This window comes from Cardiocondyla obscurior, linkage group LG19 (assembly GCF_019399895.1).
Source record: "Cardiocondyla obscurior isolate alpha-2009 linkage group LG19, Cobs3.1, whole genome shotgun sequence".
NCBI classification, from domain to species: domain Eukaryota; kingdom Metazoa; phylum Arthropoda; class Insecta; order Hymenoptera; family Formicidae; genus Cardiocondyla; species Cardiocondyla obscurior.
In genome coordinates, this window is record NC_091882.1 from 1,416,717 (window position 1) to 1,555,836 (window position 139,120).

Consider the following 139,120-nt stretch of genomic DNA (forward strand, 5'->3'; position numbering starts at 1 on the left):
GCGGCCTCTCAAGGGCTACCATTTTCCATTCTCGTCATCCGGCCGGCACACCCGAGTACCGAGTGAAGAGCGTTCTCTGCTTAGACGACGTCATTAAGATTTTTTTCTCGCACCCTCTCTCACTTTATCTCTCTCTTTGTTTCTCCTTCTTTCTTACTTTGAAGAGTTCAACACGTTGTCTGCGAGGTTGAAAATTTCTCTTGCGTGTTGATAACGCTCTCAGTTATAAAAAAAAAAAAAGACTTGCATTTTGACACGACCGTGTTAAGCGTTTTCGGTTATGTGGCTAATTTTCTACCGTTTCCGCAAAAGTCGAAATATATAATGTTAGAAAAAGATATAATGTCGCGAGGAGAGTGGTATCGAGTCGCGAAAGGAGATGGATAGCTAGAAGAGAGGAAAATATTCTCGTAGGTCGTCGGGAGAATCGAGCCTTTACAAATCAAATCCATCACTTGCCTTTCTTGTTACGAAAGAAAATAAAGATGCAAGACTGTGGCTGCACGAGACGGTCGTAGAAATAAATGTTCAATTTTATTTGTCATGTTTGCGTTGTAATTTTTATGTGCTTTCTCCGTTGCAGCGATAGATATAAATTATTCAATACCTCCCGTGCGGAAACGAGTTCTTTTTACCGCAAAATACTTCTTGGAATCCCTTTCTCTGTGAAAACGCCGACTTTTCTGCAGTCTCTATATAATTCCGAGAATCTAAATAGTAATGTCGAATAATAACTAATAATTATAATTATAGGCGGTACCTGAGACCAGCTTTGGTCGATGCTTTCGAAGAGAGACAGACAGACAGAAACGGTGAAACAGAGTAAGAGAGGGGGAAAGTAAGAGGGTGGATCCCGAGCGCGCATTTCGCAACTAATTAAACGCCTTAATGACGTTTTAATCGTCAGAGCACACAATATTAAACACGTAAGTAGCATCGCACGATGGAGAGAAGAACTCTTCGAGCGGGTCGAGAAGTCACGGGCGAAAGTAAATGAAATCTCGAGTGGTTATAACTTTAATAGCAGCCGGATGAATTAGTTACAATGCGCCGATCGTAAAAAATGAAAATATCCCGAGGAAGGAAGTTCGTCATCCTTTTCTCCGATTAAAAAATCTTTTCCCTCTCGCGATCGAGCGAGGCAACGAGGATCGAATTGGACGTCTGTCGAGCCGTGGAGATGGAGTTGCGCGGAGTTTCGACATTTCTCTCCGGGGAATATCCCCCTTTCCTTCCCTCTTCATAGGTTGAGAGGTAAATTCACTCCGACGTTTCCTCATGTCGACGTCGTCGTCGTCGTCGTCGTCGAGAGGACCGTCGCGCGTTTCCAGACGGGAAACGTCATCTCGCACGTCGTGCACGACGTGCGGCAACAAGGATAAGTCATTTTATTGATCCGGCTTAATATCGCGCTTCGCGGGGCTACCTGCCTGCCTGCCTGCCTGGCTCTCTCGCCCGAGTTCGCTCTTCTTTCCCGCGCGCATCGGGGGTGTAGGGACGTCACGTGTCACGATGTATACGCGGCATATCCACGGTATCGCGCGAATACGCGACGCGACGCGACGTAACGCAGATAACGAAAATGTCAATAGCAATGGGACGCGATCGACGCACGATACGCGTTCCCGTCACACGCGACTCCTCTCTCTTTCTCTCTCTCAGTCACATTTCACTTTTTTTTTCTTTTTTTCTATCGTTGCTCTATTTTTGTGGTTTAAAAATGTATCTTAAAATATGTAAATAATAGGAGATGTAATATAAAATTATATGTAAACGTAGCATAACGCGTACTTTTTTTTTTTTTTTATCTATCTCTTTCCTTTATAATCTCCCTCGATTTGACACATTTTTGACTAAATATTCGGGTGCAGAAACCATGTACGCGGCTGCAGGGCTCCATTCATCTCGTCTCGCGTTATCGAGTGGAAAGCTCGATTAGAATCGCGTCTCGTAAAACGTACGGGGTGGCTTGTCGCAGCTCACGTTCTCAAAATCGGCGAATTTCCCCGGAAGGCTTTGCGAGTCGGCTTTTCATTCCCGCTCCAAATTTTTAACACCGATGAATTTCCCCACGATAAAACAACCGATTACAACTCTTTTTAAATCTTATTGTTAGTTCCTTTGATCGACGAGAATGAACTTGGCTTCTCCACCGTGCACCCCGAATTTTCAACTTGGAGCACTACGTGCATGCTCTCGCAGCTTCGTCGGAATACCGCGGAAAATTTTACCCTTCCCCTCATCCCTGAAAAGTACTTGTACTTACGACACCCCCGAAACGAACGCAGTCGGGCTTCTCGGCTCAGTTCGCAATTAGCATTTGTAATGTAATTCGCAACTCGCCGGCGAAGCGGTATCCGCGTTAGCCTTTTAAATCGCGTTTTCCAAGCGTGATCTCGGTCGAAACGCCTGGCAAACCGCATTTAATCACGTTAATTTCGGAATTTCCTTTGATATTTCCGGGTTGACCCTTTTCGTTCCGCGTTAACGTTCGTCGAAAATTCGTTGCTCGGGAGTTGTTGAGGGAGACGGGAAAAGATTGACGGAGGGAAATGGAGCGGCCTGGCGAGCGCGACAATGGACCCGCGAGGAGGGCGGCCGGCACAAAAAGCCCTCCGGCTCGTTCCTCCCGAGGCACGAGAAGCTATTTCAGTTAACGCGGACGCGAAGAAAACGCCGCTGACAAAGCGCGACGCGTCGTCGGCGTGATCTCACCCCGTCCAAGCGCGATATGTACTTTTCCATTTTCCTCCGCTCCGTTGAGCCACCCTTCTCCGCTCTTTTTGCTTCCCGGACGAAGACCGCCGCGAAGTACATTAAACGAGCACCCGTATTATTTAGTCCTTTTCCCATTCTGCCTAGCGGATTTTCTTCTCGAGCTCCTCGTCGACACGCGATTACGTCCCTCGAAATTCGCCCAAGCCAATCAACTTTTTATTTTCGAGAGAAAAGTTTTTTAACGTATAAAATTATTGCGCAGTAAAAAAATTCTAAATAGGTCGAAGGGTAATTATAAATTGCAATTATTCTTAAATACCGTGGTTATCGGTGTCATTTCTCCCTCTCTCTCTCTCTCTCTCTTCGGCCTTCTACAAATCGAGTAACACATGCGAGGAAAGCCGCGATCGATCCCGGGATGCGCCGAATCGACCGCTTTTGCGCGAAACTACGCCGTCATCCCCCGTAATTCAGCGTAGTGCGTCGCGTACGCGCGATTCTTTCGACGGGGTTTACATGGGCACGCTTTTAGCCGGAACCGGAATTAGGTCGAGCGTGGATATCGACGAGCGCGCGCGCGCCATAATTAGGATAAACGCCGAGGAGTATCAGAACGATACGAGAATGGAAGGGAATCGACGTTCTTTTTCCGTCCAACGCGCTGACGCTCGTCGGATTATTTTGATTCCGGGCGATCGTATTTTCGTACTTCTCGAGAATGTCGCGCGTCCAAAGAAGGTGTCGATATTCCAATAAGTGACGATAACGACTCGTCAGGGAGGAGGGAGGGGAAAAAAATAGTAAACTGCATCTTGTAACGAGACGACCTCAGAGCGACGGAAATCAGTCATTTTGTATTCTACTCGAGAGGTTTCTGTCCCTCCCTTCTTCGAAAAAAATCTTATAACATTCCTCGCGGGCGCGAAATCGATAAACTTCTCTTTTGGCGAGACTACCCCGAGAGAGAAATACAGTCGCTTTAGGTCTCAACTATAATTTTGTAATATTTATAATATATATAAAATTTATAAGATATGCTTATGATATTTGTGGTACTGTAAAATAATTTTGTAATATCTTTTAATATTACAAATATAATAAAATTATTAATTTATAATATTATAAAGACATAGTTGAGACCAAATTACGAGTGATTATCTTCTGCCTTGACAAAGCGTTTTGAATGCCAATGTTCACACGGATCGTTAGCGAATCGCGATTCGAAATTTGAAGCAAGCACTCTCGCGATAATCAATGAATCATATCTACAATTCTATCACTGACGACGAATTGCGCTTGTCAATTGGCTCGTCATTTTCACGTCGACGATGACGACGCTTGTTCTGAGAAGTACCTTAATTCCTTCTATTTTTCCCCTTATCTTTTTCGTTTCTTCTCCTTCGTTCTTATCTCCCAGCTGTTTTCAACGAATGAAACACGGACGAGCAATTGTTGTAACGTCTGTACGTCGCGAATTCACGCGTCTATCTAAATTAAAGACAGCCGGCGATAAACCGCATCGTTATCGCAAAGATTAACCGCAATTATTGTCATTCGGGCGCAATATTGATTTGCAGAAGCGTGATAAATGATAGCGAACTGCGGTTTGTGTAACCTGATGACTCAGGCAAACTCTCGCGATTGATTCACCGTAGGTGCGATTAATTGCAATTAGCTTAGGTGGGTGGTGATAAAAGAAAAAATTTCTCACATCCTGAGAAGTATTACGAATTATTCTGAGAGAAGAGTATGATTGCTTTCGGACCCAACTAAAAATTTTATAATACTTGTAACAATAAATATGATAAATTCAGATATATATATATAATTGACTTTGTCATAATAATTGTTAAAAATATAATAAAACTATGGTCGGGTCCAAAAGTAACTGTGTTTTCCTTCTAGTGTACGTATCGCTGTAAAATATTACCGCTTCGCTTTTATCGCGCGAAGAATATCACGATGTGTCGGCACGGTATTAGCAACATCTTTCTCAGAGATTAATCGAGATCGAGGAATTCCGATTTCTCGGGGTGCCGGCCGAGTCTCCGAAAATGAAGAGACCATCAATTAAGTCGCCGACCTACATCGCGCTATCGTTCTTAATCCGTATTCGCGATCGATATAACACACTGATTATTAATCGCCCCTCCGTCGTATAATTACTACGAAAGTACTCCGCGAAGAACTCGCTAAAAACCTACTAATCGGCCAGCCGTCTCTCTGAGAACAAAAATTATCCTTTCCAAAGACTATAATTATCCTGACAAACGTCCCTTTGTAGACTAAAATTTCAACCGCAATTTATTTATATAATTTTATTATCTCCTACATAACAAGCAGTTTGAAAAATTAAAAATTAAGTCGCGATACTTCTTAACAGTTTTTCTGAACAAAAAATATCTTGCATGAAATATATATATACATATTTAATTAATACGTATTCAACTAAAATAGTATAGAAGCATGAGCTATAGTCAAGAGTAAATTCCATTATGTAAAATTTTTCTATAACAATTTGAATAGCTTTTTCAAGTGAGTAAAAAGTTAAGATTTGTGCTTTCCGAATAAAGAAAAAGCTAAAACTTTTTTTTTTTTCGTACCATGGCAAATCCAAGGCAACTTGTAGAGTTTAAAGTAAGTTTGACGACTTCGGAGGCAAAATCGCCGGTTTATTCAAAAGCGACGCAATAAGAGAGCTCGGAAGCTATGCTCGATTTTCCAGCTACCCTTTGTTTTCAGTGGAGTTATTAGTCCACGTTCGGTCGCACGTCTCTCGAGTCGTTCTTTAACGTCGCCGATATTTGTGACTGTCTCGGAGAGAGTTTATGCCGTAAGAAGGAACGCAACGAGAGCGCGGGTTAATAGGACGATCGTCTTATTGATCCTGCACGGTGAGTTTCCACGACGAGAAGATATCGCGTGATCGCGCGCGGTTTCTTTGAATCTCTCCCCTTTGCCTAACGACCCTCTTCCTTCTTATTTTTCCGATTTCTTTGCGAGAAGAAAGAAAGATGTAGTTTAACGTAGGAGGAACGTCACGAGAGCTTTTCGACGTGTTGCCGGTTCAAGAGATTACAAAACTACGAATACAAAACTACGAAAAAAAAGTCATGCGACTCACCGAACTGCATGAGCATCAGCGGAGTTGTTGAATTCAGGCGGTGGCTGTAACATAAAGAAAAATATTAATGTAGACATGAAATTCAGTTCATAAAATTAATAAAAAAAAAGGGCAAAAGTATTTATTTAATATTTTATTTTAAAAAATGTATATTTACCTAAGAGTTGCTCTGCCGATGCAGGATGCCCCCCGGGCCTCCTCCTCCTCTCAGGTGGGACGTGACGAGCCATCCTTCCGCGCTGGAAACTCGCGAACGCGCCCGGATTAATTAATTATCGCGAAAATTACTTAACACTTTCGCGCGTTCATTTTCGGCACTCCCGTAAAAAAGCAAACGTGAAAAAAAAACGCCCGATAAATTAGCGGCACTCGCGAAGCGACCGACGAACCGGGTGCGGTTCGTATTTATTAATAACGGCGTGCGGCACTTTTTTTTTTACTGACCGATGCACATCAGCGGAGATCCTCTTAATCTGTAACAGACAAGATAAAAAATTATGTTTTAGATATAAAATCAAATTTAATAAAATAATAAAACAACGTTATAAAAAATCTAAATTATTTAATTTCGAATAAAAATTATATTTACCCTGGGGTTGCTCCGCTGGGGCAGGATACCCTTCCTGGGCCTCCTCCTCCTCTCAGTCCTCCTCTCAGATGGGACGAGTCATCCTTCCGCGGGCTGGACACTGGACGATGAAGATGAGAGTTCATGCCGAGCGACGAACGAGGCGGGCCGCGACACGAAATGTTCCCCGCGCACTGTCTTTTTTAAGTTCATCGAAAATCACTTGCACGGAGCAGATTGAGAATCCCAGCCGCGACGAAAGAGACGGGCGAGGTGCAGATCTCTCACTCTAATGCTGACAGTTGCCGGATCTTGCCGAAGAAAATTGTAATGGGAGCCAGGAGTCGAAAATGTCCGAATAATACGCGCCACAATTCACGTCGGACGCGCGGACTTCGTGCGCGCTGGCGCTTGCTTCGTAACCTTGTCGTTCCGATGCACTTTTTCGACGCGCGAAACGGAGTACAAAACGACCAGGAGGACAGAATACGATCGCCCGTTCCCTAATCGACGACTTCGACACTAATTCGTACGCGATACTGTCCTCCGGGCGACTGAAATTACGCGAGATTGCGGAGCGATTACCGACACGTCTTTCACGCCCGATGCTCCGCAATTAAACTGACCGGTAGAGGTCAGCCCTTAGATAGAAAGAGACGACCGCACGAAAAGAGTGAGACGACAATAGGTCCGATTGTTGCTGTCCTTCTCGCGCGGAGTAATACACGTCCGACGCTTTGTGCGCTTGTGTGTCGAGTCGTCCTTCCGCGCACTGGACACTCGCGGGATAGTCCACGACGACACGCAGATGCCTCGACATCTTCGTTTCGAATTCTCCGCGTGACCGGCGTGTCTTCTCGTCCGCAATAACATGAAGCACGTAGACGTAAGCCCCTTTGCGCAATTGCGAACCATGGAGCGCTGTGATTGGTCATCACTATTCGAAGCCGCGAGTGGAGAAAAAATGTACCGCCAAAATCAAATCCAAAAAGGACAAAAAAATCAAAGTAATATTACTACGACGTTACGTTGACGTCAAATATGACATTCACGACACTTTTCGAGAATAAATTTAGTCAACTCTGACCAAAAATGATGTTATTCTGACCTTTTATTTCCCTCAAACGATTCGAACCGGACTCGGACGGACAGCCTAGACGGGAACGCTTCGTCCTACTCATGTCAGCCTCGATAGACGGCGCACTTGTACAGTGACGCGACCGGTCAGTCGAGCGGTCGAGTGACGCCGTGTGGCGTGGCGTGGAGCGCAAATATAAGACGACGAAGTGAAATTTTCATCGACCTCGATCCCGCCGACGTCGTCGTTGCCAATCGCCGAGGATGCGAGAGGCCGGACGTCGCGCCAACGTCCCGTAGGCGCCGACGTCGCCGAGGAAGAGGAAAGAACGAAAGAGACATCGCTCGGACGAGTCACGCGAAAATGTGATTGCCCTCGTCGTTGGCTGCTTTCCATCTCGCCTTCGAGACAACCGCACACGGAATCCACGACGCTTTACAACGCCTCGTTCGTCCCGTTCGCAACTAATCATGAACGGCCAGGTGCAATCGTCGCGGGAGAGGTTAGGTGAGTGAACGCATTTGCTGTTTACGTTCCGTCCTGAGCTGTCATCGGCGCAGTTTCCTCCTCTTCCCATCCTCTGTGTCGCTTATCCTCTCAGTTCTTTTCATGATTTTCGACACACGCTTACATTTATTACGTTTGTAGTCGGAATTCGGCGTGCCACTGGTGACAGCAGGAGGTCTAGTTTTCATTGTTTCTGCGACGATCGAAGCGCACCGCATTGTTCTTGGCAAGATCGGACGGATCAAATGTGTCGCACGAGATATACAGATAACAGTACCTATTGTCCACCACAATCGTACCTAAAGTAGATGATAAACGAGAAATAGGAACTTTTTGAATATCTGGACTGTCAGAGGAAAGTCAGCAGGATAGGGAATAGAAAGGAAAATGACACAGTTAAATTTTAGTATCAATATGGAAATTAAACTTATATATAATACTTTCAGTCTTTTTCCTTTTTCTTTTTTTTTTTCTTTTTAATACATATTAGTTTTTTTTCTTTTGATGTTGCAAAGCACAATTATTCCTTGGTTTTCTATTCCTTTTTTCTCTCTTGACAAAGCAAACACTACTAATGAGACATGCAAATATTGTAATATAGAATTATCATTTCTTTAAAGGAAGTGTATCTTTCATCTTGGTATTAACTGTTAATACTGCTGTTTTGTATGTCAATTTAAATAGCCGGTTGAACATACTGCAAATAAGTCTGATGCTGTATTGCATACATTACAGGTGAGATAAGGAGGCAAAGAATGCTGTGACCTCTCTTAATAATTTATTTATCTTGATGATTTATGTATTGCAACAGTCCCCCGCAACCGATAACAGGTGTTAATCGCTTGGCGGAAACCACACCTTGCAGATCACAGCGGAACATTCCGATCGGAACGTCAGGTGCAAGATTAAAGAAAGTGCCGATAATTTTGAGAAACTAACGTTAAAAGTAGTATTAACAATTAATATTTAAATATCTCGTCCGTGTCGTAAGTGGCCGACTTGCTTGCTAATGTATGTAATAAAACTACTCAGTTTGATTATTCTCGAAATCAACACGCGGATAACCAGAAGTGATAATAATAGTTAATATTTGCAATAAGCCTTGATGCAAACTTGAAAACAATCATCACTTTTCCTTGCTAAAAAAGGAAAAAAAAAAAAAAGATAAAATTAATAAAATGCAATAATTAAAAAACCAACAAAATAAGGATTAAAAAAAATTATTAATGGGAATTATAGACAATGATAGGAAATTTATTAGCTAAAAAAAAGAAAAGATAAGAAAGATCGCCCCGGTAAAATAAAGACTTAGGAAAATTAATGTGAAATAGACGATTGAAGTCTTCATTGATTGAATTTCAAGATAAATTTGTTAAATGGAGATTATCTTTGCAGGAGGTTTTGGTCCTGTGAATTTCGGATTATTTTCCGGAATGATCGCCACAGATCGTGTCCCTTCCATTCAGTCGTTTAACTCGGACGCAGAGTTAGATGAATCTATGACTGCGACAGAAGTCGACAGCAAAGTTAAGACGAAACTGCTCTCTATGTGGAACAACGTTAAATATGGTACGTATATTAGACACTATAAAAGCTAAATACTATCCCAAATTTATTAAATAGATTATTTGACTTAATTATTAACGAATTTATTATATTTAAGAGATATGTAAAAAGATAATTGTCATTGTTTTTTGTTCATCTTTTCTTTTTTTTTTTACAAAAGGCTGGACTGTGAAAATTAAGACAAATTTCTCCAAGGAATCTCCCGTGTGGCTGTTGGGTCAGTGTTATTTGAAAAAATCGGAATGTCCCTTGGAGAGAGCATCAGAAGCATTAGAACCAGTTGGGACGGGTAGTCAGGTTTCCTTAGCGATGGATGCCACAAATTTCGAGAATACCATAGAGGAATTCAAGAGGGATTTCGTGTCACGTCTTTGGTTAACATATAGACGGGAATTTCCGATTCTGAATGGCTCTACCTTTACCACAGACTGCGGTTGGGGATGCATGCTGCGCAGCGGGCAGATGATGCTAGCGCAAGCGTTAGTCTGCCATTTTCTCGGACGGGGTAATTATTTCTCTCTCTCTTTTTTTTTTTTTTTTTTTTTTTTTTACATTTATTTTGAATTTCTGTCTGGGATTCTTAAATAAAATAACGTTTAATTATTTATTGAAAACGGTAAACTTGTTTAAAAAAATTCTGTTTGATTTAAATATTTTAAATTAAAACAAACGTGAAACTTATAACAAAAATTACTTATTAAATTATTATTCTTAATATTATAAATTCGTAATATGATGGATATATCGAATATAAGATGCTCCAAACAACATATAACTCTCGAAAACTGTTGTACTTACATGGATCTTGTGCAACATGAAACTAAAACAGTTTATTTTCTATTATGTAGATTGGAGGTGGAGACCAGAACAATCGACTGATGAGAGCAGTCATCGGATGATCATTAAATGGTTTGGCGATCAGCCAACACCAGAATCTCCATTCTCCATACATAGGCTTGTGTCGCTTGGTACTTTATCAGGGAAACGCGCAGGTGATTGGTATGGGCCTTCTTCGGTCGCTCATCTTTTGTGTCAGGCTATGGAACGCGCCAGCGAGGATCCCAACAATAAACTTAATCAGCTAGCGGTATATGTCGCCCAAGACTGCGCAGGTTAGTATGAACGACGTAAATAGATGATTTTCTATTTCTACAAAATAATATAAAACAAATTTTTGAAAAATAAATCTTAAAAAATAAATAAAAATATATAATAGAAACGATTAACTAATTTTATATGCAAATAAACGGAGGCATTTATTTAAATTTTTCGTATTGTAAAAGATTTTATAGAAAGTTTGCTACTTTGTGTTATGCATAAATTAATATTTTTTTTTTATGTTTTAGTGTACATGCAAGATGTTGAAAATGTCTGCTGCACTCCCGATGGTAGACGAAAGGCGTTGATACTCTTAGTGCCTTTGAGGCTCGGCGCTGACAAACTAAATCCCATTTACGCGCCCTGTTTAACATCGTTGTTGACATTGGACTCTTGCATCGGCGTGATCGGTGGTCGACCACGACACTCACTTTATTTTGTTGGCTATCAGGACGATAAACTGATCCACTTGGACCCGCATTACTGTCAGGTAACATTATATTTTTTAAGAACCAATTACTTCGATGTTTAAAATATTAATTTCCATATATTTTTCTTATTAATTAATTAATTAATTAATTAATTAATAAGAAATTAATTTATTAATTTTAAGAAATTAATTAATTTTTTTCTTATTATTCAGGAGACCGTTGACGTTGAGGGAAGTGAAAAATTTCCCTTAACAAGCTTCCATTGCACGTCACCAAGAAAGATGCTGCTTTCAAAAATGGATCCTAGTTGTTGCGTAGGTTTCTACTTTCCTGACAAGGAATCGCTCACCGATTTCATGGAGACAATTCAACAGGTGAATATCACATCCTTAATCTTCAAATTCAGCTGTAACTGAACATATATAACAAACTCAAAAAACCGTCAATATATTTTGTTATTTACAAGTTTTTACATGAAAAAAATGAAACGTAAAGAAAGACGAAAATATCAGTATAACTAAAAAAAAAAATAATAAAAAAAAACCTTTAAACAAAAGTGAGATGTCTCATTATTTTTACAGTTCGTGATACCAAACCAGAAGATAGACTATCCAATGTTTCTGTTCTGCGAGGGGAGTGGTAAGGATTTGCAGCAGGGAATCGACGTCGTCGAAAGTCTTCTGCCGTCGGCAAGTCAGTTTGTCAATCACGAGAGCATGGAGGATGATTTGTACGAGTGCGAAGAGTTCGAACTGTTACAGTGAGACAGGAAAAAAAAAAAAGAAAAAGAGGACAATACGAGGGTAAGACACACGCAACTTTTCATTCTTTTGAATTACTCTCGCGTGAACGTCTTTACATCTTTATCTGTTTGTCCAATGTTTCATAATTTCTTTCCGTATATTCGTTTCTCTAGTCGCTTCAATAGTCGAATATGTTATCTTGGATGGAAAGAGACACTCAATGGCTAGGTTCAGCGGAAAAAGCAGCTTTGCAACTGTTTTAAAAATAGTGAACCTGATTGACGTATACTCCTAGATTCTACCAAAATTAAAAGAGTACGCCAACCACGTTCACCATTTTTACAACAGTCACAAAGCTGCTTTTTCTGCTGAACCTAGCCAATGTTGAGATAGCGACGCATTTTCATCGATCTCAACGAGTGTAGAGGAACAGAATTTAAATTGATCCGATGTTATTTTGTATTTATGAGATAAGAAACTTAAAAAAAAGCAAGATTATATTCTTGACGTTAGTATAACTTGTTCGACCATGCTGATTCATTCTTCTTAATGATTTAATGTGTATTTAATATGTATATATAGTATACAATTATAAGTACACATGTTTTCTTATCCGTTTATACGCGATCTCGAAATTTGTTGTTGAAATGACTTTACATATATTGATCATTAGTGATAACTGACTTAATTAATTTATCATGACTGAATATCGCAATTGTTCATTTTCAGTAAATATTAATTTCTCATGTTACAATAAGATTTTTGTAAAATTAAAAAAAAAATTTGTACATATGTTAAATTTTGTAAAATCATTTAAATTACATTTGATAAAATTCTTTTCGTGTAAACAACAAAATTTCGTGAATGAAAGCGCAACGATTATCAAGTCTGATTCATTTGAAGAAAAGTATAATAAGATGTTAAGTAATTTATTTATTTATAATTGAGTTATTTTTTGGTAACTCTGTGTTGAGGAAGAAATAAGAAAGAGTTTGATGAACGTGAACATGATATATACAGAATGAAGCATTAAAATGTGTACGCCTAAATATCTATTTAGAACAGATTTAACATATGTATGTATTTATAGATGTATAAGTAAAAAAAAATATCTCAGAATATATAAAAGAAGGAATCATAATAAAATTTTCAAAATTTGCTCTAAATTATCTTACATCTTTTTCTTTGTCGTATCTTTCTGCAACTTTCTACAAGTTATCCTGCTTCTTTAATGATATTTTCAAGAGCAGCAAAAACGATTACAGTATACTAGAGTAGAATAGATAATATATAGATTAAAATAAAGAATTTATTTCGTTTGAAAGAACAAGGTAACGTGATAATATATCAAACGTAATAAATTACTTCGTCAATGACAAATAAAACCTAGAGTACTCTTATATTAAAGTATAGGTATAGTTTTGAAAGTAAAAGAAAAAAAAGATTAAGAATAAAAAAATTATTATTGAGGAAAAATTTAGATGTATACTTTTTTAGATGCTTCAAGCTGTATATGTATATATACGTGTGTATGCATATATTATGCATATATTGTACTTATACTGTTAAATATGTACACAATATTAAACATTGTTATATCTCTTACAGCTGTAACGCTATACGCTCTAAATAAATTGAAAAACATGTGATTACGTCATCCTAGAATGTATCATCAATAATTTCGAATGATAATCCTTGCTTTGTACTATGACTTCGGCCACAAGCCGGTCACGCGAGTGTCGATCGTGAAACGAAAGATAACGCGTAATGATACAATAATTACTTCCTATTTAGATAAAAAAAAAAAAAAAAACTCATAGTTTTTACTTGCGACGTCATTCTATCTTCTTTCAACATTTATTAAATCAACCAAAGATAAAAGGACATCATAAGTGATAATTATAAGAGCTTTAATGCAAATGGAAAGCAGCAATTATCTTTGAGTTTCCGCAAAATCTCGTACTACCTTAAGCGTTTTATCGGAAATGTCTACGAGCTTATTATTGTCGGCACGACATCCCATATGTACAACTTAATGATATATTCACGTTTGTCTACGTTTGTGCATGCGTGAGAGAACGCCAATTTGCTATAATACGTGTTCTCTCGTTGTCATAAACAATTGTTGACTCGCAGATCTCAAATAGGTCTATACAGACTTGTCCGCGTTAAATTCTTTAGTAAAAAAACACGAAGCTATTCTTAGGCGCGCAAAATTTTATCTAATCTAAACTTTTATATTTCTAATCTAATTTTAATCCTTAGGCAAGCACAGGAATCAATCAGATATAAATTGAATATCTAAAAAAATTTCCGTTAAAGAAATCTCGAAAAGTTGGAGAAATGAAACGAGTATAGAGAAACGGACCTATTTGAAAATGAGAGTAATTTGCGAACTCTATGATGCACGTTATTTAAAAAATTCACCTAAAGTTTGTCTAAAAATTCGGTTTCTAAAGTTCAGAAGTATTGCGCCACGCAATTCCTAATCGCCGGCCACATTTCGTTGGTGGTATTGCCCCGGAACTCCCTCAGCACTCCAATTTTGCGATAGAACTTGACCACCGGTTCGGTCTTTGTCGCGTAGTCCTGCAGCCTCTTTTGCACGACTTCCGGCTTGTCGTCCTCTCTCTGACACAGTGGCTCGCCCGTTATGTCGTCCTTACCCTGAAAAATGCGATCAAATCCTCCGTAATAAATTCTGATTTTCGATTTTATAACAAAGTACAGTATTTTATAATTAAATTAAAATATCATGTAATATACAATCTCGTATTATAACATGTACTGTAAACTCCGTCACGATTTGACCCGCTTCCGCGATCTCATTTTTATACAACACGTGCAACTTGTTAACGTTGATTACCGGCACTCGCGGATCGTTGAAGCCGATGTTGTAGACCCTGCCGCTGGGAAGATGGACCCATCGGCTCTTGACACGGTCCAGGATCACTACAGTCGGCACCACGAGGTTTAACACGAGATTGATCGGATGCAGTCTCTGTAGCCGTTCCGCCTGCGTCAACGTTCTCGGGAATCCTGCCAAAATATTTGCATATAGAAACACAGAGAAATCAGACGGTTCACGACTTGAGCGTGGAGACCTTGGCCGCGAAGCCGAGGTCAGAGTGATTTCCCTCTTACTAACCGTCCAGCAGCCAATTCCGGTTCGCCAGCGAACCGATCTCGTCGCCGATGAGAGAGATCATCGTGTCGTCGGGCACAAAGCTGCCCCCATCCATGTACTTCTTCACCTCCTTGCCGAGATCTGCAAACGAGATGTATTTGTCAGAAAACGCTTCGCCAACAAAAGCGGCCAGCGAAGTGGCACGTGTCTCCTTGAGCATTCATTCAATTGTATTGTATAATCGCAATTGTTTTGTTGTAACAAATTTAAGACATCGCGCGCATACATGATTATGCACATATTGAGTAATATGTATGAGAAAATGCGATTAATGTATTTTTTATGTACTGACTTATTGACATAATAATTTATTGACATTAATAAATCATAATCAAGGAAAAAAATATTAAGGGAAACGAGATGATTTCATGGAATTTAAATTTTTTAATTACACGACATTGTAGACAAAATTAAAGTCGGAGGAGTTTACCTTGATAGCGATCCCGATGTGGTTTCGAAATTACCTGATTGATAACGCACTGTGAGATCTATCAGATCAGATTATATAACGCAATGAGCAAACATTGAAACAAACTTATCTGTTGAGTTTAAGTCGATTATCCGTGAGTGTCAGTCAAAATTTAACGATACGTAGACAAAAAAAGGATTAATAATTAAGTAATGAGACAAAACTGGCGGCGGGTCGAGGAGACGCTCTGGTAGGGTTTGAAAAGGACGCTCGGAGGCAACGAACTCCCGGCGTTGAACGTACTAGTGCCGGTGGACACGTGGAAGCGTAGTCTATCGCCGCTGGAGATGTGTGCGACGCCGAACTGCTGAACAATCCTGGCGGAGACGGTGCCTTTGCCGGACGCCGGGGCGCCCAGAATGACGGCCTTGAGGGCGGTTGCAGCGGCGGTGCGGCACGTGGTGATCGCCACCATGGTGGTCCGACGAGAAAGTCTTCCCCGCGGCGACGACGGTAGCCGTCCGAGTGCCGCGGTGTGCTCCTCGTCGGACTCTACCCTCGACCCCTACTACTGCCGGATGGACTTTGGTACTCGACTACTCGCCGCCGCCGGCGGCGACGGAACCGCGCGCCGCGTCGCGCCGTCACGGTGACGCAACCGTGACGCGCCATTTCGTAATCGCCCTGAACGTAATCGCGATGCGCCCGCGCAAGCTCCTCGCTCGGTAGGCCCGCGAAACGTCAAACCTGCTACAAAACTGATTAGTTTCTATACGCTAGTTCGTTTACTAAAGCGTTCAAGACTCTGTAAAAAAAGACAATTTTTTAATCACGAGGGAGAAAATTAACTACTTTAAAAGAAAACCGAATGAAATGATTGTCGAGAACGATGAAAATAAATTGTTTGACACTGCGCACAATTGAATACCATTTTAAATGCGGCGGTACGAGTTGGCGGCACTGTGGGCGGCAAACGACGCTTCGCGAACTCCTTCAAGAAAGGCATTTACTTCGGATTTCTTCAGTTGTTCTCCAGACACCGACGAATTAGCAATTTCAATTAGGATTCCATCGACTCGGTCTCATTATGTCGAAAAGCTCGTACGAGGAAATGACCCGCCAGCTGAACGATGCGCAGATGGAGCTGAAAATGAGACTCGAGCAGGTGTCAAGATTACGGGGTGAGTGCGAAAATGATTTTCAATTGCCGAAAGTATCTCCAGAGAGAACGGAAAATCTAATTGCCAGGCTTCTTATTACAGTAGACTGTGCAAAGCTGCAGCTGGAATTGCTGAGACTCTACAGGCCGCAATGTTTGGAGATACTGGAAACGTTACAAGACAATTCCGGATCCGGAAACTCTGTCGATCTTAATAACGACGCTGTTGGGCTGCTTGGCAACGACCAGGTATATTTTATTATTATATATATATATATTATAATGTAAATTTGCCTGTTTATATCTTTTCCCACAATCTCCTCAATCTCAAAATTTATATGCACATAGTTTTAAGACTGTAAAAAATTACAACAAGACGCTGAAACAGGACGTTTAACTGCCAAACAGCGCGTTTATGTTGAAATATATTTATTACATTTCGAATACAGGACTGACACATCGACTAGACACATCGACATGCGTATCTGTATAACGCCGTATAACGTAAACATTTGATATATATTTATATATAATAGACAGTAATAATAGATATATAATTTGCGAAGATAGACTTTTTGGAAGCTGCGTCAAGTATCCTTCCATTTCTCTTTTTTTCTTATCACGTCTGCCGGCATAAAACGCATGAAACTGACGATTCCGCGTGCAACTACTGCGTGCGAAAAATTAAACACGCTAATGTACTTTCAATTGGCACGAGTGCGATGAATTAGTACGTCAGGAAAAGACCTGCGCTCGCGACAACGTTTCTTTTTTCCTTTTCAGGATACTCAACACAATAATTTACACATACATTATTTCTTATGCCATGGGATCACTTCTTTCGGTTTTTATTTGCGAGGCATTCGTCCAAACTTTCGTTTCGCTTAAGATTCATCCCTCCCGGTGGCAAACTTTCACGAATTTCCGTTCTAAGAGATAAATCTGTCGAAGATATGATTATTTATTGTCTGTAACTCGTTTGTCGTTGCTCAGTGTAAGATAAACGAAAAAGAAAAAGAACGTTGTTTTATACAGCAATCTAAACGAACGGCATACCTCGCAAATAGATAAAACGTTTTATTTTCTTAGTCAGAGATTTAATTTTCTCTTTTTTTTAATCCGTCACCTTCTTTAGCAAGTAACATGTATTATTTTACTAATTAGACATCAGCCTCTTTTTTCTTTCTTACATAAATTCAAATTTATATGCAACAAAGCGTCGTGAAAAGTGCTTAGCAAGTCAACATTTTTTTTTAATTGAAAGCAAACAAATAAATAGAAATTACACGTGTGCAAAATTATTGTTCTTCGCATACTGCTGTATCTGAAATATAGTAAAAAAAAATTAATGCAATTCTCGTCGACCATTCCAATACATTCTATTTCAAAAAAGTTCGTTCGCATCCTAGCTTTTTCTGAACTCTCAGCTGGTACTCGTAAATTTTTCTTAAAAATTCTCCTTTATAACGGGTTTGACGAAAGTCCCAGAAGCTTAGGGAAATACATGGTGGCCAGTGAAGATTAATCTTGATTCATGCTGGATTAAGACGGAAGATACTTTAAATTTCTCACAGCGGGCCGTCAATCATCCGGGTGAAAGTTGCAAAAAAGTTGAACGTAGACCCAGAAGTATTAAAAAAAAAACTGGCGAGTGGTCCTGTGTAAATTAGAAATCTTCGTTCAATCGGATATCAGGAGGATACTCATTCTAGGCGATACCCGCCGACGGATCCGGATAATTGGCGGTCTACTGTGTCGCGCGGCCGGACCGGAGCTTACTCTTGCTCGCCTGATTCTTATCGTTCGGACATGGTTTGCTGCAGCGCGTCAAGAGCGCCTTCGTGGTGGCCAGGATGTCCGGTGCCTTCGTACGCCGATGACGTGCGGAAGTATCGGTGCTCGTATCGTGCGTGGTACCGCTGCAGGCAGGAGTTCCGTATGCGGCATTGCGTGGTCGCTGTTGATGGTGGATGTAGCTGCGACAGTAACAATGCGGCGTTCGCGCACGACTGTCTCTCGTCATCGCGAGTCGTCCGCGGCTGCTTGGACTCGCTGGCCACCAATGCGTCGCACGCCTTACCGGCCTCCAGGGCGTAATTGGCAAGGCAAGACAACATCAGCCTTTCCTCGTCCTCTGCCTGTTAAAAGAAAAAAAAAAAAGAAATTTGTAATCTTTAAAAAGATTAGTGGACCTTGAAAATTTCAATTGAAAAGTTTTAGGTATCTGAAGCTTGGAATTATGTTAGTAATATTGACAACCCAAGGATTAATAAGAATTATTGTTGCAATAGAATTTGACCGACTTGTTCTTAATCGAAAAATTATTCAAAAATGTCTATGGAGAGCTTATGTGGACTTACGCAGGCTTTACAGATCTGCAATTTTACGCAGGGCACGTAGAGCATCCGAGACGTGTCGCCAGCTAAATTATCCACGGTTCGGCATCGCCATTCGATGGCTTCTAATTCCGGGCAGCTTCTAGGCTCCTCGATGGCTGTACGAAGAAAACAGTTGTGTTACGTAATTCAGCTATTATTTAACTCGACTCATTCGATTTGTACAGATTATTTCAGAATTATCGAGTTATAACTTACACTCGCTTTCTTCTATATTGTTGTCAACATTATTTCGTTTTTTGCTGGTCTTACTGCCGCTATTAGTAGCTGGATTATTGTTGTTTTCGCGAAAATTAGATGTAAAATTGTTCTGTGCTTCCTTTTGAGCCACAACGTTGTTTCGAAGTTCGTTCAGCGTTTTTCGTAGCTTCTGCAAGGAATATGCCTCCACCAATCGCGACATTAGCTTATCCTTCACCTGTCGAATATTTTTATAAATTTTATTTGTTTTAATAATTTTTAGGGTATACATTTTACAAACTGTATTAAAAAAAATGTTTTATTTGAATTTTATATAACTTAATTAGATTAATTTTTTAGCAATATTATTTTATGATTTAAATATTATGTATAATCTGAAGACTAACTTTATTTCTAAAATTCAATAATGTTGGTGAAAGATTTGATGAAAGAACAAGTAGAAAAGTCACCTTTTGTAGTTCCACCTCGTCTTTCGAAGCGGCGTACTTCATAACTTCCTCCATTATAGAATCCTTAACATGTTTCAATTTTGCATCCATCTGCTCGAGCTTCTCCTTCCGCTCATTTTCATCGTCCTTTGGCTTCAAATTTTCAGCCATATTCTGCCAAGCAACATTTTATTTTGTGTATAATATTAATCTATCCTTATAATAGACAGACAAAAAATATTCTTTTGGTTTTTATTGCTGCTACTATACAGTGCATTAAAACAAGTTTTAATAATTTTTTTAGTTTGTTTTAGTTAAAAGTTTAAAAATTAATAATTACCATACCTCGTAGTATCGCTGCAACATCCACTCGTCGTCCTGATTTTGCGTTCCCTGCCCAGCTGTGAAGGTAGCCTTCTTCTTCCTTCGGTCGATGCCAAAGTACTGTGACCAGTCAACGCTCTTCTTTCTCACTTGAATTTTTGATTTGGCTGTCTTCGTAGTGTTCTCCTTTTCCTTTTGACCCTTCGGAGTCTCTTTCGGAGCCATTTTTTGCGACGTGTCCGTCTTATCCTCGTGGTTCTGATTAAGCTCGTGCTTGTGCTCGTGATTCTGATCAGATTCTTGCTGATGATCGTGATCGTGATCGTGATCGTGATCGTGATCGTGATCATGATCGTGATCGTGATCGTGGTTGTGATCATGGTCGTGATCGGCATTATGAGTGTGATTGTGCGAATCCATGAACTGCGTGCCGAACAAAGCGCCTAAGTCTTGAGCAACCTGAAACAGAAATAATGCAATGTTAGTATCTTATTAATGTACGTATCCTCGAACGTAGATTAAATCACTACGAAATGATTAACAAGGAAAAATAAATAATTAAACAATTAATCAGAAACAATAGGACGATGTTATTTTTATATTTACGGTACCTTAGGATCTGTGGTTTTTAATCGGGTTTGAGTCGGCCTGGGGCTTCTCTTAGCGATTGGATAGCGCTTAGTCAGTTTACGATAGCTACCGAGTTCGCGACCGATGGGATACCGACCGTTTACATTTCTACGTTCTACCGGCAAGTACAGAATGTCTTGATCCTGGTCGCGTTCCATAAATTCGTCGTCGTTTTTTGTCTCGCTCCTCGGAAACTGGTCCTTGCTAAGCAGCTCGCCCCAAGACATTGGTCCTGCCGTTCTATCGAAACACGTCATATTTTTAAATCCCTATTTTAATTATCTGGTTACCTTGCATTTTTTTTAATCAGAAATTAAATAACAAAATGATATTAATCAAGACAACCGTTCCTCAAACTTACTCATATACTTTGTTCCCTCTACCAGCTCTGTATCTGTCGTAAAATGGTTGTAAAGCAGTTAAATAGTCGTCGTCGTCCATCTCCACAAGCGTGTCGTACGGTAACCCATTCTGCAACTCCTCTACGAACAGCTTCGTTAAATCCTTGTCGTCTAGGTTCAGCCGTTCGCCGACACCGCCTCGTTTACGGCTACCACTTCGCTCGCGCTCACGGAAGATTGAAGCCACCGGTTCCTCCTACAAATAATCATCCTTGTGTTATAAATATGACTTTTATTTAATTAAGTTCTTATTAGCAAAGGAAATTGTAAATCTTGACAGTTTATTTATCTTTTCCGTTAAGTCATGAAGATTTAACCTGCTCAGGTAAAGTCTCCAGGTAATCAAGCAGTGCCCTTTCGAGTAATTTATTGTTCAGACCTTGGAGACCTTCCCCTATCGTTTCCAGCTGACCATTATCTGAAACTGTCGTAAAGATAATTGGCAATTAATAGCACGTACCCTCAAAAATCTTTTTTTCTGCTTTCTCCCTTGGTCTCTAAGAAAAATGTTTTCTCAGGCAAGTCTTACCGCCAGGCAGGAACTCGATCTCCTCGTCGTTCTCGTCAAAATCGCGGTCGAACTTGCGGTCGGTGTCGCCGCCGTGGTACTTGAATGAATGCAAGTCGTTATAGTATTCCGGCGAGTCCGCCGCATCCAAGGACCTCTTCTTTCGTACGTTGTTCGAGTTTCTGAGAAGTTCATCATTGAATTCTGGAGCAGCGGGGATCAACGCCGCTGCGCTCGTTACTACGATCAACAGCGGTAGCAACCGTGGCGATGCCATTTGTGCTTCAACTACGGCTGAAATGCAATTTGTGTATAAGACCTTATATCATTTTTGTGTACAAATTGGCCACAAAATTAAAACAACCTGTCTCTAAACTTTGAAAAAATGACGACTTGATTCCACATTCGTGTCTTAAATTTGTATTGCATTCTACATTATAATAAATATATACTGTTTTATATGCTGAGCTAATATCGATTTTGTTAACAGGGTAACGAAGTCCTTCGCACGAATGAAGACGTATCGAGGAAATCTGCGACGTAACATCGAGACAAGATCAGAGATCAGCGTAGTTCCTCGCGAATCCAATCCGATATTCATGGAAAAACTCATCGAACTCAATATTAAGGTCATTGAATTTAAAAACCGGAGAAGAAAGCGAAAGAAATCAGTACACAGGACTAAATAAAAAAATTCAGTAAAGAAATAAGGAAATAAAGAAGAGAAATAGATTTTTTCTATCTTTTAATTAAAAATCTAAATAAAATTAAATTAAATAGGGAAAAATATTGTTGGACATAGAGACAAGTTAAATGCAAATTACGTTGCGCGGCGAACACCTTTTCCTTTTGGGATCAATAAACGTAATATGTTTTTAACGAAAGAAACTCACAAATTGCATGTATAAATCACGAGAAAATATTTGTCCCTCTTTTTTTTTTTTTTTTTTTTTTTTTTACGTTAAACGATAAAAGGGAGAGAGGGCTGGTCGGATTATCAAACAATTCTAGCATTCTTCGTTTAATTTTGCGTGCTTATCGCGTTTATTCACATGCATCTCGCGCTCGACAAACGACTCGCGAGCGACAACCTGTCGCTCTTGTTGCAATAACACGAATTTAGACTCTAGCGAACGTTCGTTCCCATCGGTAGGGTCAATGTAACGAGAAATCGCAAGTCGGTCGACTTGTTTGCTGCATGTCGTAAGTAATTTATAAATAAAAAGAATTCAATAATTACGTCAGTAATAATCTACAATTAGACGGATTGTTACAAAACATGAAACGTATGTTGCAGGTGAGAAGCACTACGAAACGAGATGCGGATTGGCAAAGATCGGCGCGAGTTAAATTGGTACTATGGACAGTCGAGGCGCAATTAACAACGGCAAAAATTGCGGAACAACGAAATTAATTAGCGGATTTGGGCGAATTAATGTGATGCGTGGGTGCCGCTCGCGAGGTACGTAAAATGTATGACATACCTGATTAATTTAACCTTTCATCTACGTGATACCCCTCAGGATGAAATGAACCGGTCGACGGGCGGTGTCTCTGCTTTTCTTTTCTTATCTCGGTGCGTCGTCGACGACGATTACCCAGATGTGCATGAAACCCCGACCTGTTTGCTCGTGATCGGGAGGATTGCTAATGGTGGTGGGTTTTATATAGGCCGACGGAGGGTGAATCGATATAAACGCGCATGGAATTCATTGCCTTCAGCGACGGTAGAAGTAGCGGCGGCAACACGGACACTGAAAAAAGAGAGTATTGTGTGCCAACTAAGGATTGAAACATTATTGGGAAATAAAGTTACGGTAAATATACTTATAATATAACGCCACTATCTTAGAAAAGTTATCGCTCAATTCTATACATGTTCTTTTGTTTCGTCTCTTTTACCGTTCGAAAATTTTCTACATAATACATTGAAATAATGACAGATGGCAGGAGATTAGACGGCACCGACCAAGATGGCCGAAGACTGATCCCTTTCACCCCTGAACCCCTTCCCTCCTTCAGCTTCATGGTTTCGAATCACCTTTCTCAAGCGCGCGGATATCGCCTGACGTTTTTCGAAGATGGCGGCGAATGGCGGTGTTCGTCTCCTGCTTCTCGGAGTTCTGTGTACCTTTCTTTGGAAACTATGCAATGGCGCGGCAACGGACATCAAGCTCGATGCCAAGGCGCAGCTATTGCATCGCATCGACAGCTTGAATCTCCTACTCTACACGTTCCTACTGATATTAACCGTTTTAACGATATGGACGTTCAAGCACCGCCGCTTGAGGTTCCTCCATGAAACTGGCCTGGCTGTCATCTACGGTGAGAATCGTCTGCTACCGACTATTTGCGACTTTACCTCTTTCCTCTCCTTTGACGCTTGGCCCAAAATAGTGACACGAACGAAACATATGAATGAGCATCACCGGAAAAACGTTCTTCCACCGAGCCTATTTTATCTATTTATGGAAGGACAACTTGCTAATTTTGCATATTTACCTAACCTGTATATCTTGAAATATTTGTTTCGAATTAGTCAATTAGAGTGTATCTGGAACTGGCTGAGAAGAGAAGAGAAAAGCTATCAATCCTTAAAGCGATATATCGTTTTATGATAACTTTTAAATTTAAAAAATAATTTAAGGATTATAAGACTACAATGATATAAGAACAGAATTTTGTACCATATATTATAAAAAGGATGGATGCACACTAAAAAAAGAAAGAAAAAGAAAATCCTTGTTTCTTTATTTTTTCTTTTTCTTTCTTTCTCTATATACAAATAATTCAATTGTATTAAATAATTGTAATATAAAATAGTATATGCTGTTAATGATATACTTGTAATATTATTTTAGAGATAACTCTTAACAGGCAAAATTGCTTCTTACAGGTCTTTTTGTAGGTGCAATAATACGCTATGGATTCACAAAAAGTAGCACTATTTTGCATATGCCAGTGGTTCCAGACAATTCTAGCAAATATAATCAGTCTGTACCTCCAGATACCCTGTGGTTACGTTTTCCAGAAGACAAGGGTGGTGGCATTGTTAAAAATAAAACATTTGCATATATGTTTAGTGGTGAAATTTATAAAGAAGATAATGAAATTGACTTAAAGGTGAATAAATTTTATATTATTAGTTTAAAATAGGTTAGCAATAGTTAAACAAACTGAGACAAGTGTTACATTAAATATAAAGTTATTTAGTTTTTAAATTGATTAATTTAACAATGCTTATTGTTGTAGGCAACTTTTGATCCTGAAATATTTTTCAATATTATATTACCTCCTATTATTTTTCATGCTGGGTATAGCTTGAAACGTGTAAGTACATTGTTTTATTAACAAGATAAAGCAATGTGACATTTAATTTAATAATCAAATTTTTTTACAGAGGTATTTTTTTAGAAATTTGGGTGCAATTCTTATGTATGCTTTAATAGGAACCACCATATCAGCTTTCGTTATTGGGTACGTTTTTTTTAACATTATTTTTATTCTTATTTTATTATAAAATTTTTTAATCTTTGAAAAAATTTGTCAATTACATATCGTCTGTTTAAATTTAATTTTTTTGATAAATCAACTGTCTTATCTGCACAGAGCTCTGATGTACGCTTTTGTACAACTAATACCACATCTCTCTACATCGTTTACATTTTTGGACACCCTATACTTTGGCGCATTGATATCTCCTACAGATCCCCTGACAATAATATCGATCTTCAACGATCTACACGTAGATGTTAATCTATATGCATTAGTATTTGGTGAAAGTGTGCTAAATGATGCAGTGGCTATTGTACTTAGTGGGTTAGTATGTGAATAATTTCATGGAATTAAATAATATTTTTCTTGATTTATAATTACGATTGAATAAATTCTTTCTATAAAGAATTTTTTTTGGCAGAAAATTTAAGAAGATAAAATCAGTAAAAAAAAATTAGTCCAGAGTATAAAAAGTGCATCATTTATATATAAATATATATGTATAATGCTAAATAATAGCATAAAATTAGATTTAGTAATATATTCCTAAGTAATGTACACTTTTTTTTTTTTTTTATGAAAGTGTAATATACATAAACTTTAATATTTTTAGCTCGATACAGAACTACGCGGAGCGATATCAATCAGGGTCAGGTGGTTTCGAAACTGTGGCGTTCTTCCAGGCGTTTGGAGATTTTGTTGAAATATTTAGTCTATCTCTTTTTATCGGTGCCACTATGGGATGTATCACTGCGTTATTAACTAAACATACGAAGGTGCGAGATTTTCCGCTCTTGGAGTCAGCGTTATTCGTCTTAATGTCCTACAGTACGTTTTTAATCGCTGAAGCTGCCGATCTTACGGGTAATGTAAATTTTTTTATACACCAAAGTTCTAGTTTTTATAAATTAAAAAATATAACTTAATAAAAAAATTATGAATTTCTTACATTAATTTAATAAATGTTTCATTATAAAATTTTAGGCGTAGTTGCTGTTCTTTTCTGTGGGATATGCCAAGCTCATTATACGTACAACAATTTAAGCTCGGACTCGCGCCAACGCACAAAACAGTTGTTCGAGTTATTGAATTTCTTGGCCGAAAATTTCATATTTAGTTACATTGGTGTTTCGATGTTTACCTTCCCAAAGCACCATTTCGATCCTGGGTTTATTTTTGCAGGATTTGTATCCTTACATGTATATTTATGAAAACACCTTAGGGCTTTATCGATTGCTTACAAGACAATATAAAAAGATCGTTTTGTTTTAACGCAATATGTGCACGACTGTCAAAAGAACGTCGTGAAAAAAATATTGATTAGATTTTGTTTAATTTAACTAGTAAAATATTATTTTATTTATTATTAAAATATTATATTATTAATATATTATATCCTTAATACGCCTTACACAGCTATGCGCGTTATTGGGTCGCGCAGCTAATGTTTATCCGTTATCTTTTCTACTGAATCTAGCACGAAAGCCGAAGATATCGATAAACTACCAGCACATGTTGTTCTTCGCAGGATTACGCGGCGCCATGAGCTTTGCTCTTGCTATCAGAAACACCGTGTCAGACGCTCGACAAGCTATGTTAACCACAACCAGCTTAATCGTTATACTAACAGTCATTCTACAAGGCGGCGCTACAACACAGTTTTTAAGCTGGTTTAATATTCCGTGAGTAAAACATTTAAATAGGCAGCGCAACATTTACATTAATTTTTTAATTTTAATTGAGAATTTGTTTCGTTTATAGAGTTGGAGTAGATGAGGAAATAGAAGGACTCTCTCGTAATGGAACGCGCAATGTAAGTATGATTTTCATCTTAACCATATTCTTTATGCTATCTAGAAGAATTAGTATTACGTAATGCAAATAATAGGCAGTTACGTTGTTTAGGTCGTTTGCATAATTTTAACTCTGTGGTTAAGTACAATTATTAGATCAATTAGTTTAAAATGTTTGCATATATACACATATATTAATATGTTTGTGCACTTCTACAATTTTGATTGTACATGGCTAAGTATGATTGTTAAGTTAATTGATTGTCTTGATTTGGCTCAATTTTGCATGTGTAAAGCAATATACTTATACATATAATTTATAGAATTATAAATAAGAATATTTGGTTAAAAAAAAAAAAAAAACGTGAAAGCCAAGGGAATTTTTGCATGCAAATTTCTTTTTTAAATTGTTATATCTTTTTTTTTTTTACGATGTTGCTTTTATCCAGATGTACAATTCATTGAATATAATTGAGATGTATACCAATTAATTTCTTAATTGTACAATTAAAATTTAGAAAGTTTTATTTTGCCATGTTTCCGGCTAAACTTCTCTTTTGTTTTATAATGAAAACATTTTTATCCAAGTAATATAAATTTTTTAATTAATAACGAACAATGTTATTAATTGTATCTCGATAAATTAAAAATATTCTGATGCTACAGCTCTGTTTGTACGAAAACTTTTTCGGGTTATACCAAAAATATATGCTTTACACTTTGAAATATTCTGCGATTTTTTAAATTACGAATAGTATTCATATAAAACTATATTTAATTTTTATATTTAATTTCTGCATCCCCTTAAATTTACGTGCATGTTTGTTACGTTACCTCGTAACATTCGACAGTGATTTACATATGAATATCCTCGACTAAGAAAATACGCGCACGAATGCTGCAATTTACGAGACAATTAATTTGCCAATGTTAATAGTCTAGCGGCGAGGGTGACTACGGTGATCTGGACATATGTAGGGGAAGAAGTTCGCCGGTACGTTATTATAATTTAAAGATTGACGCACATCTTTGACTTTTTGTTTGACAAATTAAAATTTTTTAATGACTTGACGTTATTTTTTGTATACTTTGTTAATTTACGCTCACAAGTCGGTTTGTCATTTATACGTACACAATAAAACATATAAATATATATGTCTATGCATATGCATATATAGCTCACTTAGCGTTGTTACATGTAATTCTTGTAAAAGTAGCTGCATGTATCAAATGTCCCTTAATATTTTTATTTAATTGATTGCTATAGCATGCGAATGCAGATCTAATTATGTATGAAATTTTTGTTGGTCTACGTGCAAGTCGTAAATTTATTTCAAGGGTAAGTTGTTCCAACTTTCAGCCAAATTTGTCTGTTAGGTAATTATATGTTTATCTTTATCCTTTATTTTAAATAGATCAAGATAGACGTATAGACATATATTAAACTGATAGATTAGTTTGCCAGGGAGTTGGAACAACCAGCCTTAAGGCTTTTAATTAAGTTTGTTGAACGCATTATGCTTCTGGTTGTTTTTAGTATGGTTTTTGTTATCCATTCTGTATGTTGAAAAATAGCCGGAGAACACTGAGATACATATATTAACCGTACTTACACACAGACATATTTAATAATGAAATACAAAATTCACGCCCATTGAGTAAGCATGTGTTTTTTAAAAATAACACTAAACTTTGAAAAGAATATCATTAATATATTGGTAATTTCTTTTATGTTTAAGGAGAGAGCAATTTAAAGAAACATATATATATATATTTTAATCTTATTCTAATGCATTAATAAATATCATAACTTTGTGTGCGATAGAGGAGAGGGTCTGTTTTGCTTGAAAGATAAAAAGCTCTCACAGAATCATACAGGATGGATAACTGATATGTTGTTCACGTTTCACAGTATAATTCTATGCAGGACGGATCATTGCCAGGCGGAGGAAGTACTAGTAGTGGAATCGGTGGCACGAAGCCCAACGAAAAGGCGTTGCTCGCCAGAATTTGGGGCGATTTTGATACTCGTTACATGAAGCCTTTGTTAACGCACTCCAGGCCTACGTTACTTGAAACGTTGCCGGTTTGTTGCAGTCCGCTAGCGAGAATTCTCACGACAACGCAACAGATGACGCAGGTACAATATTTAAACTTGTTGTATCTTATTTAAAAAACGGCTATAATATTGTACAATATTTGTAATAGGATGAAGTTGCAAGAAAAATCGATTCGGATTCAGATTTCTGCTTAGAAGATCGCGAGATGGACCGACGCAGGACCAGTGTTCAGCCGGTGAGTTTCCATCAGCCTAATCTCAATTACACTGTTAATCCGTGCTATCAGCCTAACAACAGCACTACAGACGTCGGCACTAATCCGGACGAGCCCTATGTCATTCTCAATTTACATAGAAGGTAGAACTAACAGCAACCCTAACGCCACTACCTTTTGTGTAAATCTTTTTAAGCGGAAGGAAGGGAAAGAGGGAGAATGGAGGAATCGTGTATGCATATTTCGTACGCGTTTATAATTTACTTCATTCTTACGTAATTTATGAGCATTCGAATTTTAATTTGTTTATCTTGATCACAACGTCACGTTTAAAGACCTCAGATTTTTTGCTTTATACTAAATTAATTGTCATGATAAGTAATTTTAATTTGTTAAAAATTTTCTGACTTTAAATGTCACGAATAAGAATAATCCGTGGTTACGTGTGTGTACACTTTTACGCATGTTCTCTATAGTGCACATGTGAACGATACAAATAATACGCAGAGAAGACGTAATTGCGCGAGCGTCACATTCAATGCTATAATTGCCTCTTCTTTCTTTCGTTTTTTTAAATTTACATTTTTTTTCATATAAAACACAAGCTTAAATGTTTATTGCACGTAAAACTAATTTTATCTGGATGATGTAATTTCTCTTTCTGAGGTGATCTCTTGAGTGAAAGGGCGACAACGACAAGGATAATCGAGGATTCGAGTGCGACAACAGCATGAAACAAAAAGTCATATTACTTTTTTTTTTAACGAAAAGTAATAAATTGTAAGTTAATTTCAAACAGTGAAAAAACTCAGGTTTACAAAGACGTAATTTAACACAATAATTTATTCATTGCAATAACTTGTCGTCAATGAAATAGTACAGTTTTAAGTTTTACTGCTGGTTTTATGCCGCTATCGCACTCATGGTCTCAATTTTAAAAAACAACAATGTCAACTGTAAATACACTGCGAATTTTTAACAAGCCTGCTTGCTTAAGAATTAAGAAGGAATGTACGTATGCTGTTTGTTAATGCAAATCGACTTTTTTCCGTTCTGTCCCGATTTAATTCAGTGCGTAAATTGACGGTGAAATGAGCCAATCGCCGTTGCAGCGAACAATTGCGTATTTCTTTCTGTCGAGGTGATTTTATAACTGTGCAATAGATAACTCTAGTCAATGATTGCCTATATATCTAGATTATAAAGAAAGTTCATGAATGGACAATAGCGTGTGATATATACATTGCATAATAGTGAAACATTTTTTGTTTGTCAATTTAATTTGAAAATTATGTTTAATGTAAAAGGGGACCGGCTTCTTCGGCCTAGTTTTACGCTTGCGTTTTACCCTTCGTTTCTTCAGGGGGAAAAAAGTCATAGATAGATATTTGCAGAGTGCACGTTTGATCAAAATTATTTTTTTCATCGGTTTTTCTAGAGAGAGAGAAACGACGGCAGTGATGATGAATTCAATTCTGATGACGAAGACCTGAGAATCATCGGAATGGAGGGATTTATTCCGTTACGAACATTGTAGCCGGGAATATGATCGACGAACGATTAGTGTGCACCTAAGAGCAGCAAATGGTCTTAAATGATTGCGAGTAGATCATGTTACGCGGCGATTTTTTCGATAGTAACACAAACGAATAGCGTTAATGTAAAGAAAGTACCGCTTTATTTTTTTTATTGTATATATTTTATCTACATGCAGTATTGGTAAAAGAGAAAATTCGGGGATCTAGCAAGCATGTAGCATAGGCTAAACGAAAAAATTCTCTTTCAAATTACATGGAATATTTCTAAAAACTTTATTTTAACGCAGGAATTAATCGCGGGCGAGTTTTTTGTCGCCGAATTCTTTCTTTCCTCGAATTTTTTCTTTTCTAAGCACTAGACCGTTTGCCAAACTCTTGACACGACTCGGACCATCGAGCATTAAACATAATTTTCATCTATTGATTCTGATTACGTGATTGCGACTGGCGATGTAGAGACAATAGAAACCACTGAGGCTCTGTTAGTACTGTAATCATTTAATTCTGCCTTCGCGAAAGTTGTTCACACTTGGTGAAAAGTCACTGTTCCTTTTTGTAAGCTAATACACGTGGAAGAAGTTAGATATTCCTGTATTTCGTTTTTTCTAGAGTAAAAATATTTCTCGAGTGAAAACAGATTGACATCGATCTTATTTTTTATGGAAAATTGTATTTAAAAGAATGAAACGTGCGAATATTTCCTTCGTCCACTGTAATCCTAGAAACTTAGTTTCTCTGCATGTAGTTAAATTTTTTTAATGCGAAAGGATCTCTGGTATTAATCATCCCGTAATCGACATATTTACCTAGCTAATATCTGCATGCCGCATTGTACTATTTTACACCTATTTTACCTTACTAATTTTAAGTTGTTTTCACTTTTCTTTTTTAATTTAGTTCAGTTTAGTATATATTTTTATGTTATTTATTCACAGACGAGCGTCAGGAGCTCTGCACGTAGATCGCAGTTGTGAACATAATATTTTTTGGCGCCTTAAAGTTTATTTCTGTCGACCAATGTTAATTTTTATGTAATATTGTTACCGGTGATTTGTCTACATATGTACGTTTAGGTCTCGAATTGTTAAACGTTACTTAAATGTAAGATATATATATATCCCGAATTGTTATTAATTTTTAAAGGTAACGTTATTAGGGAATTCTTGTCGAACATTTAATTTCCTTAAGGGCCGGTTATTACAACGTTTTGGCAAACTTATTAGTTGATATATGTCTATTTTGATTTATTTAGAGAGAAAGATAAAGGTAGACATATAATCATCCGATAGACAGATTACCTAAAAGTTGAAACAACCGATCCTTAATCTCGTTAAAATATTTTTTAGCGATGATACTACGGGCTTATACACTTATGTTTTTATTAACGTAACTGCTATCAGTTATAATTTAATAACTAAGTAGATATGCAAGTTATAATACAAAGTATTATGAACAGCAGGATTATAAAAATTAGTAAATTACGTACACATATATAAAATAGAAAATCGAATTGGATTGTAATGTACTTTCTGCTGTGCACTTCATAATTTTTGTAAATAACATTAACGTTAGAAATTTTTATTTTCGGTTTCGTGAGTTACGTTTATCTTGAAATCAATTCTCGATTTGAAGCTCAGATTCTAGATTTTGTGTACGTACATACGTCTCGATAATCAGCCGGACCGTTCTGAAAGTTGCAATCTCAAATATGCGATACGCAAAAATTTCCCGACGTTCCGGTTGAACGTAATCGGTTAAATGTCAAACGGTATACATGTGAGAGAAAATATGGTTCTGGAGTCGATTCTTGATGTGTGTTTAATACTTTGTGGGACAGCTGGGGACCGTGATGATGATGGGAGAAGTTAGTCCGGGACCACTACCGCTGCACACACGGGTCGCCCTGCCAGGTCTTGTCGGCAGACACTTGTAAAATTCGTTCTTTATAGCCGATTGACCGTTTTACCTCTCTTGTACGGATTTTTCATTGCCAGCTCAAAATCGGCCGCACATCAGTAGTCTTTCACTTACACCAAATCTCAGATAATTTTCACTTGTGGCGTCGCTCTATTTTTGTTAATTAATAAATATTGAAAACAGATAGAATGACGTTATTCGTGAGAATTATTTGAATCTGGTGTAAATATAAAGTGGCAAATTACATGAAATTATACACAACTATCATTTGTCATTACTGTAAATTCTTTTGACAATTCTTCCAACCAAAGAATTGTAATTAATTACAAAAAGCAAAAGATCAAATTTTGAAATCAGATTTTGTGCTGCCGATTTTGTCTGCCGAGTTTCTCTAATTGTTCGCCGACGTTGTAAGCTCGCGCTCCAAAAATCAGAATTATTATAAGCAGTTTTTAAAAACCGATTGTTCTTCCCGTATAATTTTAATCAAAGAATACTTTAATCGGGAAAAATTTACACTCGTTAATTTCGTTCAGTTTGTAGGTAGATTTACTTTGGCGACAGTCATGCCATGATTACTTTGCGAGCTTTAATTATAGTGCTCTCAACGTGATAAAAGTTACGATGTGGATCGCGCAATCTGTTACACGTTAATATTTCATTATAAGTCCGATAATAATTACTATATAATTATTCTAAATATCTACAGAATTATTGGCAATGATTTATTGCAGAACGCATCAATTACTTGCTAATTATATAATTATTAAAACAAAATTAATGTCTTCGTTGTTTTTCCTATGTAATATAATGTTTAATACACAATACATTTTAGATTATCAAACACCATCGTTAAAAATGTATTAAAAATCTATAATTCTAAGATACTAACTTGTCACAGATTATGCGATTCATGTAGCCATGCGAAAATTGTATCTAACGCATCAGTGTAATAGAGATGTAACACAAGAATCGACTTGTATCCTATCAATATGCGTAAAAATGAACCCGACGCAGTTCACAATTAAATACGTGGTAAAATTGTATATACATCGAAACGATATCCAAGACAGATTGATGTATGTAGATTAACTTGCTCGTCGTATTGTATTTGAAAGTATATTGATTTGACAACGTGTGCCAGAATCGTGCTACGCAGTCGGGTCTTTCAGTCTCGCGAACTTACTTAATTTAGATATTAACAGCGGTCGGCGAGTTGACTTTGCCGCTATACGTACAAAGCTAGCACTTAGCTATCACTTGCATGGAGTGCGGGGCACTTCGTCTCACTGTTTGCATTGTAACATTTTAAGGCTCATGTTGCCTCGCTGCCATGTGTGAAATTGCCACGTCAAAAGAAAGAAATCGTACCTTGCTTCTTTTCGCCAGCGAGAACTGTTATCCGCTTTGCAAAGAAGTCTACGTACGATTTCTCGCTATATTTCGTAATTTCTAATCATTGTAATTATTGTAATGTACAAAAGTTACGGATTACACTGTCCGTGAGATTATCGTGATTTTCTAATGTACTAGCAGCAGAGGACAAGCTTTAACTATTTGAGTCTTACATGAAATTATAATACCGCGATAACGTACAATGTACGAAACAGGTTTAATACAATTTTCCGATTATCAAATTGTACTTTCAAGGAGGGAATACGTTTACTAATTTCCATTGATATTATTACGCGAATTCTCCATCATGATAAAAGTAAAGTTAGATTACCGCTGCCCTAAAACACTTTTACCATTTATAAGTTATAGTTTTTAAACGAGAATGCGAATACGGCGCGAGGATGAGAGAGAACTTTTACTTTAGTCGTTGGCTGTGAAGATTTAATGAAACTGTTTGCAGATGTAGAATGTAGATATTTAAGAGGGTAAAGTTCTAAGGCGAAAGACGCGTTTAAATAACATTATATTAATCTAACATGTACCAAGTTAATTTTTCGAAGTGAACGTGGTATTTGCCAAGAGAATTGTTCAGCAAGTTATAACGAATCTTGCGCTGTAACGAGCAAAATTGCATATAAGGACGAACGTAATGTGCTCCTCCGTATAGATATTCGTATTCGTAAATCTGATGTATAATGTATAATCGTAACATATACATGCAATGAGTATAACAACGTTGTGATACCATGTATCATACTTTGCAATGTTTAATAAAACATTTGTAAAAACATACGCCTAGTTATTATTTAAATATTCTTCAATACTTTATTTTATTCAATTATTTGACTGTTTACTATATCTCTCATACTTTGCGTAACGTGAAACATTGGCCCATGGCCAGGTATTATAAAATCTGCAAGATTTATTATACGAGAACGCGAAATAGATTGAATTTTTAATAATTCTGGTGTGCCCAGAGACTTCCAAATTGTTGGCTGCGAAATGTCTTCTTGCTTTTCAAATAAATCTCCTGTAAAGATATAAACCTTACTGTATCCTAAGTAATACCAAAAACGTAATACAACCCAAATATATAATTACAATTGAAGAAAAACTGAACGTTTGAATGTTAATATTAATATTAATTAACTTTGCTTAATTAAGATATGTCAATAATTTTTAAAACCTCCAGCAGATAAACCTAACCTGTAATAGCAATAACTTTCGGTTCTTTATCTTTTATCGTATCTACAAGAATAGTAATATCATCTGCCGTGTGACCTGGAGTAGCTGTAATTTTAACTCCTTGGCAAAGCTCGTAATCCTCTGAAAAAGTGAGATTTTCTCAGTAACAACTACATTTCTGTTAATCTCGTCATATTTCAAGCAATGCTACCGTTTGAAATCTGTGGCTTCTCATAAAACACATCGTTACGCTGAACAGTCAAACCTACAATATGTGTCGCATTCAAGAATAAATTGTTATTTCCTATGTGATCCGAATGGCTGTGAGTACAAACGACGTAGTCAACGTCCTCCGGCTTCACATTGTGCCGTGTGAGTGCTTAAGCGTGGAAAGAAAATTTATTGCATGTTACACAGAAAGTTTCGATTAATCAGGGTAATTTTTCTTTGAGTACGTTTTACTTGTTACTACCTTCCGTCAGTCTTTTACTATCCCAAGCGGTCATTGTGTCGACGACAATCAATTTCGGGCCCTTTATTAAAACGCAACTACAGTTTGCGTGCATGTCGCCGTTATCTAATCTCCGGGAAAATCCATCGAACAAAACGACGATCTCGCACATTTTCGCGAATGATTGACTGTCACGAAGAATCACGGTGACGAGAATGAAAGAGAAAAGAGGCTACATTCTATAATTCGCGACAGAAAGCCCAACTACGGAATCGCGGCTTCCATGCGTACAGATACAGAGGCTTAACAGTGAAATAAGAAGATTTTGTAATAATTTTATAATTTAATAATGTCTGACTTATCGTTAAGTCTTACTACTTACACCTTGAAAATGTCTGACCATACACAGTTTGGTAACTCGGACTTCGTACTACTTAATTTTAAGTCAGGCATTATTAAATTATAAAATTATTACAAAATCTTTTTATTTCACTGTTAAGCCACTGTATCTGTACGCGTGGAAGCCGCGATTCCGTAATTGGGCTCTCTGATTCACGAACTCGGAAAACCGAAAGAGAATCACAACATAGTCATATAGCGTCCTAACCTCATAATATCTCAGGTTTGACGATTCGTTGCTTTTTCTTAAGATACCATTTGATAATTTTATCGACATACTACAAGGTTGAGGGATGAAATAAACGCGGAGAAAATTGCGTTAAAACCGGCGACGAGAGAAAAGCGGCGTCTCGAATTTAACAAAGTTGTAAGATAGTGAGGAACGTTTAGTGAGATCATGGTAGAGTACGATCCACGTGCTTTTGTATCTTTATACGAATTAAAATTGAATTGAAATTCAAGAGAGAGAAGAGGAGAAAGAAACCTACTAGCGAGACTTTGAAGAGACTTTACGTGAAATCCAAAACTTGGCTTTTATATTAAAAGAATATTTAACTAGATATTTTCATGTGAAATTTGTAAACAAGGATCCATTATGAGGCTGGTAATTATTATTATTTTAATAAAAAACTGTCATAATTAGAAGATGCAGAATTGTTATCTACTTGTAGTTAAGAATGACTAAGCAGAATTTCTGTATGCAATTTTTTTTTGTGGAAAATTAATAAAAATTATTTGGTAAAGAAATTAAGATTGTTAGAGCAATGATGATACCTATTAGTTCAATAATTAACATGCAAAAAAGACAGTCTTATTATATAAAAATAATTTATGGTGTTTAATAAAATCTGCAAGACAAGTTATACTATTCAGTTATTAAAATTTTTAACTGAAAAATTAATACTTATTTTACATTTTTAGTATTGCCTGTCTAGTGAACCTACAAAGCCATGTTTGGTTCTCACATTCAAAGGAACTACTTTAATGTTAGATTGTGGCTTAAATATGCAATCCATCTTGCATTTTATGCCTCTGCCTATGGTTCCTAGCAGCAAATTTAATTCCTTGCCAACATGGTTACCGCGCAATGATAATCAGCAGGATTGGCAAATTGAAGGAGTTAGTAAAATACATTCAATTTTATCTAGTTTCTTATACTTAAAGTCATAAACATATTATTTTTATTTCCAGGAGCTGAAAGAATGTTGTGGTAGAGTTTTTGTGGATTCAGTTCCAGAATTTACTCCACCTTTAGAAAAAATAATTGATTTTTCAGAGATTGATGCTATTTTAATATCTAACTATACTTGTATGCTTGCATTACCATTTATAACAGAAGGCACAGGTTTTAAAGGTAAACATGAAAAATTATATATGACATATAATTATAAATCATATTTTAATTTAAAAATAAAAAATATTAGGTATAATATATGCCACTGAGCCAACGTTGCAAATTGGACGATTTTTTATGGAAGAATTAGTGGAATTTATCGAGCGAACTCCAAAAGCAACAATGGCTAAACATTGGAAGGATATGCTACACACATTGCCATCCCCATTGGCAGAGGTTGTTAAACCAAAATCCTGGAAACATATTTATTCTATGTCAGCTGTCAACTCAGCCCTATCAAATATTCAAATGGTTGGATATGATCAAAAGCTAGTAAGTTGTAAAAAATAAATTGACATTTTTATGTACATTTTATTTTATGTACAATAAAAAAAAAAGAAATGTTGAATTTTTATCAATAACTATTAGAAAAAATCAGTGAACACATGTGACTGGAAATATTTAATTATATTTTAGACTCAAACATGCATCTTTAAAGTAATCACATTTAATAAATTCAATATTTCTTTATATTACCTACTTCACAAATAAATAATAATTAATATATTATATAATAAATAATAATTTCATATTATTTGTAGGATATATATGGTGCTCTAACAGTTACACCAATTAGTTCAGGTTTTTGTCTTGGTAGTAGTAACTGGTTGATATCTAGTGACCATGAAAAAGTCGCTTTTGTTAGCGGTTCGTCTACTCTTACTACTCATCCAAAACCAATGGATCAAGTTACTCTAAAACACGCCAATCTCTTAATTTTGACTGGTCTAACACAAACGCCAACTGCTAATCCAGATACAATGCTTGGAGAATTATGTATGACTGTTGGTAAGTATAATCTCAGATCCGACAAACAGACGATGTTTTAATCTTAAAATTATGTTAATCTCAATAATTATGTACTAAATTTCACAGCTGTAACTCTTAGAGCTGGCGGATGTGTTTTGATACCTTGTTATCCATCTGGTGTTGTATACGACTTATTCGAATGTCTGAGTACTCATCTGGATAAATCAGGTTTTACACAAGTGCCTTTATTTTTTATTTCACCAGTAGCTGAGTCATCTTTAGCTTATTCGAATATTCTTGCCGAATGGTACAATCATTGAAGTAATTTAAAAAATTTAGATTACATTTTATTCTATTTTTTTTAAATTCTTACTGCTATTTTTTATTTTTAGGCTCTCGACAAATAAGCAAAACAAAGTTTATCTACCAGAGGAACCGTTTCCACACGCTTTTCTCGTGAAAAATGCACGATTGAAGCACTACACATCTACGTACGCCGAAGGATTTAGCAATGATTATCGACAACCTTGTGTAGTTTTTTGCGGTCATCCTAGTTTACGATTTGGCGATGCCGTACATTTTGTACAATTATGGGGCAATAATCCGCTGCATACTGTGATTTTTACCGGTACACATATACTCAATTTCGTTCGAAAAGCAATGCAAACTAAAAGATTTCAACTGTTACAAATTGCATTGTATTATTTTCTGAATATTTCTTAAATATTATATCCCACGTAACGCATTTTATTTCTATTATTATTTATTAGTATTTCTTTATAACATTATTTATATTATATAATTTTTTTGTTATATTTGGATTTGCAGAGCCTGATTTTCCATACATGGACGCTCTGGCTCCCTTTCAGCCATTATCTATGAAAGCTGTACACTGTCCTATCGATACATCTTTGAATTTTACTCAGGCCAATAAACTCATTCGAGACTTAAAGCCAGAACATCTAGTTATTCCAGAGGTATACATGCAGCCCCCTGGAATGGCACCGCATAGAACAGATCTTGTCATCGAATCTATCGGGGTACATATTTCTTTGCTCTTTAATGACATGAGTATCTTAATTTTATAATTTACGTTTACAATCTTTATATTTTTTCTTTACTATATTTATAAAATGTATAAATACAAAAAGAAGTGTGTTCTTTAAAATTATTTGTGTAATCTTTTTGTTTCAGGAAAAACCCTTGATTACATTTAAACGCGGAGAAGTAATAAAATTGCCATTAAAGCGGAAGAAGGGCCGCGTGTTTATCGAGCCGGAATTAGCTAGCAATATTGTACCGAGTGAAGTACGACCTGGCTTAAGTATCGCATCTGTTACCGGCGAGCTTGAAGTTAAGGACAACGTGTATACAATAAAAGTAATTATAATTAATAATATATAAAGATAATAAGTTTCATAATTGATAAATGCTGCGGCATGCCTTTTATAATCACGTACGAAATATATCTTTATTAAAGATACGTTAAAGAGAGAAAAAACACTGTACGAATTATTAATTTGTATATAAATTTACTTTTATGTCAAATATATAGAATGTCGAAGATAAACCGAGCGGAAAGAGGAAAATGTCATTAGGTTCACCTGCTCCTATCATGGAGGAAATATTAAGAGAACGAAAACACGAGTATGGGAATTTGGATCCACAAGAATTGCTGCAAAAACTCAGTCAGGAAGGCTTTCACGGAGCGAAATTACAGCACAGTCCTACCTCTACGGATATTCACTTAGTACGTTCGAGTTTTTTAATGACTTTTTCAATACAGAAAACAATCTCGTTCTACATATATATATGTATTATATAAACGCCATCAACGCGATTAAAAATTCTTTGTTTAAATTTATACATTTTGTGTTTACTTGCAGCAAGACGAAGATACTCTAATTCAAATTGGAGATAATTCTACGCACATTTTTTGCAACGGCGATCAGAAGATACGTAAACGTCTGAGGAGTATAATAATGCAGTGTTTGAAAAGATTTTAAAGTACGATATACATTTTTGTAATATTCTGATATTCTGTGAGACAATGTTTCATACTGCTACGCTATATACATATAATTTATTATTTTTAATTGCCTTTATTTATTTTATGACAATAACTTAGCGATAATTTCTAAATTGATCACGATAGAAAAGATTTTTTTCATCTAATACTATCCACTAAATAAAAGACAGTATCTTTTATTTCAAAAGCACAGCATACATTTAAAATTATTTTTTGAAAGGTCCCAATTCGTGCGCGTCATTATAATTGGGGCCATTAATTAATTATAATTTCTATTTGATAATTACAATTTAATAACCTATGATCGACAACCGATTTCTGGTTCAAGAGACGCAATTATAAACTACAAAAAAAAATGTTGCAACTTACCAATCTGCATGAGCATCAGCGGAGTTGTTGAATTCAGGCGGTGGCTGAAACATAAAGAAAAATATTAATGTAGACATGAAATTCAGTTCATAAAATTAATTAAAAAAAAAGGGCAAAAGTTTTTATTTAATATTTTATTAAAAAAATTTATATTTACCTATGAGTTGCTCCGCTGGCGCAGGATGCCCATCCTGAGCCTGCTCCTCCTCTCAGTTCGGACGTCGTGACGAGTCCTCCTTCCGCGCACAAGTCACTCGCGAACGCGACCGTGATTTTATATTCGCGAAAATTATTGAACACTTGCGCGCGTTATTTTTCGACACCTGAAAAAGAAAATCCTGAAAACAAGTTACTGGCTTACCCAATCTGCATACAGCGGAGTTGTAGAATTCTGCCGGTGTCTGAAACATAAAAAGAAATATATTAATGTAGACATGTATTATGGTTTAAAAATTAATTAAAAAAGTTAAAGTTTCTATTTAATAAATATTTTATTAAAAGAATTTATTCTCACCTAAAAGTTGCTCCGCCGATGCAGGATGCCTCCTGGGCCTGCTCATCCTCTCAGGTGGGACGTGACGAGCCATCCTTCCGCGCACTGGAAACTCGCGAACGCACTCCCGTAAAAAATTAATCGTAAAAAAACGCGCGGATACTTTTCGGAACTCCCGAAGCGACCGACGAACCGGCTGCGGTTCGTATTTGTTATAATTTCGGCGTTCGGTACTTTTTTTCACTGCACTACAGCGGAGTTCCTCTTGATCTGTAACAGATAAATGACAAAATTATATTATAAATTCGGAATGTAATTCGGAATATAATTCGAAAGGGAAATTAATACTACTTACCCCTGGGTTGCTCCGCTGGAGCAGGATACCCTTCCTGGGCCTCCTCCTCCTCTCAGGTAGCACGTGTCGGTCATCCTTTCGCGCACTGGACACTCGCGAGATACTCCACGACACTCCCGACCGTCTCTTTTAGATCCGTCCCGACTCAAATTCTCGAATTCGACACGAGAAACGGGCTACGACGCACGGATGCCTCGGCATTTTCGTTTCGAACTCGAATCGCGTGCTCGTCGTGTCCTCTAGCAGTATGCAGCAGCACGTGTTGCAGTCTGTTACCAACTTGCTATCAGGCGATCGATGGAGCGCTGTGATTGGTCGGCGCGCTAGGGAATATTACGCGCCGACCAATCACAGCGTTTCACTAGACACAGATATACGATGATACGTTGTAATAGAATAATAATTTTCTATTATTACCGAAATAGAAAATAATAACTGAGAGAATATTTTTATATTATTACTGAAACGGTAATAAATCATCAAAAGTTATTATTCTCTGCTATATAAAGCAGAGAATCGTTATTTACAACAGAAAATATTTTTTGCTTACCGACATTAATAAACTTTAAAATAAAAAAATAAAAAAATTAAGCGACGATTTTCCTCCTTAGGAAAATTTAAAGACATTAAAATAAACACATTTTCCAAATTTAAAGAAAACATAAAGTAAAGGCGTTATACTATATATTTACCTCGAAATAATTTTAATGCAGATCTGTTTTATCGCGAGTGTTTTCGTCGATCCTTACCGACAAAGTGATTGAGCAGGTATCAAGTCAATGGCGTAAACGGACTGCGGATGACAAATCCGTCCCGGGTTTGCGTGGTGTGTCCGGGGGTTATCGTTATCGTCGAGTGCCGCACGTCGACTTCCTGCCAAGCGTGGTAATCATGATTCTCCTTGAGATACATAACAGGATACTTGAGGAAACGCTGACCAACAAAATCAAGAATGCACTGTCGGGGTAAGCGATCCTTGCAGCCTCCGCGCCCTGAAAATCCCGGTTCCCGTTGCGATTGCCGCACGAGTCTAATCTCGATTCCAAGAGACGTGGCACCGGGGCGGTGCCGCATGCCCATTTTCTCAAGAAATTCCCGTGCCAAGCGACTTTCCTCCATCGGCGTCCTTTCTTCTTTTCTTTTCTCAGTCTATCTTCCTCCATCCTGCGTCGCATTTTTTTCTATTTTTACCTCGTCTTTAAGGTATCGCCTCCTAGAACAATGTTGCTTCAAGCGTTTTACTTTGCTTTTAATCAGCTTTTAATCTTATTTTATTTTACTTGTTTTCTTTAAACTTTGCTGAAGAATTTTCTTTTACATTTTCTTGCACCACATTCTACTTTTTATTTATTTATTTAATTTTATTTTATTCTCTTAACTGTAAATTTTGTTGCAATATCTATTATAGTTCTGGAGTGTTAAATCAATAGTTGTGTAGTTATTTTTAATGTATGTATTTTTTTATAGACATAAGCAAGAGTCCACAGATGTAGTCATAGCAGACTTTGATGGAGTGTTATTTCATATTTCAAATCTCAGTGGAGACAAGTCAAAGCTTAGAGTAAGTTTATATTTTTTTTAAACTTTTTTTTAATAACATGACAATTGTATAATTTTTATTTGTCTTTACAGATTAGTATCTTGCTCAAATTTTATAAACAGTTGCAAGAACATGGAGCAGATGAGTTGCTCAAACGAGAGTATGGTTCTCATCTTATTGCACCAGAAAGCGGTTGGTTCTGTGAAACAAAATTTTATCATTTTACTGCTTTTATGCTTTTAAATAATCATAATTAATTATTTCTAATTCTTTTATATTGTTCCAGGTTACAATGTATCAGTTCTCATAGACTTGGAAAAGTTACCAGAAGACTGGGAGGCACTGGTGAGGAAAGTTGCTTTGTTGAAGAGGCATTGCTTTGCCAGTGTTTTCGAAAAATACTTTGATTTTCAAGAACAATACTGCGATTCTCCGGGCAAACCTGTACAGAAAAGGGCTGTAATCCATTATCGAGATGAGGAAACGATGTACGGCATAAATAATTTAAACAAATGTACTCTATCAGTATATGTTAGTTATTCTTTTTATGATTACCAATGTCTTGTTGATTTTTGTTCAGGTACGTGGAAGCTAAGAGTGACAGAGTCACAGTAGTGTTTAGTACAATATTCAAAGACGAAGACGATATGGTCATTGGCAAACTGTTTCTTCAAGAACTGAAAGAGGGTAGGCGTGCAAGTCATACAGCTCCGCAAGTTTTGTTTAACCATCGTGAGCCGCCATTGGAATTGCAGGATTCCGGAGCAGCAGTCGGAGATTGCATTGGCTACATTACATTTGGTAATAAAAAAAAAAATTAGTATTTTTCCTAAATTTTCAACGAAATATTGATTATATATGTTGCTTTTAAATTTACATTGTTTTATTCTATATTTTTGCAGTATTATTTCCACGTCATACTAATCGAGAAGCTCGTGACAACACCATTGACCTGATACACATGTTTAGGAATTATCTACATTATCATATTAAGTGCAGTAAGGTTTATATTCACTCGAGAATGCGCACCAAGACAACGGACTTTCTTAAGGTGTTGAACAGAGCGAGGTCTCAATCCAAAAACACCGAGAAGAAAACTATCACGTAAGTTTCTTTAACAAAATGATTGACCTACAACAAAAACAAATTAATCTTGATTAATTCAAGTATATAATATTAATAATTTAAAATTATTTTATATATTAATTTTTTTTATTACTTTCGAAACTCTTTTCAGGGGACGAACATTCATTAGGAAAGAATGAACATGCCGTAGGAGTAAAAGTATTAACGTTTTTCAAGAGAGTAAAGAATTATTGCGCCACTAGTGCTCGGAAATATTCTGCAAGCGAGATTTCTAGCAAAAGGCACATTCTTCAACTTGCACGTCATCGGCGAGTTAAGTGCTTTGGACCTTTAAGTTTTAATCTATTTCTCGAACAGTGCCCTATATTAAAAAAAAAAAATAAAAAAAAAAATAAAAAAAAAACGTAGAGCCGTTTTAAATGAATAAGGGAAAAGATGAAGGGAGAAAGAAAAGATCGAGTTTGTGTCAATAGATCAACGTGATTATATCTCGATGATCTAGAAGATGTTCGGAAACGCCGAAATTGCATTTATATATCAATAGTAGCAGTTACTGCTATTGAGAAATATCGCTCGTTGTAAAACATTTGATTAATTTCTACAATTTTGATCTAAGATTCAAGTACAGTACTTTGCCTCGAGAAGTTTGAATTCGGTTTTGCATTACCCTGGTTGTTACTTCAAATAATTTGTTATGTGTTACATTCTACGTCTGGCGCTTTAAATGAATACATCGAATATACACTAGCATTATGATGAAACTCTTCAAAGATCACAAAATCCTTGAAAAAATATGTGTTTATTATATATAGATTCTCAATCTATTGAAACTTGTAATTACATCGTGTTTGGGGCATTATTTAAATCATTTAAAGTAAGCGAATTTAAAAACTGCGAGGAAAAGATGATTAATTACTTTTCGCATTGCATTTACGACTTAACGAATAAACCGTCGAGCGGAGTATTACTGTTAAATAGCGCAATTGTTTCCTATCTCGACATTTTTATCACTTACCTAATGACTATACATCCGATTATTGTGAGAGATAATAAAATAACATTAACAATCCACAGCGGTGTTTCCGTACCCGTAATATTGATCTGTAATTATCGAATGGCGTGAAATAGGGAGTGTCGGCTGTTCAATTAAGCAACCACACCCAGGTCTCCACATTTTTCCTGCAGTCATAGATGCCGAGGGTCGAATGTAGAACCCGTATCACGTAGTTCGTAAACTAAAATAACAAATTGAAGACTCGAAGATCCTTCTTTCTCGAAGATAAGGTCTCACGTTTTAAATCAAAAGTTATTTTAGGTGCGAAATACCTTTGGCTTATTTGTCAAAGCGTGATGGACGAAACAACGCTGTTATCGAAATGTGTGTCTGTCAACTCGAATGAAGTCTCCACAAGAATTGATGCAGAAGACATGGGCTTTGAGAAAGAAGTGTGGCCGGGTATTCACATCGTCGGCATCGTTCTCTTTGTCCTGTTGGGCATTATCGTCGTGTTGTGCTGCTGCATTCGCTTCCGCGTGCCTAGAACAAAGCAGGAGATTGAAGCGGACTACATTCGCAAAAGGATCACCAAGAACTTCCGGAACGAACTCTCGAAGATCAGCAATACGGAGATGAATGAAATGGACTTGTGGAAAGGTAACGATACGACTGCCGCTTCGAGGATCGCTAGCTACGAAAACTCGGTGTGATTTAGTTGCTTCAGTATCTATCAAGAGGAAAGGAAGACATGTAATAAATATCTTAAAATTCTGTTTTTTAAAAGAGAATTAAAAGCAGAAAAATTGTTAGTTTCATGGGAAAAAAAACTTTACATGGATAAAAGAAAAGACATTTGTTTGTAAAGACTTCCTTTGCATTGAGATAAATCTATATTCTAGATTTCGGTTTGTACGTGCCATTCTTCTTTTTCATCTTGATGTAATTTGAGAAAACACTTTGGAATGCCGCTAACTAAACTCGCTTCTTCGACTTTCAGCCTTGGACAGAATTCGAAACGAGCGTGAAGAGGACACATCTGCGATACCAAAGGAATGTGCTGAAGTGGCGCATCGAAAGGGCTTTCGTACCAGATTCAACGCCGTCCTCGGTGGAATGCGAGTGCGTTTCAACCAACAAGCTGAGTTGTCCCAATCCGACATTACGATCTAGAGAAGGTGGTTTGCCTCCTCACGTTCTAAAGCGATGAAATTAATTCTCACGTGTGAGAACATAATCCTTTCTCAACGATATAACTCTAAGGATGGAAAGAAGATATGTATTAAAAATTAAATAAGTAACAGTGTTTTTTTCTTAATTATTTTAATACGCGAGAAATAACAGGAACAATAAGTTGCGTGACGCTTTCATTGACTAAATATAATCTTTATTTTATAGATATATTTTACACAAAAATTGATTTACTTTAGCATGCAACAGTGATCTATTAGCAACGAATAGTAATGCTTCTGAAAAGTAACACTCTGCAATGTGTTACAGCGTAATCTTTATTCTTTTATCTTTTTTTTTTAATCTTTCTATCATCCTGTCATTGCTAGCGATTAAATTCTTTATATCGATTAATTATTTGTACTCTCTCGTTAACCGCGCTTATCTTATTATCGCACATCGATTGATTTTACTCATCTATTTAATAGAAGTTGTCGTTGAGTTTAATTATCCGTGATAATATGAGGCGTAAAAACTGCCGTTAATATAAAATATATTTTAGAAAATAACAAGGAGTCAAATTTGTAAAAAAGACAGTAAAATATAACACTTTAAAGAAGCAGTTGAGGAAAAGTATCACCCCAATTTTGCGACTGCCTACAACATTCTCTTTTGAGGGCTAATTGTTCCAACTTGGTAATTTTATTTAGCTGGTAAACGTATAATATATTGCCTATCAAGTAAAGAAGTTTACCAGGAAGATAGAACAATCGGCTCTAAATTGCGCGAGTCGAGCAATCGTTTATTTCGATGATATAGTTTTTAGCATAAAAATAAGGAATGATAAGGCACAAGAAAATAAAGTTAAACGAATCCTAATAAATTAACAACAAGTTCCTAATAAATTAAAGGTAAAAATGGAAGAAACTCGACAAAATAAGGAATACAACGAAAGATGTACGTTTGCGACAATGATTTATTAAAACCGGAAAGTATACAGGAAACGAAAGTGTTGCTCTGCGAACGATAATTCTGATTATATCATTGCGGCAACGTATCACACTGTCGTATGATTCCGTAAAACAAAAAAAAAGGGGATAAAGAATCAAGATCGTCGAATGATAAAACTGGCAAGTCCACCGAGTTCGCTAATCTGTTTAATAATAAAAAGTTTCGAGCAGCATTTAGCCACGAGAGTCGTGGAAAGTTATGAAAAACTTTTTGGCCTCGACTCGACGTATTCTTTTCGAAAATAAGGGTGATTATTTATGCTGATCGATGTAGAACTGAGTAAAAAGAACTGAAACAAAAAAGAGAGCGATATAAAACATATATGAGGACAGATTGTTCCGACTTTCAAAGCGAGTTTGTATATAAGGGTATTAATATATGTATTTTTTTTCTTTTTTTTTTAAAGGAGAATTGTTATAAGTTTCTGATAAATTTATCTACTAGGTAAACATATGTCTATCTTTATCTATATAAAAAGAAAGATGAAGATAGACATACAATTACCTAATAAATAAATTAATCAAAAGGTTGAAACAACTTGCCCTAAATAGACATAGATAAACCTACATTTATCTTTATCTTTTTTTTTTCCTAAATCAATAAAGATACATAATATATCATCAATTAATTAAAGTTATTCGAAAGTTGGAACAATCGACCTTAAATGTTGTTCCACCGCGACACTTTGTCGCCCGGCAATTAAATCTCGTGCGTGGTGATGTCTATCTCGGCAGATAAGACAACGACCGCTCGCACAACCGTTCCTGACGACCCTTCCTTCACTCGCGTGACTTACACGCAACGTTGACGCGTACAGTGTAATAAAATAGACGACAAATGTCTCTTTTACTTCCAAACTTCGACTGACGTCTCTCGACGAAGAGCTGAGCCCGGACGTCGAGATGTCCAACTACTTCGCTTTCTCTCTATAGTATTATAATCTTACATAAAGTTTCCTCGACACATTCTTCCCTTTCTTCTTCTTACATATATCTCGTTTACGCCGCAACGGCGTTTGCTTATAATTAAGGAAACTCGCCAAAGGAAACTCCAACAATTGGAGAGGACATATTACGCTCGATCGTTAGATGCTTACTTTAGTGTGTCTTTTTCGAATCCTTACACTCTAGAATCTTTAAGAACGCTCGAGTTCATGCCGGTCTTGCATCCTCTCGAAGTTAACCTGGGTCCTTTATACTCTAACAACGTTAAAAGTGTCTCCTTAAACTTTTAAGAATCTTTGAATCCTTATACTCTAGGATCTTTAGATTACTTAGGTTCTAAGGTCTTTGGATCGTTATGTGTTAGATTCTAGGAACTGTGAATTCTTAAGTTCTACGATCTTTAGATTCTTGGGTTACAGAGAATTTGTCTGTCTCACTTAAATATTCAAGGATCCTGGATTACTCCTACACGTTTTCGACGAGAAGGAAAAAAAGGAACGAGCGCAAATGTAAAAAAAAAAAAAAAAACTTGTATCATTAAGCGTGACCGCTTGATTAAAAATGGCACAGAATTTGGGTGTCCGGAATGTTCGGATATCTTAGATACTTTCTAGAGTATCGTAAAAACTACGAGGGATCGAATACAATGTACTTTCCAGGTAGATTACCGGGAGAAAATGCAGGTCGAAAGTACATCATATGAAGGAGGAACTTTGATCGACTAGAGAATCCAACGGTGTGCGAAAAAACGCCGTATGCATAAACGCTATATGCAATAAACACCGTTTTTCGGTGAGTTGAAGGAGCTACATGATTGTTAAAAAAGCTGCAACGTTTCCCAATGTAGGAAGTCAGTTTGGTTCTTTACATTTCGAGGTGCGCTTAGTTTTAAACTTTTGAGTCTCGAATTTTTTAAAACACATCAAAATTGTTAAATGTTTGAGTGGTTCGTAGAACCAAACCTCATGACTACACGCGGAAACTTATCTGGAGAGACTATCACGAAGATGTCATGCACTCCAACGCGATGCGTTAACGAAGTATGTGTATTTTCGACAATTGGAATTTCGTATAATTATAAGGGTTCTCTAATTGATGAAGACCGAAAGTGAGATATATAGAAATAGAGAAAGAGAGGAAGGAAAGAAAGAAAGAAAAAGAGAGAGAGAGAGAGAGAGAGAGAGAGAGAGAGAGAGAGAGAGAGAGAGAGAGAGAGAGAGAGAGAGAGAGAGCGCTACGAGGCAAGAGAGGTATGTCTCCTCTTAAAACAGGTGGCGTCGCGACGCGCAACGTCGACGGCGACGACGGTGAGCGTCTACGCGTGTCTTCACGAGATCTTGTTCCGCCACCACGAGAATTTCATCTTTGGGCTGAGATACTGGAAGCTGATGACCGAGTGTGGAATCAAGGCGAGTATCGGAAGAAAACTGCCGCAGCTACGGCTTTTCGGTTCTTCGTCGTTCTCTACCATTGTCGCCGTTTTGCTGGTGGTGGTGACCGTGGTAGTCGTCGTTGTGGTGGTTGCCGCTGGCGTCGAGTACGGGTAGGGCGTCGATAAAGGATTGCACGTAATGTGAATACTCTCGGAATTCCACCTGTTCTTGGAATTCATGATCGCGTCGACGTTCGTCTCTGCCAGGCTCTTGCGTTTCTGCTTCTTCTCCGCGTTTATGTACCGTACGATGCTGTTCCTCTCGGCGGCGATGCTGTTACTATCACCACCGACGTCGACCTCGCATTTGATAGACGGGTTCTTGAGAGACGTTTTGCGGTATACTTTGGATCGTGACATTTTTGTCGTCAGCTGCGGCAATGATGCCGAGCGAACCGTAGCGTCTACGCCGCTCACGCTCTTCGGGGTCACGCTCGAAACGTCATGAACTTGAAGAGCGGGTGACTGCGGGGGGGTGGGATGCTCTCCGTCTTCGCTCCGCGAGATTGTTATCGCGCCGTCGCGATGGCAATCACGGGGAGGAAAACAAGAAAGGACGGGGACGGTGTGCGCTTCATTAGTCCCAGGTTGCGAGACGAATGAAGCGTCCTTGAACCCTCAGCTCGGGAAGCGTGAAAAGAAAGCGCAAGTCAAATCGTAGTTGGGAAAACGACAGTACTGCACGTCAGTGCGCAGCCATTCCCCAGAACGGTTCAGATAGTCGGTCCGCTTCTCGAGCTCACGTGGACAGTTGGCCGCTGCAGATTGTTTGTTGGCAAAAATCGTCACGACAAACTTGCCCGGCTTGAAGGTGTTCAGCACGCGACGAGTTATTTCGTCGTACGACGTCTCCGGGATGTTGCACTCGAACGACACGTACGAAAATTCAGGCTCTGGCGTGATGTGGATGGTCATGTAACTCCCCTGAAAAAGGCAAAGAAATAGCTATCGTGGTACATGTAATAGAATACTTTAAAGCATTATCTAACAAAGTATAAATATTACATTTGTTATTTGTGAAGTCACGTATATTTATAATATGCACTTAAATTTTGTTTGCTTTAAATCATTTTCTACATGCTTGCAATACTCACATTTTTCGATATTCCGTTCATTGAGTATCCGCACGGCTCGAACAAAAAGTCATCTATGATCATAGTGGGAATGATCTTGTCGATTCCTGACTTGACTGTCGCCTCGTCGGCGGACGAGCAAACATCTCTGGTGAAGATTGACATTACGTCCGGATCTAACTGTGTCATGAGTATTTCCAAGGTCTGATCCGGCTCCGGCGGATCTTGCAGTGGCTTATTGCGGATTAGAGTGTAGAGATACCAACAATCTGTCTCGGGTGAGCCTATACAGTAAGCTTCACCGCCTGAAACACGAAATTCCATATGAGCTTTCCAAATCATCAATTTAAAAATGTACAGAAAATTGTCAATTTTAAATTTAAAATTGTAATTGATCTAAATAAAATTGTAATTGATTTAAATGTAAAATTGTAATTGATCTAATTTTAATTACTTTCCTTTTCATCTTCTCGTATCCGTTCCCCTTACATAAATATGTAATATAATAAAACTAAGAATGTGCGACAATTACCAGGGAAAAGGGAATCCAGCAGAGCGACTTCTTCTTCGAATGTCTGATGCGGCGATATTTGAAGTTCCGGTTTTTTGTAGTTCTTTCGGGAGTAAAAGACATTCTGAAAATGTGACATAAGAATGAGAATATGAACATAAATATTTTAATTATGTAACAACAACGATAATAATAAATTGGTACATATTATAAATTAAAATTGTTATCATTACCATTCTATATTAATGCAATTACGTGGTTTTATCTATTTCTTAACGAAAACCGAGTGATAATTATAAGAGCAACATGGTGCTATAAAAAAAAAAGATAAAAAGTAATAGCAATGAAGAATTATATTTCGATGAAAAGGAGAATCAATATAGATTATCGCTTCAAATTTCGCGCTTTCAGCACTGCGATTCAGAGGTGGAGAGGCAAACCAGTCTGATATAAGTCACGTATTCGAATTTCAATGGCTCCCGATGTTCTCGGTCACAACTCGGTTACGTCTCGAAATAATTAAGTGTTTGCCCAAATTAACGATGAAGGAGAGAACTGATTGCAAAAAGAAGATCTACTTTTATCAATATCACTCCAATCGGAGGGGAAGGAAAATTGGCGGCGCGGTGACTGCTGGCGAAAACACGTTTCGTACAGCTAGGGTGAGGCAGGTATGTCGCGGCGAGATAGGTGAGATCAATAAACCAGGAGGCGGCGGAGACGCGTTTTGCGCGTGGCGGAGGGACACATATACAGCCGTTTCTTATCCGCGCGCACTAGGTCAAGTTATATAGCTAAGTACTCCTGAAACCGAAGACGTGACGTGGCGGAGAAAAAGAGCTGATCTCTCGTTGCGGTTGCTTGCATCGAATTTGCCAACAGGCATGAATGTATTACAAAATGCATAATTTTCTCACGCTAGAAGAGTTGCCGACAGAAATTAATTTTTTTAATATAAAAAAAGAACTTTTAGTAAAAAAAATCAAAGTAAAAATTAGACAAAATATTACAAAGTCTGACCTATAAAATGTTATACTGTTATTTTTTTTTGTATTAATTTAATATATTCATGTAAAATACGTATATTAATTAAAATGATATAAATAACATAAAATTAAAAACAATCCTTTTTGCCAGGTTTCCATACCTCGACATCGTCGAAGCCAGTGTACTCCTCGACAAGCTCCAGAAGTGGTTCCAGACATTGCAGAGGTGTGGTGGTGCCGCACGTCTTCAATATGAGCCTGCGTTTAGACACAAACATGCTGCTCTCGCTGCAAAAATGACAATTACGTGATTAGCCGTTTCGACGAAGAACAATTTTTTATTAATCACCAGCGCGTTTTCTCAGAATGTCTATTCTTGGGACGTAATACAACGATAAATTATACGTTAAATTTAGGCCTGGGACCAAGTACTATTCTTCTCTTATTTCTTTAAAAACAGAGTAGTCCGAAAACGAGAATATCGCGATATCAAAACCCGGGTTCTTTGAAGGGCGTGTAATCGTGACATCGAAGACCCTCCAGCTGTTACTAAATAGAGATAACGCGTTTGCTCGAGATTAGAATGAAAATGACGCACGTTCGCTCGTTTTCTATTTTTCATTTACATTAATTGATTGCTCTGCTAATTGCGGCAGATAATTACGACACTATTCGAAAACACTCACACTGTCAGCGAAGGTCAGCAAAGAATGAAGGTTATTAAAAGATGTTAGCTTGGCCTCTGCCGACGTTGCTATTTCTGAGTCGCGCTAGACTTTTAGGCAGAAAGCGTCGCGAGTGTTGCGCGAAAATAATTCACGCAACCTGTAAATATCTGCATTGTGCAATCTGTATTCGTGCTCAACGTGGAAGATGCACGTAGACCATCGCGGTGATGTCACGCCGATACATTATCGCACAGTACCTTGCGTTCATCGGTGAAAATCGCCGAATATTCACACCTCGTCTTACTTTGATAACGGAGAAATGATATTAATTTCTTATTATTTATTTTATTATTTTAATTATTATCATCTATTATGAAGAATCTATTAATAAGAAACTTATGATTTAAATAGAAGTTGGGATATTTTAATTTAATTAAACTGAGAAAGAAAGAGAGAAAGAGAGGCGTGTATATTTAAATTTTACAGATGCAACTACAGAGCAATTTGATTTACTGGTAAAATTTGTGTCTTCACGTTCGCCGTGATAAGCTACCAAGTGAAAGCCGGAAAGCTTTCATAAAAATTTAAATTAAAAATAGATCGCCAGGGGTTATCAGTGATAGACGTTGACCCCGAGATTCTCTGCGAAGACAACGAGAGCGATAATGAAGGCGTGAGCTTCTCACAAGCGTTTACATAAAAATGTGATAAATTCATAAGTTAAAGTTGATAAGGGAATACCGGGTAGTACCTTGTGGTGTTACGTAAAAAAAATTCCATCAGTTTTCGAACATATAACAAAAGGTTGTCAAGAAGATGCACTTGAATTTCAACTATGCTAATGGAACGAAATCATTTTGAATTCAAAGTTATTAATCGTAATATTTCAATTATTAATTAAATTATTATTTTCAGGTTTTTATTAAATAATAAGGCCAGGAATATACATTTTGACGTAACGCGAGTGAGTAAGAAAATTAATTATTTTATTTCCTTTTCTCAATGTGTCTGCTGATGAACTAATTTCTTTATGTGTATTAATTTAATAGATATCAAATAAATACAGTAAATTTTAATAATATCAAATTAAAATTATTCAACAATATTAAAGAACTGTAAATTAAAATAAAAGTATGTTAATAAATAGATATCATTAGATTTTTTAGGAAATTCCATGAACGTCTGGTGGATGCTTTGAATTCCGCAAGAAACTGATTTCTCGTCATTAATTGGAAGACATTGATCGCTCTCGAAGTCGCAAAAGGAAAAGAAAGTAAGTCGAGGCGGTTTGACGCAACAAATTCCCCTCTTCGTTCGAAGGGAAAAATCAAATTACCGGAGAATTTCTAAACTAGGGAGATAATGGATACAACCCAACACTGAAAGATCAATTTACAGATAACTATCTCTTGCTAAACTATCCAGGTATTTAAAAAAAGACTCTCTATGGGATCTAAAATAAGGTCAGTTTTAAAATACTTAAGATTTTACTTCTTTTTCTCTTCTCTCAATTTCTATTGTTCTTTTCTTATTAATTCATTCCTTCACCACGTTATCCTATCTATTTTTTCTTTACTTTGCATATAGCATACTTTTTTTTTTTGCATTTAGGAAATATTTCTTTCGGAGAAAATGATAAAAGTCACTACCACGTCGGCGAAAATACTAGAAGATTCGTTTATACGATCGGGCGACTGAAGGAGGGTGGACCCGCCACGCGGAGGCAACGGAGAGAGTCGAAACGTGCGAAAGTGTCACCTTGACCATATTTATTAATAGGGGTGGGTCCCGGTGGCGGCACTGGGTCGACTCGCGCACCCTCAAATATTCTGGAATCGGGGCACGTCGCATCCCATTCCGACCCGCCGGCCGGGCCGGACGGTGCACCTCTTCTCCATCAAAACAATTCAATATATCGATTGTGCCGCACCGGTACACGGGTGGCTGAGCGCTTCTCTCTCTTTCTCTCTTGTTCGTTTTCTCCTCGGAACGCCCCTTGGAGCGCCAACCCGCTCTCGGCTTTCTACGCGCGTCACGAAAAATTGCGCCGTTGTTCGCACTCCGAGCACCCGCGCCCGCTTCTCATCTACATGCATGCGATCCAACAAATTAGCCCCGCTCGTCTGATGAGGATTACGTCGTTTCGCTCCGGATGAGATTTAACAGCGTAATTTTAAGTGAGCAGCCGAACGTGTACGCGTTTGTTTTAACGGGAAGGCATTGTTCCGTTACGTTAAATCAGAGTCACGAAGGGTTGTAGTAATTTTCGAGCGGATATTTGCGGCGAGAGAAAGTAAAAGATATAATCAGATTTATTTTTGTAATCGTATTTTAAATTGAAAGTATAGGCAACTTGAAATTATCCGTGAATTACGTGAAAACTCTTGAAATGCATAATTGCAAATATATATAATAATTTCCTATTCTTTTCTTTCGTAAAGCTTTGCTCGTGAAAAGTTTTTCTTTTATATTAATGTTCAAAACTGATTATTTGACAACTATTGTGTCTCTATTTTCTTTCCCCGAAAGATACTCAATTGAAAACAACGAGGGCGTTTAATTACAATTTCACCACGTTAAGAAAAATAGTTTTACAGATCAAAAGGTGGTACAAAGCCTGTTGCTTTCATTCTGCTTTTAATAAGCCCTTTGTCGAGTCCCAAAATTCTTTTACGGTCGACCTAATACTACAGTGTAATTCATTAGTTTTAGTTGGCAAACCAACCGACTTACCTGAGAACATAGGCGTCTACTTGATCGTTCCGACAAAAGCTGATGATCTCGCAGCGGACTATCTTCAGCAACGACTCCCACTTTTGTCTGCAAATAAGAGCAATTTATTTGGCTGAGACGACGGATCGATTGTACATCTAATTTAATTAAAACTGACTGTAAATTTCTGTCACGTGTTTAAGAATTTTAATAAGTTACTCGAAGTTTAATTTATCATTGCGTTAAAACGTTATCCTACGAATCGTTAATAAAATATGAGTTCCAAAACTTTGGTTAGTCTTCTTCTTTAAGTATATTTATGTAATACCCATTTACATCTTTATTCTTTTTTCACTCTTTTCAGACCAGAAAATTTTTCACATATTATTCAAATATTCAGGTATTCAGCAAACGTTACCGAATACCTATTCACTCTGCTACTCAGACTGCTCTACTCGGTAAATTTACCGAAATGAATAATGCGAATTTCTCTCACGGCTGAAGCTAATTACTTGTCGCTAATTAAAATAAGACTCTATAAGACGATTTCTACAATTTCTCTTCCTTCTTCTTCTATTGAAATGGCACTTAGTCCGAATCGGGGACTGATTCGGCCAGGTCATGGCCAACCAAAAGTTGTTCCAACTGTTTGGTAACGTTATCTATCAGGTGAACATTTATCAGTCTTTTCTTTTTTTCTAAATGAATAAAGACACGTAATATATTACCAATCAGATGGAGTTAGCTAAAAGCTATAACAGTCGTCCTTAGAAATTTCAACAACGATCGCGATTTCGCGTCGTCAGCGGAGGCTCCGGGTCGCGCGCGCTCTCATCGGTCGGCGGTGATCTTCTAAATTTATTGTCGCCACGATATGCAGAAATAAACAGTGACCAGCGTCGTCGGTCTTACTCTGCAGACGCACCTCGGCCGGTTCAACGACACGTCTGACGTTGCACGTAAACAAGTGCGACAATCTGATCGGGGCGCCGCCGCTATCAATCGGCGGTTACATAATTGCCGAAATGCGCGCAGGTTGGGCAAACCTTGTCTTATCTTCCGCCGCTAATCGATTTAAATTCCTATCCCGCCTGTTCAAACTTTTCTCACAGCAAAGGCCTAAGAGACTCTCCATGCGGGGCGAAATCGAAACGCGTTAATAATCAAAACCTCGTCGGGCTTATCGACGCCGGAGGCCGATAAGTGTCCAGTGATATCAAACTTGAAATAAAAATATTTTGATTGCTTTTTCTTACACAGGTAATGCTTGCAAGCGTCGTGAGCTTTGTGGAATTTTAAGAAAACCTTGAGCAATAAATAACCGTTCTTATTCTTGTCGGGTATCCTTTCCGGAGTTAAAATAAGATTTCTGAAAGCTTTTACTTTTCTTTGAGGCTTGTAGGTAGGACGACCCAGCAGGGTGTCGCAGTCGAGATCGGCTTTTTGGGCGACTTTTTGAAACTGTCGGAGGAAAGTACGCGCGTGAAAAGATCGACCGGGAGACGGTGAAGGCCAGCAATCCCAATCTACGATTCCCAACGGTCGACGCCGGCGCCGCTCGTCGCCGTCCGTCCTGGCCGGTGTCGACTTGTCATCATTCCTACGGGGCGGCGGGGGAGGTAAAGGAAGAGGAGAAGCTGGGTAGATGTGGGGTCGGTGGCGAGAACGCCGGCGGACGGTGCACTTACCTCGGTATCTGCCGGAGATCACCTTGATGCTGCTTCAGGCTCTTTGAGCTGGCGAACCAAACCTCGAGGAGCTTCTCGACGCCCTCGAAAAACTGCACGTTGTCGGCGCAGTCGTCCTTGGTGCCCGCCATCCTCTCGCGGTGTCCCGTCGCAGACCGAAATTCGCAGACGCAGCAATCACACGCTTTCTGCCTCCGTTTCTTTGGCGCGGCACACGGTCGCTAATTTCACGTCGATCAAGTGGATGCACAAGAACACGGAGCGTAAGTTGCTTGAGCTCTACTCCCGGTGACGCGCGCTCCTAGACTGACTGACACACTGAATACACTGATCACCACACTACCGGAGGCACACCGATTGACTGATTGACGAACGGATGGTGCTGCCAGAAATGCTGCGCCGCCACCGTCAGCTAACCGCCGCATCGCGCCGCGTCTCGTTCGCTGCACGATCCGCGTGTGTCTGCAGAGTGGTGCCGCGTGCGGCCGCAAGCTGAATCACTGCCGCAAACCCCTGAAAATCGTCGCGAGGAAATGTGCGCACGTCACAGGCTGAAGTACGTCGCAAATTCGCGATTATTTTAAAAATTCCGCACTCTTGCTAGATAAATAATCAATTAATTTTTTAGCGGAAGTAGCCACTTATAATTATAACCACAATTACCTTAGCGTTTCCGTAATAGCAATGTTGAATAGCGATTTATTAACGGATATTTATTATATGTTGAATTATTATGTTAATATTAATTTAATATAACTTAATATAAAATTAAAATATTAATACTACATAAATATTATATTATATACTAAACAAAAATTATTTATTGATTTTATTTAAAATCCCAAGATAATAAAATTAATTTTATTGTACATTTTGCACATTTTATTAACGTTCCTTGTTATCATTGCTTTTTAATCTATTTTTTTTCTTATCGGTCTTTACAGCGGTACGTTTAAACGTTGGTTTTAACAATTTCTTCACCACTTGCTGCTTTTTGACTAACTCATTCTCATCCATTGGATCGATCACTTGTCCAAGCTTAGTTTTCACTGTCGGTCGAATAAGCCGCAAGTGAACGTTCATTGGAACGAAAGTCCGGCTGATAGGAGCTCTGACGCTCGCTTCAAAGTCTTTCACCCTGGTGAATGGATATGGTAGCTCCTTGACGAGGTGCTTTTTCAATTTTTCATTGTCGTGTTCAAACACTATGACTTTCCCCTGGTTTTCCGGTTTACGTGGCGGTGCTTTCGGAACAATCAATGTAAATCGGCTCTTCTTACGAGCCAGTTTTCTTTTCTTGATGTTCGGTCCTCCCCAAGTTCCCCACCCCGGTAGACTCAGATCAATCTCTTGTGGCTGTGACTTTTTCATCTAGAATCATTTTGCATGGATTACATTTTTATTAACAATTTTTATTTACATGTAAAACCTACAAATTTTATAAAAAAATTCTTATTACCTCTTCTTCTTTTTCCTTTCTAAATTCCTCAACAACGTCGTCGTCCGCAAATGCTTCGCTCATTATCTTATGAGTTTCCTCCTCCTGTTCGCTGTCGTCGTCTCCAGCTGTAGTCACATCCGGCAATTGAGTTTTCAAGTGTTTTGGCTTTATATTTAGATATTTTTTCGGATCTATCTCAATGTCTTGATTAATGCCAATTGATTCCTGTGACGTACTGTTTAATTTATTTTGTAAGCTCGTCCGATTGCTAGCCTTCTGTGTATTTTTCCCACAAGTTGTTTCCTCCAATGGAGAATCTAAAATAGGTTTGTGTTTGGGATTTTCAAATTCAAGACTAGGCGAATAATCCTCATTCTCTTCTTCTTGTTTTTTTACTTTTTTATTCGTCTTGCAGGTTGTCTTTACTTCCTGCACTTTTGGCTTTAGTTTTGACTTTTTCTTTTTTGATTCCTTAGAATCAAATGTTTTACTTACATTTTGTAATTTAAGTTTTTTATCGTTGTCTTTTTTCGTAGCGTCTGCACAATCGGACGTGATATCTTCGTTATTCTTTTTTCTTTTAAGAGATTTATTTTTTGTATTATTTATATTTGCATACGTAATATCATTCTTTTTATTGGCACGTAGTTTACTTTTAGTATCGTTTGCTTGTAAAATTTTTTCTATTTCATTGTGACACTTCTCTTTCTCTTTTTCCGGAGTAGTCTCAATCTTCGAAATTTTATCTTTATTTGTTTCCTCCCTTGTTTCCGTTTCCTGTTTCTTGTCATAAAATTGTCGACATTGCTGAATAAAATTATCAATTTCGACATTAGTTTTTACGTCACTTTCTTTATTTTTTAATATTATCTCGTTTTCCTCACTTTCGTCATCATCCTCGTCGCTATCAGTTCTTTTGACTTTTTGAGTTAATTCTCTACTAATTGCCAATTGTTCAGCGAGAACCTGTCGTGTCTAACAAAAAAAAAAGTTTATTGCATTGTTCTTAATTATTTAAAAACAGAAATAATTAAATATTTACAATATATATTTAGTTATATGTAAAAAATGTTTAAATACATATTTAAAATTATTTTTTAAACGTTTTTAATATCAATTTTCTTTTTCAGACTTTAAATACTTTAAATACTCACTTCCTTATTATATTTTGCTTTGATCTGTTTATTCCTAGCCCATTGGCCTGTGTTTTTATGTCTGAGAGACATTCTTTCTTCAGCACGAGTCCTATCTAATTGTTCTAACTTTGCCAAGGCCTCTTGTGGATCACTCTCTTTCAATTTTTCAAAGTCCTTCAGCTGCTGCTTAATTTTATCTTTTCGCTGAATACGATGAAACTTCTTGCTTTTTATTTTACGTTGCCGATGTGCCTTTGCCTCTTTGTATGACTAAAATATGAAAAAAATTAAAATTAATGCACTTTTAAATTTGCTTTTTCTCTGTTTTATTAAAATGTATAATAATATTATCATTAGCTATAATTTTTCTATACCTGTTGAGCTCTAAACCTGGCAGCTTCTTTCCTCCTTAAAATTACTTCCTTCAATGTCATTTTGTACTTGTCATCTTTTTTCTCTTCTTCATTAGCAGGACACAGAAACGTTGAGTCCACTTCTTCAATCTTCTTCATCAAATCAGACTTTGTACTAAAACCTCTAAGAAATTCAGGAATTTTTGAGGCACTAGAATTTTTTATCTCTGTTACACGTTTTAAAGGAAAGGATAGCTGTTCTGCTGTTCGATTCCTAGATACTATACTGTCCCATTTTTGTAATTCTTCTTTAACATTGCCATAGCCAACTGTTCTTTTTATCTGTAAGAAATTTTTGCCTCAATATGTAGTATAAAAATTATATAGTAATTAACTTTAATTAACTTATTTAATTTAAATTAAATTAATTTACTCTTTCAGCTGCTGGTTTTTCCAATGGTTTAGGAAGAACTTTGTTTTTTTGCTGTATATATCGAAGCTTTTTAATAATATTGCTTTGGTCTCCTTTTTGGTCCAGTGACTTAATCAAGTCATGTGTACGTATCACATTGTTATCAGCTGCACTGCCTTTTACAAGATGATACTCTGAGACCTCTAAACTGGGCTCGCTCCGTTCTGCCTTTTTCACCCTGCCAAAGAAAAAAAATATTACAAGAATGTAATAATATACAAAAAAAAAAAAGGTTGTACTTTAACACACTATAGTAACATTGTTATTTCTCACCTTTGACGTTTATCAAGGCGTGTTACATCCTCGATAAGTTTGGAATGATGCTTGGCTACTTCCTGATCGCTGTCATATAAATCTTCATCTATTTCTGCGTCACTCATTTTTGTGGTCGCATAAACTCTCTTCACTATAGTATAATAAATCGACCCCAACAAACCCACAAGCTCCACGAGGTAAACCGGTCAACGTTGTTAGGTTAATCCATAGACGTAATAGAATACATAGAAGTAGATAATGTTTCTTAATAACAAAGCGTACAAGATTAGAAAGAGAAAGCTAGTGTTCATGTCATTCTACCTTTCTCTCTCCCCCTCTCTTCTTCTTGTAGATGTGATATGACGAAGTTCGTCAGACGAACATAACCTCTAACCAAATTAACCGGAGTAAAATTATTTGCTATTTCCGGATGATTTGAACATAAGAGCACGAAGAAAATTAACACATTTTATTCGATTACTAAGAATGGTACTACGCTTCTGCCCATACTGCGCTAACCTTCTCAGATTCCGGGACGACTCGTTGGGCAACCGATTTGCGTGCCCCACGTGCCCGTACATCTACCGGATAGGGGGTAGGGTGACGTCGCGCATCTATTTCACAGGCAAGGAGCGTGACGGAATCTTCGATGCCGAGTCCGCGTGGATGGGCGTAGAGCAAACGGATGAGCGTTGCCCCAAATGCTCGCATCCGCGCGCCTTCGTCAAACAGATGCAAACGCGATCCGCCGACGAGCCTATGACGATCCTTTACAGATGCTGCGATCACTCTTGTGCCTTCGTGTGGCGTGTCGGCTGAGCTGTCGGGTAAGTTCACAAGACATTCGTGAAAATAACTTGACGATGACAACGCACTGAATATTTTATCTCCTTCTAGCTGTGGAATTCTCTAACAATAAGTACTAGATATATCACGAGTCCGAACTTTATGGGCCCGATGAAAGTAATCATGAATAACGCTAAAGAAGATCTAAGTATGATTGGACCAAACGAGAAGCACTTTTTTTGCGGCGGCGAACGGAGTATCGCAATGGCAGTGGAACTATTAAAGCAGGGTAAAGTGATTGCAGTGCCAACAGACACGGTATATGGGCTGGCTTGCTTAGCTGCCAACACGCAAGCCATTCAGCGCTTGTACGAGATCAAGCGGCGAGATGAAATGAAGCCACTAGCAATTTGTCTGAGCAACGTCAAGGAAGTAGGCATATGGGGCAACCTGGCCGACACTCCACCCAACATGCTGGAAACTTTACTTCCTGGACCATACACAATATGTCTGCGACGCACGTCTGCTTTAAACTTAGCTCTAAATCCTGGTTTAGACACTGTAGGTATCCGCGTGCCGAACGACAAGTTCATACGCAACGTCGCTCAGATTGCTGGCCCACTTGCATTAACCAGCGCAAACATCAGTAGTGAGCCGAGCAGCTTGCACCCGAACGAGTTTAACACGCTGTGGCCAGAGCTAGACGGTATTTTCTACAACTCAAAGAACATTAAAAAATTGAGAAACGAACGTAGAGTCGGTTCCACTGTGGTGGACATATCAAAACCGGGTTGTTTTACAGTCGTTCGTCGCGGTATTAATGCGAATGTTATTATCGGTGTGTTACGCAAATTTGGACTAAGTACAACCACGGTAAAGTAGAAACTGCGCTGCGACTAAATTCGCGATAGTTTTATTCGGTAAATAAAGATGCATTTGTGAATAATGTTGAATAATAGTTTTAAATGTGTAAATATAAAAACTGCAAAGTATTTCGTAATTTTTTGCAACACATATTATACATATATTTAAATAAGTTGAATTAACGCAGCAGAAAAGAAAATAATAATATGATGCCAAAGAGCTACACATGCTAAAAAAGTATTAAATTATTTGTAAAAGTGAATAAAGCATAACAGATTTAAACAATTTTTAACAATTAGCATTAAAGTGATATTTTTTATATTAAAAAACAATTAATCATTATAAACGCGATATTCGAAAGATTAAAGCATTTTTTTTTTATATAAGAAATATTATTTGAAATTTATATTATATATAATTTTCTTACAATTTATGTAACAAATTTATTAATTTCTTTATTATTTCATCACAAATGTCCAAGATATCATTAACTTACACTGTACTGTATACACTTTATACAATTAAAATATGTGTGAGTCTCTTAAGATCTCATTTTATTATAATTTATTCAGTCTGAAAACGTTTCATATTTCACATGAGATATTGAACAATTCCTTCTGCTCCCGTTATAATCCCTAGTTACTAATATTTTTTAGGTTTTTATTTCGAGTAATCACATGCTAAAAAATAAATTAGAAATTTATTATTTAAATTAAAACTATATCTTTTTATGCACAAATATTGGAAACTGTAAAACAGACGTTTAAAGTTCAATAAATATTAATAATTATTTTGGCAAAAGATATTTTTGCCCGATATAACGACGGAAAAAATTTTGCATACTAACTTATGCAACCGTAGATTGTATTGTAATTTTTTTGCAGTCCTCAGATCAGCCATGAGCCAATCATTCGATCACAACACATACACATATATACTCGCTCAGTCGCTGAATCTTGTCCCGAGTCAAGACAAACATATTCTTAAAAATAACGTTAACGTAATAAATAAATATTTCATATATACGTACTACGAATGTGACCGCCTTGTTGTCCTTATCGGACTACGTCTTTTACTGGCCTCGTGCATCTCGATTACAAATAATCACTAGCATTCGCTTACCTTTGTTTTTTACTAAAAATCAGAAAAACTTTCGCAAAGTCTCGGCGTCTTTCTTTTCTCTTCCTCTCTCTCTGTTTCTCTCTCTCTCTCTATTTATATTAATTATGTAATAATGTAACAAATCAGTCTAGTCTTCTTTTGTAGAAAATGACGGTGAATTTTTTTTTGCGTCAGTGGTGACTCTAATCGTCCTAAAGATGCCGAATAGACTGCTCTTCAGACGAGTATAAATCTCTTTACGTACAGTTGCCGTAAACTTGGTAGTCAAACAGCTAATCGCCGCTGTCGCGAAGATCAAATTGTAAAGGAGCACGAGTTTAAAGTTACCAAGCCATTCGATGCGCCCAAAATCACCCAACAGATCGAAGTTTGTCATTCCTGGAAAAAAAAAAATAAAATTAATAATAATAGTGTCACTTCACGCAAAGTGCTGCTCTGAATTTTTTTTTTTTATTACAATAGTAATAATTTTACTATGCATTATAATTTGTTTTACCCAGAATTCGTGATAGTAGCGGTAATGCCGAACTCAACACTAATAAAAGGGCACAGTTCGCAATAAGATGAGTGAGCGGCGTGGAGCGAAATCTAGGCTGAACGATTTTCACACCCGGTAAGGCGTACAGGCCAATCGCGCTGGTCACGGCCAAGTAGAGAATGACTGCTATCTCAATGGCTGCACCAACAGGTCCGAGTTTAGATAAAGAACTGATGCCAAGCGTAAATTGCTATATGTCAATATAAAAAAAACTATTATTTTTACATTAATTAATAAAATGACAAAATAAGATTCAAATTAATAATGCAGCAACGCGTGTTCGTAAGAAGTATTCGTTTGTAAGTAGATTAATACAGAAAAAGTGAACAAACCCTTGTGCTCAACGGCAAAGCCTTAATGCCAATTAGCAATTCTATAGTATTTTGCACCGCTAATAATGCCGTAGCGGTAGACAAAATGAGTAGCGCCAGCATGGCCACTGGATAAAGTAGCGTCCGTCGAACCCACCAGGTCCTTCGTTGCTGGTCCAGCAGCTGTCGCCGTCTTTGGACATCGTCTAAACGTTGAGCGAGACCCTTTTGTAAAGCGCCATTCTTCAGACATAATAAACCTGGACTTATACACAACAGTGGTTCGTCGTCTTCGTGCATCGCCCAGCCACAGTTCGTCGCTGGTGACATCGGCACCGGCGATACATACGACTTTCCCGTAGCTTTCACATGCTGCAATCTAAACAGACGTTAAATTAGATAAATTAGAAAAAAAAGAAAAAAAAAAAGTATTTTTAAATAATTTGCGGTGTTCGATGTACATACATAAAAATAGAGAGAAAAAAAAAGATAGATGTTCCTACCTTCTACGAATGCAGTCCTCTTCTAATCGATATGCGAAAAACTCTTCGTCCAAGTTTTTCAGGAATTGAGGTTTAACAAGAAATGATCCCACCACGTCGAATAATCGTACGAATCCCACTGGAGTGCATACTAAAAATAAGGCAACTTAGCGAATCGAAGAAAGTTTTCAGAAAAGAGTTATATGTACAAAGAATGTAACATATTAATTTTTATATGTCACAGGAAGAACAAAGTTATACGAAAATAAGTATTACTTACACAATAACATTACTACACCGACAAACGAAACGCAGGAGTATAGAAAAGGTAAATAATAACTCCATAAATCTGTAAGATAAATAATTTCAGGTTCATAGTTCATTTAGAACTGATTATTTCAACTTTTTGATAAACTTTATCTATATACTTACTGAGCAACGTGTGCAAACTCGAGTTCTGATAATCTAACAGAGCTGACAGAACATAGGTCATCCCTAATACAAGAGTACCTAAGAGACAGAGAACCATCACTGTCTCGTATACCCTCGCCATCACGCCCTACAATTGTGACATGATTATAAACGATGATACGAAGAATTTATTAAAACTCTCATTAAGCATTTATTATATAATTATTAAAAGTCTTTTGATGCTTTGTTTTACCTTTTTATGGCCTTCAAAGCCTTCCGACTCTGTAAAAAGATAGGCAAAGGGGAGAAACACGAAGAGCGACAAATTTGAAAATAGGAACACGTGGTTCCACAAACCTGTTAACAAAAATTGTACTTATTATAATGTAACGTTTACATAAGTGTATCTCATACATTTTTCTAAATCAGATTATTAAAAATTTTACCTTGAATAAGGGAGCTGTTGAGCCACTTGACGTAGTAGCTGTTCGGATACAGGATGAGGACCTCATTACTAGCGATTGACACTGGAAGTAAGAGGGTCGCACCAACGGAAATCGCCAGAGCGACCGTGCATAGCCAGAGGCTGATCCTGTACACGGTGGCCTCATCCTCGTCCACAGACAGGTAATCCTCGCGATCCCGCCGTCTGAAACGCGCGATCAACGCGTAGCTAGATATGTATAACAGCAGAAAAAGCAGCAGGTATATCTGTAAAATAACATTTATCACGAATTACATTTCAACAACTTATTTAAACATACATAAATATGTTGCCATTTTAAAATTTAGAAGCAGTCCAAAAATACTTTTTAGTTATAACAAAAAACTTCTATTAATATTCAATCATTTTTGTGGTACATTTTTATTTACTTCTTTTTAAAAATAAAATTTGCAAAATTTTTATTGAATAAAATACGATGTATATTTAATTTATATGTATTTAAATGTATAATATTTTTTTAAATATATATAAATTTATATGTATAATATCGAATTGTATGACATTAAACAATTTACTATTTCATCTTTATTAATCTTTTATCAATGAGCTGTAAATTTTAAATTAATAAAAAAAATGCTGCAAAGTTTTCTTAGGCGACAACAAAGAGTTTGCATATATAAGTAACGATCGAAGTGTTCGATAATGAGTCTTCTACCGTTCATGCATTTTCGTTTCATTAACAATTCTAGCTCGATATCGCTTAGACTTCACTTATTTATTTAAACACTAATTCACTATGTACCACTGTCAGTATGTCGCATATATTGTTCTGTGTATGCCGGGTGTATACGTAATCAATAACATTAATTTCTCAGAGTGTTGCAGTAACGAAATTCTTGTAATTACGGGCCAACAGCCACGTGTACGAATATTTTCGACATCGTCGCTGGCAATGGCCTCTTACCCAAAATAGAACGGACAAAGCTAATCTTTTACAAACACATATCGTTTACATGTTCAAGCACTAAGTCAATTCAAATAGAACAAAATCCTCGTGCAGGCACGCTGCCAAATTGAGAGACGAACGGGCGTTTGTCCCGTTACAATAAACAAACAAGTAGACATCGGCACGGGTTGACAAGCGGCGACAATCGTGGGCGCTGTGGACGTTATCACACGTTGCACATGATAAGGCACAGATTTATAACCAATTAATCACGATAAGCGACAAATGTTAATTAAACATGACGAAACCTAGTCCTGATTGTCCTGAATTCAACGAGGAAAGAATAAACCTGCCTGCTTAACTGTATCTCGGGTCCGTTTCAACGTACATTGATCTGCCTTAGCGTCTGGAAAATGGGACACCACATAGGACAGAATTTTATTGGACGCTGCAAATTTCATGTGATGCCCATCGTGTAAAAAAACTCAGTCTTGATGAAAAGAGTCGATTAAAAAATCTGTAAGCTGACCAGAAGAGGCATATATAAATCTATGTAGGATTTTGATATAAATCGACAATCTAACTAGCAGTTCGAGGCCTAAAAATTCATTAAAAATCAGATTTTCTCTCTTTGCGAATGAGGAAAATGTACGGAATGAGGAAAAGATCGCTTACAGCTTAACGAGAATAAACGTTATTTTTTCTTTTAATGCTTAATCAGCATCGCATTGTACTCACTATGTTTTCACGCACGGTATTGTGAAACAATTGCTCCCTGAGGTCAGCGTCATCTTCCATTTTCACCTGATTGTCAGCGAATGATTTCGATCAGCAAGCGGCAGCAACATTTTACCGTGTTACACAGCTCCGTGGCGACATACTCCAGTGAACGACACTTCGTGTGGGATGAGAAGTAACTGAAGTTTTGCTCGTTTCTATAACGTATGCGCAATGACACAGCTAAGGCATATGCACGACAAGTAATACGAACGGCTGATCGCGACTGATCAGCTACTCATAAAATGACCACCAAACCTGCTAACGAGCGAATCGTCATCATCGTCGATCCACATAAGAAAATTGAGGAACTCGATTAGCTTAGCCGGGAGAGGCGCAGTTACACACGATGCAGTTGGACACGGTATCGTTGAGTGTATAGGACGTATAGGACACGTAAGTGTGTTGGGCACGAACATGGCGTGAGGCTCTGATTGGCTCGTATTGCGCATGCGGTGTCGGCGCTTGCAATAACCACGACAGCCAACACCACGAGACGCGAACAGTTATTGTCGCTAATGAATCACATCTTTCGGCTTCTTGCAGTTCTTACAAGTTTCACAAACGATTGCACGGCAAATTTGGTGTTTGCAGCATAAATTATCTGCTTTTACAATGTTTCGATTACTTACTTCGTTGCGTGCACGTGGTGGAATGTTGGTAGGTATTGTTGAACACGCATATCTCGTCATGTTTTAATTGAGTTTTTGCTAATTCATTCTATACGAATGTGATTAATTTTGTATCGCATTGATATCTTAACACAAGCAAAAGTATTGTCTTTTTAAAGCGCATTTATTACAGGTCTCCACTGCAACAAATTCATTAGCAAAAGCTGATACATCATTTGTGGCAAATGTTCGAAACTTCACAGTGAGTTCAAAACTGTTTAGTGATGGGCCACAGGTCCAGAAACCTGCTCCGGATTTTTCTGGCACTGCAGTAGTTGACGGCAATTTTGCAGAAATCAAGTTAAGCGACTACAAAGGGAAATATGTTGTTCTGTTTTTCTATCCCTTGGATTTGTATGTAATTTTATTTTAATTCTCATTGCCAATGTATATGTAATGTAGCTACAATTTCTATTTTTTAAATTCTATTTGCAGCACATTTGTTTGCCCAACTGAGATAATAGCATTCAGTGAAAAGATATCTGAATTTAAAGCTTTGAACACACAAGTGATTGGAGTGTCTACAGATTCACACTTTAGCCATTTGGCATGGATCAACACCCCTCGAAAACAAGGTGGCCTTGGAGGAAACTTAGGTTATCCACTTTTAAGCGATTTTTCTAAGAGTATATCGAATAAGTACAATGTTTTATTACAAGACTCTGGAATTGCTCTCAGAGGCCTCTTCCTCATAGATAAGGAAGGACTTCTTCGACACTTTAGCGTCAATGACCTTCCAGTTGGCAGGAGCGTAGACGAAACTTTGAGGTTGATAAAGGCTTTCTTATTTGTGGAGAAGCATGGTGAAGTATGTCCTGCAAATTGGCAACCAGATTCTAAAACAATTAAACCCAATCCCAAAGATAGCAAAGAATATTTTGAAACAGTTAATTAAACTTGCGTTTAGGGATTTTGTTTAAGGAATATGTATAATAGACATTATAAAATAATGTAATATATATGTAACAGAATTAATATCATGGTTGGTTATGTAAAATGAACATGAGCATGCCTTTTATATATTATAATTAGTATTTTTTGTAAAGTGAAAGCTTAAAAGCAGACAGTAAAAAAAAAATATTTTTAGCACATGAGCATCTATATTTAATTGATAAATTTAACTAATATTCACATACATATTTATAAATTTTTCTATTTAAAGATAATTCTTCATTCTATTATATAAGTATATAATTTAAAGTCATTAGGCATTATTTGTGTTTCAATTTAAGTTTTGGAAATTATGATGCATTTAAAAGACACTCAATAAACTGTCTTTTAATGTTTGTTCAATTTACATCAAATTGTGATAACGCAGTACATAAGTAATTAGTGCTGCCTGCTAAACTTATTTCAGAATAAAAGAAAGAGCAAAATTATATACACATGTTTATACGTACGTACATTCGGATGCCATAAGATAATTAAAACGTAGCATAAGGTAGATGACGGAATTAAAAACCGTTACAATATTAGTAGGTAGGCAGGTAGGTAGGTAGGTAAGCTGGCGCGCGTTGTTGACGGAGGCTGCTGCTGCTTCTAAAGGCTTCTCATGATAAATTTAGTAGAGTGAGCTTATTATTTCGCGAGGAGAGAGGATATGTCTTAGGGAACGCCCCAAAAGGAGGGGGATAAAGTAACCGGAGAGAGATGAGATGAAAGCCCCATGATTCTCAGGAAAGCGATGAGCTTGGTACACGTCGCGAGAACGTCAGGAGATCGCGAGTGGGAGAAAAACCGAAAAGCGACGCCTGAGATAAACGGCTCATCCTTCGTTCCACCCTACGCGTCACCCCCACGGCAAATCCAATCCCGGTCCGTCATCCCCGCGCGCGCATGAGATTTTCAAGACTAATCACATTCGCGTCTCACGGTACCGCGTCGTAAGCGAGTCGCGTGTCGTGGCTATGCAACTTCGCATTATTGTTGCAAAATATGAAATAGTAAAAAAAAAAAAAAAAAAATTATATATACATCAGGGCAAATAGAAAATTTTTTCTCACATTCTTTTTCCGTTTGTGTCGCCGCGTGTTTGATTAGGCTCGTTATCGGCGGTGGAGTTTTCGGTCAGCACGGACTCGTATATCGTTAAATGCGCCTGTCTTCCGGCGTGAATCGCACTCGATGCTCCAATAGATAAAATAGGTACAATATTGCAAGCGTAATCGATTCACTAAGAGAGAGAAAGAAATTGATAAACGTTTAATAAATCTTTATATTTCGTTTCATCGAAATTTATTATTTTCCGTGCACGTTCTTGCACATCCATTTCTACGGGCGTAGCTCGGGCGTCTAGTGATCATATCTCGGATATCTATTGGATATCAAAATGTCCCGCAATATATTCAGTCATTCAATATCCAAGAGATATCTCCCGATATTTCCCGGGTATATCCGTCTCCAGTGCGGATGATTATACAACTCGATCATAGAGAACACACGATGCGCATAAAACTACGGAGAAACAAACGGAAATTCTAAACAATATCATACCGCGATGTCCGCGATTCCGTTCGATCCACAAAGAATCGCTGCGTCGCGGTGCCGACGCTGCGAAAGGGGACGTGTGTCAACGAGGAGAGCGTGAATATCGAATAGACGTTGAAGACAAAAAGGTGGGTGAGCTGGGAAGGAGTGAATGAAAAAGCAGATTCGGGGAGATCGGGGAATCGTGGAAAAAAAAAAAAAAAAAAAAAAAAAAATAGACGAAGGCGCGATAGCGCGAGAAAGCGTTGATTGAAGTGCATGTACTTACGTTACTCAGCGATACCCTGGCGTATGTAGTAGATGCGGAATACGCGCGATGCAGATGCATTGTTACCCTGGTCCTCTCTCGTGGTCGCCGTGGCAGCCTCCGTTTTCGGAACGACGTGAAAAGTGAGGTGTGTAAATACGCGTTCAGATGCGTGCCGTGCTCGACGAGCGCGTGAGTGAATGGCGACGTGAAAAGCCGCACGTACGCGAGTAATTGTATGCACTTTTTTGATTGTAGGCTGCGTTATGACTGCAGACGTCCGATGAATACTCTTGAATTTTTGCGGCGCGCGAGAATAGTTTTGTCGAAAAAAAAAAAAAAAAGAAGAAAAAATATATATGCTGAATAATTATGTAATATAGTTAAAACACTCCAATGGGAAAAGGAGACCGTTTCAAATTTTCACTCGTGACGTTTATCCACGAGAAATTTAACAATTTGTAAAACACAATGGAGTAAGCTCCTTTTAATCAGCGATTTTTCCTGCTCCACAAATTTCACTCATGTTTCCGATCTCATTTCAACGAGATGGCACAGATAGCGATATAAATACGAATCGATAGGTTTTATTAACCGGCGCTTCTCGATCCCGTTTGAATGGCGACTCCATCAAAGAATCGCTCGTTGATTTTATTTCGAAAGCGGATGCTGCGTTTTACCTCCGTGTCAATTTATTTAGTTACGCGGACCTCTTGTGTAGCCGCACAACAATTAATTTTAATCCCGGGCCCACGGATTTTTATGTGAGCGCCGCCGCTGTGCGCATTTATCGCTATCTCTACGGGCGCACCGCGATAGAAATAGAGAGAAAAAAAAGGAGAGAGCGCAATTTAAACATATTCGTACTTTTATTCGATTGTTCGTATATCCCGTTGAAAGTCGTCGAATCTAGGAACGTTTGCTTATCACCTCGCAAACGAGATCGACGATCGCCGGCGTGGGTCGGCCTTGCATAGATCTTGAATGGAGGAAATGCGAACGACATTATATGGTTCAACGATCATTATTTAGCGATTACGAAACGATCGGCTGTACAATAATTTGAGATTCTCGATTCACATGTATCCGTATAAAACACGGTACAATGAACTTTCTTCTTAATTGACGTCTATAGATAGGATATATAATGTGAAAGAGGCGACAATTTATTAATTTTTTTTTTTTTTGTAGCTCTACCGTTCTGTTTAATAAAATTATTTGTTTAGATACTTATCACAACAGGTGGAATATATCGTAGGAACCCTGCCTGTGTCTTACGTGTGTTCATATGTATGTATATGCATGTGTATGTGTGTGCGTTTGCTGCGTGTATGGCATATATGTTATACACATGTGTATATGTTCCAATTTTATAACCACAGCGAATCCTGGTTACAGGTATTGGTACCAGCGCAATTGCAGCGAGTTGAAATTTCCGTGGACAAGAGGAAATCGGTTTCTCTGATCTTGCATACGCGACACTCGGGTCCTCCCGTGTCGAAAATTAAACTCGCTCAAGTTATACCGACGTTTTAATCCCTGAATTACATCAACGGAGTCACCAGCTTCGCGGTGCGTACCCCTCGGCGCACAAAATTTCGAATGCGAATGCACGATCTTGCACAAAAGTCGTCCACCATCTATTTACAAGAAACAACCAGGGGAAAAAAAAGAAAAAAAAAAAAGAAGACACAGTCCCATAATTAAAATATCAGGGCGTCGCACAGTCAAGGACGGCTTGATAAGATTCCACTCTCGCACCTGTGCGAATCGTCCTCCTCCGCGCGCAATAAAATCGTGAGAGATAAAAGAAAATCGTCCCGGCAATATATGTCATCGATATACGTACACTATCTACAAGAATCCCGAGCTACATATCGAATGCGAGAGGAGCTTAATTTTCCGCCCGCCGGTCGCCGACGAAGTTTTGCATTCCGTTACAATGTAGAGGTAAATTGAAAGCAACGAGGGACGAGCTGTTATTACGTCGGCGAGGAAACCGGAAGGGAAACCGTACGAGTTCGTTACCGGCTTTCGTCACCCTTGGCTCATGGAAGCGACACAAAATCATTAGGTATAATCACAGTTTAATTCCCTGCACAATCGCGCAGACTAGCACAAGTATTTCAGCAGCCCGGTGAAAAAAAGATGTAAGTCAAATGTCTTTCCTTCGCGGACGAATCGAGAAAAAACACTAAAGCAAAGGAATATCCCGCGTCAGCTGAACGTATCGTTACGTAATAACAACGTTATTTTTTTATGACGTTTTAATTATTAGAACACATCGCGCTAACTCTCAACGTGTTTTCGTCTGTGATTTATTTCGAGGAAAAAAATTGACTTAGAATCTTTTTGTCAAGCGTGACAAATAATTTTACGAAATTATCTGCGGGAGATCATACTTTTTTTTTTTACGCAATACCGGTAGATGCGAGTAAACATGAGTACAAGCTTGTATCCCGAAAACGTGGAGTTTCGACTGGTGAAGTAGTCATACATTTTTAACATAACGCGGTTTTATTTGTAACGACAACTTGCCGTAATGAAAATATAATCCGATACTGAAATTTAGATAAGTAAAAATATTATTGTGAAACAAATCGTCGCTCTAAAGCGCGCTATTCACTTCGGAATAAAATAATATTTTAGTATTAAATTGTGGGAGATAAATTTGTTTCCGTTTCTACGTCATTGGCTGTAAAACGTAATAGCAGATCGGAACTCCACGTTTCTCGCGCATACTCACATTTATCCCTGCCGCCCACGGTCACGGGTCCGTATTAGAAAAGCATTTTCGAATTCCAACGTTCTCGAATTACCGCCGAGGGGACAGCCATGCCGTGTCCGTGGTATCGCGGGATCGATCAGGAGACATCGCGGAACGATCGGCGGCCCGTGCCCCGATAACCGTCCATGCGTTCACTCGTCAACATTGATCAGCCAGACGGCGCGGTCCAGGCGAGAAGGCGTCGCCGTCGCGTCGTTGACGGAGATGGTCTTGTTCAAGATCGTAGTCTCCCGCAGCAGCCGCACGCTACCCTCGTAAGTGGTCGGACGGTGTTATTGCGAGGACGTCCGCGGTGGTTGGCCGTTGGGTGGCGGCGGAGGCGGTGGCGGTGGTTGCGGGTGCACCTGGTGGGACAGAAGACTGTGCGCCTGCACGTGGGCCGCCGCCGGGTGGTGATGGTGATGCTGATGGTGATGGGAGTAGAAGATTGGCTGCGCCGTGGTAGGCGCGCACGAGGTGCCGACGCCAACCCCGACGCCGACGCCGACGCCGACGCCGACGCCCACCCCGACGCCGACCGAGTGAGACAGAGCGGACGTCGCCCCTACCGAGGATGGCACCGGAGGACCCGGCGGTCCCGGTGCCGACACCGATACCGATACGCCGGCGGAAGTGCCGGTGCCGGCCGACGCTTCGTGGTACAAGATCGGCACCCTGACTAGCCTTTGAGTGGCGTGTGCCATGTTCGCCGCCTCCAGTTCGGCGGCCAGCTGTCGCTTCCACTTGTTCCGCCGGTTCTGGAACCATATTTTCACCTGGGTCTCCGTAAGCCTGAGCGAGGCGGCGAGACCGGCGCGTTCCGACGACGAGAGGTAGCGCTTCATGTCGAACGTGCTCTCCAGTTGGAACACTTGTGACCTGGAGAACACCGTCCTAGTCTTCTTCTTGCGTTTTATGCTGTTCGATTCGCGGCCGTCCACGCCAACCTGCACGCTGTTCTGATTATTGTTGCCGTTGCCGTTCCCACCTCCTCCACCGCCTCCACCACCTCCAACCGAGGTTCCGTGAAGACTCGTAGACGTAGACTCGCCCTCGCCATCGGCATCCGCACAGTCGTCACCCTCGCCGAGGTCGTCGTGCCCTTCGTCGCCGCTTGACGGACTTCTCGTACGGTGCAGACGGTCGTCGGCATTGTCGTCATCGAGCTCGTCTAGGAGAAGACACATACATTGATTTTTGCACGATATTGTCGCCTAACATTTTTTATTTGTCAAGATCTAATTTATTTCTCAATACTTTCAGCACCCTCGCTCTCCCAAAATCTCCAGAAACTCTCTCCTCCTCGTCATTGATTATTCATTAACGCTGTTATCGTTCTTTCAAAAACCAGAGTTAACTACGCGTGTAAAGATTTACAAAGAAAGTATAATTACTTCGCAGTCCCTTTCCTTTTTCTTTCCATACGTTTATTCTCGCTGAAAAGCTATACTTTTTTACCCGGAATCGATAGTTGCACGCAGAGTTATATTTTCCTGTTAATTATCCCTTTTGCAAGAGTTGCTGAAACAAAGATCTTTTTATTTACGGGGGTCGTTATCTCTTAACCGAGATTGTTCTTAACAAGCAACTACCGCGGAATAAGTCTGATTAACAACGCAAAACTCGCGGGGATCGGGGAATCACGATATCGTATGACGAATAATGATATTTGTAGCGCGGGGTATAAAAGACACATCGCGCGTGTATATTTATTGATATAATCAAACCGTTAACGAGAGGAAGGTAAACGCGTTAATCGCTATTCTTTTTAAACGTGATCCGTATACGTCAATCAATCCGGCGGGAGCGCTTTGGATTTACAAATTCTCTCACGCTCGCTCCGATAAATCGCCATTATACATTTCTCTATCCGTATTGAATATTTAATCAATTAATAGAATGCTAATTAATATTTTATTAATCCATTTTGACATAATTGCTGCGTATTGAATTCCCAGCGCCGCTATCGGTCTAGATGCATCATCCAATGACATTATTTGCGATGCACGCGTATTTGTATAAAATACCGTAATACGGCGCCTCTTTTGTGACGCGCGATAACACGAAGGAAATAATAAAACGCGGAGCGATTTATTCATCCCTCCCACAAATATTTTCTTCATCACCGTGCCTTTTAATTGGCGTGTAATGATCCGCGCCGTCCGCGGATCTCGTCGCGGATGAATGCGAATTGTTTTTTCCTTTTTTCGCGACAAAACTGCGCGGCGGGGAATGTTTAATCTTTTCCTCTGTACAAATGATCGCTGTGGCGCGGACAAAAAGTCAGCCGAAACGTAACTAAATACGATACATTTTTTATAATCAATAATTTGATATTTGTTAGACCGGGAATATAATCGAGACTTGCATATTTTTAAAAATACATACTTTTCAGCCTTTTTTTTCCATTCGTAAAATGCGAGAATCATTATTATTACCGTTAAAACAAGATTTATTTAAAAATCCGTCGGGTTGCAGCCTTAAGCACGTCTTCCTTTTCATTCCATTTTTTCCTCGCTCGATAATTTTAATTATATCCACTTGAAAAAAAAAAATATTTGTATCTAAAAAAAAAAAAAAATTGTTTTACACTGCGCGTTGCTTGTTGCACTTTCTGCACGGTTGTCCCTTTTTCTCGAAGAACCGAATATTCTCACGGTTATTTCAATCTAATTGCGGAGGCTCGGACGTAAGGATGCGTTCCTAATAATAAACACCTCGAGCTCATTGAGCACATAAACATACGTAACAAACGGGATCAACTCATCGTCGAGCTCGGCGATTCCGAGATTTCCACGCGAGAAGGATAGCGACGATCGGACTATTGCCGTCTCATTTTTTTAATACAGTTGTCTCTTTCTATCTAAGGTCCTAACGATCAGTTCAATTGTGGAGCCTCGGGCGTGATGACGTGACGCAATCGCTCTGCAATTACGCGTATTTTCGGTCGCACGGAGGACAGTCTCGTGTACGCGTAAGTGTCGTCGTCGTCGACTAAAGAACGGACAATCATATTCTGTCCTCCCACGTCGTTCTACTCGTCGTCTTATGCTCGGTCTCGTGCGTCGAAAAAGTATCGGAACGACAAGGTTACGGCAGCGAGGAAACAAACAGTCGATGTGTATGCGCGAGAAGGACAGCGACAATCGGACCATATTGCCGTCTCACTCTTTTCGTGCGGTCGCCTCTCTCTATCTAAGGGCCTAACAGTTCAATTGCAGAGTCTCGGGCGTGATGACGTGTCGCAATCGCTCTGCAATTACGCGTATTTTCGGTCGCACGGAGGACAGTCCCGCGTACGCATAAGTGTCGATCTTGTCGAGTAAAGAACGGACAATCATATTCTGCCCTTCCGCATCGTTCTACTCGTCGTTTTGTGCTCGGTCTCGTGCGTCGAAAAAGTGTATCGGAACGACAAGATTACGGCAGCGGGGAAACAAACAGTCGATGTGTATGCGCGAGAAGGACAGCGACAATCGGACCATATTGCCGTCTCACTCTTTTCGTGCGAGTGTCTCTCTCTATCTAAGGGCCTAACAGTTCAATTGCAGAGTCTCGGGCGTGATGTCGTGTCGTAATCGCTCTGCAATTACGCGTATTTTCGGTCGCACGGAGGACAATTCCGCATACGCATAAGTGTCGACCTTGTCGAGTAAAGAACGGACAATCATATTCTGCCCTTCCGCGTCGTTCCACTTGTCGTCTTGTGCTCGATTTCGTGCGTCGAAAAAGTGAATCGGAACGACAAGGTTACGGCAGCGGGTGCGATAGTCGCAGCGAGCACAGCGTCCGGCGTGAATTGCGGCGCGTATTTCTCGGGTATTTTCGACCGGCACCCATCATGAATTTTCCTTCGGCAGGTTTCGGTTAACGTCACGGTCAGACAGAGAGATCCGCGCCTCTCCCGTCTTCGTCGTCGCGGCCAAGACTCAACATGAAAAAGACAAAGTGCGCGAGTGATTTTCAAGGAACCCGAGAAAGACAAAGTGCGCGAAAAACATCTGAAACGCGGTGTTGGACATGTTGCGACCCGTCTCATTTCGCCGTTCAACGCAGAATATCAGTATCGCTTATCCCGTCAACGAGAGATGATCGAAGAACCAAAAACTGACTCTTGGACGTCGCGCTACATCGTGGACTGTTTCCTGTGCCGGGACCGAGGACGATGCGAGGGAGGACTCGGTGGAAGTGAGAGCGACGCTGTGAATATCGGGTGTGCAAATCTATAAGACAATCGTTCGTCCGCGCTTCTTGATTTTAATCGCGGCGATAATCTACAGTCATTCTTGCGGTCGTACGTCTCCCGAGTGACGGTGATTAGAAAGGACAAAGAACAGATCAGTGTAAAGTAGTGTCGAGTGATTCAAAGTGCCACAACGCGTCAGGAGAATCCAGGATACCGCCACGAAGGACAGGAAGGAAGGACAGGAAGGAAGGACAGGAAGGAAAGACAGGAAGGAAGGACAGGAAGGAAGGACAGGAAGGACGGAAAGCAACCTAACCTAACCTAACCGGAAGATATAAATGTGAGTACATTGATAATTAATATTCGAATTATTTAATTGTTTATTATGTAATTATGTAATTATGTAATTATGTCCGCGAAGCACGCGTTCTGTGCTTTCTCGTATTAATTAAAAAAAATTTTGTCGTCGTTGTCGTTAAAAAAAATTAGCATTTTAAATCGGCGGTAGGAAATGATCGCGAGGGCGTTCGTAGGTAGGAATAGTAACTGCCTAAGTGCTTAGGCAAGGTGGCAGAAGCAAAACGATCGTCGAGTAAGGCGATCGACGTTGGTTTGTCGTGAAGGAAGCCGTAGAAGCCTTACCGCGTAGTTGTATACGCGGAGATATATACATAGATACGCGAGAACGTCTATAATGCCCACGCAGACAATATATCTGTATATCTGCGGTGGTGGCCCGCGCGTTAACCCTCGTTTTCCTTCGTCTTTTCTTCGCGATCTATACGTGTTAGCGTTTCACGTCTCAATCGCCCCGAGATATCGATCTGGCGCGTCTGACATATTTCTAGAAGTTCCTTGCTCGAGAGAAAACGATTTTGGCGTTAATTTAATTGAGGACAAGTTCTGCCAAGCAAAAAGTAGAATAGCGCAATCATTTATATTAATTGAAAGCATTTATTAATTATTTTTCGGGTGGGTATTTGGCTTAGAAGCTCTAACGAGATGATGCGATTATTGCAGTAATTATTACCGTATTCTCATTGAAGAAATTGCGTAGAAATTATATTTAGAGTATCCCGTTTCCCTACCGTTCGGTTTTTTGCCCCCGTTAAAAAAATCTAAAAAAATAAATAAATCTAAAAGAAAACCAAGGAAACGCTTTGCGTTCACCGGCTCACCGAGAGCCTCTGTATTAGATCGCCGCTACGAAATCACGTTGGCATCGCTATGCGAGCGCGCGGGGGCGTTCCCTCGAATTATCTTTAATAAGCCGTCTCGATTTGTCCGGGCGGGGGAGGGGCGGGGAATCGGACTTACCTCGCTGCGGGAAAGACGCGGACGCGGGACTGACGCGACTAAGAGTGCCGACCACGTCACTGGGCGAGGGATGCTCGAGCGTTTGCAGGCCGTGCGCTGGCCTCCACGGAAACGGCCAGCCGGCACCGCCGAGCAAAACGCCGCGAATACCGTCGGCGTCGACGATGTCCGGCGACTGTCCGGCGACCTGAACGGCGTTGCTCAGGGCGGACGAGGCCGCGGCAGCCAGCCGGGAATGATGCTGATGCTGCTGCTGCTGCTGCTGGTGGAGATGCTGCAGCGTCGACGGGTAGAACAGGCCGCCGATGCCGACCGGGTATCGACTCGCTATTAATCTGTAAAACAACACGTTGTCGCTTTATAATTTTTTATTATTTTCTTCACATTCGCTTTTAATTTTTAAACGCGACGTGATACGCGCACGCGGACTTTGGGACTCCCCGGGAATTAAAATTAATAAATGTCGAACCGTCGCGAGGCCGCTCAGACATCGGTGATTTTAACCGAGCCAATTTTAATAAATCTCACACGAATTCTGGGATCCGAAAGCGCCGCTCTGCTTTTAATTAAGGACGAGTCGATCAATTTGAATCTGATTTTTCTCTTAACTGGAACGTTGGATAATTGAATGTTAAAAGTGCTCTTAGAATTCGAAGCGATTAAAAACAAAGAACGCCCAATTTTCACTCTGGCCCTCGAGCGATTTTTAGAAGCTTTATTTCACGTTCAAATACAAGAAAAGTTTCTCTCCACAATTTTAATTTGAATAGGTCTTTTGTTATCACAATGATTAACGTCGAATAATTGATTATTAGAATATTTTTTTAATACACGGAAGCGAATTTATGAATGCAGTATTATCGATAGATATTTCTTTTTTCAATAGTTAAATATAATTACGATCCACAATTACAAGTTTAATTGTATTTAGTTAAAGTTTAACTAATCTGATACGGCAAACAATCTCGCGATCGGTTTGACTCGTTTTGCAACTCGAACGCGAATCCACGGAAAAGTATATTGCGATACGCGAACCCTCGCTCTTAAGCCAAAGGCGATTTTACCGAGTTTAGTTCTTCTTCACGCTCGCGGAATCGATCGAGTCGTTCTTTACGTAAGTTAACACTCCGTTGACGGGACTCCGCATGTGTCAACCGTTTGTCACCAAGAGGGAATTTCGCCGGGCGATAGCCGCGACACGACGGTATAAGAACGACGAGGCTATCCGGAGAAAAGCAGGAATTAAGAGACACCCTTCCTAAGAGAATTCCTCGGCGACACGCAATCTTCGGCGCGCCTCCTTCGTCGGTTCCCCACGATTTTCCCGGCATCAAGACGAGATATTGAGGCGCTCTCGAGACGGCTTCGCGCGGCTAGCGGGAGAGGAGAGACGGCCCGAGGCGCACACAAATGCTTCGGAAAAGATAAAGGAAATCTGACAACCGCCTGTTTTGTAAGCATTCAGGGACCCTTCCCTCCTCAAGAAGCAGGTATAAACACCAAACACTCGGATCTCTCTCGGCGGAGAGATCCACCACCTTTTACTGCCTAATTCTGCCGGTCTTGCGTCTCAGGCGAAACACTCAACGTGGATGACTGAGTTTACGAGTTCTCTCTACGTTAGGCCCTCCAAGACTTTTTTCGGCAACGCGCTCTCTCGAATCTCTAGGTCACCGCGATCCCACTTGACTCGTGATTGAAACGTAATTCGCTTTTCATTTTTATTTCTCTTCCATCGATGATCTTTCGCTAGTGAGGCTACAGCGTTAAACTCGCAGGTTCGTGCTTCGTCCAGTCTTTCGATTTCGTATGCATAATATTTTCATATTTAATTTAATATAATTTCAATAACAACGATGGTTTTATTATTTTTTTCTTTCTTTTTTTTTGTTCTTTTAATTTACGAAATAATGATATTTCTTTTTATTTCGAAGTACCGTTCTTGTTGTTGTAAACAAAGTTCAGCTCTTAAACAATTGTTGCATTGAACTGATGCATCGTCTCGCTCGCGCGTTGTCGGTCGCCTCTCCGCACGCGTTGTCGCATCGTCTCGCTCGTACATCGTCCAATTCTTGAGGACTTTTATACTTGTCTAGGAGATCTACTCACCCACTAAGTACCCTTCATATATACAAGAACACCCTATATATTTCGAATTTTTTTTCTGCTCGACTTGCCCGCGATTTCGTGAGGGGCTTACATTTAAAATTGTTACCGCGGGCGCGGAATCGCGAACGGAAGAATGAGAATCCATCTGATATAATCCCGCGACAGAGACTGCCTCGTTAATTACAGCACTGATGAATGATTCGTTAATTAGGATGGAATCGCGCTACAAGTTTCAAAGGAAGATACGATAAAGCCTATTGTGTATGATCGCCCATTCGCGAACGATATGAATGTTTCGACGTTGGGAACAAATGCTACGGGATGAGCGATGACGGCGGCTGCAGAATCGCGATTCGTAATTGTGCCTGAATACAATTCCCTCCGATTTCGCCTCGACGTTGCTTCGTCACGGAAGCAGCTTAATAAAAAAAAGAAAAAAAAAAAAGTACACGAAAAGACAACGGCTGACACAAAGGTGTGTGATGCTGGCACTCCCAAATTAAGATATTTTTTTTTTTTTAATCAAGTTACATTCGTTTTTCCACGTATGTCCAATAAAAAATTTTATTTGTCCACCTTTATAAAGAAAATTATTTACAATAATTATTTTTTTTTTGGTACCAGTAACCCCACGATACAATTTCTTTATTTTCTGAGTGCCATACGTTTATCCATCTTTTGTCCACGTAAGTTCAACTAAAAATTTTATTTGTCCACCTTTATAAAAAAAAGCATCACACACCTGTAATGAAGCCAAGTAGCGTATTTAGCCGAACGCTTTGAAAGCCAATAAATCGTTGTTGGGTCATCCCGACGACACTTTTATAAGACACGATGTAACGTAACAAGAGATTTCATCGTGTTGCAATTGCACACACGTACGAGGAATAAGAGATAAAAATCGAGTTGCAATGTACAAAAAGAAGAAGAATGCTCTTTGACGTTCTCCATATTTATCATATCCGTTTACTTCTTTTCCCTTTATTTCTCCTTATTAATATTCGATAATTTATTATCGCTGTTCCTTTATCCTCCATTTTTTTTTTTTTATGATTCAATGTGTGGCACAGCGTGATGATCGCACGTTGAGCATACAGATTGCAAACTGCTTTGGGCGCACTTTCGCTAGCAAGCACAATCGACTTCTCTTTCTTCGCCGCGCTCCTAACTACCCTCGGTGTAACGATACACGACGAAACGTATCGTGTTACGAGCGATCGTTAACGGCATAAAGAGTTTATATTTGAGAATGGCACTTACTAGGCACACAAGCAGAGGTAGAATAATAATCAATACAAGCGGTAAAACACGTCGTTGAAGAGAAGGAGGGAACGCTTTTAACGGAAATACCCAATAAAGCCAAACTTGAGTGTCATGTTAAAAAAATGCACAAATCTAATAAGAACTCAATAAAATCTTGGAACAATTTCTTTATCGTCTCGGCAAATAAATTAATAATCTTTAAAAGACTTAAAAAAAATAAAATATAGTCTTGCTCGCGCGTTGTCGCATCGTCTCGCTCGTACATCGTCCCAATGCGATACTTGCAATAAAACTTAATTACTTCATCCGATTTGTTCCGCACGCTCTACGTAATCTTTCGAGATAAAATGCACGTACTGGTTTCTTGAAAAGTTTCGCGCAAGCGATTTTAATTAACTTGTCGTCGAGATAGCGTCGCTAATGAGATTCATGGGTTTCTGAAAATTGCTGACGGCTTCTTCGGTCCAAGTTGCACCTTCGGGAGAGAAGTCGGATGCGATTGTTACGATTTCATAAAGCGTATACGTACACCGGGTGTATCCAGCGCGCAAATCCCTGGCCGCGTACTTACCCTCGTCTACGAAGAAACGTTATTATTTGATCAGTTGAGTTATATATTATATAGACGCGCATGAAGGATGGATAGTGCACCGCCGAGATCGCATGACGTTAACTTCTCCCTCATCGCCGACCTTGGCAAGCGAGAATCTCAGGGTGGCGTAGAACGGCGATTTAATAATAAATTGGGACTAGAACTTGCGCGCTTCCTCCCGGAAGAGACGTAAGGGCTGCTCGCTCGCGGCAAATGGGATAGGTAGCCGTTTCTCGAGGGAATCTTAGGCTCCTTAACCTTGGGACTGCACGCGGCGTTTCATCCGCATCCATTAAGCGCCTCCGCGCCTAATTGATTTTTTGCCGTCCTACTCTGTGCGCCGACCTGCGCGTTTCGGCGGCAAATTTTGGCCCGCGACGTTAATTAGCGCGCTTGCGAAATTATGCCCGAGCTATACGGGCGCGTCCGCGCCCGTGTGCGTACGTGTGAAAATGGCGCGAGCGCACGATCATCGCGTAATTCTATACCGCCGCGCGAATTTTTGTTGAATTGCATTTAAACGTGTAAATGGATCCGAACGAAATATATGCATTTTGTAATTTTACGTATCGCCGCGGCGCGGTTATTACGAGCGAGACGCGCCTCCTCCGCGGTGCTTTTGTGATGCGCGAATATTCGTCGTGCGTTATTTGAATATTCATCATTATATTTGTTTTGCGTTAAGTTGCATTTATCCGTAATTTATGCCTTTTTTCGCGTCATTTAAAGAGAAAAAAAAATCTATATATTATTTATTTCGCATAGTTTTTATGGAATTTATGTTCAATTTTATTTCAACTATTTTTTGATACAAGTTTAACAAAGACCAAGTGTCCACAAATTTAAAATTAATTTATAAATGCACTTTGAGGGATTCTGCCGATTGCAAGAGTGATTTGTAGTCTTTGAAGTATCTAAATTCGTGCTTTTCGGTGAAAGTAAAATTAGCCGCGCGTTTTCGATAGAAAGGAAAATCGGTTTATTAAAATTAACTGTTTATCCTCCGCAATAAGTTCGTTTGCGCACCGGGGCGCCACTCGACGGGACCTTCCTCGTCTAATGGAGTGTGCCCCGGCGGTGCATACGAGTGGAACTTAATCAAATGGTAAACGGGTGGAAAACAAGCAATCGTTGCCGCCGCGCCGGCACCCAAGCATAGCGAGAGAGCGCGGAATGGGATCGAGGGGGGCACTAGAAGGACGTCGGTCGTCAATCGAGGAGGGGGTGTAAATCTGATAAAATCATCTCGAACCCTCGAATCTTTTCCCTGCCCCTCGCGGCGCGCGGATGCCTCGCAGATGTATCCGATAACGCGCGGGGGTCCTTCTAAATAACGTAAGTAATGTAAGAGGGTGGTGTTGTTGCTACGGTTGTTATTAAATGAGACAGCCTAATAGGCCCATTACGGTCCCCTCGCCGGTCCATTCCCACATAATATAATCCTCACCGCACGCGCGTGCCCGCTCGTTGCCGCTACCCCTTACTGTTTCACCACCCCCGAGATGTCGTGTCTTGATCCGGGCGAGGCTCACGCCTCCGGAGATCTTCGGTCCGCGAAAATCCCGGCACGTCCCTTCGCCTCCCGGTAATCCAAGCTGACGGGCACGGACATTGGGTCGTCGAACACGCTGTTCGATCGGAAGATACTTTTCGAGCTTGTTTCAACAATTTAGAGTCAATTTTTCCGTCGGCTGGAGACGTCGGGAAAACTTAGCGTCGCCTGCGGTTTTCATAACTCTTAATATCGAGCGACAAGAGCGAGTCTTAATAAATTAATAAAACGAAAAGTCGGCGAGAAATTAAGTATATCTGTTACAATTTAGGAAAAATTAGCTTCCCGAATTAATTATAATTGAAAGTGAGGAGGCTATAATATAATTTTTTAATTACCGTGATAAAAATACAATTTTCTCTTTAACTTTACGAGTTTTTTTAAATAATAATTGTAACGCTACCGTGTCATGGAAATTAATGTTTCCTCGATTTTTATCAAACCGCATATTAACGCACGTAATTCGGTTAGTACAATTCACATATCACAAATTCAAAATCGTGAATGAGCTCGTGAATGGGTTTGCATAAAATTATGCGAATAACGGCGGTGAATAGTCGAATATAATTAATCCATTGCGATGGTGTTGTCGAATCTTCCGGGCTAAAGCTTTGCAAATGCGTGTTTTTATCGTGGAAACGCTAACGCGCAGCGGAGTTTCTAATTGCCTGAGAGAGGGTGCGGTCTTAATTTATTCAACAATTCCGCCAATTACGCGAGCGGTGAATATGAATAACGACGATGTTACTACGAATTAATTAATCATTAGCAAGTATTAGCAACTCCATTTGCCGACACTTTTGTATTAATATTAAATGGCCGTGGCGTTGAATTAGCCGTTAAACGATGGCGTTTAAATCATTGAATTATGCAAAGGAACTCGTCCTCTCGTTTCTATTACTTTTTTTTTTTTTTCTTTTTCTTTTTTTTGCGATTGCTACAAACATTTCGTCATAATCGCGCGCTACAAACACAAACTGAATTATATATAAATGCAAATCGATATATTCTATGTTTTACTTTGGTGACTGATGTACCGTTCTGCGCGGTGAAATGAATGGCGATCGTTGATCAGTACAAAGGTTCAAATTTCGGTTAGCTATTTTGGTGGCACCAACCTATAAAATCGAAGGTCGCATTGCCGCATCCGACTGCGTTTAATGCGGCGATATTGTGTCCATCGCGTACGCGAACAAATAACGTAAGCCGTGCACGTGTTTGCGGTGCGTGGTATACTTGCGATTCAAAAAGTATTACATTAGCGTAAAATCGCTTCGTTTTTTATGACATGCATAAGAAAGCGTACGTGAGAATGAGATTTTCCTCGCGGAAGTAATGCCGAGCTGCCGACGATAAAATTTTAAGAATAAATTTAGAAAGAGACCGCCTCACGCGATCGTATCGCATTAATATATTTTGGATATCGTGAAAATCTTGCGACCGTTTGAAATTAGAGGAAGACTGATCGCTCCGACAATTTTCAATGCGTCAATAGCTTTTGAGGTTTCAATAACCGATTAAAAGCGAAGAGAACCAACGAGTCGAGAAGCTCAAACAAGCATTAAAAAAACAGGAGGAATTTATTCTCCATTTAAGCTCGAGCGCACTTTGCCTCTTTCCGCCGGCGGGAATTGAAGAGGTATTAATATTAAAATATGCATTGTTGAAAATTGAAGCGATAGACGAACGTGTGCAATTCTTTTCCGCAGTGGAGAATGAGCTTGTTAAAAGAAACTATGTTCGAATGAAATTGCGAGACACCTGATACGTTCTGTGTATATTATTTGCGCATTAGTTCACAAAACGACACGTGCAAAATTTATCGACGTCACATTAATCTCGTATTTGGCTCGAAAATAAGAAAACGATTTGTTAGCGATATCAATCACGTAACTTGGCACTGACGTGTTCGCAATTTTCAACAATGCAGTATTTTATAACGATTCTATTTGTTCGTAATTTGACTTTAGAAAAATATCTCGAGTAGGTAGTTTTATCGTTGAATCGTCGAGGCTTGAGTATGTACCTTGATAGCATCGCGAGATCCGCCGAAGCCTGGTGTCCTAGTAGGGGGTTGGCGGAAGCGTCGCCGGGCGGGGAAAAGGTCGCGGCCGGACTAGTAGCACTGGTAGCACATCCGATACCGATACCCGCGGAATTCGCTCTAGGCTCGAGTCCGGGATGACTTGCCGCGGATAGGCCGCTCCGTTGACCGCCGGATAGTCTCAATGAAGTGGGCGAGGACGATATTCTTCCGGGGCTGCCGCACGACGGCGGAATCCTCTGCGAGTTTTGCGAATTCGCCGGTGGTAGCGGCGACGTTCTATCGACGTCCGATGATTGTCTCTCGCCGGAGCCCGTGGAAGTTGTCGAGTCGACGGGCGGCGACTCCGGTCTGCCGAGGATGCTCGAGATGCTGAAGGACGTGTATTGCGGATTGCAGGCAGGCCTGAGCGCCGGCTTGCTCACCGTGTCGAAGCTAAACGAGTGGTGGTGGTTGCTCAGACCGCAGCCGGACTTGCCGTTTTTCTCTTGCAGCAGCAGCTCCGCCGGCGTCGAGCTGCTCCTAGATCCCTCGAGTTCCAGGTCCTCCTCCGACACAACTGACACTTCTATCTCCGTCTCGCCGGACATTCTTCGAGCCGGCGCGTCCGGGGAGATTTCTCGCTGCGGCACTTCTTTCTTTCGCGGCTAGCTTAGCTAGCCCGGCACGATTCCTTTGAATAAAGCTGGGGGGTTTCGTTTCCGATGCAAGCCGCGCGGCGTCAACGCTTCGGTATTCGTTTATGTTCGAAAGCACCGAACGTCGAGCGGCCGACGGTTGTAGGGTGCCCGCGACGCGTTTCGGTGGCTATCTACCTCCGACAATCGCATATCAAGACGACACACAGATACGTTGCACACGGCGCGGAGTTGCTTAGGCGCGGATCGTCGGTAATCGAAGCGCGGCCGTCGCCAGGACGTCTTCGCGCGTCGTCGTGGATCGCAGACGGATCGCTCGATCGCGCGACATTCGTAAGCGATACCCTGGACGACAGGATGATAGGAGACAAGACACTTGGACGGCCCACCCTTCGCGGAGTCGCCCTCTCCCACGAAGGTCCTTCCCACACCCCCTCTTCCTGTCTTCGTCTCTCTTCCTCTTTCCCCTTTCACCACTACATGTCCGCTTTAGTCTGTCACGCAGCTTTTCCTCTTCTTTTTGCTCTTCGCTCTTTTTACCGGTCAGCCACGCAAACGTAAAGCGTTCCTGCGCGATAAGCACCGTTACTTTTCTCGAGTCACCGTAACTGATTGCCAATCACTCGTCACAAGTTGATAATAATTAATCATCGAGGGGAAGTTGATACGCGCGGTTCTCGTTTTCGTTTCAAGTAGGAATCCACGCGACGTTGAAGTCAGGAGGAGGAAAGAGTTGATATTCGGCCGAGCGGAGTCCATAAGATAACCCGTGCTCGACGCGTCGCGTCGGAATTTCGACTCGCGCGCGTGTCGTTAGAGCGTCGGCGCGCACTGACAATGCGCCCGGCGCTCGCATTAGAGAGAGAGAACGGCGCGGAAGCAGCCTCGTGTCCTGCGATACGTTTTTTCGCGGCGAGTGACGAGGCACGGCGAGCGGATGGACTGTACTCGCGCTACTAAGGGTAGGAAAACGTCGGAGAAACCGCAGGTCACACGTACGTGGAGAGGCTCGTTCGCAGACGCGTCAACGTAAACGCACACACCTCACGGACGTACGATCTCATATGGCGTAGAGGAGGAGCCGAAGGGCGCGGGACGCTGGCGGCGAGAAAGAGGGAACACGGCGGCGGGGAGTAAGATAAAAAGAAAGAACGCTTCAGAGTCACGCTTCGAGAGTCACGGGGGTAGTTATTGCGCGCCGCGCGATAGCTAGACTACGGGGTCCGAGTAAGGACGAGGGGAGCGGGCCGCCGCCGCCGCCGCTGCTCGCCAGAGCAGGGCGAGCGGATAAATTAGAGGGTGCCAGAGAAAGATGGCAGGAGGGCGCACGCTGCTGACGCGCGCGCGGTGCAGGGCGAGGAAGGCGGTTGAGGGGAGGGGAAGGTTTAGCGGAGGGTGGCAAGCGAGCGAGGACGGCTAAGCTGCAAGTTGTCGGAAGGGGTGTCGGTGCGGTTGGGGTAGGTAGGGCGGAGCCTACGGCTTGCCAGGGGTTGGCTCTCCGGATTTCTCATAGGATGGTAGCACGATCGATGACTCGCACCGCACATGACTACCCGTCGGGGTAACCCTCGCCGTGGACCAATCGCGTCGGTCGCACCGTCCTTAACTCGAAAGATACTCGCCCTCGACGTTCCGCGCCACGGCGGCGGGTGAACGGGGTGGTTATACGCGAGGCGACGTGGACGTAGGGGTCTAGTCGGCAGGGGGGAAAGGGGGCGAGGGAGGGAAAGAAGGGTGGCGAACGCTCGAAACGGGGAAGCGGGATGTGCGCGCCGGGATGTGCGGGGGGTAACACACAACCCGGTGGCGGTAGCCGCGCCGCGCCGTGTTACTTATCCATTATAACACTCCAAGATCTTGATTTAAGCCTGCAGCCAGTGGTGAGCTTTTAACCAATTAGCCTTTATAGCCTACTCCCTCCGTCCTCCCGCTTCCCGCCGATCCCTCTCTTCGCCGCCCTTCGAGCTCGCTTCGTCGGGTCTCTTCCTACCGTGGAACGTGTGATGGTAGCCGCCACGTTGATGTACCTACGTATCCTATACTAACGTCCTCGTCCACAACCGCACGATATACCCACCTAATTTACCGGTTCTCCTCATCCTTCCCTCCTCCCCTTTTTTTCTCCTCTCTCTTCCTCTCGGCGTTATCTTTCACTCTTCTCGCTCTCATTATGCATATCTATTTTTCTCTCTTTCCGTCTTCGCGTCTTTTCGTTATGTACCTACGCGCATTATGCGCGTTGGGGTATCGGCGGGATGCATTTGTGCGTACAAGTACGTCGAACACGTATGCGTCGCAAAACGCGCGGTGGGATTGAATGCAAACGGTCCAATGGAGAACTGCTCTTGGGGCGACACCAGATACAATAGCAGGACGATGCAAATTAAGAGCGGTCGCGATCGAACCGCGGTTTAGCATCTTCTCGTCTTATTCTTTCCTGGCGGCTTATCGATTCAAAGACGCATCCCGGATTTTTCGCCTTGCTTCTGGCCGCGTGATAGCGGTGCTACTTGCAGTTATCAACCATATCGTTTGACGTAATTGTCTGTATTTTTGCTTTTATTATTATTCGAAACGATATTAAACTTTCGAACGCCCCATTATTACAGTTGCTACTTCTGGACGGTGTTTAAAATTACTGATCCATTTTGATATTCATGTACAGAACAGTAATTAAATCCCTTCTTCTTAAATTCACGTCAAAGTGTAAATTTTGCTCGGAAAAAAAATAGGAGAAAAATATTCGTAAATCGTTAAAATTATTTAGTTCCGAGTATAGACGGTGGTCTCATTAAAAATATATTTTTCATACGAGTTGGGCACACGTGCAGATGCCAAAGCGACTGTTACTCTTTCCCGCCGCGGCGAAGGAAAAAAGTGTATTCAATCGCGACCGAGGAGAGCTATAACAGCATCGAGTGGCTGTAAGCCGATTATCGGAAGGAGACGGAGGCGAAAATGTTTTTATGCGTTTTAATGGAAAAATTCATTTGCGTCAGAAATATTTTATTAAACCGCGCTGCGGCGGGCGGTAACTCTGGGATATCCAATGCCGCCTTCGCGACAACCGTTTCGTGTTTATGCGACACGACTCTCGTCTCTGCAGTTGATATCAGAAACCCTACCCGCGCTTTTCCAAAGCTCATTGAAGGCCCCGATGCGTTACACCTCTCGGCGAAGTTCGCGTAAACCAGGACGCGGTACACGCGATACCGCGCGCACCGATTTTAGTTTCCACGAGGAGACTTTTAATTCGGCCGACGCTAATATTACTCCCGGATTATGCATATATTGTTACACGTAAATCGGGGTAATAACGGACATCCCCGAACACGGCATTAATTTTTACAACGCTCGGACGAAATTGCGTTAAATTAATTCTGTTTCAAACTCGCGCTCGTGTAACTTGAACTTTTTTTTTTTTCTTCCCCCTTTTTTTTTTCATTATTATTCGACGGAACAGCGGTAATCTCTCGATGTTCTGGTTCCCCGCGTTCTCCCGTTCGCGATTCGTTCGAGCGAATTCCCGCGGTCCGTCTCATCGACGATTATTTTATTCCGACGACGAATGGCGGAGGATAACTCTGCGCGAGACTCGGGTGGGTTGATTTTTTGAGGGAAACAAAATGATTTGCGCTCTTCCTTTTTCTCCATCTGAGATCTGAAAAGCGGCAACAGTTTTGAGAAATACCTGCGGCGAAAGATGCAGGCGGCATTAAGCGAAAGAACGTTAAATACGCGTCGTTTACCGAATACTAAAACACGCATTATTTGCGCAAAATACGAGCGGTCTCTAAAGCCAACGTACACGTGGACTATTAGAGAAGTGCGATGGTGTGCGGTTCGCTTTAGCGTGAAACTGACCTCTCCACGTACATAGTAGACCGGCGCGGTAAACTGCACTTTAGCACTGGCAGAACGGCTTAACCGATATTGAAGCGAAATCCTGTAAGCTCTTAAAACATTTAACGTCATTATGAAACATCTGTAGTGCTCCGCGCGGCGGCAGTTAGTATCACTTAACCGATAATTTGTAAGCCACTTCGGCATTATCATAAAATTCGCCGAACAAGTCCGTCTAATAGGTTTGTTGACTTTTCCCTGTTAATTTTAACCGTCTGCCTTCGCGAAACAATAAGCGAGACGCGAATTGCATCCCTCGCGTGTTAATCTGACTCCTCGCGCTCCGGAAAACGTGCGTGTTTGCTTGCGAACGCCGCAAAACCGGATACGGTCATCGTTTTTGCGTATTTGCGCCGAAGATTCTTCGAAGAGCAACGTGATTGCACGTTGTAACAGAAGCTTCTTCTGTTTTCCTCGCGCGCCACTTTTAGTCGGCGTTTAACAGCGGAGAAGTCTTCTATTTTCGGGCGATCGTTTTCTTCGCCAGCGAGATTCAAGGCCGGCTTCGCTGGCAGTTAATTTTAGCCCCTGAGCACATAAACGGCTCATCTAAGTATCCTCTGACGAGTTCCCTCCCCCCCCCCCTCCCATAGTAATACCCTTTATTCTAGCAAAATTTTTAATTAACGGCGCTGATGGAAATCGCGACGCGGTATGAAAATATTCGGTCATTTTCAATCACGGGGCGGTACGTATGCGCGCGATGTATTTAATTAATCTCGCAAATACCAAAGATGATATAGCGGTGGAAGTAAAAAATCCCTTTTACCTCGCGTACCATTTTGGTGAAATTCCCGCGCCGCGAATTGCGCGACATCCGTTCGGGCGAATATCGTTTTCGAGCGCGGTTAAAATCGAGCGTAATATCGTTACAGCGGTGGGAGAATGCGATCGTCGGCGCATCGAGCTCGTCATATGTGACGATGATCGCCGCGAAAACCAATCGGGCGCCGCAGGTGAAAACGTCCGTCCATCGGGCGTCGAGCGCTCTTTAATTTCCGCGTGTCACGCCGCGTTGCACCCAGATTTGACAACCCATTCACGAAGAAGTCAAAACACGTCCCGGGAGGGGCTTCATCGGCGACTTGGACCGCCGGTCTGATCGATATCGCCGCGATGGGTATCAGCGATGGCATTATTCGCGATGACGAGCGCAGGGGCAGCCGACGCGACGGATGACGTGCTCCTCCACCGCTGGGTCCTTTTACCCTCCTCGGCGGCCCGGGCCATTAAAAGGGCGAAGGACGTCCCAAAAGGGATATTGCGCCGGGTTTCGCTCTCCGAATAGGTCGCGGTCGCGCGGGATAGATGGATGGTGGCTGTCTCACCTACGACACCCGCGGCTCTCTCGGTGGTTTTGCTTCGGTGAGCCCACATGTCGTCGTTAACGTCGAAAGAGGCGAGAGTGGAAAACGGGACTCGCGCCCCGATCGGCCCACGCCGGTAAATGCATCTCCCTAATAGCGCGGAGCAACGGGCTGAGAGTGGATTCTCGCCGGGGACGAATCGAGTCGCGTATGTCGGCATTTATCATCGATTAACTTGCAAACGGGCGAAGTGTCTTTGTCTGTACGCCCCGAAACTTACTCTGAAGCACGTGGGACAAATCGCTCCGAGATTCTCCTAGCGCGATGGATCCGGTTAATTTTTGCGCCCGCCGCGCGATGTACAATTTATATGGCTGTAATGCGGATGAGCATAAATGCGATAAAAAACATGACGTTTCTAAAATGGCAGAAATTTTCATGGTAAAATCTATTTTTCGCGTCCGCTTAAAAGTGACGATTTTTGAATCTGCAATGTGATTTTACGATAAGCAAAATAACGCGCTGGTTATTTGGCAATAAATTAATTAATATAGAAATCATATTTTATTAATGTATCAATATCCGATTTCTAAACTAATCCACGAGAAACGGTTCTCAACAATCTTTTTAATCGTTCGCAGATTTATCAATAATAACCCTAACTATTTTACAAATTAAAAAACGTGCGATGAGCAAAAATAATGTCATTTAAGAAAAATTATTTATTTTCCGTTTTCGATTTTTTTAATTATTATTGAAATATATATTTCTTTTTTAACAATGAGACAACATATACTGCAACGACATTGCAAAAGTGATGCGAGGCAGGCGAAAAATAAAGGCAGAAAAAAAAAAAAGAACCCCGCGGATTATCTTCCTTATCGCATATTGTAAAAGGACGTCGCGTCGCTTGCGTTTGACCGTTTCTTTTTAATTCACGAGCGTGTAACAATTTTTTCCTTCTCGCCTGCGGACGTAGACAACCACTCCGGGCCCGTGCTTTGAACGAAGCTCGAGTTGGCGTTTGCGGCTTTCCGCTTTCTCGCGAGCCGCGAGGTGTGGCTATGCGTGGCGTGCGCGCCACTCATTTGCGTCCGTCTAACTTGGAGCCCGTTAGCCGCCGCTCTGCCTTTTTTGCGTTTTTACCGCGTTTTTACATCTTGCTTATGCCTGTGCATTAATTATCTTCCGGCCGCGGGAGAGAGAGAGGTGGCTTTTTTGATACGGTTTATCGGCGACATCGAATCGGTTAAGCCAAATGGGATTAAATAATGCCTCCTCTAATTAGCTTCGTGGATTACAGGAAAAAAAAACTCGATGGACTAGATTAAAGTTATGTTTTCAGACGCGAAACGTGACGGCCGACAGAAATATATATCCCGTTTGAGAATTTATTAATTCATAGTTTCAAGTAATTTTATTTAATTGTAAGTCAAAAGTGATATTTCTCCCGTAACTTTTATTGTCTTTATCTAAAAACTCAAAATTTTTATTAACTCCCAAAAAATAATTTTAAAAGGTACGATGTTTATACTTTTATATTTCATCGATCTTTTTTTTTTTTTTGTATAAATTTTTTGAAAAATTTTACGCTAGAGATATCAAGGCGGTTAGAATATTATTTAGCGTGAAGAGTGAAAAATATCTCGAACATGCAATTTTTTCGAAATTGTGTATAAGAATTATATGACACCAATCTGCATGAGCTTCAGTGGAGTTGTAGAGTTCTGCCGGTGACTGTAACATAAAATAGAAAATATTAATGTAGACATGTCTATATTAATTAAGAAAATTATTTAAAAAAAAAACAGAAGTTTTTTTTTAAGAAAAATTTTATTAAAAAAATTTATGCCCACCTAAAAGTTGCTCCGCCGATGCAGGATGCTCGTCCCGGGCCTACTCCTCCTCTCAGATGGGAGATTTTTTTCTATCTGTAACAAATAAATTAAAAAATCATATTACAGATGTTAAATCTAATTAAATAAAATATTTTCGGCCGCGACGAAGTAGACGGGCGAGGTGCCTCCCGATCAATGTACGCGAAACGGAGAAAAGATTGGTTATAATAAATAATTGCTTCGTTATCAGCGTCCCCGGCGGCGGCGACTGTCAAGGCGATAATGGTAATAGGCGCGCGGACGATAGGAAATTAGACAAAGTCAAATACGCTTTCGCGTGGCGAACGTGCATCGAAACGAGTACATCAGATCGCAGACAGACTGTGACGGGGAAGTAAGAAGGGAACACGGAAAAGTAGGGCTTCCGAAGCCTCCTCGGCCCACATGCCTGACCAGCCGGCTCTGTCCGGCGATATCGGCCAGTCGACCGGCAGATTCTGCTTGCCTATATCTCTATCCGCCGCCGAAAATCGGTTACTTTCTATGGCGTGTGCAGCTGCAACAATGCCGCTTAGCTACGATCGGAAGTAAGTATCGAAGAAGAAAGGAAGAGAAAGAGAGATCCCTCGTTAAGCGGCTAAATAAGATTTAGAGAACAAGCGGCCACGAAGACCCGTGACGGATTTTACTAATAAACAATCTGCGAACTCGAATCCGAGACAAAAAGCTTCTGAACTCGCGAACAGTTTCATTACGCTGTATAACAATTTCGTTTACCATCGTTATTGGTGTAGTACATTTTTGTACGGGGTGTATATTTTTCGAGAAACAAGTGTGGAAAATCACGTTAAAATTTTCATGGATCGCATGAACGAAAATATTGAACATCGCGCATTTTTGATCAAACATTGTCGCTATTAAATCGACATCTTAACAGAATACAGGGTGTCCCATCCCATCTTGACAAACTCTCCGAGTTAGATAGGTCTCGTGGATACAAGTCAATAAATTCTATATAATTTTATACATTTCTCAACCGTAATTGTGAAAATAATTAAAATGTGTAACTTAAGAGCGACAAGGAAGCTGCGGGCGAGTGAGCGCGACAGACGAATGGCGCCATCGTCTGTCGCGCTCACTCACGCGTAGCTTCTTTGTCGCTTTTGCGCTAGACAAATTAATTTTTTTCTCAATAACTATCGTGAATTTTGCAAAACTGCAATGAACTTATTGATTTGTGCCCACGAGACCTATCTAACTCGGAGAGTTTATCAATATGGGGTGGGACACCCTGTATATTCAAGATAATTAAATTTTGCAGAATTATTTCGATATAAATTGCATAAAAAAAATTACGAATTGTGTACGCGAATACGTCTTTGCTCTTGGTAGCGCCGGCCTGTGTCGGTGACCGGCACGGCATTCAACGTGTTAATCAAGGCTTCCGCGCGTCATTGTAAACTTAAAGCTGCTGCTAAATTTGCTACCGGAAGGGTCCGCGACGCAGGTATGTCTCATCTCCCCCCTGGTCAGCGCGACGATTTTCTCGAGAGCTTCTTGCTCTAAGCGGATTTTTGCTCTTAATAACTAGTCGACCGTTTATCCGTGGCACGTCCAGCTATTGTTGCGGCGCAAACACCGCTTCCAAATATATTCCATTCAGCCGAGAGCTTTGCTTTCTCCCGAGTGGTTGAGTAAATCCGAATGGCAATGGCCGTAGCCGTCGGCTACGAGCGACGGCACTTATCCCGGACGTAACGATCTCGCATGCTCGAACTATCCGCCTCACCGACAGGCTCTACTCGTATTTACGACGGTGGCGGTTCGTAAATTCTTTTGTGACCTAGGCTGGAAGTTGTACCACGACTTTTCTGCGACGTTCAATTATTTCGATTTCTTTTTTTTTTCCTTCCTTAAATCCCGTTAAATAAATTTCATTGATTTACGGTAAACCTTACGACCGACTCGTTAACTGATTTACTTCATAGTTTGCGCAAGAATCGCGGGCGAGTGTGTGTCTCCAATTTCTTCTTTCCACCCTCTTTTTCTTTTGCCTTTCTTTTTTTTCCTGCGGAGCATCACACAACGCGGAAACATAGAGAAGGTGATAGAGAAGACGAGTGCTGGCCCGGGGCGGTGGTCGTTTCCCGGGCAAGTAGCCGGAGTAGATGGATACTTGGCCATTGTGACGAGCGATGGCCTCCAGCAAGAGTAAATGATTGCCGGGGAAGCGGATACAGCGCGGAGGCAGCGCCGGTTAGTCTTTGTTGTTTAGAATAACTGAAGGGTTTCTCGATGGGCCCCATCGAAACCACCCTCCGCCGACCGCTCTTTCCCCTCGCCCTTCCTCATCTCGGCTATCCCGTTGTCATCACCGGTCTCTTTAGCCCTCTGCCTCTCGCACCCCTCGCTTTTTCGACTGTTATCGGTAATTAGAGGTACGCTCGTGGCCACGCGACCATTTTCGTCCGGCCGAGGGCGATTCGCTTCCCAATGAAACGCGCACACGTCCCTAAACGTACCCAAATCGCTAATTCGTTCGCAGCCCCCGGCACAAATATTTATATACATCGATAATCGTGTAGCAGAACCTTAGAGCATATATTACTGGAGGAGGAGTAGCCTATAATTTCCGTGTTAAAAATCTGACCAAGACGCGAATGATTTATTGTATATATTAATTTCTTTTTTACGATATTTATAAATTTCGACTTTTATTTCACGCATTTCGCTAATTGAAAAACGTGACGTCTCCGCGTTTGCGCATTAAGAACAATGGTGATACTCTCCTTTCTCTCTCACACCGAACTTGGTCACAGATTTAATTTGACATTCCCCCTCCAGTAATATATGCTCTAAGGGAAAAAGAGCGAAGAAGAGAAGAGTAGTGGTAGGCGGAGGAGGGCGCGAGAGAGGGATAGCGGCGAAGAGAGAAGAGCGGACACCGGTGGCGGCGGCGACGACAGCTCGTCTAAATGCTAATAGCTTTATCGACTGGAACTCAAAGTCCCCGAGTTTCGATTCTTGCAACCGCCTTCTCCATCCGTTCCGTTTTCATCCTCTCTTCCTCGCGTCCCTGCGGCTCGCCGATCTACGTTTCTGTCCGCGCGTTGCGTTTTTACATTGCCCCTTTCATTGTTCATCTCCGTCTCCCGTTTTTCGTGCCCTGTCCCCCTTCGTCTCCCGTTCTCGCGGCCTTTTATTAAGCCGCGCGTACCCGTACGCTCGGCTTTTACATAAACGGGGGAGGATATGTATCCGAGGGCGGGCTTGTTCTCTTGCTGGCGGATACGCCCGACACCGCGTATCGCCACCGCCACCTCCACCGCTACCGTCGTCGACGTCGCCGTCGTCGTTGTCTTTGCTTATCTCTTGTTCTACTACGCACCTTGTTTGATATCGCGGAACCGCGCGTCTGATAAATATGCACAAGCATCCCGAGCTTGTCTCCGACGTTGACGCTCGACGGGCTGCTCGGCTACAACGTTGCTTCTAATTTCTCATCGCCGTTATTAACGAGGCCACTTTTCCTCGTTGAGCTCGAATATCGACGCGATTTTAATTGATTGATAAAGAGAAATGCGTTCAAGCGGGCTCGTTTAATCTCTTAAAGAGTAATTGAGAATAGAACGCTTTTGAAGAGCGCTTTCGGATATTTCTTGAAAGATGGAAGAGGAGTTTCGAGAAGGCTTGTCGTTGATGGACGCTTCAAACGTTCACGTTAATCCCGCATTCAAATCCCTTTCGCAATTACACGGGATTTTATTAGCGCGCCGGCATTGATTAATTTAAAAGCGCGATTAATAATAAGACCCGGCTGTCGCTGAAATCTACGGTCGATTGATAATAAAGCTAGCGTTCCGTGGCGATCGTTATCTCGCGTCGTCTCCGTGTAAGTGTCGATATCACTCTCGCTCGTCTTAGCTCGTGAATAAATACCATGTATCTCGCTATTGCAACGTGATTACGGCCGAGGGTAAAATATCTTGCATCCATCGCGGCGGAGCTCGCCCCGATAAACGAGTCCGCGGTGCGCCAATACAAGCATCGTACTTTTTATTTCTAATTAGTAAGGTTCGTGATGCGTGCGTGTTAAAAGCGCGGGCGTTCCGCGCGGATTATTTCCTATCGTCGTACAAAAGGATACGTATATCGGCGGTGTATCGTTAAGCTAACAACGGCGTGCAACGCGAGGTATCCCGGGCATATGAATGAAACTTTTTCCAAGATCTATTAGAGAGATTGGCCGGCGTGCATCGCGAATAGCCCCCGTCTCTTCCCTCTGTCTCCCCGCCGGGATATTATTCGTAACGTTGGAGTTCTCGAACGCGGCGGGGGAGTAATATCGATGTGGGAATGCGGCCCACAATGGAGCAACTGATCCTTTTAATAGATTCTGATCAAAGACCGACGAATACGCGGGCGAAGGTATATTCCGGCCTTTTGCGGCGCTCCGCTTTGGTAATAGAGATAACGTAGCTTATCGAGTGCGGCGGATGCAGTGCCAGAACGCCGCGCCGCAAGTGGACTCGTCACAATGGACGCGAAAATTCCGTTGGCGAATATGTATAAACGCGACGCGGGCAACGTACGTTCTCTGTTTGCCACCCTCGATATATGTGATTGATACGAAGCATTAACTCGTCCAAGATCCCGAGCGCATCTCCCTCGCGTGCACAAAGTGCGACGAGCGACCCGATATTCATCTCGTTCAATTAACGTTTCGGAAGTCGAGAGCGGACGTCGATTGCGAGCGAAATTTTTTCGCGGGCGTTCTGCTCTTAGAGCATATATTACTGGAGGAGGAATGTCATCCGCGTTTGCTAAGAACAATGGCAATACTCTACCTTTCTCTCTCACCCTGAACTTGGTCACAGATTTTTAACACGGAAATTATAGACTATTATATTCCTCCTCCAGTAATATATGCTCTAAGCTTTTTTTTCTCGCACCTCTTTTTCTCCCCCTAGCCCGGCCGCCCTCTTTTTTCCCCGGATCCTCTTTGCCTCCCGTCTCGAACGGTAGCTTTGCGGCTGAAATACATACCGATGTATCTCCAACCCCTCGCGAGCGCCACACTCGTCGTCCTCCAGCTTCCTCTCCCGGTTCACTCTCTTTCTCTTCCCCTTCCCTCTTTACCCCCCTCGCTCTTCCCGCCCTTCTGCCGCGGCTCCTCCTCCGCCACCCCACGAATCTGCACGTATACGTACGCGCGTGCGGTCGCGCGCTTTCAACGATCGTACACACGCCGAGCGCAACGCGCCGCGACTCCACCACCTTCTATTGCCGACAGACCGAGCGGGCAAATGGTAGAAAAGGAGAGAGGCCGCTAGACGTTGTGGCGGAAACGGAGACAGAGGAAGAGAGAGAGTTAGCAGGGAGCAGGATCACGGGGGACGCAACCACCGCCACCCCCATCGCCCTTTCCGCCCCGAAAGGTGGTGTACTTCTCGATACGTTGTATGTTACGTTCGCCCACGATTCCCGCACGAATATCGAGAGCGGGTGAGAGGGACGTTAATAGCCGGCGGTCCAAACTCTACTTATATACTCCTCGTATATCATATATCCGCGTATCTGACGTAAAACGCAACAATGGCAATTCCGAGCCGTCCGACGATTGGTTGCCGCAGCGATCTTCAACAATTAAACAAAAATTGAAAGAGAGATTCCGGTGAATTATTGCAAGTTGAGGAACTCCATTTATAGATAAACGTGCGCGGAAAAAGACAGAGAAGCTGCATTCTACCTCGGAGATTTTTGCTTTAGCGGACGTTCGCAATTTGTCGCGTTCTCGCTCGATTGACTAAATTTCGGCGTTTTCAATTCTTCGCTTTTGCGAGCCTATCGACGTGCCGCGACGCTCTCATCGAAGGATCCGTATAAGCGACGAAGATGATTATTACGCGTACATGCAGCTACACGAGTTCGCGCGCGAATACGCCACCACGTATACGACGGAACGTTTACGTGGAAGCTGGCGGGTCCATCTCCACCAAAGAGATACCTATTAAAGGCATCTCTCCCGCAAGCACCCGTTGCCGTGGTAACCCGGCTCGACCGCACGCGTGTGCACACGCGCACGGCCCCGCACACGTGTGTCCGCGCCGTGCACCCCCGCGTACCCGCCGACGCGAGTCGCGCACCCCCTTCGCCGAATCGCGAAATGTGCGTCCGTGTACGCGATCTCGCACGTCGAGAAAGAGGAATGGAGTAGGTGTAGAAGCGTGGATGACGACGAGGACGACAACGGCGATGGGACACCTACACTCGCGTACGCACACATACCACGCGTTACTGTTATACCACGCGGCGTTTCACCGACGAGGTAGGGGTGAAACAACCCTCTAATAGCCGGGGCGGCGCCTATAGCCAACCCTAATAGCCCTATCTCACCCTCGCCTCTCGCTACATCTCGCCTCAACTATGAGCGGCTTATCTCCCTATCTCTATCCCTTTCGTCTCCTTTTCCTCCCGGCACCGGAGTTCCTCTCCTCTTCTCTCTCCCTCTAGCTTTTTCCCAGTTTTCGTCCCTCAATCGCTCTCCTGATCTCCCTTCGCTCGCCCACGCTCTGTCTTTCTCGCGGGCCGCCGGGCTGTCTTGTTTCGCGCTCTATCTATTTGCGCTGTCTTCGTTCATCCTTCCGCCGCGCTCCACTTTCCTCGCCTCCACCGACCATCGCCGGTCGCCCTTCGTGCCCTTCCGCGGTCCCTCGATTCCGCGCCACCGGGTGTTTGTTTATTTGATGCCTTTTCACTCTCTATTAGTCTCCCGCGCTCCTACATTTTCTGATTAGCTGGATGTCGCGCGTATACAAGCTTTACCTACCTACCTACCTACCTACCGCGCCCGTCCGATTTCGCGCGCCGGCTTTTCTTTGAACCGGAGGCAACGAGAACCACCCGATCGATCGTGCCATCCCACCGCAGCCCTCCCTCTCGTCCCTCGCCACCCCGGCTCCTTTCCCTCTCGCCGCCGCGACCCCGTCCGCGGCGTGTAGCCCTCTCTCCTCCCTCCCCGCGCAACTCATCTCGGGGCGTGCGTGCGGGCCCCCGGCGCGTGTTTGTGCCCGTGCGTGTTTAACGATTCGAGCTTTCGTTTCCGCAATGAACGCTCTTTCACCGACGGTCAACCGCTGTGCACCCCGCAGCGAGGGAGGAAGAGAATGGCTCCTCTCTCGCGCCGCGAAACCAACGATCCGCCGAATTTCTTTATCCCGATCGGGGCCGCTTGGGCGATTTCTACTTACCGCCCTGCGTGAAGATGCACAGAATCCCGTCGCTTCGTTGCAGCGCTTCACAGCAATTTTCTCAAGATGCGCAAAAATCTTCCCTTCCTGAAAAAAAAAACGTAATAGTTTTTATTAATTAAATTATTCTAGGATGCGTACTCATTTCTATTTATTACATTTGTCTATTTTCAGATAATTGTCGAATTAATTTTTGACATTTTAATACCCTTTTTTTTATTCAAAGTCTTTAAACTAAATTTTATAAAATTAGCCTTAGGTTCGCAACTGAGAAAAGGGCGACGTTAGAAATAATTGCAAACGCAGCTTCCGTCTTGCTGCAACAAGCGAGCGAGCGACAAGTACCGAGAAAAAACTACTAAGATCCATTGCGACCTGACGAATAGCAGTTCCGGGGTTAAGCGCATAGAATAGCGAAGCTCGCGCGTTTTCGCACATCATCAACGTGAACGAAGTGGAACGTGATGAATCCGGATATTACTTTCCCGGCGCGCATTTGCGCCCCGTAGCATTTTTCGAAATTAAATGGAAAACATCATTGAGCGGCGCGCGGTGCGAAATGGAGAGAGAACGGGCGAGAAAAAAGAGATAAAGAGGGACGATCGATCGTGTTGTAGGCGTCGGGACAGCGAGGCACGGAGAGAGGTACTCTCGCACCTCTTGCTCGTCAGTTTTTCACGTGCGGTTTCATTTAGCCAGCCGACAATATCACGGAGACTCGTGCGCGCCGCAGAGTATCTCTTTCTCCGCTCGGCCCCCGCCCCTTTCCACCCCCTTAATATGTATACCTTTTTCTATCTCTCCTTTCAGAGAGATCCCCGTCTTTATCCCGCTTTTTATTTCTTTCGCGCGCGTAATCACCGCGAGCGCAAGACTCCATTTCGGTCTCCAAAGGAAACCACCGTCCACCCCCTTTTACCCTCGTCTTCTTTTCCAGCCGCTCTCTCCCTCGCGCGTCGTTCCTGCATATTTCTCCAGAAACCACGGTTCCGAAAACCACGAATCCGCTAAACGAGGACCGAGGTTTGTAATACACGTGGATGCACGTTGCACGCGCGCGCGTAAGGGCACGTAAACTCGCCCTTTGTCTCTCTCATTTACGCGCGCCAGGTCAAAACGGCGACTTTTGAGCTCCCGTTGGTCTAGGCCGGTGGAATTTTTCGGGTTTCCTTCGGACCGCCGTGCTCGGGGCAACGGGAACAAGGGTGGCGCGGACGAAAGGAAGGGACCGAGCGAAATATTCGCGGGAAAAATATGCCGGGTGGAAAAGCCGCGAGGAGAACGGTAACCGAGTTAACTGTGCATTATTCACGAGATACATTTAGCGGAGTGTAACATTAATGGCAATGGAGCGTGATAAAAATTATACGCCAAGCATCGCGCGTATCTTTCTACTGATGAATTCAGGGATACCCACTAAATAATTTCGCAAATATAATACGTAATCGCTTCTTACATTAAGAGAAGAACGACGGATTTATTGGCCGACACTGAAAAATAATTGCAAACTGCCGATAAGATTTCGATAAATGTTATCTATGTCGCTAATCAAGATTAACTTTTATTTTAAAAAATTTAAGTATTAATAATGCTGCAAACAATTAAAATTAAACGTTCACGCATCGTCAAGCTAACTTCGGAAATATAAATAATTGATAAAGTCTCTTATTTAAAAAAAAAATCTGGATGGATTTTGTTTTAACAGGATTTTACCTGAAGAAAGAGACTTAATTACAAGAAAAATCCTGTTTAGAACAAAAGCTCTTTATTACTTCCGTAGAAATGTAAAGAAAAATCCTTCTTTTATGCATTATGTGAAATTAAATCGCGACGATCCTGTTGAGAAATCATACGTTGTTATTTAATGACAAATAAGTTTATGCCTCAGATGCAACTAATTATGCAAATGAATTTTATATATAAAAGTAATGGATGTGTCGCGATGTGCCATATTTTATAATACGTTTTAACTCAAAGAGGGAATTAAAAATTTACCCGTACGTAATACAATGCGATACACGCCGCAACATATATAGTTTATTGTTTAATTAATCATGCATTAAAATAAATGTGTACGTGTATTTTTAATTGCGCGCTTAATAATTCGATACCCGTTCGCATTTTACTCGTATTTGTTAAAGTCATTACGGAATATTTTGTATTTTGCAGAAATAATGACGTATCAATTTTTCCGAACAACTACTCGCACGTCATTAAGTATTAAAAGCATTAAACATTAAACGTGTAATTAAATTTATGGATAATGTCTTATCAATATGTAAAAATAGCAATCGATGCAACTCTTCGGTAATATTCTTAACTCCTAACTGGTATTATTAAATTTCGAGTCAATTTCGTGTAATTATGAAATAATCTTCGCTTGACTTTAATATCGGTATTTCTCATATTAAAAATACATACGTATATTACGTCGATATAAAATACAATAAATGATACGGGGAATTTGCGTCTTTTACAAATCTTTATAATGTAAAACAAAGAAACAAAAATAATCGCGAAATTCAGTAAGCTATTAAGAAACTTTATTATTATTATTTAAACTCATCGTTGATTTTTTTTTTAATTGGAGAGACTTAATTTTCTAATTCAACGAAAGAAATAATTGCCGAATTGTTTTAACACTATATTTCCTGCTCTGACCAGAAAACCACACCAAGGCTATTCACGAAAGTTGCCTAATTTGACCACTACGATTGTCCTTAGGGGATATATCCACCCTCGTCCATTAACACTGCCCCCCTACTTCGGCGAAATGTAGATCGTAGCCCTCCTCTGCCAGTTGAAACGTGAAAACGCCATTATTGAGTGTAATATCGCGTTATCTCCCGCCGCAATATTGCAATACGCGCAACTTATTCGTGACATCCCTTTTTGTTGAGAAAAGAGAAACTTTCGTAATACTGTCTATGGAAATGAAAAGCTCGACTCACGTTGTAGAATGAAAAGTTGAATTTAAACGACGAGGAACGGGAAAATAGAGAAGAAGCTCTCATTATTCTAATAGTTTTACATGTTCGCGAAATTGCACTGGAATATTCTCAGCGTAAAAAGTGTACAGCGATTCAGAGCGGGATGAGTCTTGAAATTTTTGATAAATAATTCCTATTAAAAAATTTTCTTGTTACCCGATTGTTGCCGCTTTTCCGCCACGACTATCTCTCGTTTGGCTCACTCCGCAGCGCGAATAAACGTCAGCTTATTTTTTATTATTTTCTTGTAAATCTTAATTACAATTTTGATAATTTTGTCGTTATCTTTGATCGCGTGGGCATTTTGCAGCGGGAAAATATATTGCGGCTTGGCGGCCCGAGTAAAGTTTACCTGAAAACAAACCCCCGGTACAGCTCCTTTTAATTCGCGTTTACTGTGAACGGCGTCACGTAATTAGTCGCCCGCTCTCCGAGCTTAATGTAAGGTATTAAAACCAGAGTTAGCTAGCGGCGCCCACCTTTCCTTCTTGACACCTCGTCTTACGACTTTCAGACTTCTCGTTTATCCCCGTCGTTATTGTGCCTCTATTTTTTTTTCTCTTTCTCCTCCTTACCCTGTCGCCGTTCCGCTTTTTAAATTGCAGCTGCTCGTTAATCGTTACTTATCTATAAGTATGTCACGTGTAATTTCCGCTCCTCAATGCCGCGTCTCTTAAACGGGAGAAATTAAGTATTTCCACTCAACGCCGAGACATTTGACTCTATTGTTACAAATTAGTAGTATCAATGCTTAACGTTTGAGAATAAAAATTAGCCGACGTTGATTAATACATTGTCTTATAAAAATATATATAGTGAGAAAAGATTACGGAACAAAAAGGCTATGACGTGCCGCTATAACGAGGTTACATCGAGAGCTCTCTTAGCGAGCAACCGGCTCGTGTTTCAGGAGCGATCGGAAGGAGATGAAGCGGAGGGAGGGAACAGAATAGAGTGTTCGGGGGGTTGGTTGCTGGCGATTGAAGTTTCGAGATTCGGCTCAAATTGGCAGCCGCTTAAGAGATTTCGCAAACGGGCGGGTGTGGAAGCTGCATAATGTCGATCTCTCTCGCAGTCTGCTTCTCTTCTGCATCTCGTAGGTGCCTCTCTCCCTCCCTCCCTCCCTTCTTTTTTTTTTTCTTTCTGTATTTCTTCCCTCTCGTTTTCCTTTTTTTTTTCTCTTCCTTATTCGTGCCGATGCGTAATACTAGGGACGTCCACGGTCGAGTGGGCCGCTTGTGCCGCCTGTATTTTACTTTGTGCCTGGTGCGTAAGAGGATTATGTCCTCTCTCTCCGTAGAGAGAGAATGCTTCTCTCTCTCTCTTCTTTTCTCCTTCTTTCTCGTTTCGGAAAATGCACCCGCGGCTAGATAGCGAGAGAGAAAAACAGGCGAGGCTAGGTGAACCCGGGGGGCGAGAGAGAGGTAAGTGGTGGGTATGCTTCACTTTTCACAGGGGCGCCTTTGTTCCCTATTATCCGATGTGATTAGTCGATGATGCAGGTAAGCTACCACGGGGGGTCCCCTATTATACTTTTGGCCGAAACTACTCTCTCGCGAGTCGCGCGAGCTTCGGCGTGGAATTGCGATCGGCCTGTTACTGAACCAGGGTATCCTCTGTTTCACTCTTCTTCCCCTGCGTCTCTGTTGCATCCCTCTTCCTCCGATGTTCTTCGCGTATCTTCACGTTTCCTCTTGTTATCTCCCTCCGATGGCTGCGCGGCGTTCGGTATTTCCTTCTCTTTTTTTCTCTTGAACCACTCGGCGTTTTACTATCCTCTCTCTTCTCCGTATTTTTTTTTTTTTTATTTCTTTATCGTAGCGCAACATCGTTGCTTCGCCTTCTTTCTCTCGCTCCCTCGTTATGCCCTTTTTTTTTCCCTATCCCGCTCTTTCCCGGCCAGTTGTCGGCAAATCGGGAGCCGCCGACCTGCTGTGAAATTTATACTCTTACCGTACACCGCAACAATGATCGCAGCCTCCGCATTTTAGCACGCCCGATTTGTGTTATCGTTCGGGATTTCTTTTCATCCCGTGCCACAGGAATTTATTTTGCCAAGTAATTAGACCGTGCGCTTCCCCGCACGTTATTATGTTTAAAGAGATTATGTGCACAAGGTGTCTCGGGTATCGCGTGTTTCTTTCTCGATAGATTCTCTGGTGAAATTAACGTCGGCTTTCCTTCAGCCAATTTTTCTTCCGATGACAACTTATCTGAGTTCACAATATTATACAAAGTCTCTTATACTGGGTGTCCCACTCCATATTAACAAACTCTCCGAGTTAGATTTTTTTGCTACCGTGAGCACTTGTCTGAAATTAAAATTAAAATTTATTTTTGGTCAATATAAACGCTGCTGACATTATTCAACGTTCATTTTGTTATCTTTGGTGAAATCGAGCGTGCACACAGCCACCCTCGAAATTAGTTGATCCGAATCTATTATCGAGATAATTATGTAACGGGATGTATTCGATTTTGAAACTAATCCGAAACGATTGTGATGAAAAGCGAAACGTAAATAGAGATAGCGCTGAAATCCATCGCGTCCCTGCTGTAATTCTGTACAGACGCACGGGGGTGTAATATTTTCATCGCGATTTTCTTCTAGATGCTGACTTCTTTATCCGTCGCATCAATTTTTTTTTTCTCCTCGGATTTCTGGTCGAGTGTGGCGGGAGTATTATCGAGTCTCTCTCTCTTTCTTTCTCTTTCTCATAGTGATCTCTTGTGAAATCATAGCCAGCGAAATTTCACAGCGGCAAAAGCCACTGCGGTGACAAGTAGCGCCATAAATAGGCCCGATACGACAGATACGTCGCATTCTCGTTCGTTCCGCCGCGCCTTTAGCCGCCACCTCGATACCTTCCCGTACTTTATTCCGATCCCGTTTCTCGGAGAAAGATCCAGGACCATCAACGAGCGGATTCTGCCATGCATGCTCGAGTCAGACACGAAGTTATATCGCCGTAGCCGAAAAATAAAATGCGTCCCTTCGTATATATTTTTCTCCCGGGCATTCATGATTTATCCTTTCTTCGTCATTTTTACATTTCTATTAATATACTCCCGGTATAAATTTTATTTCAATATTACAAGTTGAAATTAAATATCGACGTGACAAATATCGTAAAGATTATGTTTTCGCACCATATCATCATATTAAGATGTGAAATTTATTTCAAACGCTTTTATTGGACATACGTGGACAAACAAATGCAATTTGATTTTTAAAAAAATCTTAATTTGGGGGTGCCAGCATCACACACCTACGATCTTCGACGTCTTAAAACTTTACGTGACACCGAGGGGATTATAAAAATGATGCCAAATCATTCGAGCGACGGAATTTTCAAAGTTTGTAACATCGTATGAGCCCAATCCATTTCCAAGATTGCACCGAATTTACTAGTCTCGCAAAGTCGGCTGTATACAAAAATATATTTCGACAGGTATATCGCATATTGGGGAAACTATCCGCAAACATTTTCGCAAGACTTTTTGTTGTTTGGAGAGCGAAAAGCTACGTGCGTGCGGAATGCCTCGTGTTGCAAACGGAAAGAAAAAAGCGGCCGTCTCGTTACGAAAAAATATTAAAGTTACGCGCGCAGAAAAGAACGCCTGAAAAATTAAAATAAATCAACTAATATTGAAACATGCCCTTTTAATAATTAATATCCCTTGCGTGAAAGCAGTATAAAAAAAGTAAAGGAATTTAAATTAATTTGTTAGCGCTTTCCACGTTACGTTACAATCTTTTCCTAACGATTATTTAATATAATTTATATTGCCGATTAAAATAATTCAGACCCTACAATAATACGAGAAAAACTCGTCGGTCCCGGCAAATTTTGTAAATTCAGTGTTGTAACACGATCATCACTTACAGGCCCTTAAAAGGACGCGGGTCTCCAGTCCGTTGTCATCCCCTTACGTGTTAAATTACTCTGGGACACGATACGGTAGAAAAGGGGGCAAGGGGAGAAGGAAGGCGGGCGTGGTGACGCGAGAGGACTGCAACTCGACTCCGGATTGTCGGCGACAATGAGCCGGTGAACTTTCGATCCTCGGCAAACACGATTTCGATATCTGCTTTTAAAAACCGGAAAATCTCTCTTCAAAAGAGAGTGGGGGGAAGGCGGGGGTAATACGACGAGGGACAAGCTAATCGGTGCACACACGTCACGCATCAAAATGCAGCTTTAGATAATAAGCTTTAGACAAATTACGAAGCCGGAGACGGCCCTCACGCACCTCGAATTATATACGATAAAATCATTTTTTAAACGAGTCGGTGATAACACATTATTGCGAGCACTTTTCTAATCGATGGTGTTTCAAGTATTAAAATGCCAAGACTTTAGCTCGCTTCCACCCCGCTTGATTATTGCAAAACATATTGAGCATTCGATTTTAGTTTCGTCCGATTTTCACTAATAATAATAATTGTATAATTCAGAATACTATCGCAACGTTTGGATATTACAGAGACAACGTTGTAGCGCGGCCGCGTCATCCCCGAGACGTCATTCAGTTTCATGCGTGACCCGAATTACTCCGATAAGATGCGTATTGATAAGAAATTAATTGCCGCGCGGAGGGTCGTTTAATTTGCTTGCGGGCACGCCGTTCGGTTAATCGAGTTAATTATTGTTATTGCGCGGAGGCTAACGCGGCGATGACTTCGCGACAGCTGTAGCGACACGAGGCAACGTGGACGAGCGTCGCAGATGACGTCTCTCTTCGAGGCGGGAGGGCGAGCGCATGGTCAATTTATTGCGGCCCATTATCGCCGCCGCGATCGTTCCGTGACCGTTATTACCTGCTTGCCCGTAAAGAGGACTTGTGGCTGGATAATTACTCTAATGGAATAATTTTTTGGAAAAATCTATCGTCGATGCCGCGAGCGCGCACGACACGGCAGCAACAAAGGCCACACCTCGAAGAATCCGCACCCCGTGGTCCTCGTTAACTACACAACCTGCCATAAAGAGAAACGATAAACCGGGATTAAACGAATACACCGACGTCGATTATTATCGCGTTATTAATCGTCGAAAGCGCAGATCTTGAATTAGGAAATTTACGAGATCGAAAAACGTCTCGATCATTCTTCAACTTTGAGGGATACAATTGTTTGTTTTTTAATTAAAAAAAAAAAGCATCTTTACAGATCTCAGAACTAGTGATAAACTTTTACCAACGACATTTTTATATGCACGGTAACGGAGGGAAACCAATGTCAGAATACGTTTGAATCCCATTGGGACTCCAAGGATTATATTAATATTTATGACGTTTCGTAAAATGTATCCATGTTAGAAAAAGAAACTTTTGTTTCGCGTATCCCTAATCGTCCTTCGTGATCTTGTGCTTTACTTTTTCGCGGCAGTTCTTTACGCCAAATGTAACGTTTTGAGATTACATTATGCTGCTAGAAGGTCTTTTTACAGATATGAAAAGAGATCTGCTCTTCATGGTAAATCAGATCAGATTTTAAATCATGTTAGTAAGGTTAGAAATAATTTGTTCAATTTTATCAAGTCTGTCGTCCCTTTTTTGCTTTTTCTTATCTTTTTTACGAGATCTTGAACGAGATCTCTTCTTCTTTTTATCGTTAGACATTATATTAACATGCAGAAAGAGTGTAATTTTTTTTTGGGTTTGCTTTCAGTTCCGATTTAAGTATGTTAATATCGTTATAATAATAACGATTGCATTTTTGTCGATTTCTTTTACCTTTAAAGAATTTCTATTGGCGACACGTCTTTGGGATTTTAAGCATGATAGAGAATCTGCGTCGTTTGAATATAACTCATCCCGATTTCACCTCCCGGCTCTCCCGCTGCCCCTCGCTCTCGCCCGGTCTCTTCAAGACGCCTAATAACCTTCCTACGCGACTGCTCGCGAAAGGAACATTTTCTTAAAGGAGCATTCAGGGCGCGCCTTGATGACGGCTATAGGTGGATATTATAGTAGCGGGGCTTACCCTTGGTGGTTTGCTACTTCCAGGAGGGAGTAAGATAAGTAAAGGAGGAGCGGGACTCGCACAGAGCACGGAGGCTCGAGGAAGCATGGCGAGAGGGGAGGAAGAACTGGTGGCGGGACCAGAGGGGAACGCGCGGAAGGGTGACAGAAGGGAAGATCGCGGCGGGGAAAGAGGGCCCGGCGAAAGCAGGGGGCCGGAGGCGTGCATCCATCCATATCCATCCCGGGGTGGCTACCGGGGACTTTGATTACTTGTTTTAATCTTTCGACTGCCGACCGGGCGAGCATCTGTCACTCAAAATCCGTAATTGCGCGCGGAAGCCGCCCCTTCTTTCGCCGAGAGAGCCCACGGTTCCTCCACCTCCCGCATATTGCTATTACTTCCTTATTGGTGTCGTTTAGCACCCCCGTTCAACCGCGAAGCACCCCCGATTGCGCCGGGTTCCGCGCTCCGGTAATCACAGTCTGCAGTCGGGTTGAATCGGTAGCTTGGCTTCGCTGATCTCGTACGGAGGTTTTTTAGTCGCGAGCAACTCGCACGTAATGCGAACCGATAGAAACGCCCGCGATTTATTCTCCAAGGCCTGGCGCGTGGTATTTCGCGTCGCTCCCATTGTTTCGCATGCTCACATTCGGTGTCAGCGAAAAATAAGACGCAGGCCGGAGTGGCGCGGTCTTTCGACGGGATATCTGCCGCCGCTCTTCTAATTGTCCAAGTCATTCGTCCTCTTCAAAAGGAACAGATGCCCCGGGCTGTATTGAAGAACGAGTCTATCGGGGATCCCGGGGGGTCCCCGGTGCTCGTCTCTTGGGGTTATTTTCAGTCGATTATCCCTAGAACGTCGGGGTCAACGCTGCGCTTTAGAAAGCGAGAGCGTAAGAGAGCACACGAGTCTATTAGCGCGGAGAAAGGCCACGCATTTGCGTACATACGCCAGCCTCGATCCTTTCGTGAATTAATTTCAATCCTGAGGAAATATTACGCGAGCCATCCCCCGACTCCCTCCCCTTTTGTTCTTGCGTTCTTCTCGATGCGTTTTGGTAAAGGGTCGCATCGCGCACATGTCATTTCGTAAATCGTGCACGTCCGACGCGAGAGATAACGGGTGAAACGCAGCACCGGCAAAGTTGTTTAAACATGTCATTTATTCTCGAAAAGAGAAATGAACATTATACAAGATGTTGAACCTCTCATAATCGCGTATCGGCGATCTTGATGCGTGCCTAGGGATCATCGCGCGTTGACCGCAATGCTATAACATTTCATGTAGCACGTCGTTCGGAATATTCAAAGAGCCGCCACTTCAATTAAGGGACTCGGTTTAACACGAAAGAAAGAACGACATATCGCATGTGTGCGCGCGGCGGAGGCGGAACGGTTGTATCTTATCTCACGTTTAATCACCATCGTTGGCCTCAACCCCAACGACGCTCCTAAGCTGTAGTAATTACTTAGATGGACGCTTCGAAATCTTTGCCGGATCTGTAACGCGAAAAACAATCATCCGGCGATCTCTCCCGGCGATTACATTTAAATTCTTTCTAAAACGTTTCGGGACTTGGCGGAGATCTTCAGATTTAAAAGTAAACGTACGCAGTAATCAATGGGCATTTCGCAATTAAAAGAATTAAAAGAAATTTATTGCTTTGAAATTTGTATTAATATTGAATAGAAAAAAGGTCCAGTATTGCTGCGTAATTTTTCTTTTATTAAATTTTTGTTCGCAAAAGCCGGGAGATGATAAAGAAAGCACTGATTGAAGTGATATATTGATGACGGTAATAGCACGAGCGATTAGTTAACGATTGACGCGAATGGTAGCGGCATTCGCCGTTCGATGGGAAGGCGGTTGATCGAGAGGTGGACTGATAGATATAAGTAGGCAGGGGTATCTGTCTATTAGCTCTCCACCCTGATAACGGAGTTGCCGCTGATCCTCCTCCGGCCCCCGGGCGAGTGCTTCGTTAATTAATCTGGCAGCAACGGACTCGCTAGCTCAAAGGCATCCCTTCCCTTTTTCGCCCAGATTTATCCATCTGTAGGATCGGAAAAAAATAGAGGAGATATTCTGTCTCGAACTCGTCTTCAACGCTAGCGCCTATCGCTAGAATTTTTACTATTAATTTCGATCGCTTCTATTTTTTACGATCTCGTAAACTACTTAATTAATTATTCGTTGTCAGTTTCATGATAATTTTGACACCGGTTCTAATCACGAGACTTATCCGAACAGTTGATTGCGCCTTTACGTATTACTGGCATGGTAACGTGATCAGCTGTAGTACTTAATTGTAATATGATCATTGCGAACCTCGCGTACGCGGCAGAAACGGATAGACGCGCATTGTGTGCTTGCCACTATTGTGTGCGCGTTATGATGTCAGGCACTTACTTTAATCATTGTTGTTTCTCTAACAATAAATATTCGCCCCGTAACGCGGGGGTGGGCACTGCACTCGGACGTAAGTTGCGTGAGCGCGTGAAAAATACTCGCGCTAATGAATAAAGCGTGAAATAGATTCAGAATAATTACCGCCGCTTCAGGCGCATTAAGCATTTCAAAAGTAATTATGCAATTATCGTTCCTACATCTGTAACGTTTTCCGAGACAAGGTTAAAATCAGGTTCAAACCGGACTACTAAGTTTCTTTTACTTTTAAATGCGTTAGAAAAAAAGGGAAAGCGAATAGACGAATAAATTAATGATTAATCGGCAATATCGTTTAATCAATGTTTTAGACGATCGCCGATACCTTCGGCAAACGTCACGTTCGCCGCAATTCGTATTTCCGATAAACGCGAGAGCATACATCGCGAAGTCGATTTTAGCATCGGGAAATCCGACGCTTAAGCAGGTCTAGAGAGATAAAAAGGAGTGAGAGAGAGAGAAGAGAGATAAAGAGAGGAGAGGAGGGTGGCTGTACCTACTTGCGCCGCCAGATCGAATTGCTTTTCCAGCGGACGGACGGTCGCGAGATATCGGATGCGCATGGATGTGCGAATGTGCGTGTGATGCTCACATGCATGTAACGTTGACGTTACAGACGAGGATGAAGGTGGAGGACCTAGGAGGAGGAGGCTGTGCGCGATGCGTGTGGGGCGCGGCGTACATCGGCATAAAAGAGCAAGCGAAAAAGGGAGCCTCTTTTTAATCTAGCGACGATTCGCAACCCCCGGCTCCTTTTATAGTTACGTGCTTAATGCTTATACCCATTGACTCTCTCTCTTTTTTTTTTTTTTTCTCTCCTCCCTCTCTCCCTCTCTTTCACTCTCTCCGATCTCTTTCTTTTGCCCTCTTTGTCGCCGCGTCAGGCCTCGTATTTTCTATCCCGAGACGAGTTCTATCGTCGGTTTTGAGAACAGTCTCGGTCCAACGTGAACGCTGAGAATCACACGCGTTTAACTCGACACTAGAAAGTGAAGCGCCGAGAATACCGGCGACATCAACGATTTGAATAATCACATATGTAAGGGCGAAAATAATTGATTTTATGTACAACGACGTACCTATTAATTTGACGATTTTAATTCTTAGATTTTTTTTAAGTCTTAAAAATTTATACGGTAAATTGGTTATCGCGCACACAAACGCGAGGCAATAATTCTTGACAAAAATAAAAATTTATATTGCCCTCAATACACCCTTTTAGAATACCATTCCCGACACAATTAGGATCCGAAACCTTACTGTTACGCGCTCGATTGTCCCACAATGGAAAGACCATAAACCGGAGGGCGGTGGACAAGAAATCCCTCGATTAGACTCGGCAACACAATGCCGATATAATCTGACCACTTAATCGGGAAAATATAATAGTGATGATTTGTCGGCTAATTTCTTTCTTTTAATTCAAGGGTCCGATTTTATTTTTAAATAAAATAAAATTTGGTTTCCGGTTACTAATAATTTTTCTTAACAAAGGGTATATAGTCAGATAGGCATGTCAAATGAGTTCCTACCGAGTTTTTAATCGGTAGTACTGCATAGATGAATTTAGTATTAAATAAAAATAATTTCGTCAACATTTCTCTTTTCATCTCAAAAATCATTTTATTAGTAACTTAAAAAAATTTATTGTTTTGTTTCATTATTTTTTTTAATAGTAAAATTTGAAATTAATTAATAACAATTTTTTTTCAAATGTTTACAATTAAAAGCTATAAAAAAAAATCACTTATCATGATTATACAATTTTGTATTTAGAAATAAAAACAATTTTTTTTGTTTGATGTAACAAAAAAAATTTATAACAAAAATTATAAACTAATTTTTTAAAATTATTTTTGTATTTCAATTATTTGTACTATATTTTATTAATAAAAAAAAAAACAAATAAATGTTTAGATACAGAAAATACTATATTTGTTATAAAACGTATTAGCAAAATATTTTTAATTTATCTTCATAGCTGTTCTCATTGATCACTACACAGCGACTCGATATTATTAAAAATGCGAAACAATATTTCTGCTGATCTTACAATTTTTGATAAATATCTAGCTGTGACAAATAATATAATAATCCCTGCTACATATGACATGTATGATAGGTATGACAACCAACTTGGAATAAAAGCAAGTGAGATTTCGGCAGTAACTATGTATATTAATGCGAAAACATTTCGCTGCTTCATTGAAGCTTGAATATCATTCTAACAATAATGGAAGAATGAACCGAATTTCTCGATACTGCTATGATTGCGCTAATGGTAAGCGTACAAGTGTACCTTTGGTACTGTATCAGTTGGTTTGGTTGCTTTTGTCACATACTAAATATTTATTAAGAATTGCTAGATCAGCAGATATTTAAAGTCGAATTTTTAATATTTCTTGGCACTGTGTAGTGATTAATGAGGAGAGTGATGAAGATTAATTTGAAGTTTTTGAAATATAAATTGCTAATATGTTTTATAATTGTACTTTCTGTATTTGAATGTACATTTGGTTATTTTTAATCAATTAAATATTGCATCAAGTAGTTAAAATATGAAATTATTAAAAAAAAATCAGTTTTAAAATTCTTTCTTAATGTTACACCAAACCAAAAAAATTAAAATAATTCTTGAGTACAGAGGTGCATGAGAGGCTCATCTGTCAAAATTTAATGCATATTATTACATGTGCATTATAAAAATAATTTTAATTTTTTTTTTTTTTTTTGTTAAAAATCGAGTTTTAATTTGAGGATCATGACGAAAGCGTTATTTTATGGCTTTTACTCGTAAGTATTTACTTGTAAGTATTGCCAGAAATTAATTTTAATTTTTACTATAAAAAAAAATAAATAAATAAATAAAATAAAAACTAAAAAATGGATTTTTATATTATTAGGTACTCGTAAAATGTTAGAGATTTAGAGTTGAAAGTTGAATTAAATTTTGTTTGATACTAAATTCATCTCTTACAGTGCCGACTGAAAGCTCGATGGGAGCATGCTTATCCGGCTATATGCCCTTTGTTAAAAAAAATTAATAATCAGAACTTTGCTTAAAACTAATTAAAATAAACATATTTATTTGCGCTACATAATAAAAAGTAAAAATAAAAAATTAATTGATTAACTTCTTTTTTTTTTCTTCCTCCGCGAATTCACAGAAATTTTCTTACTCTAATAAAATATTAAAAAAAATTTTCTCTCAGAAATCTTCCGCAGAAAGTTAGAATGTAAGCCGGGACGATAAATCTGGAGCAAGCTGGGGACCCAAATTTTTTAAATATTGCATCGTCACGTGCGCGGCGACATGTACTCGCAATTGCAGTCGCCTCACATATGTTGAAATATGTACCCACCTACATATGACGATCGACAAGTCGAAATTAACCAGTTTATTTTATAATAAATGTAAATAGAACGAAATTAATTAAATATTACATGCTTCTAAAAAATATTAAATAATTTTGCACGTAAATATAAATCGACGTGTAATATATATCGACACGTGCAACTCATACGTTGTCAAGTGGCTGATGATATAACTTTCGAATAGTTTTTTTGTTTTTTTTTTGTTTTTTTTTTTTGCCGTGAAATATTGCACGGTGATTTTATTATCGACGATTGGTTTCAGGCGTTAAACTGGCCAACATCCAACAATTATTGCACAGCATTGCGTAGTGAAAAATCTCACACCAGACACGTGATAGGCCGGGACCACGTACACTCGCGCAAGATATTTTACGCTTTTTATAATTGCCCGGTTCCTCTTCGGCCGCTTATTTATCCGGTAATTACCTACCTTACTAATTACCTATTCCGTGCGTATTTCTATAAAATCCTCTTAAATTGAGATACAAATCGAATTTTAAAGTTAATTACTCGGGCGAAGGATATGCTATTTCGAATTAAACGATTCGCTGCATAATACGTGATAACTAATTCAATAAAATGAATAAAAAAGAATAAAATTTTCCGCTGCATAGAATATTTGAAAACACCGTGTAACTCTGGCCGATGTTTAAAGTAGGGAAAATAATATAGCTCTCTAACATTAAAATAATGTAACTATGATATAAATAATTGTAAAAAAAAAAATATTTTTGTAGTCGAAAGCGATATCTGCGTGTATATGACAGTATGGTATATGTTGTCTCGTTGTTAAAAAAGAAATATATAGGGTGTCCCAGGGTTAGTGTGACAACGCTCGTGGGGTGATAGATCTCGATAAATTAAACATAAACGTTCTATATCATTTTACGTTTTTTTTCAAATTATAGTCGAAATATAAATTTTTTTAAATTAATATAATACAGCGAATAAGTTCCACGCTCTAGTAAAAAATAGCACAGCCTACTCTAACACGCATGGGCCGACGCTCGATTGTAAATGTACCGAGCCGGCTGTCTTGCCGCTATAGAAACAATTTTTGGCCCATGCGTGATTGAGTAGGCTGTGCTATTTTTGTTTAGAGCGTGGAACTCATACGCTATACTTTATAAATTTTTTTAAATTCATATCTCAAATATAATTAAAAAAAAACGTAAAATGGTATAAGACTTTTATGTTTAATTTATCGAGATCTAACACCCCACGAGCGTTGTCACACCAACCCTTTTTTTACTAATATTATAAAGCCATAGCGCGGAGATTTTGATTCGAAGATATTATAAAAGCTGTTACACGCAATTGGAAAATTTTTCCAAGTACAGATATTATCGTTAAACATTTATCCATAACGACACGTGTCACGCGTTGATACGTAATCTCTCCACTTACATTTGCAGGAAAAAAAAAAACGCGATATTACGTCACTTTTCGAATGTGTACAGAATACGGTTGCGTTCGATAAAAGTTTACGGTTTGATTAATTTTTAGATATGTAAACCGTTTCCGAATCGATACGCGCGTATTGATTTGCCGGTTTATACCGAAGTTACTTTGTGTTATTTTAATTTTTATTTCGTTGATTATTCACACTCTGGTAAATTACATAAAATATTGCGTGTAAAATTAAAATCCCAGATAATAACGGTGGGACATGTGTACGCTGGTGTGCGCGGTGTTTTTAAAAAATTGCCATTATACGAAATCATATCTCATGACTTGAATGCGTACGGCGCAATTCAAACGCATTAGAGCATATTTGACCGAATCGTGATTGGAGCGTGAATGGAATATGACCATCCGTCATAGCGTGAATTGAGTGTGCGTTTATTGTACAGAGACATACAACGATCTGCGCGAGGCCATACACGTGTACGTCCGCACCGAACACTCCGCTAGATATATAAATAATAATATAATTTATACAGAAATCATATTTTATTAATGTATCAATATCCGATTTCTAAACTAATCCACGAGAAACGGTTCTCAGCAATCTTTTTAATCGCTCGCAGATTTATCAATAATAACCCTAACTATTTTACAAATTAAAAGACGCGCGACGAGCAAAAATAATGTCATTTAAGAAAAATTATATATTTTCCGTTCTAATTCTCGATTCTTTTAATTATTGTTAAAATATATATTTCTTTTTTAACAACGAGACAATATACAGGATGTGTCGCTCCCAAAGACTATGGGTCGGAAATTGGAATTGAAGACTAAAGTCAAATACAATTAAAAAAATTTTTAATAGTTTTCGTGATAAAAATTAATTTATGTACGCGTAAGAGCGACATGAAAGCTGCGTGCGAGTGAGCGCGACAGACGACGGCGCCTTTCGCCAGCCCGCGCTTCCTTACGCGTACATAAATTAATTTTTTTCTTTAAAATTATTGAGAGTTTTTTTAAATTGTATTTGACTTTTCGTCTTCGGTTCTAATTTCCTACCCATAGTTTTTAGAAGCGACACATTGTTCGGGTCACTCTGTATATTGCAATGACATTGTAAAAGTGTATATTTATTAATAGCCATCCCCCGCTGATTTTAAATACCGTCCCCGTATTAAGGAAATAAGTTTCATCATAAAAAAATTGCGCATGAAATTGATAAAGATTTTATTCAAAGCAATTTCTCGATATTAAGTCTCACTTGTTAGCGTCATTTTAAGGAGGGCTTTAAATCGCTTGTACATTTTTTAAACACCTCGATTTTAGATGATTTTTATTGATAAAATTCTCAACCGTGCACTTAGTCTGAAGGAGCAACTTTACGTGAATGCGCGCCAGATATGTACGTCGTAATAGGATTTCACCATTCGCGACGATTGTGACTATCGGCTACACGCATATTCTGCAGATATTCGGGCGCCTCTGCATTTTCGATGCACTTTAATGAAGTGCACCGAACGGAGGTCCGAGTGCCTATATTTGATCGGACCGTCTAATACTCTTAACGCAATATACATTCTTCTATTTGCCACAGACTATTTGGACGCTATTAGAAACGATACCGAAAACTATCCCGTTGCTGTTAATTCCAAAAATCGAAAACTAATAAGCGGCAAATCGCCTGCCTTTCGATAGATGTTTTTTTCTACAAAGCTGCTATTAAAAAAAACATAGATTTTTTTTTAAACTGTTTAGATATTTTTTAAATTCTTGATATAACAAAATTTGAGCCTTTTTTTTTGTTTTTTAAACGCAACGTTCCATTTGTATCAATATTCAGTTATTTTTTTTTTAACTCGATAGTGTCGCGAACTACGGTCCGTTTCATTTCAAGTAACAACAGTCTAAACCCGACGACTATCGTCTCGTCTTCGTCGCGAGCTCGCGCACCCGTCCTATTCCAATGCGAACTCGACTTGTCATCCTGACAACGTGTGTGTCCAAGAGGAATCGCTTGAAAAATGCCCTTTTCCTCGGAGGAAGCAGAGCGACGGTGTCGGATCGGCCGAACGGATCTAGCGAGGGTGGCGGGAACGGAGGAACGGGAGCGAAAAGAGGACAACGAGGAGGCGGAGGTACGCGGTCCGCAGTCACATCGGCAGCGACACTAGCAACCCAGAAGCCACCCCACAGATACCACCGAGCTGTTGGACAAGCTGTAGCCTTCACAACCGAATTAGAATGAATCGACCCTCGCCCGCCCTTTTCGTCTCCTTCTGCCTTGCTCTTGCCTCCTCGTTTACTCTTCTCGCTTTCTGAGATTGCGATCTCTCTTTCTCCCGTCCCGTTTACCGGCTTTTCCTCCTGCCATCTTTCTTCGACGCCTCCGTCTCGCTCTCGCCACGTCTTTTTTCCGCCAACAGATGTTCCTTCCACCCTCCGCGCCACTCTTCTTTCTCGGGATGTTCCTCTCGCGCAACGGATGCCCCTTGATTCTTTCTTTCCGTAGTTGCTGAAACGCTTCGCCGTCGCCCGTGCACAAAAACCTCATGCTTCCTTCGAGACTGTACTCCTTCGCCCGCTTTGCCTCCCCACGGGTCGCCGTTTCGCCGCCCTTCATTGAATCTTGCCGACGCTAACCCCTGCCGGCGCTTCTCTCAGCCGCCCCTTATCTCTCTTTCTCTTTCGTTTCTCGTCCGGATGCCCTGAATATCTTCTCTCAGCCGACTTATATAAAGTTTTTACGATTTTTCGAGCTTTACCTCTCGAGATTCGCCCCCTTCCCCTTTTTCTTTCTCTCTCTCTCTTTCTCTCTATCCCTCGCGACCGGCGACAGCTCGCGCGACCCGGGGGATAATCCCGTGTATCTTTCGGATAAGAGACCTATAAATTTGTTTGCCCTGTCACCCACCCCGTCGCCTACAAACCCCCGCCCACGACGCGCGCATTAAGGCGGCAAGCTCCAATCTGTCGGTTTACCGCCGATATGGCTCCCGCGACGGATTCGCTCCAGAAGGACTCCTATTCCCGTTACCCGCGCCGGGATGGAGAAGGGGACGGGTGGCCGTAGGGCGGGCAGGAATGAAAGACGAAAGGGGAAAAATCGCGCGACGAGGTTTCGTCTACTGCTCCGTGGGTGTATCCCCCCGGCTTACCGGGATTCTTATGAATTTCTGGGTCTTCGCCATCTTGCCAGGATCACGCTCGCCACCGCCACCGCCACCGCGCCGTTGGGCCGCGTCTTCTTATCGAACTTTGAAATAACGCGACCTCCGCGCGCACATCAGCATTTACATTGAATTCCCGGCAGGAAATAGTTGTCGGATTACCCGACACCGTCCGCTGACGGCCCGCTCGCCGTCTCCGTAATAATTCATAAATATTCTATCGGCCGAGAGGGCGAGTGATATCTCCTTTCGTAATGGCACTGCCGCAGCATCGTTTCTACTAAATTTATACTTGGATAATAAAAGTAGACGTGTCGCGATCGTAAAACAGAGTCATCAATTTTTATATATATTTTCTTTTTTTTTTTTACTGAAAGAATTTCCACGCAATGTAAGTCAAATTAAAAAAACAATTATTAATATTTTTTTATCTATAGATAAATTAGTAAAAATAATAATTGCGGTACGTTTTCAAAGACGTTTTCAAAATCTTCGAAGCGGCAAGAATTAGAAAACTTTTATTTCAAAAATTTATGAATGTTAAAGATTGCACCGTGCGGGTGTGACGTTACGTTGTTTCTTTATATTGGCTGGCGTTGGAAAGAAAATTGTTCCCTTTTCCTGCAAGCGTATCAATTTGTCATCGATACGACGGCTAATTGTACGTTCAAACATCGAAACCTCAATGCACTTTCCGCTTTGCCGCGGTGCACTGTTAGCGGCACGGTGCACCAATTTCAGCTCCGATTCATTAACGCGGATCTCCAGAGACTAGTGAGGAGCCGTGCTAAACGACCTCATTAGCAGGCGCGGCAAATGCGTTTGCTACTTCATCCGCGATTTTCCGTGATAGTGAGCCCTTGTTACTTGGTAACTCCGTGAAACTCTCCGCTTGTTCTCCGATCGTCAAAGACACGACCGCTCCTCAAGATATCTTTATCATATAACAGATGTAAACTTTCGCGTGATGCGAATCGATATCGCGGTTAATTATCCGCGATTGTTAGAAATATTCCCGGAAAAACTCGGAGATTGAAAATATCGAAAAAGCCAAGCTGTAAATTAAAAGAATTTTTTAGATTTTTTAGATTTTAAAAATATAGGATCACTTTAATAATTATTTTAACTAACGATAAAACGAAGCAGTAGATCTTTGAAAATGTGATAAGACCGCGCGATGATAACGTCAAAAAAAATTTTATACGCACGAACGAAGGTCGGAAAAATTTCATTTCATTTAAAAAAATATCGAAGACAAATAGAAACGCTATCCAATCAACAGAAATCTATTTTGAGTTTATATCAAAGTTCATATAGAGTGTATCTGATGTTCCTTTGATTCTTTTGATGCATGACTGATTTTTATTTGCGTATGATGAAAAAGCGTTAAAACATATTTCAAAATTCATACAGATATGCAACATTTATAAATTTTATTTATGAAGAATACCCTTTTAATTTTTTATCGCGCATTTTAAATATATGATATATTTGTGTTACATCAAAAACTATTACGATAAAAATTCATACACATTTTGTTTCGTCAATTTTACGTAACATACATTTTTTTTAATTTTTATATTGTCAAGTCGCCGTTCAGTTGTAATCCAACTTGTGCAACGCGTTAAACTAATTAAAATGACAAAACTAATAATAAAATAAATTAATCTTTTACGAACACCTTGGAAAAATCTTGACAATGTGCTGGACTTTAACAGAACGGACGTTTAATTAAAGAAACAAATGTGAATTGTTTATCGTTTGAGTTTGGTAGTATTTGCCGACTATCGGAAGCTGCATCAAATATCCGGAGAGCGCCAGCTCGTAAGGGATGATACCCTTCGCGTAGGGGCAGCACCAGTCACAATCCCGTGGGTGAATAACTACGGGCAGTAACTTTTGCTTTACCGTCGCAAAGCTCGTATCTTTACATGATAAACCCGCGAGAGCGTTATCACTTATAGCAAATGATGTTTTCTTTAATCGTCTGCAAGCAGATGTATTTTCTATTTCACCCACTAAAGGCAACGCTTTCTTTACTAATTGTCACTTTGAACTGTGACGTTTACCTTGCTGACAATTCGATAATACAGGGAGTTGAATTTATCACTCGATAAGTAGTGCATCTGTCAATTTATATCTTTATCTTGATGCGTTTATCGATTTGACGCTATTGTGTAAACAGATGTTATTTGAAACAATTGGCTTGATATTAACAGAGCATATTAATTTAATTGTGCAATAAATATAACAAAATATTATAATTTATTTTCAAATTGTTAATTTTGTAAAATTATTAATTCTGCACCTTATTATTTGCCAGCAATTATTTAACTTGCACATCAATAAATGAAGATATTTAATTACGAAGTTACGGAACAAAAAATTTTGACAATGCATAACGAGAGATAATGTAAAACCTGCACGATCGATAGCCGTTTTGCAATATTAATCAGTTTCAATTAGTAATTGTTTTTTGTGTGAACAAATAGATAAAAAAAAATAGTTGTTATTTTATTTAAAAAAGTATCTTTATAAAAATTAATGTGTACTTAATAAAATGTGTAAAGCATTGCCTTTATAAAACTTTTTCACGACATCGCGATTAGTGTCTTCGATTGAAGGATTTCTCTTGCGTTAGACATCCGGATATAATTTTTCGCGTCGAGCGCAACGGGAGGGTAACGAAAAGGATTTCACATTTTCGGCGAAGAATTCGGTAAAGTTTATGTACACACTCTCATCCGACGCGAGCCACCCTCTTCTTATACAACGAGCGGTCGCGTGCGCAAGATCCTCCTCTTGAAAGGGTTCCTCGCGGTGCAAAGCCGAGAATCCCCGATATAAATGTCAAGTTCGCCTTTCGGCTTTCCATCCCCTTGCCGCCCCGCGCACTCTTCACCCTCCCCCTCGCCTTTCGTCACCGAGGGAGAGACTGTCGCTTTTGCCATCCCTCGGCGTGACTGTGTCTTCCCGTTTCTGTTTCATTCCTCTCTGCCCTCACTCTGCTCCCCCTCGTACTGTATTTTCAGATCTTCTGTCTCTCGACCACCCTCGACTACCCTCCTTTCCTCCGCCGTCACGAAATTTCGAGCTCCTCTCGGCCTCTTTCGAGCACCCATATCCATTCCCGTCGTTTCAAAGTTCCCCGCTCGATCTTCTGCCCCCTCGCGTTGTTGTCCGTCTCCCCTTGACCTCTCGCCTCCTCCCTCATCTGGGTCCTGCCCATTTCACACCAACGCGAAACAACAAACGAAGTACAAGAGGAGTAACAGCGCCCCGGCTCGGGTGTAATCGCGCCGATCTTCGCCCAGGAAGTGAGAAGGCAATTTGGGCGAACCGCACACCACCGACGGGGGAGGGGACGAAGGTCCAGCGGATAACGAACGGCCCTACGGGAGGTAATTAACGGTGTTTTCCATCCCCCGGAGTAATGTTCCTCGTTACGACGGTTCCCGCTCGTAGAGCACGCGGGACGGTCAGAGAAAGGAGAGAACTTTGCAGGAAGGAAAGGGCAGGCTTTCTTCGATCGCGAGTCCGGCGGCGGCGATTAAAACAAACGCATCCTCGCAACGCAAATTGGAAAATAGCGCTTAATTACGTGTAAGAACGAAATAACTGGAAGTGCTAGGCTGTCCGGAATTTATACTTTTTACCTTGGGCCAGAAAAAAAAAATACATCTGATGCGAATATATTAAATATCTCGTTCTAAAGATTATTTATAAAAAAATATGCGAGAATAGGAATTTTTTTCAATCACTTCTTTTTTTTTTTTTTTAATTCCAATAAATGGAATTTTTAGAATTTTTATAGTTACGAAATAACATTGGAGCGTAAATAATAAAAATATGGAACGAATCGTAAGCGCTCTCGCGCGGTTGAGTTCTCCGATTTCGTTAGTCGATTATTTTTTTTTTTTTTCTCGAGAGGAATCTCATAGGCGACGTCAGGAGAGACGTGTAACGCGTATGACGTATACACGTGCGCGGGCGACTGCGGCGGAACGCGGCCAGAGAGTTGCCTCGCCGGTAAATAATGCAAGCTGGGGTAATGGCGCTATCTCTGCGCATCTTTTATTAAACGTTCGCTTCGCCGTCCTTCCGTCCCGCGTGCCCCCGTTGCTAACACCGTCCCGCGCCCCCTGTGCCACCCATTCCGTCCCAGCACCCCGGGTTACTGCCACCCTGACTGCTCTTCTTGGCGGCGAACGGGGACGGGGGTTGACCGACCGTGCGATCCGCGCCATACCTCATTGTTCCGCGGCGCAAGTTTTGTCGGGGCTGTCGGCGGTGTTCCTCTCTCGGGGACCATGATTCGCACCGACTGGGCCCGGTGATGCAGGCTCTCGCCGCGCTCTTTATTTTTAAAATCGAATTGCCGAACGAGATCCTTGTTCTCAATTGACTAAAAAAAAAATACACTTATTCAAATAATATATTTGAAAAATAATTATAACGTGACGAAACATTGATTTGGACGAATAGGAGATTAAACGAATCAGTCGTACTTATTTAGCTTCCACATGTAGAACAGAATATGAAATTTGAGGAAAAAAGGCTGCTTTATTCACGCGAAAAATAGGAACGTTAAACGATTAATTATTTTTATCAGACACGGGAGGGCCTTTTAGATTTAATGTAATGATTTTTCTCTCTTATTTATCACGCATAAATTGTATATTTTAATCAGATTGCAAGATTACGTTTTTTTTTTTTTAAATAAATTTAATGCGTTTTGCGCGTAATCGACGCCGAGAATACGCGGTGGCGTTACCAAGCACTTCATCAGAGATTATTTTATATTTTAACCGTCGCGCGAGAATCGTTGAAATTTAATCGCTCGTAGAGACGCGCAGAGGTCGGTATCCGATTTGGAGCGGAATTTGCTCGAGCGTGGAGGTTCGAAGGGGTTGCGCGACCGATTTTCGTGCCGGTGCTGATTTCAATTAGCATTATTATTAGGGCCGCCGTCGTCGACAAGGAATGCTGGATGCTGTCGTCGTCGTCCTTCTCGACCGTCCGCAAGCTCGTCTGAACGCGCAGGTCTCTCGCACGCACACACGTATACGCGCCCACGTACACACGCACGGGACCGGGGACCACCCCGAGCGACTGACGCTTTGCTAGGGGGTGTTTGAAAGCGGTGAAATCAATGCCTCTGTTTGCACTGTTGAGGTCGAACCGAATTCCGTTCCTGCCTCCACCTATACAGCCGCGCGTCGCACGTGCTGACGAGTGCGGAGCTCTCTCTCCGACGAATAAAGCGGACTAATGTGCGCGCACATTATTGTCGGTGTACCCGCACGCGGCGTTAATTATCATAATCACTTATTGGATTTCGTTTAGTCTGCATTAATACGCCTAAAGAGTCCGTGATGTTGACAGCCAATCGAATAATTGCGGAGAGCTATTTTCCTTCTACCGGCTTCGTGGATCTCGCGCGTGTAAAACGGATGATAATTTCCACCCGGATCCCGCGGACACTTTTCTAGTAGTTAAAAGCGGCGGAAGATAATCTGTGGGTCTCATTCGGCCCGTAAAAAGCGTGACGCGAGGGCGAGCCCGCTGATGAGAAACTAACGGCGCGCGAAAAAGCGAATTGGTAAGCCCATAATCGTTGATCTACCCTGACGCGCGTATGTACGTTGTAACGGCGATACCTAGGACAATTGAGAGACGTTCCGGCGGGCGGTGACGGAAAACGGAGCGACAAAGGCTGAACGAGGAAAGAGAGAAGCGCGGACGCGAAAGATAACGGCCGCTGCCGATCGATCGATCCGCCGAGGCTTTTGTTCGTCTACGCGGCTTGCTATCCGATTTAACTACGAACACTTTGGCGAAGGGAGACGTATCGAGGAGTCCCGGTAAGAAGCGGCTTTTATCTCCCGGTTAAGCTAAAGTGCACGAGAGCGCGCCGGGCAAGCGATCTTAAATACGCATGACGCACTCGCGCGAGTATTGCGTAAAGAATTAGCTCAGGAAAAGGATATCTCGGTGACTTTTTTAAAACAAGAATTAAAATGTCAATATTAATTAATTATGAGAAAATCTGATGCGCAAGGTAATGTAATGTCAAATTTTTTTTTTTTTTTTTAAATAAATTTGTAGTTTAATGTATAGTTTGTGTCAGGAAAAATCGAAATTAATCTTAGTAATACCTTCCTCGTTTCGACGAGGAAGCGAGAGACACGGAGGAATACCACAGGGCATAATGCGCGATTAAACGCTCGTATAAATACGCGTTTATGCGCGTGGGATACGCAATGGCGTGTCTCGCCGTATTCGCAGACGGCTGCGACAGCTATTGAACTATTACACGCTTAACTGGAATGGACTGACTGCAGTGGCGTGCCTTGCTGCTCTCGGTGCGTGCGGTGTCACGACCTCAAGCGAGTAATCCGCATGCGAATCCGAGAACATAGAACGGTACAACTCTGTTTAACCCGTCAGCGTTCACGCTACGAGAGCGCGGCTCGAAGTTATTTCTCTTCCGCGCGGCGATATCGAGTTAACACATCCGGCCCGCTAAATTATGCACGCTTAGGAACAATCTGTCTAAAGTATCTACTTTACGAAAGTAATCTCGCGAGTCTCCGCGCGACAGGGATATTATAAATAAAAGGATCGTTTCGCTGTACTTTAAATCGCCCTCGCTTTGTATCATTGAGCGTTTCAGGACTTCGCTTTCGCCGTGTAAATTTCACGTCCGGGCGTATTAAAGCAATCAAATTAATGGAGATATTAGCGCGTAAGGTATTTGAGACGCGGCCAAGGCGCGATCTTTCCATAAATATTTCAAAATAATTGCAGCAACAATTAGGAGATCTCCGTAAGCTGAACATAGGGCTAATTAATAGGTAGATTAAGACCGATTAAGATAATTTCCGCGACGATGTTCAAGCGGGGGAAATAAATTTGCTAGACGCAGCTACTTAAGAGTACAACGCCCGGCGAGCGTAACGAGCGCGGTGTTTATCATTAATTACGCGCTTCTTACGTCGGCTGCGACTGCGAGGGCAAGACGAGGAACGGGAGAGGGTTTTCCAGGGAAAAGAAAAAAAAAAAAAGAAAAAAGAGAAAGTCCTTCGCGGCACGTAGAAACCTATAACGAAGTTACGCCACTGTCGATGTTCGAAACGCTCGGGGGTGCGAGTGTCGCGCGGGGGTTGGTTATTTCACGGTCCACTCGCTTCACTCACACTCCGCAGAGGCGGCGGCACAGCGGCCCCTTTCCCAAATCCACCCCTAAGAATTAATTCGAGAGAATCGTCCGGCGGCCGACCGACAGCCACTCCTCTCGAGCGCCCTCGGATCATCTTCTCTCCCTGTCGGATTCGTCTTCTTCTCCTCCCGTCGCTCCACTCGCGTTTCCGTTCGCGTCGATTTAACTTCCTTCTGACTTCTGCCTCGAACACTGCCGTTCCGTCGAAAGAGTCAGGACGAGAAGAACGAAGGAACGAAAGTTAAGAAGTGTGTTTTGCCCCGAACAAAATTTGCGAGACACATTCGTCATTAAATATTGCTCAACATGCTGTTTTTTTTTTTTCTTTTTAATTTATAATTTGTATGTTAATATAAAAATGTATGAAACGAATCTTGCAAATTGTCGATCGGTACTTACCTTTAATACAGTGAGAAATCAAAACTCTTCCGAGACTCGGTTATCACCCGGTCAGCCTTGCAGCAAAGGACTCTCGCGATTAGTTTCGGCATTTAAACGACGTTTAACAACGAGCGGAGAAGTCACTTTATCCTCCGTCGACGCGGACAGACGCTTTTATCTTTAATTCATAATTAAGACATGCATAAGCGCGCTGGTCAGCTCGTCGACGACGCGTGTCGCGCGGCCCGACCGGGTAAGTTTCTAATTTGAGCATCAAAGCAAGGCGCGAGCAATTTTCCGTCAATTGAACGTGGCTGCCTCTGGAAGCAGCGAACAAGGCGGCGTTATACGGTCGGAATTACGCGTGCAAGAGCGCGGTGCGGCTTTCACGGAGACCCGTGTCCCTCAAAGAAAGCAGAGCCTGCATCCGGCGTCGTCTAATGGTTCACTTCACTTAACGCGTCTTTTCGGCGGGCTTTCTTCTTCGCAACGTCTCGTCTTTATCTTCCGCAAACGCGAAAACCAATTTTCGCCCGTGCTCGAAGTCAAACGGGCCGCGAGATCGAGAGCGACGGGCAAGTTATCGCCGCTCGTTAAAGGCTGATAAAGAAAAAACCAGTCATCGGCGCACCGCGAGGGAGAACGTAGAAAAGCAATTACGATCCCGGGGAAATACGGAACAATCGGCTTTCGACGGCGCCTTAATTGGTAACTTATGGCTCTTCTCTCCGCGGAAACATTGCGTTAAGAAGCTGCAAAAATTACAGCAAAGTTCGAAATTGACGATAAATCGATTTTGATTTCAACGTGCCAGCGAACAGCGTCGTGAGAAGTCGTAGAGATTTAATCGAGCGCAAGTCTCTTTTTATTTCGATAATCTTTGTGCCTGTTCTTTGCGTCTATTCGTGGCTAGAGGAAAATTATTTTGAAAGTAAAGTACGATCTATTGTAGCGAAATTGAAGTTGATATCGCGGCATTAGGGGCGCCGGCAAGATGGAATTTGCAATTTCGTCCGGCGGCGAAATCGCGAACAATGCGCGATATGGTTGTTATAGCACGGTGGACCGAGTGCGGTGAACAAAATCGATCTTTGTCCTTGTCGCGCGTATCAGGGATTATTGTATCTACACACACTGGATGGAGATTGTTTTTTTTTTTTTTTTTTTTACGAGCGTAACGTATGATTTTTATTTTACACAGGAACGACTGGCGCGTTCCAAGTGTGCCTCGTTTTTGCGATCAGCACGAAACATTGCTCACTAATTTCTTTTTCGAAAATCGTAATCGCTGCACTCTCGCACGCATTCTCACGCATTAATTCACACGCACTTACTGCCGCACATACATACACGCAGCAATTTTATATATATATTTATTATATATATATATAAGAGCGTTTCTGGTAAAATCTACTTCCCTTTAAGTTTCCGTCACTTAATCGCGGCGACGAAAGGAGTATATTACAGAGGTGATAGGACGACAAGGACTCGAGTGTTCGTGTTATTCTACTTTACTTGGAGAAAAGTACCGAAGTCCCTTGCTTTACTGGATGAAGAACGAGTCGCGCCAGGCTCGTTCCGGACAATAACTTATGACTGTTTAATTTTTACGGCGCGGAGCTCGCGAGTGAGAAACGATGGGCGCAAATTGGAGAGGCGAAAGCAATCAAAACTTTTTAATGAAGTTTCTGCCCTCCGCCGCACTGCCTTTTGCCAAATGTCGAGCCATCGAGGAACAAGTGCGTGCGTTTTGAAGAAGACGTCGCTCGCGTAGTCCCAGACTTTGACGCTCGCGGGAGAACACTCGCGGAATTTAAATGTTTGTTCAGTGTCGCGTCGAAATGATACGTTTTTTTGAACGTCACCCTACGTAAACCGATTATGCTATCGAATCACTCCACGTTCGTAACGGGAAGGCAAAATATAACACTGGGGCTGACACGCGCCCCCGATTCAACAAACGAAAACATTACACCCATCGTCCGATTCGATACTTAATTAATCCAACATTTTTTTTTTTTTTTTTTTTTACACGTGTATCTATCTCCCCTTCTAAACAAAAATCGATTCCAGCACACACTTATTTTGCAATATATATTTTAATGCATTTTGAAAGCAGCACGAGTCCAAAAAAAATTATCGAAGCAACAAACGCTGAGTGTGTACGTAATGTCTTAATTATAAATTGTGCTCTCGGAATAAAATTACAAATTAGTCTCGTATTTGTACTGCGGCATGTACATAAGCTATTTCTGTACAATTTATGAACTTATGCTACTTTCGAAATGATCAATTTTCGGTAAAAAAAAAAATAAAAAACAAACGCGGGGACCACGAGGAATGATCGTTAAGAAGTAATAAATTGGCGTTTGGACGTGGACAGTCGATAAGAGCATTTTTTTTCTTTTCACGAGCGCACGCAGTCTGCGCTCTTTTCTGTCTTGGTACTTTTCTTGCCACGGCCGGAAGTACTCACACGAGCTCATCGTATCCTTGCCGTGGGACTACGAAGGCGAGGACATTGACGTAGGGTATCATCGCCGATTTCGCTACGCGTGCGGATGCGTGTGAGGATGCGGATGAGACGAGAGGGCCAGGCCGGTAGAGGAAGGCGTAGAGGTCGGCGGCGGGCCCGACGCAGACGCAGCAGGAGTCGACAGATGATGGCCGAAGAAGGTCGGTCCGGTCGGCGGATAAGGTGGGGCTGCCGGGTGGTAGTATCCGGGTGGCGGCACCACGGGGGGTGGCGGGTGGTGTACGTGGGCATGCGGGTGTGGGTGCGTATGCGTGTGCGGCAGCGGATGCTGATGAGGATGCGCGAAGAGGAAGGCGGGCGCGTACGGCGACGGATGCGGCGGCGTCGTCGGCACGGTGGGGCTGTTGACGTCCAGCCCCGGGTTCTGTTTCTTCCACTTGGTCCGCCGGTTCTGGAACCAGATCTTCACCTGAGTCTCGGTCAGCTGTAGCTCGAGCGCCAGGTTCAGGCGCTCGCACACGGATAGGTATCTGGTCGTTTTGAATTTATTCTCCAGCCTGACTAGCTGCTCGTACGTGAACGCGGTCCGCGCTCTCCTGGGTTTCCCGCTGGTATTGCTGTTACTTCCGCCCCCGCCGCTACCGTTCCCGCCGGTGCCGTTCTGCCCGTTTTGACTCTGACTCTGACAATTTTGCACCTGAACGCCGCTCGACGACGTGGACGACGACGAGGACGACTGCCGCTTTTTGCAATTGTTCGTCGACGCGCTGCCGCCGCCGCCGGTTGAATTCTCCCGTCCGACGCCGCCCGAGTCTTGATCTACTACTCGCATTTCAATCTCTTCGTCCTCCTCTTCCTCCTCGACGTCCTCCTCCATTTCTTCCATAATGGTGTCCGGTGTACCTTCTTCATCTTCCTGGCCGCTGCCACAGGCAAACTCACCCCGCGAGTCGCCATCTGAAAATAATAACCGCGGGATCACTTTTACGTTACGTGGATGAGAGGTAATCACGAAGGGAGAATCGATGATACGGCACCGGTGTCGGATGACGAGGATTGATTATACGAGGGACAAAATTGCGTCGCTGTGTTTTTCGCCGCACGAGGTATTTCTTACAGATTTAATGGATTTTTATCTTATCCGCCGCGTAAGACATTTCTTTAATTTACCTTTTCTTTCTAGAAATTTAATTTACGCCAACAGGAATAATTTTTTAACTCGCGAGAAATGTAGCTGTAGAAAAATATGCGGCACGTAACATATTTTCAAACGGTACGCGTTATCTTTTAATTATAACACAAATTAGCTATTGAGAATTAACTGATGACCATTAACGACTCCGGTATCGCTTATCGAGAGATATCTAATCGAATTTCTATTCGCGGCCGAGACGATTCGTTGCGAGGACGTGTCGCTTCCCGCATCTCGCGCGAGAGCCGCATTGCGTAGCCGAGTCGTCGATCGAGAACGGAACGATTTTGAGCGCGAATCATTTCGAGAGGGACAGAGAAGCGGGAACGGAGAAAGAGAAAAACGGCCAATCGTTCGCTCAATGAGAGAGGAGATTGGAGATTCAATCAGCACGCAGATGTCCCGGGGACAGATATTCCCTGGCTCTCTGGTCCGTAGGGGTTGGGGTGCCCCTGGGATGGCACGAGTGGGGATAGCCTGCCGAACAAAACCAGAGGGACGGAGAAAAGGATATGGAAAGAGAGTGACACGGAGAGGACGGGCGGAAAAGTGACGAGGATAGCCCGTCGGCGGTGTGCCGAAGGCAGTAAAAGAGACGAAGACGGGCGAAAGTAAGCAAGGCAGATCGCCGGGTGGAAGCGAGAGGGTGACAGTGGGACTTTATCCGAATTGGCGTGGCTCGTGGCCCATAGCCTACAGTCTAGTACAGTGCCCGGGGGTTGGAAGTCCGTAGGGGGCGACGGATCGAGAAGGTTTACGCCGTAATGGGATTTGTATCTCGTTAACGCGCGATCGTTCTTGCCCCGTTGTACAGGCCGCCAAGCGGCTACCTTTTCCCATCTCTCCATCCCCCCCCCTCCCCTCCCACCTCGGCCTTCTTTCATCGACTACACCGTTCTCGTATAACCCGACAGTCCCCACATCGAGATACACCTGGCCGGCGCCGATTGATTGCGTCTAATTGAATTGCGTAATTTATATTGTTTCTCCTTCTTCTCGCTTCACCGCTCGTTCTTCGCCGAGAATTGCATTCTGTTTTATTAGCCGGAGCACTTGGCGGTTTTTGACAATGTCGAGGGTGTAAAATTACGTGTTATTTTTTAATTATTTTTCCCTCTCGTTTATTACAAAACGTCTCAAATTACAATTTATCTAAAAAAGTATTTAATAAAAGTTTAAAGAAATTAGAAAGAAAAAAAAAAAAGAAAGAAAGAAGGCGAGATAAATCATTTTCGTCGACGTCATTTTGTCGCCTAGTATGACAGCTGCAACGACGGGAAATTAATTGAGATCATTAAGGAATTAACGACTGCAGATCGCGTTTCTGTCATTGTGTTTTTATGGCAGTGGAATCGTTGCGCGGAAGACCATTCGTATCGTTTAGATCTTCTTCATTAACCACGATCAGGCGGGTTATGTGCGAGCGAAGCGATCGGGGATGTATCCCGGGTCCCTAAGGGACACGTTAAGGGTACACAAGGGGGAGCCGATTGCAGTGTGCTGCGACAAGGCGACGGACACGGGAATACTTATCTCATTTCGGTTTTCCTCGTTAAACACAATCGCATGGTTTAACGACAAGTGGCGCGATTGGAAAATACGCAACGGACAATGAGCGACGCGCGTCGGGATGTTTAATCATAATTAACTATTTTAACGCGATCTGGAACGCTACGATATCACGAAGAAGAAATTAATTCCGTTTACTCGATCTCACGGAGATTTCTTTATTCGCAATGACGAGCGCGGCAGCTGCGTGGAGCGATACGCGATCTCTCGAGCTTTTCTAAAGCGTACGTAAGATAATTATAAATTTCACCGAAAGCTAGCGGAAGATCCCGGATCTCGGATCACGGGCGCAATGATCGGAGGGGTGACTTTCGTGGATGCTGCGACAACTAGAAGGGAGAGAGGGAGTCGAGTACAAGTGGGAAAGAGAGAGAGAATTCATTGTGATGCAGAAGAGCCAATTTTCTGGGCGGCTTGACGCGATGCGGTGCGATACGGCGCGATGCCGCGCGATTATCATAACAACCGACGATATTATTCCGTACGGCGGGGGTGGAGCGGAGATCCCGGTGGCGGCAGTCGAAACGGATTGGCTCGGGTCTGATGCACTTTTAATGGGAAGCGACGACCGTCCCGTAAGATGGATGAGCCGACAATCGTGTAATCTCGATTTCGACGGCTGCGATCGATTCCCCGCGCGCGGTTTCTCGTAGACCTTTTCTCACTCTTCTCTCGTCGTCTTTTTTTTTTTCTCGCGCTTCTTCCTCGGTCGACGGTAAAAAGTACCCTCAACACGTAACGCCACCGCGGGCTGGACCGTCCATCGAGATGCCGATTTTGCAAGCACCCGGTGTCCCGTACCGGGATAAAGGAACGACGATGACGGGGTTCAAGGACTGGTTAACGCAGATTAGCGGAGCAATTTGTCACGCTCCGACAGGCCGCCGCCGCCCGGTTGCTACCCCCTGCCCACCTCCGTCGTCGCTGCTTCTGCCTCGCTTCACCCCTTCTTCTTCGGGACGCTTCTTCCGTCCCTTATCAGCCTGCAGGACCACTTCTCTCGTCCGCTCGCCAGACTCCATTAAATTCGAAAGTCAACTGTGAAATTGGGATCCTTCGCGACAAACGGTCACCGAACTCGTCGAATCCGTCAGCGATAAATTTCCCTCGTTATTAGAAAGTTAAGGCACGACAAAAACCCAGCATGTAACATCAATAAAATCGACCTTAATTATTTGCGTATGTCGAAAACGCGATAATTTTACAATTGCGAATGAGGCAAGAGATACATTTAGATAAAAGTTGAATAAAACATGAAAATCGCTGTGTGTAAACCAAAGTTCCTCATTAATTATGACGAATTGTCAATTTAATAATAAAGGCGGCAGTAACGCTATTGTTTAAAGTAATGCAAGTTGTTCGGAAAAATATTCTATCTTTAATATTAATTAATCACGCAGGAGAGAAGAGTTTTAATAAAACTTTTGGACAACTGTATCTCGTAATAGCATCTATTTACGTAACGCTTTACCATGATATTCTCCCGTGTAAATTAGCGGCTATCGCGTTGCAGAAGTTTGTAATTTACGCTTATACGGTTCGCGGCCGTATTAACGTTATCAACAACGACGTTAATGAGACATTATAAGAGTTTCGTTCTCACGTTTCGGGTGAAATATCCCTACGTCGTCACTTTTGCCGGAATCTCCGTGTATCGTCGTACACGCAAATAGCCCGACAGCTCCCAAAATTGCACGATCGTCGGAGAAGAAGTCCTCCTTCTAGCGTCTAAAGTTAGAACGAGGAAGAAGCGAGAGAGGACCAGCGCGGCATCAAGGGGGCTAAGACGCAGCCGCTGCACGCGAAAAAATATTGCTCGCGGGATCGCGCGAAACTCTAATAGAAGACGGCGGCGCATGATTTTTAATTCTTCTTCGGCTGTTAGCAATTTTAAAAAAATAATATCGCGCAGTACGTATTTTTGCAAAGATTCTTTTATCTTCAAGGTAATAAATTGATCCGTTTTTAATATAATGAAAATTATTTGCAAAAAAAAAATACCTTCGTGCAATTAGACGCACATTTAAAAAATTATTTGATTTATTTGCATATTTTAAATAATTATACGGAGAAGAATTTGCGAGTATTTGTTACGAATTATTGCTCCTAATGTATGTAATGTTTTGCGTAAGTCTTTAAAATCTTTCTTTCTTTTTTTTTTCTTTTATTAAAAGGGATTAAATTTAGTCGGAAAAAGTGACTGCGCCGAGCGACTCTCCTTTTTTTCTGTTTCAACCAATTAAAATCTGACTAAAGCGCGTCGCTTAAGACATCAACGCGTTCTTAGTTATTCTTAGTTCATTTGCTGAGATAGTCGCGCGTGTTTCGGTCGCGGGGCGCAGATGTGTCACGCCGGGTCTCTCTAATTGAGAGTGCTTATCGGACGGTTCGGGAAGCCGCGTGATTATAACGAGAGGCGAAGAGCTTATTATTCACCTTCGTGCACGCTACCGGCGTGCCGGTGTCGGCGATGCTGCATGCGATTGTGGACGACGCGACCACCAGTAAATTTGTTCGGATCGAGGATATTTTCGACGGAAAAGGCGAGGCACCTCTTGTTGTTCGTCTGCACCGTGTTCGTGGCGGTCGTGGTAATGCTACCTGTAGACGTGCCGGTGGTGGTACGCGCCACCCCACCGGAAGTGCACACCGTCATGACAGCCGAGCCGGTAGCGCCGTGTCCAGGTATATACACCGGGGTCCCGTGGCCGGCGGGCCCGTGGCCACCACTTTGCACACAGGTAAAAGAATGCACGCGGCTGGCGAACGGATGAACGAACTGTTCGGACGCGACGCCTCTCGACGAAGGAGCAGTTAGATCCACCGGGCTGCTAGGATTACTCTCGTCAGCGTCTTCGCGGCACACGTCAACCTCGATGTCGCCATCCTCGTGGTAGCTACCGTTTCGGTGTCCCTCTGGCTGACCCTCTTCCTCCTCGTCTTCCTCTTCTTGCTCTTCGTCGTCGTCCTCGTCCACGACGACGTTCCGCCTGGCCGACGTGTTTCGTTCGTTCTCGATTTCGTCCTCCTCCTCCTCCTCATCCTGCTCTTCTTCTTCTTCGTCGTTCGGTCTTTTCTCTCTGCTCTGCGGATCCGTTTCGCGGTACTGATCCTTCTCGACGGCAGTGACGGAACGCAGAATCGGCGGGCTCGACGGCGATTGTTGCTGCCGCACGCTGTCGTATCTCGGGAACGACTCGCCGGTGCGTACAAGTAATACGGGCCTCCTTTCTTGAACCGGCAACGTCATCCCGGTACGCATATCGGCTTCTTCTCGCTGCAGGACGACCGGTGACACGGTCCTGCTCTCTTGCATCCTCCACATTCCCCGCTGGTGAATTGACGGTAATTTGCTTTTATCTGTTCTCGCGTCCCTTCATCCTCGCTTCTGGAAATTACGACAATTCACTCTCGGAAATCAATTGTTATACTCCTGCGATAAAACTTCACTTTCGGCAATCCGATTTTCGGGCACGTCGACGCGAATTCAATGCACCACTTCCCTCCTGGAGCGTCACAAAAAACGGTTCGATGATCTCGCCACTAATTTGTCGTGCTGATTGCAACGAGACGGTCGGCGAACGCGCGAGACCGTCGGCCCGATCGGAGCAACACTTTTTGAAACCGAATGACGGAGCGCCTCGCGGTGCCGGACAAATCGCGGATTTAGGATATCCCTCGCGGCATGGGCGCGCGATTAGCAATGTCTTTGGTGGCTCGACGCGGCGCGCGTACCGTGGCGGCGAGAGTCCCGCGTAGAGCCATGGTGGCAGAATTGGTGGTATATCGGCGTATTATTAGCGCCGAGAAGAGAGCCTCCGCGAGAAGAGCGGCGGTCCAAGTAGAACGTCCAAAGCGGGGGTTCGTTCCGCCTCGACAGGGCGTGGTTAACCCCGCTCGTAGTACTCGAAAAGCTACCTTCGGGTGCCGATGGGCGTGCCGGACGGTTTTCCGCTAGGGGTTGCGCGCACACACGTGCTTTAACACGCTCGTAACCGAGAACCGCCACCGCGAGGGCTTGCGCGCTTACGTGTGTTGGTCGGCCACCGCACACACGTCCGTTCAATTTCCGACACACGCGGATATCCGATGTACGTGAGCGTGTCGCAGCATCCGCGGCCGTGAATGGACGGGGCACGAACACGCGGACGAGTCGCGTGCGGCGTCTCGCGGTGAGCTTTCGTCAGATACTTGGCTGTGTACACACGGGGTTCCCCCCAGCCTCCTCCGCCGCTCACCCCTTTCTCGTTTGCGCGTCCACTCCGCCCCTTTCCGCGATCGGACCAGTTCCCTCCAAAGTGGTTTGTCTTTGATTTAACCACCACGACGACTCCGCGGAGCGGCGCCGATGAAGGAACACCTTTTCCCATCTGGGGTGCACGCGAGCGGCATCGAGGCATCGCTCGTTGCGTACGGGATGGAAGCTAGAAGCGTGTGGAGGAATTGCGTGCTCGCCGCGTGTATACGCGCTCGCGAAACGCTCGGTGGGTTTGGCGATGATCGTCGGTGTGTTGTCGGCGGCGGGGGCGGCGCATCGCGGCCTCTTCAACGGTTGTGTATAGCGATCTCTCTGGTGTACAGGGTGGAGAGTATAATCGTGGTAGGTATACGCGGGACACGGATATCTCCCTCTCTTCCTCTTTCTTTCTTCCACCCTCTGCGAGGGGAGCGAGCTCTGGATGGTACTAGCGATCAAATCAGGACCAACGCAACGGCCGAACGACCGACCGGCCAACCGACCAACCGACCGACCGACCGACGGACGGACGGAAGCGAGAGCTTGGGTGCCGGCGCTACCGCTCTGCTCTTAACTCAGTGCACGGATATTGTTTACCCGACCATTTAGGTAATTGCTGGCCTACCGCCCTGCCAACCAATCGAACGTAACCGGCGAACGTGTCCGCGATACCGATTTCCTTCTCTCGTCAATTCTGTCGCCCTCGCGATCTTCTCTCCTCGTTTCGGTTCCTCGTTTCTCTTTCTTTTTCTTTTTCTTTACCTACTTTTTTCTCTCTTCGGCATTGCCTCGCCGTCCCCCTCGATCATCGTCAAATTAACTCTGAACCAATTGTTTGACGAAACCAACACCGTTATTGTCACGGCGATCGATTCTTTCCACGAAATTGGCGAGATTGGAAAAGTACATACGCTTTGCCGGAAAGCCGTGCAGCTCGGGCGTTTGACAGTTTTAATGATCGCCGTTGTATTGTCTCAACGTCGCATTCGATGATAAACGGTCGGCTAATACAACGTCGACCGTGCTTGAAACGCTTCGCGCCGCAGATTC

At 41.3% G+C, this 139,120-nt stretch overlaps 16 protein-coding genes across 29 annotated transcripts; 7 read left to right on the plus strand and 9 right to left on the minus strand.

Moving 5' to 3' along the window:
* The first annotated feature begins 7,629 nt into the window (after positions 1-7,629).
* Atg4b (Autophagy-related 4b) lies at positions 7,630-13,498 on the plus strand. Of its 2 annotated transcripts, XM_070669769.1 has the most exons (8): positions 7,630-7,995; positions 8,137-8,268; positions 9,391-9,564; positions 9,722-10,066; positions 10,410-10,673; positions 10,908-11,149; positions 11,303-11,464; positions 11,672-13,498. In XM_070669769.1, the coding sequence occupies exons 1-8, from the start codon at positions 7,959-7,961 to the stop codon at positions 11,852-11,854; spliced, it is 1,539 nt and encodes a 512-aa protein (XP_070525870.1). In that variant the 5' UTR covers positions 7,630-7,958; the 3' UTR covers positions 11,855-13,498. The 2 variants fall into 2 exon arrangements, with proteins under 2 accessions (XP_070525870.1, XP_070525871.1); XM_070669770.1 differs by lacking the exon at positions 8,137-8,268 and having other exon boundaries at positions 7,631-7,995.
* On the minus strand, positions 13,278-16,034 carry Ak3 (Adenylate kinase 3). The gene is made up of 4 exons (XM_070669771.1): positions 15,733-16,034; positions 14,982-15,101; positions 14,700-14,872; positions 13,278-14,500 (listed from the first exon to the last, which is right to left on the minus strand). The coding sequence occupies exons 1-4, from the start codon at positions 15,902-15,904 to the stop codon at positions 14,294-14,296; spliced, it is 672 nt and encodes a 223-aa protein (XP_070525872.1). The 5' UTR covers positions 15,905-16,034; the 3' UTR covers positions 13,278-14,293.
* Positions 16,035-17,000: 966 nt separating this feature from the next.
* Positions 17,001-23,103, minus strand: LOC139110158 (uncharacterized). Its single transcript, XM_070669765.1, has 10 exons — positions 22,961-23,103; positions 21,498-21,770; positions 21,286-21,392; positions 20,929-21,164; positions 20,549-20,807; positions 19,959-20,396; positions 19,635-19,787; positions 19,183-19,402; positions 18,949-19,082; positions 17,001-18,726 (listed from the first exon to the last, which is right to left on the minus strand). Exons 2-10 carry the CDS (start codon positions 21,751-21,753, stop codon positions 18,385-18,387), a joined length of 2,145 nt encoding a protein of 714 aa, XP_070525866.1. The 5' UTR covers positions 21,754-21,770; positions 22,961-23,103; the 3' UTR covers positions 17,001-18,384.
* Positions 23,104-23,162: 59 nt separating this feature from the next.
* Nhe3 (Na[+]/H[+] hydrogen exchanger 3) lies at positions 23,163-34,678 on the plus strand. 11 transcript variants are annotated; one of them, XR_011546955.1, is made up of 15 exons: positions 23,163-23,293; positions 23,420-23,801; positions 24,373-24,599; positions 24,729-24,806; positions 24,877-24,953; positions 25,086-25,295; positions 25,585-25,835; positions 25,956-26,158; positions 26,388-26,653; positions 26,733-26,784; positions 27,702-27,758; positions 28,677-28,904; positions 28,973-29,181; positions 29,705-30,049; positions 30,477-30,494. XR_011546955.1 is itself a non-coding variant. In XM_070669763.1 (14 exons), exons 2-14 carry the CDS (start codon positions 23,558-23,560, stop codon positions 31,548-31,550), a joined length of 2,019 nt encoding a protein of 672 aa, XP_070525864.1. In that variant the 5' UTR covers positions 23,163-23,293; positions 23,420-23,557; the 3' UTR covers positions 31,551-34,678. The 11 variants fall into 11 exon arrangements, 10 of the variants coding, with proteins under 10 accessions (XP_070525864.1, XP_070525862.1, XP_070525858.1 ...); XM_070669763.1 differs by lacking the exons at positions 29,705-30,049; positions 30,477-30,494 and adding an exon at positions 31,512-34,678 and having other exon boundaries at positions 28,973-29,059; XM_070669761.1 differs by lacking the exons at positions 29,705-30,049; positions 30,477-30,494 and adding an exon at positions 32,414-34,678 and having other exon boundaries at positions 28,973-29,059.
* A 9-nt stretch (positions 34,679-34,687) lies between these two features.
* Positions 34,688-35,825, minus strand: LOC139110162 (metallo-beta-lactamase domain-containing protein 1). The gene is made up of 4 exons (XM_070669772.1): positions 35,546-35,825; positions 35,285-35,452; positions 35,095-35,214; positions 34,688-34,918 (listed from the first exon to the last, which is right to left on the minus strand). The coding sequence occupies exons 1-4, from the start codon at positions 35,694-35,696 to the stop codon at positions 34,719-34,721; spliced, it is 639 nt and encodes a 212-aa protein (XP_070525873.1). The 5' UTR covers positions 35,697-35,825; the 3' UTR covers positions 34,688-34,718.
* Positions 35,372-40,162, plus strand: Ints9 (integrator complex subunit 9). Of its 2 annotated transcripts, XM_070669767.1 has the most exons (12): positions 35,372-35,509; positions 36,386-36,527; positions 36,845-37,042; positions 37,115-37,277; positions 37,348-37,589; positions 37,859-38,105; positions 38,193-38,373; positions 38,459-38,694; positions 38,895-39,106; positions 39,261-39,446; positions 39,622-39,816; positions 39,953-40,162. In XM_070669767.1, the coding sequence occupies exons 2-12, from the start codon at positions 36,519-36,521 to the stop codon at positions 40,070-40,072; spliced, it is 1,989 nt and encodes a 662-aa protein (XP_070525868.1). In that variant the 5' UTR covers positions 35,372-35,509; positions 36,386-36,518; the 3' UTR covers positions 40,073-40,162. The 2 variants fall into 2 exon arrangements, with proteins under 2 accessions (XP_070525868.1, XP_070525867.1); XM_070669766.1 differs by lacking the exon at positions 35,372-35,509 and having other exon boundaries at positions 35,944-36,527.
* Positions 40,163-42,062: 1,900 nt separating this feature from the next.
* On the plus strand, positions 42,063-45,009 carry Arpc2 (Actin-related protein 2/3 complex, subunit 2). The gene is made up of 7 exons (XM_070669722.1): positions 42,063-42,277; positions 42,780-42,873; positions 42,945-43,044; positions 43,139-43,340; positions 43,433-43,653; positions 43,755-43,956; positions 44,090-45,009. Exons 1-7 carry the CDS (start codon positions 42,204-42,206, stop codon positions 44,115-44,117), a joined length of 921 nt encoding a protein of 306 aa, XP_070525823.1. The 5' UTR covers positions 42,063-42,203; the 3' UTR covers positions 44,118-45,009.
* Positions 45,010-45,288: 279 nt separating this feature from the next.
* LOC139110138 (transmembrane inner ear expressed protein) lies at positions 45,289-46,721 on the plus strand. Of its 2 annotated transcripts, none has more exons than XM_070669724.1 (2): positions 45,289-45,639; positions 45,933-46,721. In XM_070669724.1, exons 1-2 carry the CDS (start codon positions 45,289-45,291, stop codon positions 46,140-46,142), a joined length of 561 nt encoding a protein of 186 aa, XP_070525825.1. In that variant the 3' UTR covers positions 46,143-46,721. The 2 variants fall into 2 exon arrangements, with proteins under 2 accessions (XP_070525825.1, XP_070525826.1); XM_070669725.1 differs by having other exon boundaries at positions 45,289-45,592.
* A 339-nt stretch (positions 46,722-47,060) lies between these two features.
* Positions 47,061-50,107, minus strand: LOC139110221 (uncharacterized; the record flags this gene model as incomplete). The annotated part of the gene is made up of 1 exon (XM_070669857.1): positions 47,061-50,107. A coding segment is annotated over one exon (723 nt), but the record flags the coding sequence as incomplete, so codon positions are not given.
* Samdc (S-adenosylmethionine decarboxylase) lies at positions 50,106-57,707 on the minus strand. Its single transcript, XM_070669721.1, has 6 exons — positions 57,128-57,707; positions 55,461-55,547; positions 52,221-52,347; positions 51,095-51,197; positions 50,584-50,867; positions 50,106-50,413 (listed from the first exon to the last, which is right to left on the minus strand). The coding sequence occupies exons 1-6, from the start codon at positions 57,256-57,258 to the stop codon at positions 50,108-50,110; spliced, it is 1,038 nt and encodes a 345-aa protein (XP_070525822.1). The 5' UTR covers positions 57,259-57,707; the 3' UTR covers positions 50,106-50,107.
* Positions 57,708-57,974: 267 nt separating this feature from the next.
* Positions 57,975-61,611, minus strand: LOC139110133 (U3 small nucleolar RNA-associated protein 14 homolog A). The gene is made up of 6 exons (XM_070669719.1): positions 60,803-61,611; positions 60,491-60,707; positions 60,079-60,399; positions 59,723-59,974; positions 58,587-59,543; positions 57,975-58,498 (listed from the first exon to the last, which is right to left on the minus strand). Exons 1-6 carry the CDS (start codon positions 60,907-60,909, stop codon positions 58,013-58,015), a joined length of 2,340 nt encoding a protein of 779 aa, XP_070525820.1. The 5' UTR covers positions 60,910-61,611; the 3' UTR covers positions 57,975-58,012.
* Positions 61,561-62,562, plus strand: Tcs1 (Threonyl-carbamoyl synthesis 1). Its single transcript, XM_070669858.1, has 2 exons — positions 61,561-61,611; positions 61,682-62,562. Exons 1-2 carry the CDS (start codon positions 61,561-61,563, stop codon positions 62,450-62,452), a joined length of 822 nt encoding a protein of 273 aa, XP_070525959.1. The 3' UTR covers positions 62,453-62,562.
* A 229-nt stretch (positions 62,563-62,791) lies between these two features.
* Positions 62,792-67,856, minus strand: Lili (LMBR1-like protein). Its single transcript, XM_070669720.1, has 10 exons — positions 67,725-67,856; positions 67,428-67,624; positions 65,745-66,009; positions 65,552-65,655; positions 65,320-65,446; positions 65,168-65,236; positions 64,909-65,038; positions 64,427-64,784; positions 64,053-64,284; positions 62,792-63,934 (listed from the first exon to the last, which is right to left on the minus strand). Exons 2-10 carry the CDS (start codon positions 67,485-67,487, stop codon positions 63,684-63,686), a joined length of 1,596 nt encoding a protein of 531 aa, XP_070525821.1. The 5' UTR covers positions 67,488-67,624; positions 67,725-67,856; the 3' UTR covers positions 62,792-63,683.
* A 73-nt stretch (positions 67,857-67,929) lies between these two features.
* On the plus strand, positions 67,930-69,226 carry Tpx-3 (thioredoxin peroxidase 3). Its single transcript, XM_070669723.1, has 3 exons — positions 67,930-68,126; positions 68,271-68,491; positions 68,573-69,226. Exons 1-3 carry the CDS (start codon positions 68,082-68,084, stop codon positions 69,030-69,032), a joined length of 726 nt encoding a protein of 241 aa, XP_070525824.1. The 5' UTR covers positions 67,930-68,081; the 3' UTR covers positions 69,033-69,226.
* A 4,364-nt stretch (positions 69,227-73,590) lies between these two features.
* Hmx (H6 family homeobox) lies at positions 73,591-88,358 on the minus strand. The gene is made up of 3 exons (XM_070669726.1): positions 86,684-88,358; positions 79,142-79,476; positions 73,591-74,809 (listed from the first exon to the last, which is right to left on the minus strand). The coding sequence occupies exons 1-3, from the start codon at positions 87,289-87,291 to the stop codon at positions 73,932-73,934; spliced, it is 1,821 nt and encodes a 606-aa protein (XP_070525827.1). The 5' UTR covers positions 87,292-88,358; the 3' UTR covers positions 73,591-73,931.
* A 41,326-nt stretch (positions 88,359-129,684) lies between these two features.
* LOC139109955 (homeobox protein Hox-A3a) lies at positions 129,685-137,628 on the minus strand. Its single transcript, XM_070669402.1, has 2 exons — positions 136,270-137,628; positions 129,685-132,029 (listed from the first exon to the last, which is right to left on the minus strand). The coding sequence occupies exons 1-2, from the start codon at positions 137,156-137,158 to the stop codon at positions 131,146-131,148; spliced, it is 1,773 nt and encodes a 590-aa protein (XP_070525503.1). The 5' UTR covers positions 137,159-137,628; the 3' UTR covers positions 129,685-131,145.
* Positions 137,629-139,120: the final 1,492 nt, after the last annotated feature.

Bases quoted from the DNA above. Each gene is read 5' to 3' on its own strand.
- LOC139109955 (XM_070669402.1), bottom strand. From the start codon at position 137,158: ATGTGGAGGATGCAAGAGAGCAGGACCGTGTCACCGGTCGTCCTGCAG. The intron at 132,030-136,269 runs GTGAATAATAAG...TATTATTTTCAG, and splicing joins CGCCGGTAGCGTGCACGAAG to ATGGCGACTCGCGGGGTGAG.
- Tcs1 (XM_070669858.1), top strand. From the start codon at position 61,561: ATGCTGCGATCACTCTTGTGCCTTCGTGTGGCGTGTCGGCTGAGCTGT. The intron at 61,612-61,681 runs GTAAGTTCACAA...ATCTCCTTCTAG, and splicing joins CGTGTCGGCTGAGCTGTCGG to CTGTGGAATTCTCTAACAAT.
- Arpc2 (XM_070669722.1), top strand. From the start codon at position 42,204: ATGATTCTCCTTGAGATACATAACAGGATACTTGAGGAAACGCTGACC. The intron at 42,278-42,779 runs GTAAGCGATCCT...ATTTTTTTATAG, and splicing joins ATCAAGAATGCACTGTCGGG to ACATAAGCAAGAGTCCACAG. The intron at 43,045-43,138 runs GTTGGTTCTGTG...ATATTGTTCCAG, and splicing joins TCTTATTGCACCAGAAAGCG to GTTACAATGTATCAGTTCTC.
- Lili (XM_070669720.1), bottom strand. From the start codon at position 67,487: ATGGAAGATGACGCTGACCTCAGGGAGCAATTGTTTCACAATACCGTG. The intron at 66,010-67,427 runs GTGAGTACAATG...GTTATTTTACAG, and splicing joins ATACCGTGCGTGAAAACATA to ATATACCTGCTGCTTTTTCT. The intron at 64,285-64,426 runs GTTTGTTCACTT...ATTGACATATAG, and splicing joins CTTTGCCGTTGAGCACAAGG to CAATTTACGCTTGGCATCAG.
- Hmx (XM_070669726.1), bottom strand. From the start codon at position 87,291: ATGTCCGGCGAGACGGAGATAGAAGTGTCAGTTGTGTCGGAGGAGGAC. The intron at 79,477-86,683 runs GTACATACTCAA...GTTGTTTTACAG, and splicing joins GATCTCGCGATGCTATCAAG to ATTAATAGCGAGTCGATACC. The intron at 74,810-79,141 runs GTAAGTCCGATT...GTCTTCTCCTAG, and splicing joins CGCGTCTTTCCCGCAGCGAG to ACGAGCTCGATGACGACAAT.
- LOC139110162 (XM_070669772.1), bottom strand. From the start codon at position 35,696: ATGTGCGAGATCGTCGTTTTGTTCGATGGATTTTCCCGGAGATTAGAT. The intron at 35,453-35,545 runs GTAGTAACAAGT...TCCACGCTTAAG, and splicing joins TAGTAAAAGACTGACGGAAG to CACTCACACGGCACAATGTG. The intron at 34,919-35,094 runs GTTAGGTTTATC...ATATCTTTACAG, and splicing joins GAAAGTTATTGCTATTACAG to GAGATTTATTTGAAAAGCAA.
- Nhe3 (XM_070669755.1), top strand. From the start codon at position 23,558: ATGGCGGCGAATGGCGGTGTTCGTCTCCTGCTTCTCGGAGTTCTGTGT. The intron at 24,600-24,728 runs GTGAATAAATTT...TTATTGTTGTAG, and splicing joins ATAATGAAATTGACTTAAAG to GCAACTTTTGATCCTGAAAT. The intron at 27,759-28,676 runs GTACGTTATTAT...CACGTTTCACAG, and splicing joins GTAGGGGAAGAAGTTCGCCG to TATAATTCTATGCAGGACGG.
- LOC139110158 (XM_070669765.1), bottom strand. From the start codon at position 21,753: ATGGCATCGCCACGGTTGCTACCGCTGTTGATCGTAGTAACGAGCGCA. The intron at 21,165-21,285 runs GTTAAATCTTCA...GATTATTTGTAG, and splicing joins TGGAGACTTTACCTGAGCAG to GAGGAACCGGTGGCTTCAAT. The intron at 19,788-19,958 runs GTATGGTAATTA...GTTGCTTGGCAG, and splicing joins TGTTGCAGCGATACTACGAG to AATATGGCTGAAAATTTGAA.
- LOC139110138 (XM_070669724.1), top strand. From the start codon at position 45,289: ATGGACGAAACAACGCTGTTATCGAAATGTGTGTCTGTCAACTCGAAT. The intron at 45,640-45,932 runs GTGTGATTTAGT...TTCGACTTTCAG, and splicing joins TCGCTAGCTACGAAAACTCG to CCTTGGACAGAATTCGAAAC.
- Tpx-3 (XM_070669723.1), top strand. From the start codon at position 68,082: ATGTTTCGATTACTTACTTCGTTGCGTGCACGTGGTGGAATGTTG. The intron at 68,127-68,270 runs GTAGGTATTGTT...CATTTATTACAG, and splicing joins GTGCACGTGGTGGAATGTTG to GTCTCCACTGCAACAAATTC. The intron at 68,492-68,572 runs GTATGTAATTTT...TTCTATTTGCAG, and splicing joins TTTTTCTATCCCTTGGATTT to CACATTTGTTTGCCCAACTG.
- Ints9 (XM_070669767.1), top strand. The intron at 37,590-37,858 runs GTAAGTTGTAAA...TATTATTTGTAG, and splicing joins TTGGATATGATCAAAAGCTA to GATATATATGGTGCTCTAAC. The intron at 38,374-38,458 runs GTACAATCATTG...TTTTATTTTTAG, and splicing joins TCGAATATTCTTGCCGAATG to GCTCTCGACAAATAAGCAAA.
- Atg4b (XM_070669769.1), top strand. From the start codon at position 7,959: ATGAACGGCCAGGTGCAATCGTCGCGGGAGAGGTTAG. The intron at 7,996-8,136 runs GTGAGTGAACGC...TTACGTTTGTAG, and splicing joins ATCGTCGCGGGAGAGGTTAG to TCGGAATTCGGCGTGCCACT. The intron at 9,565-9,721 runs GTACGTATATTA...TTTTTACAAAAG, and splicing joins GTGGAACAACGTTAAATATG to GCTGGACTGTGAAAATTAAG.
- Ak3 (XM_070669771.1), bottom strand. From the start codon at position 15,904: ATGGTGGCGATCACCACGTGCCGCACCGCCGCTGCAACCGCCCTCAAG. The intron at 14,873-14,981 runs GTTAGTAAGAGG...ATATTTTGGCAG, and splicing joins CCGGAATTGGCTGCTGGACG to GATTCCCGAGAACGTTGACG. The intron at 14,501-14,699 runs GTAATCAACGTT...CGCATTTTTCAG, and splicing joins TCAACGATCCGCGAGTGCCG to GGTAAGGACGACATAACGGG.
- LOC139110133 (XM_070669719.1), bottom strand. From the start codon at position 60,909: ATGAGTGACGCAGAAATAGATGAAGATTTATATGACAGCGATCAGGAA. The intron at 60,708-60,802 runs GTGAGAAATAAC...TTTCTTTGGCAG, and splicing joins CGCCTTGATAAACGTCAAAG to GGTGAAAAAGGCAGAACGGA. The intron at 59,975-60,078 runs GTATAGAAAAAT...TTCATATTTTAG, and splicing joins CCAGGTTTAGAGCTCAACAG to TCATACAAAGAGGCAAAGGC.
- Samdc (XM_070669721.1), bottom strand. From the start codon at position 57,258: ATGGCGGGCACCAAGGACGACTGCGCCGACAACGTGCAGTTTTTCGAG. The intron at 55,548-57,127 runs GTAAGTGCACCG...TCTTATTTGCAG, and splicing joins GATCTCCGGCAGATACCGAG to ACAAAAGTGGGAGTCGTTGC. The intron at 52,348-55,460 runs GTAAGTCGGTTG...TCATTTTTGCAG, and splicing joins GTAGACGCCTATGTTCTCAG to CGAGAGCAGCATGTTTGTGT.